This window comes from Ichthyophthirius multifiliis (assembly GCF_000220395.1).
Source record: "Ichthyophthirius multifiliis unplaced genomic scaffold scaff_1120509251400, whole genome shotgun sequence".
Taxonomy (NCBI): Eukaryota; Ciliophora; class Oligohymenophorea; order Hymenostomatida; genus Ichthyophthirius; species Ichthyophthirius multifiliis.
The window spans coordinates 52,803-192,797 of NW_004085910.1; the positions used below are offsets into that span (position 1 = coordinate 52,803).

General features: G+C 16.4%; 18 protein-coding genes across 18 annotated transcripts, besides 144 other annotated features; 11 read left to right on the forward strand and 7 right to left on the reverse strand. All coding sequences in view use genetic code 6, as the record gives it.

The window, feature by feature from the left end:
* The first annotated feature begins 3,048 nt into the window (after positions 1-3,048).
* Positions 3,049-3,090: a microsatellite.
* A 454-nt stretch (positions 3,091-3,544) lies between these two features.
* Positions 3,545-3,581: a microsatellite.
* Positions 3,578-3,611: a microsatellite.
* A 193-nt stretch (positions 3,612-3,804) lies between these two features.
* Positions 3,805-3,829: a microsatellite.
* A 287-nt stretch (positions 3,830-4,116) lies between these two features.
* Positions 4,117-4,166: a microsatellite.
* Positions 4,167-4,855: 689 nt separating this feature from the next.
* IMG5_196550 (hypothetical protein) lies at positions 4,856-15,903 on the forward strand (the record flags this gene model as incomplete). The annotated part of the gene is made up of 17 exons (XM_004024220.1): positions 4,856-4,907; positions 4,958-5,104; positions 5,149-5,298; positions 5,344-5,490; positions 5,567-5,716; positions 5,769-5,915; positions 7,498-7,647; positions 8,665-8,814; positions 9,065-9,211; positions 9,263-9,409; positions 9,481-9,630; positions 9,916-10,065; positions 10,115-10,187; positions 12,632-13,328; positions 13,375-15,221; positions 15,281-15,412; positions 15,466-15,903. Coding segments are annotated over 17 exons (4,872 nt in total), but the record flags the coding sequence as incomplete, so codon positions are not given.
* Positions 7,017-7,065: a microsatellite.
* Positions 7,019-7,060: a microsatellite.
* Positions 7,020-7,065: a microsatellite.
* Positions 8,632-8,670: a microsatellite.
* Positions 9,850-9,914: a microsatellite.
* Positions 12,151-12,585, forward strand: IMG5_196560 (hypothetical protein; the record flags this gene model as incomplete). Its single annotated transcript, XM_004024221.1, has 1 exon — positions 12,151-12,585. A coding segment is annotated over one exon (435 nt), but the record flags the coding sequence as incomplete, so codon positions are not given.
* Positions 15,904-16,122: 219 nt separating the features above from the next.
* IMG5_196570 (phosphatidylinositol 4-kinase, putative) lies at positions 16,123-19,064 on the reverse strand (the record flags this gene model as incomplete). The annotated part of the gene is made up of 9 exons (XM_004024222.1): positions 18,834-19,064; positions 18,685-18,769; positions 18,531-18,617; positions 18,457-18,486; positions 17,902-17,984; positions 17,589-17,779; positions 16,555-17,159; positions 16,285-16,497; positions 16,123-16,146 (listed from the first exon to the last, which is right to left on the reverse strand). Exons 1-9 carry the CDS (start codon positions 18,977-18,979, stop codon positions 16,123-16,125), a joined length of 1,464 nt encoding a protein of 487 aa, XP_004024271.1. The 5' UTR covers positions 18,980-19,064.
* Positions 19,065-21,271: 2,207 nt separating this feature from the next.
* Positions 21,272-21,306: a microsatellite.
* Positions 21,307-21,439: 133 nt separating this feature from the next.
* Positions 21,440-21,471: a microsatellite.
* A 1,687-nt stretch (positions 21,472-23,158) lies between these two features.
* On the forward strand, positions 23,159-24,733 carry IMG5_196580 (response regulator receiver domain protein; the record flags this gene model as incomplete). The annotated part of the gene is made up of 2 exons (XM_004024223.1): positions 23,159-24,040; positions 24,254-24,733. 2 exons carry the CDS (start codon positions 23,159-23,161, stop codon positions 24,731-24,733), a joined length of 1,362 nt encoding a protein of 453 aa, XP_004024272.1.
* Positions 24,734-25,205: 472 nt separating this feature from the next.
* Positions 25,206-25,273: a microsatellite.
* Positions 25,274-25,316: 43 nt separating this feature from the next.
* On the reverse strand, positions 25,317-26,325 carry IMG5_196590 (hypothetical protein; the record flags this gene model as incomplete). The annotated part of the gene is made up of 2 exons (XM_004024224.1): positions 25,811-26,325; positions 25,317-25,689 (listed from the first exon to the last, which is right to left on the reverse strand). The coding sequence occupies exons 1-2, from the start codon at positions 26,062-26,064 to the stop codon at positions 25,317-25,319; spliced, it is 627 nt and encodes a 208-aa protein (XP_004024273.1). The 5' UTR covers positions 26,065-26,325.
* Positions 25,704-25,786: a microsatellite.
* Positions 26,326-26,610: 285 nt separating the features above from the next.
* Positions 26,611-29,384, reverse strand: IMG5_196600 (hypothetical protein; the record flags this gene model as incomplete). Its single annotated transcript, XM_004024225.1, has 3 exons — positions 26,611-26,720; positions 26,788-26,916; positions 26,963-29,384. 3 exons carry the CDS (start codon positions 29,382-29,384, stop codon positions 26,611-26,613), a joined length of 2,661 nt encoding a protein of 886 aa, XP_004024274.1.
* Positions 27,012-27,117: a microsatellite.
* Positions 27,054-27,117: a microsatellite.
* Positions 29,385-29,965: 581 nt separating the features above from the next.
* Positions 29,966-30,080: a microsatellite.
* Positions 30,007-30,039: a microsatellite.
* Positions 30,007-30,044: a microsatellite.
* Positions 30,081-30,095: 15 nt separating the features above from the next.
* Positions 30,096-30,136: a microsatellite.
* Positions 30,137-30,287: 151 nt separating this feature from the next.
* Positions 30,288-32,262, forward strand: IMG5_196610 (hypothetical protein; the record flags this gene model as incomplete). Its single annotated transcript, XM_004024226.1, has 4 exons — positions 30,288-31,416; positions 31,477-31,750; positions 31,820-31,879; positions 32,161-32,262. Exons 1-4 carry the CDS (start codon positions 30,353-30,355, stop codon positions 32,260-32,262), a joined length of 1,500 nt encoding a protein of 499 aa, XP_004024275.1. The 5' UTR covers positions 30,288-30,352.
* Positions 32,263-36,986: 4,724 nt separating this feature from the next.
* Positions 36,987-37,192: a microsatellite.
* Positions 37,110-37,207: a microsatellite.
* Positions 37,208-37,264: 57 nt separating this feature from the next.
* Positions 37,265-37,323: a microsatellite.
* Positions 37,324-37,539: 216 nt separating this feature from the next.
* Positions 37,540-37,634: a microsatellite.
* Positions 37,561-37,619: a microsatellite.
* A 316-nt stretch (positions 37,635-37,950) lies between the features above and the next one.
* Positions 37,951-38,005: a microsatellite.
* Positions 38,006-38,080: 75 nt separating this feature from the next.
* Positions 38,081-38,120: a microsatellite.
* Positions 38,093-38,805, reverse strand: IMG5_196620 (hypothetical protein; the record flags this gene model as incomplete). The annotated part of the gene is made up of 2 exons (XM_004024227.1): positions 38,093-38,536; positions 38,625-38,805. Coding segments are annotated over 2 exons (513 nt in total), but the record flags the coding sequence as incomplete, so codon positions are not given.
* A 243-nt stretch (positions 38,806-39,048) lies between these two features.
* Positions 39,049-39,079: a microsatellite.
* Positions 39,080-39,327: 248 nt separating this feature from the next.
* On the forward strand, positions 39,328-41,112 carry IMG5_196630 (hypothetical protein; the record flags this gene model as incomplete). Its single annotated transcript, XM_004024228.1, has 3 exons — positions 39,328-39,682; positions 39,739-39,993; positions 40,034-41,112. 3 exons carry the CDS (start codon positions 39,328-39,330, stop codon positions 41,110-41,112), a joined length of 1,689 nt encoding a protein of 562 aa, XP_004024277.1.
* Positions 40,058-40,090: a microsatellite.
* A 617-nt stretch (positions 41,113-41,729) lies between the features above and the next one.
* Positions 41,730-41,778: a microsatellite.
* A 207-nt stretch (positions 41,779-41,985) lies between these two features.
* Positions 41,986-42,018: a microsatellite.
* A 148-nt stretch (positions 42,019-42,166) lies between these two features.
* Positions 42,167-42,200: a microsatellite.
* Positions 42,168-42,199: a microsatellite.
* Positions 42,201-47,236: 5,036 nt separating the features above from the next.
* Positions 47,237-47,302: a microsatellite.
* Positions 47,239-47,289: a microsatellite.
* A 48-nt stretch (positions 47,303-47,350) lies between the features above and the next one.
* Positions 47,351-47,418: a microsatellite.
* Positions 47,419-49,082: 1,664 nt separating this feature from the next.
* Positions 49,083-49,158: a microsatellite.
* Positions 49,159-51,199: 2,041 nt separating this feature from the next.
* Positions 51,200-51,247: a microsatellite.
* Positions 51,248-51,509: 262 nt separating this feature from the next.
* Positions 51,510-51,554: a microsatellite.
* Positions 51,520-51,569: a microsatellite.
* Positions 51,520-51,575: a microsatellite.
* Positions 51,526-51,573: a microsatellite.
* Positions 51,532-51,567: a microsatellite.
* Positions 51,576-52,144: 569 nt separating the features above from the next.
* Positions 52,145-52,190: a microsatellite.
* A 2,278-nt stretch (positions 52,191-54,468) lies between these two features.
* Positions 54,469-54,510: a microsatellite.
* Positions 54,511-56,254: 1,744 nt separating this feature from the next.
* Positions 56,255-56,305: a microsatellite.
* A 680-nt stretch (positions 56,306-56,985) lies between these two features.
* Positions 56,986-57,044: a microsatellite.
* Positions 57,045-57,081: 37 nt separating this feature from the next.
* IMG5_196640 (hypothetical protein) lies at positions 57,082-57,511 on the forward strand (the record flags this gene model as incomplete). Its single annotated transcript, XM_004024229.1, has 1 exon — positions 57,082-57,511. One exon carries the CDS (start codon positions 57,082-57,084, stop codon positions 57,361-57,363), a length of 282 nt encoding a protein of 93 aa, XP_004024278.1. The 3' UTR covers positions 57,364-57,511.
* A 473-nt stretch (positions 57,512-57,984) lies between these two features.
* Positions 57,985-58,028: a microsatellite.
* A 546-nt stretch (positions 58,029-58,574) lies between these two features.
* Positions 58,575-58,619: a microsatellite.
* An 838-nt stretch (positions 58,620-59,457) lies between these two features.
* Positions 59,458-60,922, forward strand: IMG5_196650 (hypothetical protein). The gene is made up of 6 exons (XM_004024230.1): positions 59,458-59,608; positions 59,656-59,767; positions 59,973-60,224; positions 60,268-60,492; positions 60,545-60,805; positions 60,862-60,922. Exons 1-6 carry the CDS (start codon positions 59,550-59,552, stop codon positions 60,919-60,921), a joined length of 969 nt encoding a protein of 322 aa, XP_004024279.1. The 5' UTR covers positions 59,458-59,549; the 3' UTR covers position 60,922.
* Positions 60,923-61,104: 182 nt separating this feature from the next.
* Positions 61,105-61,142: a microsatellite.
* An 82-nt stretch (positions 61,143-61,224) lies between these two features.
* Positions 61,225-61,293: a microsatellite.
* Positions 61,231-61,286: a microsatellite.
* Positions 61,294-61,542: 249 nt separating the features above from the next.
* Positions 61,543-61,606: a microsatellite.
* Positions 61,607-62,624: 1,018 nt separating this feature from the next.
* Positions 62,625-62,649: a microsatellite.
* A 5-nt stretch (positions 62,650-62,654) lies between these two features.
* Positions 62,655-62,707: a microsatellite.
* Positions 62,698-62,730: a microsatellite.
* A 1,316-nt stretch (positions 62,731-64,046) lies between these two features.
* Positions 64,047-64,091: a microsatellite.
* Positions 64,092-65,494: 1,403 nt separating this feature from the next.
* Positions 65,495-65,529: a microsatellite.
* An 808-nt stretch (positions 65,530-66,337) lies between these two features.
* IMG5_196660 (hypothetical protein) lies at positions 66,338-67,554 on the forward strand (the record flags this gene model as incomplete). The annotated part of the gene is made up of 4 exons (XM_004024231.1): positions 66,338-66,735; positions 66,782-66,846; positions 66,890-67,163; positions 67,217-67,554. The coding sequence occupies exons 1-4, from the start codon at positions 66,423-66,425 to the stop codon at positions 67,552-67,554; spliced, it is 990 nt and encodes a 329-aa protein (XP_004024280.1). The 5' UTR covers positions 66,338-66,422.
* A 207-nt stretch (positions 67,555-67,761) lies between these two features.
* Positions 67,762-67,800: a microsatellite.
* Positions 67,801-69,080: 1,280 nt separating this feature from the next.
* Positions 69,081-69,136: a microsatellite.
* Positions 69,137-71,799: 2,663 nt separating this feature from the next.
* Positions 71,800-71,835: a microsatellite.
* Positions 71,836-71,870: 35 nt separating this feature from the next.
* Positions 71,871-71,912: a microsatellite.
* A 311-nt stretch (positions 71,913-72,223) lies between these two features.
* Positions 72,224-72,261: a microsatellite.
* Positions 72,262-73,084: 823 nt separating this feature from the next.
* Positions 73,085-73,110: a microsatellite.
* A 1,480-nt stretch (positions 73,111-74,590) lies between these two features.
* Positions 74,591-74,654: a microsatellite.
* Positions 74,655-74,665: 11 nt separating this feature from the next.
* Positions 74,666-74,712: a microsatellite.
* Positions 74,669-74,717: a microsatellite.
* Positions 74,673-74,720: a microsatellite.
* Positions 74,721-74,865: 145 nt separating this feature from the next.
* Positions 74,866-74,915: a microsatellite.
* Positions 74,912-74,970: a microsatellite.
* A 417-nt stretch (positions 74,971-75,387) lies between these two features.
* Positions 75,388-75,444: a microsatellite.
* Positions 75,445-75,603: 159 nt separating this feature from the next.
* Positions 75,604-75,651: a microsatellite.
* Positions 75,612-75,648: a microsatellite.
* Positions 75,652-75,902: 251 nt separating the features above from the next.
* Positions 75,903-75,971: a microsatellite.
* Positions 75,904-75,949: a microsatellite.
* Positions 75,917-75,969: a microsatellite.
* A 117-nt stretch (positions 75,972-76,088) lies between the features above and the next one.
* Positions 76,089-76,166: a microsatellite.
* Positions 76,167-76,513: 347 nt separating this feature from the next.
* Positions 76,514-76,556: a microsatellite.
* A 52-nt stretch (positions 76,557-76,608) lies between these two features.
* Positions 76,609-76,655: a microsatellite.
* Positions 76,656-76,853: 198 nt separating this feature from the next.
* Positions 76,854-80,486, forward strand: IMG5_196670 (hypothetical protein; the record flags this gene model as incomplete). Its single annotated transcript, XM_004024232.1, has 8 exons — positions 76,854-77,132; positions 77,181-77,345; positions 77,385-77,681; positions 77,724-77,813; positions 77,856-77,981; positions 78,040-78,189; positions 78,384-79,667; positions 79,713-80,486. 8 exons carry the CDS (start codon positions 76,854-76,856, stop codon positions 80,484-80,486), a joined length of 3,165 nt encoding a protein of 1,054 aa, XP_004024281.1.
* Positions 76,870-76,910: a microsatellite.
* Positions 76,876-76,912: a microsatellite.
* Positions 76,925-77,027: a microsatellite.
* Positions 79,671-79,695: a microsatellite.
* Positions 80,487-80,782: 296 nt separating the features above from the next.
* Positions 80,783-80,833: a microsatellite.
* Positions 80,834-81,085: 252 nt separating this feature from the next.
* Positions 81,086-81,119: a microsatellite.
* Positions 81,120-81,177: 58 nt separating this feature from the next.
* Positions 81,178-81,240: a microsatellite.
* Positions 81,241-88,695: 7,455 nt separating this feature from the next.
* Positions 88,696-88,734: a microsatellite.
* Positions 88,735-89,005: 271 nt separating this feature from the next.
* Positions 89,006-89,069: a microsatellite.
* Positions 89,006-89,085: a microsatellite.
* Positions 89,020-89,063: a microsatellite.
* Positions 89,022-89,064: a microsatellite.
* Positions 89,022-89,151: a microsatellite.
* Positions 89,152-89,183: 32 nt separating this feature from the next.
* Positions 89,184-89,221: a microsatellite.
* A 323-nt stretch (positions 89,222-89,544) lies between these two features.
* Positions 89,545-89,614: a microsatellite.
* A 591-nt stretch (positions 89,615-90,205) lies between these two features.
* Positions 90,206-90,316: a microsatellite.
* Positions 90,279-90,315: a microsatellite.
* Positions 90,317-90,445: 129 nt separating the features above from the next.
* Positions 90,446-90,530: a microsatellite.
* Positions 90,531-92,194: 1,664 nt separating this feature from the next.
* Positions 92,195-92,226: a microsatellite.
* A 7,208-nt stretch (positions 92,227-99,434) lies between these two features.
* Positions 99,435-99,493: a microsatellite.
* A 1,448-nt stretch (positions 99,494-100,941) lies between these two features.
* Positions 100,942-101,127: a microsatellite.
* Positions 100,942-101,130: a microsatellite.
* Positions 100,944-101,131: a microsatellite.
* A 1,532-nt stretch (positions 101,132-102,663) lies between these two features.
* Positions 102,664-102,797: a microsatellite.
* Positions 102,757-102,792: a microsatellite.
* Positions 102,798-102,805: 8 nt separating the features above from the next.
* Positions 102,806-105,767, reverse strand: IMG5_196680 (hypothetical protein; the record flags this gene model as incomplete). The annotated part of the gene is made up of 8 exons (XM_004024233.1): positions 102,806-103,229; positions 103,275-103,842; positions 103,882-103,988; positions 104,036-104,092; positions 104,175-104,482; positions 104,526-104,741; positions 104,789-105,184; positions 105,227-105,767. Coding segments are annotated over 8 exons (2,520 nt in total), but the record flags the coding sequence as incomplete, so codon positions are not given.
* Positions 105,768-106,253: 486 nt separating this feature from the next.
* Positions 106,254-106,296: a microsatellite.
* An 895-nt stretch (positions 106,297-107,191) lies between these two features.
* Positions 107,192-107,232: a microsatellite.
* Positions 107,202-107,247: a microsatellite.
* A 343-nt stretch (positions 107,248-107,590) lies between these two features.
* Positions 107,591-107,636: a microsatellite.
* Positions 107,637-108,113: 477 nt separating this feature from the next.
* Positions 108,114-108,155: a microsatellite.
* Positions 108,156-109,822: 1,667 nt separating this feature from the next.
* Positions 109,823-109,860: a microsatellite.
* Positions 109,861-110,127: 267 nt separating this feature from the next.
* Positions 110,128-110,179: a microsatellite.
* Positions 110,180-110,195: 16 nt separating this feature from the next.
* Positions 110,196-110,237: a microsatellite.
* Positions 110,238-110,260: 23 nt separating this feature from the next.
* Positions 110,261-110,370: a microsatellite.
* Positions 110,371-110,443: 73 nt separating this feature from the next.
* Positions 110,444-110,482: a microsatellite.
* Positions 110,483-110,688: 206 nt separating this feature from the next.
* Positions 110,689-110,831: a microsatellite.
* A 134-nt stretch (positions 110,832-110,965) lies between these two features.
* Positions 110,966-111,004: a microsatellite.
* A 101-nt stretch (positions 111,005-111,105) lies between these two features.
* Positions 111,106-111,252: a microsatellite.
* Positions 111,106-111,344: a microsatellite.
* An 11-nt stretch (positions 111,345-111,355) lies between these two features.
* Positions 111,356-111,429: a microsatellite.
* Positions 111,430-113,817: 2,388 nt separating this feature from the next.
* Positions 113,818-113,869: a microsatellite.
* A 618-nt stretch (positions 113,870-114,487) lies between these two features.
* Positions 114,488-114,526: a microsatellite.
* Positions 114,494-114,524: a microsatellite.
* A 1,464-nt stretch (positions 114,527-115,990) lies between the features above and the next one.
* IMG5_196690 (hypothetical protein) lies at positions 115,991-117,097 on the forward strand (the record flags this gene model as incomplete). The annotated part of the gene is made up of 2 exons (XM_004024234.1): positions 115,991-116,594; positions 116,733-117,097. The coding sequence occupies 2 exons, from the start codon at positions 115,991-115,993 to the stop codon at positions 117,095-117,097; spliced, it is 969 nt and encodes a 322-aa protein (XP_004024283.1).
* Positions 116,644-116,685: a microsatellite.
* Positions 116,880-116,920: a microsatellite.
* Positions 116,883-116,907: a microsatellite.
* Positions 117,098-117,170: 73 nt separating the features above from the next.
* Positions 117,171-117,223: a microsatellite.
* A 913-nt stretch (positions 117,224-118,136) lies between these two features.
* Positions 118,137-118,170: a microsatellite.
* Positions 118,171-119,601: 1,431 nt separating this feature from the next.
* Positions 119,602-119,638: a microsatellite.
* Positions 119,639-120,461: 823 nt separating this feature from the next.
* Positions 120,462-124,657, reverse strand: IMG5_196700 (leucine rich repeat protein; the record flags this gene model as incomplete). The annotated part of the gene is made up of 5 exons (XM_004024235.1): positions 120,462-121,387; positions 121,581-123,185; positions 123,229-123,573; positions 123,642-123,974; positions 124,018-124,657. The coding sequence occupies 5 exons, from the start codon at positions 124,655-124,657 to the stop codon at positions 120,462-120,464; spliced, it is 3,849 nt and encodes a 1,282-aa protein (XP_004024284.1).
* Positions 120,506-120,579: a microsatellite.
* Positions 120,513-120,546: a microsatellite.
* Positions 121,871-121,907: a microsatellite.
* A 742-nt stretch (positions 124,658-125,399) lies between the features above and the next one.
* Positions 125,400-125,477: a microsatellite.
* A 77-nt stretch (positions 125,478-125,554) lies between these two features.
* Positions 125,555-125,598: a microsatellite.
* Positions 125,598-125,651: a microsatellite.
* A 1,183-nt stretch (positions 125,652-126,834) lies between these two features.
* Positions 126,835-126,887: a microsatellite.
* On the forward strand, positions 126,867-130,874 carry IMG5_196710 (phosphatidylinositol- -diphosphate 3-kinase, putative; the record flags this gene model as incomplete). Its single annotated transcript, XM_004024236.1, has 8 exons — positions 126,867-127,308; positions 127,372-127,622; positions 127,704-128,269; positions 128,331-128,716; positions 128,763-129,219; positions 129,273-129,833; positions 129,915-130,602; positions 130,705-130,874. The coding sequence occupies exons 1-8, from the start codon at positions 127,010-127,012 to the stop codon at positions 130,872-130,874; spliced, it is 3,378 nt and encodes a 1,125-aa protein (XP_004024285.1). The 5' UTR covers positions 126,867-127,009.
* Positions 128,722-128,758: a microsatellite.
* Positions 129,871-129,913: a microsatellite.
* Positions 130,875-132,172: 1,298 nt separating the features above from the next.
* Positions 132,173-132,217: a microsatellite.
* Positions 132,218-132,970: 753 nt separating this feature from the next.
* Positions 132,971-133,342, reverse strand: IMG5_196720 (LMBR1-like conserved region family protein, putative; the record flags this gene model as incomplete). Its single annotated transcript, XM_004024237.1, has 1 exon — positions 132,971-133,342. One exon carries the CDS (start codon positions 133,340-133,342, stop codon positions 132,971-132,973), a length of 372 nt encoding a protein of 123 aa, XP_004024286.1.
* Positions 133,343-135,237: 1,895 nt separating this feature from the next.
* Positions 135,238-135,265: a microsatellite.
* Positions 135,266-138,051: 2,786 nt separating this feature from the next.
* Positions 138,052-138,085: a microsatellite.
* A 722-nt stretch (positions 138,086-138,807) lies between these two features.
* Positions 138,808-138,882: a microsatellite.
* Positions 138,820-138,882: a microsatellite.
* An 897-nt stretch (positions 138,883-139,779) lies between these two features.
* Positions 139,780-139,845: a microsatellite.
* Positions 139,846-139,930: 85 nt separating this feature from the next.
* Positions 139,931-139,985: a microsatellite.
* Positions 139,986-139,995: the final 10 nt, after the last annotated feature.

Here is a 139,995-nt window from a genome sequence, read left to right on the forward strand (position 1 = left end):
TATTTTAATTAATAAAAAAAAAAGACTAAAAGATTATAATGATTAAAATGCTAAAAAAATAAAAGAATATGAATTAAATGGATAAAAAAGTAAATAATAATTTGAAAAAGAATCTTAATTGTTAAATGAAAAAATTAATGATTTAGATGATTAAATAAATTAATTATAAAAAGAGTAAGTATATATTCATATTTTTGTAAAATTAAAAAAATTAAAAAAGTTTAGATGAAAAAGATTAATTAAAAAATTAAAAAGATAAAGAAATGTTAGCAATTATAGAATTAAAAAAAAATATTGAAGATAAATGCTAAGAATTAAAATAACTTAATTCTGATAAAAATGATTAGTTAGAAAAAACGAAAAAAGCGTACAAAATTATTTTATATAAATACTTAAGCTTTATTAATAAAGATTGAAAAATTAAATTCTTGAAAGCGATAAATAATTGAAAGATTTGGAAAAATAGGCAGCAATAGAAATAAAATAAAAAGAAAAAGAAAATGAAAAACTAAATCTATTAATAAAAGAAAAAGAAGATTAATTAGAAAAAATAAAATAAAAGTAATATAAAATATATATTATTAGGTTAGTTTATTTTTATATAAAAAAGCTTAAATGATTCTGAATTCTAAAAATAAATAAAAGATAATGAAATAGAAAAGTCAAATGAATAAAAAAATCATTTAGAATAAAAATTATAAGAATTAAAGGATAATAATAAATAAAAAGATGAAAAAATAAATTTATTAAAATAAAAGTAAATAACAAAAAATTCAATAAATATAATTTTTAAAATAGTATTGCTGATATTCAATTATAAAATAATTAAAAAAATAACGAATAAGAGGTCTAGTTTGTTAAGAAATAAAAATAACTAGAAAATGAGAATAATAAACTGAGAGATTAAATTTAAGATTAAGAAAACTAAGTAACAAAGCTACTAAAAGAGTTAAATTTAAATTAATAATTTTTGTTTGTAAAAAAATATTAAATTAAAAAATAGCTTAAATGACTTAAAATTATAAAATGAACTTAAAAATACTGAGATAGATAATTCTTTAGAATTAAAGAAATAAATAGAACAATAATAAAAAGATTTGAAAGAAATTAATCATTAAAAAGATAGTTATATTTAACAACTTAAAGATGAGTAAAATAATATTGGAAAATTTTAAATAAATAAAATTTATAAAAAAAAGTTTTCAAAATAGAATATTAGAAAACGATAAAAAAATAAAGGAAATGTAATAAGCTTAATAATAACAATAAAAAGATTTAGAAAAACAAAACTAAAATATTACTTAAAAACTCGAAAATAAACAAGAAGAATTAAATTAATTAAAATAAGAGTAAAAAACATAAAAATTTCTTATAATTTTTTTTTTCTAATAGTTTAAATAATATAAATGCTGAAAAATAAAAATAAAAAAATGAATTTGAAAATGTTTTATAATATAATGCTTAAGCAGAATAAAAAAATAAAGAGTTATAAGATAAGAATAAACAAAAAGAATAGGAAATAGTCGAATTAAATAGATTGTAACAATATAAAAAAAGTATATAAAAATTAAATTAAAATAGGTTAAATTAAGCAAATCAAGAAAATAATAATAAACTAAAAGAAATTATTAATGATTATAAACAAAAAGAATCTGAAAATAATCAAAAAAATCAAGAACTAAACCAATTAATTCAAAAATAAGAAGAATAACTAATGAAAATTAATGATAAGTAAAAAACAAAATTAATATAAATTTTTTAATTGAATAAAAAAATAAAAGCTTAAATGATATAAATCATAAGAAGGAAGTTTTAGAAAATGAATTAAACGATGCAGTTTAAAGCAATAGAAATTTAGAAAATAAGTTATAATAATTAGAATAGAAGAAATAAGAAAAAGATAATGAAATAAACTAATTAAAAAAAATGTAAATAAATAATTTTTTACATAAATATTTTTAAATATAATTATAGATTGTAGGATAATGATATTGAAAATGATAAAAAAATTAAAGACTTAATTTAAAATTAATAGTAATAAAAGTAATTATTAGAAAACTAAATTTAGGATTAAGATAAATAATTAAAAGACTAAAACTAATTAATAAATGATTAACAACAAAAGTAAAATTATAAATATTTGAAATTTTGATTTATTTATATTTTATAGATTAAATGAAATCAATATTAAAAAATAATTAAAAGATAAGGATTTCGAAAATTTAAACCAATAAAATAAAGATGTTTAAAACCAAAATTTATAATTAAAATAAAAAAATGATTAACAAAACAATAAAATTAACTAATTAAAATAACTGTAATAAATTATTAAAAATATTAATATATTAAAAAAAATAAAAGCTTAAATGATAATGAACTTTAAAATTTTTAAAAACTAAATGAAATTTAACTAAATCATCAAAAATAGATTGATGATTTAAAAAATTAAAAAGAAAAAGTAAATTAAGAATTAGATGATAAAAACGATTAAATTTAAAAACTATAATTAATGTAAAAAAAACAAAAATATTTTAATAAAATAATTTTTATTATTTTTATAAAAATAAAGCTTGAATGATTAGAATCATTAAAAAATATTAAAAGAAAATTAATTTAAAAATGCTTTAGATTAAAATGAAAAATTAAAAAATCTTTATTAATAATAAAAAGATACAGCTCATAATAAAGATCAAGAAATTGAATAATTAAAAAAACAGTAAATAAAATAAATTAAAATATATTTAAATAAAATAGAATAAATGAATTAGAAAACTAGAAAAACTAAGCTATACAAGATTTAAATATTTAACAATAAAATAAAGATAAATAACAAGAATAAGAAATTATTAATTTAAATTAAGAGATAGAGAAAAAACATGACGATATCCAATAATTAAATCATAAGTTATTAAATTTATTTTTTTTGAAATAAATTATATTTAAATAATTTTTTAAAAAGATTAAATTAATTATCTCATGAAAATTAAATTTAAAACTAAGAATTAGAAAATTTTTTAAAAAAAGAATAATAATTAGTTAAGCAAATTGAAGATTAGTAGAAAAATAATAAAGATTAAGTTGATAAAATAAAATAATTACAATAAAAGTAATATAATTTTAATAATAAATACAATTTTTTTATTTATTTAATTAAAAATAGTCTTTTAGACTAAAATAAATAAAAATAAGATTAGATAAATGATATATTAATATAGTTAGATTAAAAGGAATAATAATTATAATAATTAACAGATGATTTATCTAAATAACTTAATAATAAAGATGATAATATAAAATAATTAAACATTCAGTAAAATATATTTTTATTTATTGTAATTTTTATTTTTATATAATTAGATTAGGTAATATCGAAAATCATAACAATTTACTTGAAAATGAACTTAATAATTTAGAAGAATTAAAAAAAGTCTTAGAAGATTAAATTAAAAATTCAAAAACTAAAAATGCAGAAAAGGAAAAATAACTTTTAAAATAAATAAATGAGTAATTTTATTTTAATTGATAACAAAATTAAAGTCATTTAAAATAAAAAAAGATAATAAATAAAAAATGCTAATAAAGATTAATAATTAAATGATTTATAATTAAATTTCCAAAAAGCACTATAAGAATATGAATAAAATAAAGAAAATCTTCAAAATTAAATTTAAAATAAAGAAGATGAGTTATAAAATTTGAAATAATAGTAATTAATATAAATAAAAGTATTTCAATAATAATTTTTTTAATTTTAAAGATTGGATTAAATATCTTAATAAAATCAATTAAATTAAAATGATTTAAGCAAAACTAAAATGCAAAACTAAAACTTAGAAGGATTAATAAATGAATATAAATCAAAAGAATAATAAAAAGAAGAATAAATGAATCAATTAAAAAAAGAGTTTGAAATAAAATTCAAAAAAGTATATTATATTTAATAATTATATATATAAATTATTTTAGATTTTATGATAATACATTAAAGAATAAATAAAAGAATAATGAAATTTAATTAACTGCTTAAAAAGAAAAATAATAATTATAAAATTAAAATGATAATTTAAACGAATGAATTAACGATCAAATAAAGAAATATAAAAATACATAGGAAGGTAAAAATTTATTTATATAAATTTAAATATTTACTTTTATATTAGTTTAAACGATCTTAATTTACAAAAATAATTATTAACTAATGATTTATAAGGAGCCTTAGATCAAAAAAAATAAATCTAAGCTTAAAATGAATTATTGAAATAAGGAAATAGTAATAAACAACAAATAATAGATTAATTAAATAAAAAGTAACATTTAATTATTAATATGTGTAATTAAAATTAAAAAAAAGTTTATTGGATTAAGCTTAATTAAATAAAAAATAAATTTAAGATTTATAAGAATAATTATTTGATTATTAATAACATTTAGGAAATCAAGTATAATAGCTAGATTAAGCCATAAAAGATAAAGACTAAGAAATTTTTGCTTTAAAATAAGAGTATTTTTTAATATATTATTTTTAATTTAAAATATTTAAATGCTTTTTATTTTTTTGTATATAGATTTTAAGATTAAAACTTTAATAAATAAGCTTAATAATAATAAATTTAAGATTTACTAAAAGATAAAGCTAATTAAGAAAGTTCTATTTAAGATTTATTAAACACTATCAATAGATTGAATGAAGAATAAGAAAAACTTAAGAAAACGTAAGATCTAAAGATATATTAATTTTTTAAAATTTAAATAAAAAGTATGAATGATCGTTAATAATAAGACCAAAAGCAAAATAATAATCTGAAAAACATTATATAAGAAGAAAAGATTTAATCAGAAAATACTATTAATTAATTAGAGAATTAATTGTAAGAGAAAGATTATTAGCTTGGCATATTAAATAAAAAGTAAAAAACATTATAAAAATATTAATTTAAATTTCTATTAACATAATTAGTTTAAATGATTCTTTGCTTCAAAACTAAAACTTAAATAACAATATAAATAACTTATAATAACAAAAATAAAACTTAGAAAAAGAATTAGAGAATTTATAAAAAGCAAACAAATAAAAAGATTAAGATAATAATTAATTAAAATAAAAGTAAAAAAAAAAAAAATTATAAATTTATATATATTATAAAAAAGGTTAAATGAAAACAATATTTAAAACGATTAAAAATTAAACGAATTATAGTGTGATTTAGAAAATATTAAAAAAAAGAATAGAAAAGATATACAAAAGTTTAACGATGAAATAAAATAAAAAGAAGACGATATCTAAAAATTATTAGAAAAGTAAATACAATTTTTTTTAAATATTATTTTTATAAATAAATAAAGTATAAATGGACTAGATTTTGAGAAATAGTAATCAAATAATTAAATTAAAAATCTTGAAGATTCAATTAATTAATTAAATAATTAAATTTAAGAATTAAAAAAAGATATTAATTCTAAGGATGATATGATAAATCAATTAAAATAAAAGTAAAAAAAAAAAAAAACTAATTATAAATTATAATTTGAAAATATTAAAAAAAAAAAAACTTAAATATTATTATAGCGCAAACGATAATAATCTAAATAATGATAAAAAAATTAATGATCTCGAAAATTAATATAAGAAAAAATAATACCAATAATAAAATGAATTTGATTAGCTCACATAATAACTATAAGATAAAGATGATGAAATTAACTAAATAAAAATATCGTAATTTTTTTTTTTTTAATTTAATAATGAATATATTATTTTTATAAAAAAGATTAAATCAATTAAAAGCAGAAAAAGAAAAATCTGAAAATAATTTAAATTAATTGAGTGCTTTAAAATAATCTTTAGAAAAATAATTTGAAGAACTATAATAAAAGAATAATGAAAAAGATGATTAATTTAATGGAATGAAGCAAAAGTATTTTTATATAATTTAAAAAAATAAAATAAAATAAAATAGTTTAAAAGACAATATTTTATAGAACAATTAAAAATTATAAGAATAATAAATACTATATTTGAATAATCAATAAAATTTAGAAAATTAAATAAATTTATTAAAATAATAATTATAAGATAAACAAGATGAAATAAATAAACTTAAAAAAATGTAATCAAAATATTATTTTAATAAAAAAATAAAAATAATAGGTTAAACGCATTAAATGCTTAAAAAGATTTAATTGCAAATGAATTATTTAATGAATAGTAAATTAACTAAAAATTAAATAGTTATTGTCAAGAACTAAAAAATACGAATAATTTGAAAAATGATGAAATATTATAATTAAAACAAAAGTATAAAAAACAAATTCTTTTTTTAAAAATAATATTTATAATAAAATTAAGTTTATAAGATGTAATAGATTAAAACTAAAAGAAATTAAATGCCTAATAACTACTATTGAAATAAAAAGAACAATAATTAGATATGGAAAATAAAATCCACAATTAAACAGTTGCTTAAAAAGATGAAGAAATAAATAAAATAAGAAAAATGTAAAAAAACTTTATATATTTTATAATTAATAATAAAATATAAAAGGCTAAATGATAGTGAATTATAAAAAAACTTATAAAAAGCAGAAAACGATAAGTTATAATAATTAATAAAATAAATTGAAAGATTATGTGAGGACTTAAAAAATAATAATATTTAGAAAGATGATTATATAAGTTAATTAAAACAAAGGTTTGCTTTAATATAAATGTTTTATTTTATATTTATTTATTATCTAGTTAAAATGAATTAAATGCATTAAATACTTAAAAAGCAGGGGAACTAGCTTTAATTTAATAATAAAAAGAAAGCCAATTATAAAACTAAATAGATTTACTGAATTAATAATTTTAAGATAAGAATTAATAAATGAATGAGTTAAAAAGTAATTTTAACGAGTTATAACTCTAAAATGATTTGAAAAACAAAGAACTATAAAATGCTTAAGAATTAAAAAATAAATTAGATTAATAAATAGCTGAACTTGAATAATAAAATATTTAATAAGATGATGTTATTTAAAAATAAAAATAAAAGTAAATTAAAATAAAAATAAAAATAAAAATAATATAATTTTTTTTTTTTAAAATAAAAAAGTTTAAAAGAATTAGAATAATTAAAAGATGAATAAATTAGAGATTTGGAAATATTATATTAAAAATAACAGAATTAACTTGAAAAACAGATTAAATAGTTAGAATAAGATAATCAAAATAAAGAAGAAGAAATAAATAAAATAAAATAATGGTAAAAATTTTAATTTTATTTTAATTATTTTAATAAAAAGTAATAATGAGGCTAATTATTCAAAAAGCCTTTTGTCTAATTAAATTTAGAATTTATAAGAATAAATTAAAAACTTAGATAAATTATCCTAAGAATTAAGATTAAATAACACTTTAAAGGATGATTAGATAAGATAATTATAATAAAAGTATTTTTTTTATATATATAAATAAAATAATCTCTTTATTTAATTATATTTTTATAAAATAAATAGTTTAAATGACTAAAGTATTTAATACGAATCTAGGATTAATGATGACGAATTAAAACATTAAAAATAACATAAAGAATAAGATAAATAAATTTTGAAATTGAACTAGATGCTACAAGAAAAAGATGAGATAAATGGATAAATGAAAAAAAAGTAAAATTAATAATTATATGTATTTTTTTATTAACAAAATAACATTTTTTTTAGTTAGAATGAATTTAATAAATAGAAAGAATAATTATTTTATGATTTATAAAATTAAAAATAATAATCTTAATAACAATAAGCATAAATTTAAGATTTAAAATAAAACATAATTGAAAAAGACGCATAAATTGAATAACTTTCTAAATAGTATTTTTTTTTTATTTAGTTTATTTTTTTCAATAAAAACAAAAGATTATAAGAAAATATTATTCAAAAAGATATATAAATTAAAGATTTGTAATTAGAAATTAATAATAATTTAAAATAATATGAAAATAATCTTCAATAAATGAATTAGTCTGTATTCTTAAAGGAAGCAGAGCTTTAGAAATTGAAATTAGCGTATAAAATATATTTTATATTTTTTAATAATATATAAAAAATAGAATGAATGAACTTAATCTTTAAAAAGATTTAATTGCAAATGAGCTTTAAAGCATTTAAGAAGAAAAAAATCAATTAGAAATACAAAATCAATAACTCAAACATTAAAATAATTAAAATGAAGATTAAATAAATCAATTGAAATAAAAGTAAACTATATTTTTATTAAAAAAATCATAAACAAATATAACCATATAAAATAAAAGTATTAAAGATTTAATTAAAGAGAAAAAAGCAAAAATTAAAGAATTAGAAATTGTTTAACAAAATAATTAATAAATGTATGAAGCGAATTTGTAAACACTTAATCAATAATTAATTGAAAACTAAAATGAAATTAATAAACTGAATAAATCGTAAATATAAATAAAAATTTAAATATAAAAAATATAAATTTATAGAAATCAAAAGAAAGAATAAAAACTTAAAGATTTATTATAATAATAGTCTGAAAAAAGTATTGAACATGAAAATATTATTAGTTTATTAAATCAATAATTGACTGAAAAAGAGGATAAAATAGAAAACTTTAAGAAAAAGTAAATTTTAAAATTAAATTTTACTTAAAATATAAATTAGACTTAATGACACTATTATGTTAAAAGAACAAAGAATTAAAGATTTATAAAATATATTTGATGAAAAAGATTAATAATTCTAAAATTAATCAAAATAATATCTATAAGAATTATAATAAAAAGACGATAGTATCAACTAATTCAGAAGAAAGTAATATTAACTTAAAATTAATTGCAAATTTATAAAAAAAAATAAAAAAATAAGTTTGAATGATGCTAACAAGATCAATGAATAAATAAATAAAGATTTATTAACCTAAAATGATAAAATAAATGAAATATAAAATTAAAATCAAAGATTAAATTAAATTTTAGACGAATAATAAGGAAAATATAACCAAGTCAAAAATTAGTAATAAATAAAAATTAATAATATATATAATATTATTTTAAAAAAATAGATTAAGTGAAGTTAATAGATAAAAAGAATAATTATCGAATTAACTAGAAATAGTGAATGATTAAATATAATAATAGGAAAATAACTTATAAGAACTAACTCAAAGTCTAGTTGAAAAATAATAATAATTAAATTATATAAAAGCTAAGTAAATTTTAATTATATTTTTTTAATATAACATTTTTTAACTTAAAAAAAGCTTAAACGATGCAAATCGTCTTAATGATTAATATGAAAATGATTTAAAAAGCTTATCTGAAGAAAACAATAGATTAAATAATCTATGTGATTAATTAGCTAAAGATATAACTGTGAAAGATAAAGAGTTAAATAAATCAAAAAGAATGTAAAAATAATAATAATAATAATAATATTTAAATATATTATAAAATATAAAATAAAATTTTATTTTTAAAGTTTGAATGATAGTATTCAAGAAAAAGAAAATTAATTAAAAGAATTATAATTTTAATAAGAAAATAATAATATATTATATGAAGGTGAAACATAGAAATTAAAATAGATTATAAGTCAAAAAGACAATGAATTAAACTAATTAAAAAGAATGTAAATATATATTTTTTTTTGAATATAAAATATTTAAACAAAAAAAATAAGATTAAATGATAATAATTTAACTAAAGATTAAAAAATAAATGAATTAGAAAATATGTCTTTAGAAAAAATAAAGCAGTATGAAATCTAATGTTAATAATTAAAATAATAAATTTAGTAAAAAGATAATGATATAAACTAATTAAGAAGAAAGTATATTAATAAAATAATAAAAAAAATATTTAAAAAAAAAAAAAAAAATATTTAAAAAAAAAAAAAAAAATATTTAAAAAAAAGCCTAAATGATGTTACCCATCAAAAAGATAATGAATTAAAAGAAATATAAAACTAATTATAAAAAGAAAAGAGAAATTTAGAAAATTTAATTTAAGAGCTAAAAAATGGAGACTAAGAAAAAGAAATATAATTAGACCAATTAAAAAATTCGTAAAAAAAAAAAAAAAAATTAATAATTTTTTTTTTAAAAAAAAAATAGTTTGAAAGATATTAATAGTTAAAATGAAACTAAAACAAAATAACTAAATGATAAATATGAATAATTATAAAAAGTAAACTTAAAATAAAAAGAAGCCTTAAACTTAAAAAATTCATAACTAGAAAAACAACTATTAATTTAATAATAATTAGAATACTAAGTTTCTAGTTTAAAGAAATTAGAATAAACTTTATAAAACAAAGAAAATCAACTACAAACGTTCTTATAAAACTTAGATGAATGGAAAAATACATGTGCTAAACAAGAAAAATTAATAGAAGACTTGGTTAAATATAAAGATTTATGTAGATAACAAGAAAATAAAATTGAGAATCTAATGCAATAAATTGGTAATTTAAATTAAGTTACAAACAATTAATTATTAGGAGCAAATGAATATAGAAGCTAAATTAGTCAATTGGAAAAAGAAGCTTTCTAAAAGCTTTAATTAGAAGCTTAAATGAAAGAATTAGATGGGGAAATAACTATAAAAAATTCAGAAATTTAAGGTTTAAAAGATATGTTATAATAAAAGTCTACTTAAATAAATGGTATTATTTAACAAATATTTATATTAAAAATATATATATATATATATACAAAGGTCTATAAGAAGAGATAAAATAACTCTAAAAACAAATTAATAATTTGAAAAACTATCAAATTAAATCTAATTAATAAGATTAACAAATTGAATAACTCAATTAAGCCTTTTAAGAAGAAGATGCCAAAATGTAATTGTTTAAATAATAATAATAACAATAGATAAAACTATTAGAATAAAAGACTAAGGAATATGAAAATAAAATACTTTAATTAGCAAAAGAAATTGAGAACTTGAATTAAATTCTTGTAAATAAAACTGAAGAAAATGATAAACTTACTGATAATATTGAAATTCTTGCAAACGAAATAAATAGATAACATAACCTTTTATAAGAATAAAATTAAGAAATCTAAGAATTATTAATCAGATGTAGTGTTTTAGAAAAATAATAATTAGTAGTTAATAGAACTAATGAAAAAAATACTCAAAACTATACTAATGAAATTGCAAAATTAAAGAAATTAATTACTCAACTGAAATAAAAAAATTAATAAATTAAATAATCGCTAGTTAATATTAATGAACTTAATATAAAAATTACTGATTTACATATGCTTTGTTTTACTCTTTTTATTGAAATCGAATCTTTAAGACATAATGCTCATGAAAAGGAAAGACAACTTGATGAAGTTAAAAGAAATTCGCTTATAGTAATTAATCGCTATTCCGCTGAAAAATAATGAAATAAAATAATATCTTACCCTTATTTATATATATTAATAAAAAAAATAATTCTAATTATAGAATTTATAAACATATAAATGTATTATTTCTATTAAATTTTATATTAGATGAAAAAATACTATTTATTTTTTATGATTTCAGATTTTTAATAACTTTTATGTGAAAATGCTTTATATTAAAAAAATAATTTTATATTTTTATAATTTAATTTAATAGAAATAAAAATATATTGATTTTTTAATTAAATATCATTTTAAATTTTTATTATATTACAATTTATATTAAAAAACATTACTATAAAAAAAATTTTAAAAATATATTTATATATTATTAAAAGCTATTATTTAATAAGTAAAAATATGTATCGGTAATTTTTATTACATAAAGATGAAAAAGACATAATTAATTTTATCTTACCAATAAATGTTTAAGAGGAAGGAATAATAAAATAAATTAAATCTTATAAAATATCTAAAATTAAATTAGTATTTAGTTACTTTCTATATATAATAACAGGAGGAATATTGTATTTATTCACTAGATGGTTTATATCTTTAAAGTTATTTCTTTAAATGACCTAATGTAAAGTGTAAGAAAGCAATTATTTAAAAATTATTTCAGGTGATAATATAGAAACATTAGAACAAACATCAATAAAAATGTTAAAAATAGAACAAAATGAGGAAAAAAATTATTTAGTAAAATAAAATATGTATATACATATTTTAATAATAATAACTAAAAGGTATTTACATATAGATTATATAATTATTATTTTGATATAAATCAAAATATATTTAAACCAATATAATTTGACTTGACATAATATACAAATAATGAAATTCATGCCAAATATGGTAAAGGTATACAAGATTAGCAATAATTTTCACAACTTAAAGCCCTTTTTGGGCAAAATAATACAGAAATTCCAACTAAATCATCAATTAAAATACTTATAGATGAGGTTTTATCTCCTTTCTATATGTTTTAGATTTTCAGTGTTATTTTATGGATTTTAGAGCCTTATTATTTTTATGCATCAGTTATTTTATTAACTTCTGTAATTTCTGCAGCTTTAGGATTAATAGAAACAAAAAAAAATTATATAAAATTACAAAAAATGAGTTTTTTTTAAACCAAAGTTACAATTTATAGAGAAATACATGATTTTATATCATAAGTAAAGAAAAAAAAAATTAATTTAAATAAAAATAAATAAAAAAAAGTAAGATGGATAATTATCAATATCAGAAAACATAAAATCCAAAAAACAAACCATAAGTTCTTTAGAATTAGTTCCTGGGGACATAATGGAAATACCCGACGGCTAAATAATGCCATGTGATTTAATAATGTTAAATGGTTCTGCTGTAATAAATGAATCGATGTTAACTGGAGAATCAATTCCTATAATAAAATAATCATTACCTTATAACAATAATAAATACAACCCAGATTCAGAAGGTAAGCAAAGTACTATTTTCGCTGGAACCAAATGTATAGAAACCCGATATTACTTAAAAGGAAAACTACCTGTTTTAGGCCTTGTTATGTAAACTAGTTTTAACACAATGAAAGGATAGTTAGTGAGATCTATTTTATATCCAAAATAAAACTCTTTCTAATTTTATGTAGATTCTTTAAAGTTTATTGCTGTATTAGCTATTTTGGCTGTTTTAGGATTCCTGGTGTCTTTATATTATCAAATTGAAGGATATAAGTAAGATTATATTGCTTTAAAAGATATTATTTTGAACAGTTTTGATCTCATTACTATTACTGTGCCTCCAGCTCTTCCTACTTGTTTATAGATTGGTATTAGTTGTGCATTACATAGATTGAAAAAGAAAAAAATATTTTGTATTTCCCCACCAAAAGTTAATATTAGTGGAAAAGTTACAATCATGTGTTTTGACAAAACAGGTTTTTTTAAATATAAAGATATTTTAATTAAAAAATAAAAATATAGGAACTTTAACTGAAGAAGGACTAGACATGTATGGAGTCCGTTCAGTTTAATGGAACTAAAAAACAAAAAAAGTTCATTTTACAGACCTAAAATCATCTTGCGATAAATTAGCTGAGATAAAAAAAAAAGATTAAAACGAAAAATACCCAATAGGAGATCCCGAAATGATACTAAAAGAATGCATGTCAAGTTGCCATGGTTTAACCCGAGTCTAAGGAAATATAATCGGGGACCCTTTAGAGGTAAAAATGTTCGAATTTACCGGTTGGGAGCTAATTGAAAGTCAAGAAGGAATGAAATTCGATGATTTGATATTGGCTTAAGTATAGAGTAAAAATAATAAATTGGATAGTAATAATGAATCAGTTGGAATTTTAAAAAGATTCGAGTTTTCGTCTAAATTATAAAGAATGAGCACAATAGTTAAAAGTCTCTAAAATCCTCTTTAGAATTAATATAGACTATACGTAAAAGGTTCTCCTGAAAAAATTTATGAACTTTGTAAAAAAGATACTATTCCTGACAGTTTTCATAATGTCCTTGATTTTTATGCTACTAAAGGTTTCAGAGTACTCGGTTTCGGAGTTAGAACTCTCAAATTAAATTACAGATAAATATAAAAAGTAGAAAGGGATGAAATAGAAAAAGACCTGACTTTTGTAGGATTAATTATTATGGAAAACAAACTAAAAGAAATCACTAGCTAAATCATCAATGAGCTTTAATAAGCCAATATTCGTACTATTATGGTCACTGGAGATAATCCTTTAACAGCTATAAGTGTAGGTAGATAATGTAATATAATACATGAAAAAGCAAGGGTTTATTTTGGAGATTTATAGGATGAAACAGACTAAATAATCTGGAAAGACTTCGATCATTCTGAGAAAATTTTAAATAAAGAGAATTTAGAGCCAGTTGGAGGCATAGAGCCCTACCAAGAAGAAGAAGGTGTGGAAGAAATAAAGTAAGAAAAAGAACTTTTAGAATGTATAAAATAAATTGATAATAACAAAAAACTATCCGAATATAACAAGAAAATATCCATAAATCAAGTGCGTGAAAGATACAAAGTAAATGACTAAGACCGCAGCAAAAGTTTTGATATAATGCGAAACATTAGCAAAAGAGAAAGCTTATATCATTAAATGGTCGAAAGTAAAGAAAATATTGAGATTTATAGCCAATCAGATGCCGAAGACATCAATATTCCTTGGGTTAATTTAGAAAATTTTACTCTGGCAATTACTGGGAGGGCTTTTTCCAAAATGTATAACTAGTCGATTTCGGATAATAAAAAATAATAATAATTATTTAGAGAAATGTTAAATCGAACTTAAATTTTCGCCAGAATGAAGCCCGAAGAAAAAGCTTAGCTACTCCAATCTTTATAAAACCTTCCACATAAGCCCACTTGTGGAATGTGTGGAGATGGTGCTAATGATTGCGGGGCTTTAAAAACTGCTGATATTGGAGTTTCCCTTTCAGATGCTGAGGCTTCTATTGCTGCACCATTTACTTCTAAAATACAAGATATTAGTTGTATAATATAGGTATTGATTGAAGGAAGAGCAGCGTTGGTTACAAGTTTTTCTTGCTTTAAGTTTATGGCTTTATATTCTATGATTTAATTTGTTTGTACTACTTTATTATTTACTGTAGGATCTTTGCCTGCAGATCTATAATTTTTGTATTGGGATGTATTCATTATACTTCCTTTGGCCTTTCTTATGGGACTTACAGAAGCTTATCCGGTTTTGTCAAAGTAAGTTCCAGGGTCTAGTTTAGTATCTTTTTAAGTTTTATTTTCTGTTATTGGATAGAGCGTTATTTTTGCAATATTCTAGGTATTTTTTCGTTTTTTTATGCATCTTTTTACTAATTCTTATTTTTTTTTATTTAAAAGACAATTATTTTATTTATTATTTAAGCTTAAAGTTGGTATCTTCCAATGATTGATATACATGGAGTTAACTATTAAAACGATATGAAAGATGATAATAAAGAAGATATAAGAAAAATATGTTATGAATCTAGTGTATCTATTATTATTTTAATTTAAATATTACTACTTTATTTATTTATTTTTAGATTCTTTTCTATACCAATAATTTCTAGTATATAATTTCTTGCTTAGCTTTTTCTATTGGAAAACCTTTTAAAAAACCTTTTTATACTAATAAATATTTCACAGGTTCTCTAATAGCAATATTAATAATTTCTTTATACATACAAGTAATTCCAGATTAATAAACTATAGATTACCTTGATGTTAAATAAATAAATTTTTTATTTATTTTATATTTTTTTTTATAAAAAAAAAAGATATTTACTGAAGTAAAATATTAAAATGGTTAAATAGCAAAAAAAATGCCTTAATATTGGACTATTATTTTTTTAGTATTCAGTTTAGCTAATTACGTTATTAGCGTTTTTTTCGAGAAACATTTAGTGCCTTTATTCACTTATAAATATAAAAATAGAAAAAACAATAGAAATAATTAAAATTAGAATTCTTAAATAAATTGATATTCTGAAAAGATATAAAATTAATTAAAAAATTAAATTAAATTTAAATATTTAATAAATATAATAAAATAATTTAATATCGTATAAAATTTTCTAATTTTTATTTATAAAATAAAATCACATAATATTTTTTTTATATAAAAACATTATTTTTTAAAACTATTAAAAACCACAATTTAATATATTTATTATATAATATTTTTGCTAAAAAAATATAGTTCAAATGAAAATTCCATTTGTCATCTATTAATATTTATCATATTAATAAGTACTCCATTTTTCACAACTTTGATCAATTAATCTATCCACATAATCGATAAACTTTTTTTTATTTATTTTTAAAAACGTATAAATAGTGTTTAAGTATGTATATGTATTTACCCCTTAATCAGTAGAGTTTTCTTTAAATCTATCTCTAAAAGTAGCTAAATCAAAATCAACAAAGCATTACATATTAGTTTACTCCATCATAATTTATAATAGACAAACAAAAGTATTTATATGTTTTTTAATCTCAATAAATCCTCTAACCATCAGACTTTTAAAATATCCAAATTAATCAGAATTTCTACCTCCCATTAAACTAACATATTCCTAATTTAAAATTAAAATAATAAAAAAATTTAAAATAAAAGATATGAAAATAAGTACATTCGTAAGTTTAAAATTTGCAGTTTCAAATTTAATACCTCCGGGAGCAATAGAAAAAATGAATCCGAAATCAATATGAATGATATGACCAACATTGTCAATTAAAATATTTCCATTATGTCTATCTTTAATTTGCAATAAATAGCATATAAGTGAATACCCAGCAAGACTTTCGACAAAATTCTTTTAAGCTTCTTCAAAATAATCACCAAAAGTTATTTAATAAAAATCATTTAAAGAATTATAATTAGGCACATGCTTCTTAATATAATCTAGGCTTAGTGTATTAGGCAAAAATTCAATAAAGCCTGAATTTGGAGAAGTTACAATAATTTCGTAAGGCCTTAGGTAAAGAGGAATATTTGCATTTTTGAATATTTCACTAAACTTTTATATTAATTACATAGCAATATATTCTTATCTTAAATCATCTCCTCCTTTAACAATAATAGGTCTTATTTTGTAACTTTTCATAAAGCTAAAAGGTGAACTTTCTCTAATTATTTATTATTAATCTTCCCAAAGTTCACCCCAGGGTTCAAAAGTTCTTGGAAATTCAATCTCTTTAATATTTTTATTTGAATCTTTCTAATAAACAGTTTTTTCTATAATATCATAATGTAAATGTTTATAAATTTTGTTTATTGTTTAAAATTTTTGCCCATAATCTTATTTAAGAAATCTGAAAAAATCAATTACATTCTTTATTTTTAAATCATTTATATTAATATGAGTTTTTTTTTTTGATTCCAAAGCAAAATATTTTTTATTAGTAAAGTAACTTATACTTTATCTTCTTTAAATATTTTTTTTTGGAAATTTTTTATTAAAAATGCTTATATTTATATCATATTTATCTAAGCGTTCCTATTCTTTTATTGAATTATGTATTATTATAGAAGCTCTTTTCTCTTTATTATATTCTATTATTTCTTATTCTTATAAAACTAACTTATCTAGTTTATCAAGTGAATAATGAACAAAGCTTTATTTTCTAGCTAAAATTCTTTCTATTATTCCTTTTTTTTACTTACGTTCGATTTCTTTTTTTTTTAGTTTAGCCCATTTTGCAAATCCTTTATATTTTTCCTTTTTTTCTTCATTTGAATCAAACTAATATTTTATTTCGTTTAATTAATCAATAAAATCTTGATTATTTTGGTCAAAAGTTTGTTTCTTATTCAACTTTTCAAAAAAGTCAATGTTCTCTTTTATTTCGTTTAAACTATTGTTTTTATTTAAATATATTTTGTCAAAAATTATAAAATTTATCAATTTTTTATAATTATAAAAATAAAAAATTTATATTTTATATATATATTTTTTTTTATTAGATTAGAATATTACTCTATTGTTTCAATTACTATTTTATAAGGAGCTCTTTTCTTTGTATTAAAACAAACAAAATAATCTTCGGCTATTCTTACAAGCTTTTTTATAATGTTTAAAATTAATATAAAATACATATAATACTGTATTTGAATGATAATTTTATGAGTCATCAATTTCAAATGGAATCAATATTCCTTAATAATAAATGACTCCCCTTATTAATTTATAAATGAAAAAAAAGTTATATAATAATTACTTATTATTTATTCTGTTTTATTATAAATGATTGTTCATTTTTATGATATATTCTCTTAAATGTTAAAGTCTTTCGTTTTCTTAATATGTTTTAAGATGAATTGATAATTTAGTTAAGCTGCTAATAAACTTATAAAGCTAGTTATTATAATTTGATCTATGCTCTTTATCTTTAAATTTTTCTATTAAAACTTTTTTTTAAAAGAAAAAATTAGAATATAATTAAAATGCTGTTTAAAATTATAAATAATAACTTTAAGTATTTTATTCTGTCATTTAATCATTTTAAGCTTATTTTAAAAATAAATCAGATACTGCGCTATTTACCATTTCTCCTTCAATTTACTTTTTTAATTTATTATATATAAATTATGATTATATTTTTTTACTCTTTAAAATTTCTTTATTTATATTTTCCAAGCTTCATTTGTATATAATTTACAACACTCACTATAAGCTTAAATTATCCAAGCTGTCTGATTATTTTAAAATTATTTAATATTAAACAAATACAATTACAAAGTATATGAAATAAAGATTTACTTTATAATAAAACAATATATTTTGCTTAGATAAATCACACAAAAACTTGTCTAATTTACTTGATTATTTTATAATTGTTAAATATCTTTTAATTTTTAATTATAACATTTAAAATTAAATATTTTTTTTTAAAAAATAAGTAAAATTACATTATTTATGTTAAATAAAAATCTAAATCTTTATGACTTAAAGTGTATAATTTATTCACTAAATATTCATGTATTTATTCTTAAAAAAATTTCTTAAATAAATACTCAATCAACATTTAAGTTGTAAACATTTCAGATTAAAACATTTTTAAAAGACTTTATTGCTTTTCAGGAAAATCTATAATTTTAGTTAACTAAACTCCTAATTATATTATTTTTTCTTAATCAAAAATATATTGTTTATTTTAATTTTCCTAATTTTTATTTTGCTTTGTATTTGATTATAAAATTTATAAATCCATTAAAATTAAAAAGTATTAAAATAATTATATATATTAATTTAATTAAAATTATTAAAAATATATTTAAAATTAAAACTCTTTATAAAATATATAATAATAATACTATTATATATATCTTACTACTTTAAAAATAAATTGTAACATATCTTCATATGCTAAAAATGATATAAACAGAATAATAAAAATCTTATTTTTGATTAAAACAAAAGTTAAATTATTGCATATATTTCGAAAAATGAATATCTTTATAAATGTTATTTTAATATAAAAAACTTATGTAAAGTTTATTTAAGAACCGTTTAAATATTAATTTTTAAAAAAGATTTAATTATTTTGTTTATTTTAAATATTTTATAAAATAACATAAAATTATTTAAATATACTAAATCTTATATTAATATAATTATTTTTTTAAAATTAAACATTATAGATAAATAACATTAAATTTATATTAATAAAAATATAACTATTTTTATTCACAAACAAAAAAAAGTTTAAAGCTAAAAAGTAAAAAAAAGATAATGTCCTAATAAGAAATTATAAATTTTCTTTCAAACTAAGATTAATATAAGCAAGAATCAAGAATATATAAAAAAGGTGTTATTAATAATAATTAGAATATAGTGTTTTTATTAGTTGATACAATCAAAAATATAATTGAATAAAAAAATAGTTTTTCAGCTATAATATAATTAAATGCAATTCGTTTATTGAAAGAATGTTTTGAACTTTAAAATAATAATAATTTTATAGAATTAGTTGGATAGAAAATATTGCCGATAATGAATAGAATAGCTATATTTAAAAAAGAAATACATAAAGATGATAGAGGTAAAGAATATTTTATTGAAAAAGAAACAGATGATTAAAATTTAGTTATAATAGGAAATTCCTTTTTAAGAATAGTTTTGGAATGTATATACGTTTGGGCTTAATGGATGTAATAAGGTTCTTGTTTTTATAAAGTTTATTCGAATTTAGTAAATGAATAAGTAAAATTTCCATCTGAATTTTATTATTTTAAAACAGAAGTTTTGAATTTAACATTATAATAATTTCGTGAAAATAAAATGAATGAATTATAAAAATAAAAAAAGTAAAATTCGGACTAAATATTAAACTAATAAATAATGGAAAGTAATTGTAATTAATAATTATTATTAGTAATAGAATAAAAAGAAGAAAAATAATTAAAACTTTTCTTATAAAACCAATAAGATTTAAAATAGCAATTAAAATAACATTTATAATAGTAAGAAAATTATAAAGAAAATGAAGACTAATTGATTTTTTTTTTAAACAATATGTAGAGCTCTTATGATTAATATAAAAATATGATTAATTCTTATACAAATAATCTTGAAGTTTAAAATCAAGAGCTTTATATAAATATATAATAAGAAATTTAATTTTATCATAAATTCTAATCTTATATGAACGAATTATAATAAAATCGAATTGGTTTTAATGATTTTAAGACTTCTTTGTTATCCAATTTTTAAATTTAAAATATTTCTAATAATTTTATAGAAAATAAATAAACTTAAACATAAAATATTTAGCCTAAAGAAGAAAGTTAATACAATAAATAATTGCAAAAATATTAAGAATTCAAAAGTTAAAAAAAATAAGGAATTTCTATTTATATTTAATAAAGTTAAATAAATAATAAAAAAATGAATCTAAGATCATCTAATTAATCGACAAAGATAAATAATTTGATTTAATTAGAATCTAATTTATCAAATTTTAATATAAAAAGTTCTTAGAAGGCTAAACCTTTAATAAATAAAAGATCTAGTTTTTTATAGTGTTCATAATAAACTGCTTTGTTTGAATAAAATATTAATTAAGATAATTTTCTAAATGATTAAATCTTATAAGCTTTATAAGAAAAAGATTATTATAAAAATCTTTATTTTTAAGCTTAAAAAGATTTAGATAATTTTAATAGATAGCATGATGATATGTTAAAAAAGATAGAAATATAAAAGCAATTATGAAGATTAGCTTTTTAAAATAAATAGCAAAAATACTTTTTAAAATATATTTTTTAATATAAAATAAATTATATTATTAATATATATATACATAATTTCAAAAATATTTGTCTGAATTTTTATATTAATTTTAATGTATAATAAAAAAAAAATATATAATATAAATAAAATTTAATTTTTAATTATATAAATTATATAAATATTATTTTTTTTATTTTTATTTTTTATATAGAAAATTAGAAAAAATTATTTTAATCTTAAATATTTCAAATAAAAAAAAATATAATTTATATATAAGCATAAATTATTAAATTCATTTTTTATTAAATTATTTTTAATTTTATAATAAATTTAAATTAAAAGAAATTAATTTTTTATTTATAATTTTGTAATAGTACTTAAGAAGATTTCAAATAATATAAGTAGTATTAAATTTAAACAACATAATAATGATTCTTAATAATAGATAGCATTTTATTATTTTTTAATTATTTTTATTTATTTTATAATAAATATTCAGTAAAGCAAAACTATAAATCTATTAATTTTATTTATATATTTTTACTTTTAAAGCCATAATATTTTACTAAACTCAATTTCGAAATAAATAACATATTGAAATTAAGTATTTAGTATTAAACTTTTTATTCTTTATAATAAATAAGATTGCATAATATTTTAAAAATATTTAATTAAAACACTTAAAAGCTTCTTATTTGAAAATAGAGTATATGATATTATTTTAATTATGGTTCATCTTTTATTCATTATCAATATTAAATTTTACGTATAAAATAGGCTATTTTAATCCAATAATTTTTCTTTTTGTTATGTATGTTTCTGAAGTAATATCATTTATTTTAATTCTGGATGGAATACTTATGATACTTTTAAACTTTATGTTTAGCTATTTTATTATATTTGCTACAATTATTTAACTGAATTTTGATTAAATATTTGATATATTATTTTTAATTATTAGTATAATATATTAATTTGTTTTATTATGGTTTATATAGACTTTTATAAATGAATTTCAAAAATAAGTTGATATTATAAATAACTTTAATTAATAATTAGAATTTCGAAAATAAATATATAATAGAGAATCTTTTTAAGAATAAGCACCAATAAATGCGCAACAAATAAAAAAGATAAGCGAATAAACTTTAAAAGACGAATGCTCAAAAATAAAAAATTAATATAAATATAATGAATCAATATAATAATTTAAGAAATAATAAAAGAAAGTCCTATAATAATCTAATTAGGATAAAATAGTAAAAAGCAATAATTAATTAATGCTATAAGATAAGGTAGAAAATAAATAATTTGACCATACAAATATTTTAAACAATTTAGAATAAGCAATATTTGTATTCATATTAGAAACATAACAAATAAGCTTTTTAAATAAAAAAGCTAATTAAATATTAAATTAGAATGAGTTTATGAACTTTAATGATATATTAAGTAATATTAATATCAAAAGCTTTAGTAAAAAGTGTTAAGAAAATTTGTTAAAAGTTAATTTTAATTCTATGCAAGTGAGTGATTCTTAATTTATGATAGGAGGAAATTAAACTAGAAATTCAGTAAATATTTAAAGCATAATAAAAATAAGTAAAGATAATTAATAATTAGAAGAATAAAATTAAGAAAAATAATTAAATTTATTACAATTTTTATAATAAAGTAAATAATTTTATTTGTATTTTATTTAATTATTTTTTTAAAGTATAAGAAAACCTAAGTTCATGTAATTAAAATTAAGATGGTTTAATGTTTGAAATTGAAAATTATAAATTTTAGAATATAAATCTATTATCCGATTTAAATTTTATTAAAATTATTATTTAAGAAAATAAATAAGTAATATTATCAATAGAAAGCATCTAATAAACATAAAAATATTAAAAATAATAAGTAGCAAAATAAATTTAATAAAGAATGCTTTAAACTATATCCCATGAACTTGGAACTTATTTAAATATACTTAATAGTTCTTTATAGGCATGTATGTATGAAGATACAATACCTTAGGAAATAAAAAGTAATTTACATTTTTAATTATTTTTTATAAAATAATAAAGGGGATTATTTAGACTAATGTATTTCTAGTGTTGATTTAATTAATTTCCTTGTTTAAGATTTTAGAGATTATTAAGATATTTTAAATAATAAATTAAAAATCAAAAATGTAGAAGTAAATATAATTTAACTTGTGCAAGAAACAATAAATTTATTTATAAAATAAGCAAATGATAAATAAATATAAATCTAAAATATAGTAAAAAATAAAATTCCTTAAATTATATATATTGATAAAACTAAATTTTAACAAATTCTTGTAAACTTAATTTCAAATTCTTTAAAGTTTTCTCCTTAAAATTCTTCGATATAAACATTTCTAGAATAAAAAAACGGTTAAATTATTTTTAGTATTCAAGATTAAGGAATAGGAATGACTAAAAAAGAAAAAGAAAGATTATAATATTTACTAAAAGAAGGATTTACAGAAGAAAGAATATCCAAAAATTCTTCAGGATACGGATTTGGTCTATCAGTGAGTAATATTTTAATTTAAAAATTAAACAAATCAGATAATGCAAATAATAAATAGTAAGGACTAAATTTTAATTCAGAAAAATAAAAAGGCTGTTTTTTTTATTTTTCAATTAGTTATATAGAATAAAATAATTTATAAAGTAATTCCATTAATAATCCAACAATAATAAATATTAATGATAATGAATATATTTAGATATAAAGTAATTCACCTAACAAATAAAAATCAAAAAGAAATACATAAATAAAGTAGCTTTTATTAAGTTAATTACAAATAAAAGCATCTGAAAAAGGAAGTATCAATTTGGATTAAGAAAACAAAGAAATAATAAATACTGTAAAAAAAAAATTACGAGAATTTGATAAATAGCTTTCATTTGTAAATGAAAATAATTAAATATAGTAAATATAAGCATTTAGATAATAATCCAAAACATAATTAAGCAATATTTAATAAATATCTCTTTTTGGTCCTTAAATATCTATAGATCTTGATAATTAAGAAATTTGTAATATTTAATCATCTGATGATGATATTTAGGAAATTCAGAAAGTAAGGAGCACAAAAAAAATAACTAAATCAATTTATGTACTTAACCAATATAATGATATTCCCTATATTTTAATTGTAGATGATACATAAACTAATCATAATAGTTTACAAATATTTTTAAATAAAGTATTTAATTTTCCTTTAGAAAATATAGTTCATGCATATAATGGTATGGAAGGAGTTTCTTAATTTTTAATTTATTAAGGTAAATTAAAATTAATTTTTATGGATATTAATATGCCTATTATGGATGGAATGGCTGCCACTTAAAAAATAAGAAATATACTCTAAATGTAAGTAAATAGTTAAAGTCAAACTAAAATAATTGCATATACTGCTTACAATGATCCTGAAACTGAAAAAGAATGTTTTAATCAAGGATTTGATTATTATTTAAGTAAACCTGTAAGTAAATAAAGCTTAGAATAAGTTTTATTTGAAAATAATATATTGTAAATATTGGAATCACATCATTGATATAAATTAATCAATTATTTAATTACAATTAATTATAATATTAAAAATCTGCTATTTAATTATTTTTTCACTTTAAAATTAGTGAATTGTATTGAAAAAAAATATCTATTTAAAAAAAAATTATGATATTCATTAACTTTAATAAATATAAAAAAATATAATAATATTTATTTTTTATAAATTTAATAATTTTTCAAATTATAAATAGAAAAAGACTTGATTTTCTAAAATTTACTCTAATCATTCTGATATTTTATAAAATTTTTTTATAAGTTTATTCTATGTTTCATATATTATATTATTTATATGACTTCATTTAAAAGCTTTTTCTAATATATGTAAAATTAATCATATTTTAAAATTAATTTGATAAATTAAAATATAAAATCTAGTTCATTATATCAATAAATTATTTTTTAAGATTTATAAAATTTATCTTATTATTAAATATCTAAAAAATATGATATAACTTAATAAAAAAAAAAAATATAAATAATAAAAATAATAGATTAAAATTAATTAATTAAAAATAAAAAATTATTTAAACAAAACTAATCTAAATATATAATAAATCAAATATTAATCAAAGATTATTATTTTATTAAAAGAAAACTTATTACAATTTTTTGATAGCTTTAAAAGCTGATATTTAATCTTTAACTTCTAATATATTTTAAATATATTTTTCATGAATTCTAAGATAGGGATTACAGCTTTTTTCTTCAATTAAACTGCTTGGTAAGATATGGTTTTATTAATTATTTAGAGCCTCTTAAACTAATTAAATTTTAGAATTAATTACATTATTATTAGGGTCTAAAGCTTTAGAAAAAATTAAATTTTTTAATTCTCCATCTCTTCCTGGGAAAACCAAACTTTCATTAGGAAAAGCCTTTAATTTAAATAATGATTAAACAAATTTTAATGCGTTAAATTCTTCAAAATCTCCTAAGGAACTGAAAAATAATAAATATATATATATATATATATATTATATATATATATTTAAAAAAATATATTTATATATATATATATGTATCTATATATATATATTAATCTTAGAAAATATATTTATACCTTACTAAAAGCATTTCACCTGTAAATAAAGCAGGTAATTTAGTAGAAAAATCATTTACTTAAGTGATTTCAATCGTATAAAAATCATTTTTATGTCCAGGTGTATGCAAAAAACATACACATAAATCACCTATAGATATTGGTTATAGCTCTTCTACATATTTATTGCTAAAGCCTTATTTTTCTTATTCTTTTCCTGCAATTATTTCTAATTTAGGGTTATGTTTTAAAAATTATTCACTTTATTAATTCATAGGGCCGTTTGTTTATGTACATAAAATATGAGTTAATTTGCTATTTAATGTATTCTCTAATTATTTTATATATTCTATTGCATTTTCATATTCTCCAGGATCTATACTTATTAATTAATTTTTTTATGTATCATGCACTAAATAACCTATATTTTTTATTTTTTAATTTTAATTTTTATTTTATTTTTTACCACAATAATTATTGTTTTACTTATAAACATAAATTTATTTTAATAGTGTATGGTTTATAGCAGTATATGGATTAGAAATTTATGAAAAATATAAATTGCCTTTTTTATACAATTAAGCAAGATTATATTTTTAATGAACTAAATATTTTTAAAATAGCATTTTTTATTTTATAAATAAAAATATAAAAAGGATATATTATATAAATTAAAATATAATTATTATTAATATTAATAATATTTATTTCAAAAAAAATAACAAAAACTTCTAAATATAAATAAAAAAAGATTATTATATTTAATCTCTCATAAAAATAAATATTTTATAATTTAGTATATGATAAACTTAATTTATTTTTCAATCGCTCATTACAGAAGGAGCCTCTTCTTCATCAATTTTAGTCAATAAATTTGCAATTTAATTATCTAATAAATCTTTAAGTCTTAATTTCATACTATCATCAAGTTCTAATAAAAATTTAAATTTAAAAAAAATAAAAAAGATTAAAGTAAATAAAAATAATATTATATATACAATTTTCTTAAGCAAATTTCTATGCAAGTAATTCAGAAGTATCATTTTCATAAACGATAATTCTTTCAGTTTTATCTTTACCCAAGTTAACATCAACAAAAAGTAATGGTACTCTTTCTTATGAGTTTTCTAATTTTTTTCTTTGAATAATAAAGATTAAAAATAAAAAAATTACTTTATTAATTTAATGATCTATTTTATTCATATTAATGATGTGAAAAAAAATTATCATTATCATTTTAATTATCATTATCATAATCGATATAATTATCATTTTATTATTATTATTATTATTATTATTATTATTATTATTATTATTATTATTATTATAACTACATAAATTAATATTATTCATATTCTTTTTGTAATTGTAATTGATGCTTTTCAAATTATTCTTGTATTTATTAATCGTTTTGGAATATTTCTTTATTCTTTAAATTCTTTTAGCTTTCCTAATTTTTAATATTACTTATGCTATTACTATTACCATAACCTCTTGTAAACATTTATTATTTTTCTTATCTTTATTTATTTCCTAATCTCATTCTTTCTATAGATTTGTCAATCTATTTAGGTGTAATATATATTTAATTGTTATTTTTTTTTGTATTTTTTGTAATTAATTCTGGTTAAAAAGTACATTCTTCGCAATTTTTTTCGAATTCTATTTCTTCTTTATCCCTATCTTTTTTTTAAAGTTTATTTTTATTTTTAGCAATTGAATATAACTCTAAACTTTTTTTCATTCCTCCAATTTATTAAGAGCAAATACTTTCTGATTATAATAGATTCTCATTACTTTTAATGTTTTATTTATTTATTAATTAAGGATGAAATGAACAACTTTACTAGATAGCAATATCTTAGCAAGCTTATTTTTATAATCTTGTATTAATTTGAGCTTATTTTTAGTACATTAGCAGATCAACATGTGTGATTTTTCCATTAGCAGGTACTTTAACATTAATTTAATTATTTTCTATTAAATTAGCCGTTTCCTCTAACAATTTATCTCTATAAGTATCTGCCATAACTTTAGATTTCGGCAAGATCGCTGGTTGATAATCAAACTCTTATTTAAAATTTGTTTTTTTCAAGGCTTCACTACTCAGCCTATTTCTATATAATAAATTAAACTCTTTTTGAACTAATTTAGCTTCTTATAAAGAAACAATCCAATTTCCAAATTAATCAATATAGCCTATTCTTGGTTTAGATAAAACTTCATTCAATTTGTTCGAAAAAAAATCTTATTAATTATTCATATTTTCATCTTCTTCCTATATATTTTATAATTAATTTTGTTAATTTTCCGATTAAAGCTAAAAACCGAAAATTCCTATCACAATAAGCAAGAATTAACATAGATTGCATTTAGAAATACTATTCTATTCATTTCCTCTTAAATTATACCATATATCATATATCAATTTTCTTTCTTAATGCAAATACACTGAATTTTTATCTGATAAATTATTATTATTATTATTAAGATATTTTTACAAAAAGTTCATTTTAGAAAGAATTTCACCCATTTAAATATAATCAATTTTTTCTTCTTTTTTATCAAAAACAACTTCATCGTATATTTCTTCGAAATCCCTAACGAATTTTTGAGCGACGATTTATTCGTTTTTTCCTTAATTAAAAAAGCTTTTATTACTCATTTAAGATTTTTGTTTAAGACTATTTTATTCATTTTGTTATTTTTATTATCTTCTTATTGCGTCTTAATATAAATTGTTTCCTACATCTCCTTTTCTTAATAAAAGTTTGCTTTTTTCATTTATTTACGGACAGCAATTTTTTTAAATGATTTCTTTCACATTTTCCTAAATTTGTAATTAATTTTATTTTTTTGCATGAGAAATATTAAATAGTCTATCATGAATTGGCTAAGAATAATAATCAGAACGTTTTGACTGAAGTATTTCTTCACTTTTTTAATTTATTTTAGGCACATAAGTATTTTCGCTTTCATTCATTTCGTTCTTTAAGTATTTTAACATATTTACTTTATCATTTTATTATTTCTTAAATTTCTCTTAATCACTAAGGAATTATTAAAGGCTTCTTATTTCTTAGTTCTTAAATGTTTTTGGGGCAAAAGTGCAATTTTCCATTACTTTTTTTTCTAAATTTTAAGCCATTTATTCCTTATTTTCTTTCTAAATTATTGCTTCTTTATTCAATCGGTTAAAAATATTGTCTTTTTGTTTAAATTCTTTATTATCTGCAGAATTCAATTTTTAAATGTCTTAATATTAGTTTTAATAATTATTTTATTATTGCTTCCCATATGATAAATTTTCATATAGATTTTTAGCTTTACTTTAAATGGATTTATGACAAACCTTTTGTAGTATGATTTTGAGGAATGTTTTCTTTTATTTGAATATAATTATATTTATTTAATGGCTTTTGTTTTGATTATATTAATAATATTCTTCCTATTCATCATCTTCAGATATATCAAAAGTATTAGGGTCTTCGTCTCCCTGTATTCTTTGAAAAGCTATCTCCCTCTAAATTAGTTTTTCATTATTTTCATTCCCAAAATACTAATCATGCGCTATTTTTGATGGTATAAATTACATATATTTTATATGAAAGTTTTTTTATATATAATTTATTTTTTAAGGAAGAGATTATTTTTAAATTTTTTTTTTTTTTTAAAAAATACAAGAATTTAATTTATCACTTTTTAAAAATAAATATATTTTTCGAGCGATTTATTATAATTAATAATAATTTTTTTAAACTATAGGTATGTTTTAATACATTTATTTATTTATTGTCAAATATTATAAAATTATCATTGATTTAAATTCTCAATTATAATAATAATAACATATTTTTTTCAGTTAATTCATTTTAGTATGAAAAATATATTTTTTATCTTTATTATTTACTATTTTATTTTATTTATACAAAATTTTACTTTAATTTAATTTTTTATTATTAAAATTAATTTGTATAAAATAAAGAAACAAAAATATATTTATTTTTCAAAAATTATATTTCTTTAATTTATTAGTTATTTTCTTTACCCCTATATATTATATTTCCATAAAGATTAAATATATTTATATATAATTTTTCTCAATACATATTAATTTAGTACTTAAATGATAATCTATTATTTTATTTTGCAAAAGACTTAATCAATATCTTTATTAAAAATATAAAGAAATAAAAAATTATTAAATGAAAGAAAACAAAATATAATATAATAAAAATATTATATATAAATAAAATAATTTAAAACAAAAAAAAATATTAAATAAAAAAAAGTTTTTTTTTCTAAAAAAAAAATAAAAAATAAACAAAATAAAAAAGAAAAAAATAATAAGAAAGGAAATAATCAACAAATAACCACTATTAAAACTTAAAAAAATAAAAAAAATAGAAATTAATAAAAAAAATGGCTTTCCAATAATTATCAAATAGTTTAAGAAAATTAAGTAATGCAGAAAACGGAAATTAAATGTTTATAAATGAAAGTTTTTCAAGTGTATCAAATATATCAACTTTAGTGAATTATCCTCAAAGTAAAACATCTTAGATGATAGATGACTTCAAAACAATGATATATAACACATCTTTATACAAAAACATAGAAGAATAGAGTTCGAGAATGTTCAATAGAAACCAAATAACTTAATATAAGGGATTAAGTAAGGATATATTGCAAAAAATATAAATAAACTCAACTGAGTTTGATGACTACAAATTCAAAATAGCTCCTGATTTACAGGTATATACTCGTAACAAATTTAATAAATAAAGTAGTTAAGAAAGTTTACAATTAATAAATTTGAACTAAGTTTTATTAGATTGCTATAAAGATGTCCCAAGCATATATTTTGATTCTAATTTCATTTTCGACTTTTAATGTTTATAACGAGATGTATTGAAAGTAATAGACTTCCAAGATAATCTCACAATGCATTTAGACGAAGTCGAAATAAATTTATTTTACCAAATTAACAATAAATTTAATGAATTTCTTGCAGTTATACTAAATCTGAATTCCATGCAAGAATTAATTGCTAATTGTCTATAAAAAATATAAAATATAAAAATTTTTAATTAAAATCTCAAAAATAAACTTACTCATAAAGGCATCAGAATAGCCCAATTAAAACGCAGAATAGTAAATGTATAAAATGTTTTAAATTTATTACAATTAACCTAAATTCTTGATAAATCAATGCCTACAATAAACTCTCTTATAAACACAAATAAATACTCTATTGCTGTTGATTTACTTTCTTAAAGTGAAGTCGAATATAATTCTAAATTCAAAAAAGTAACCGCTTTAAATAAATTTAAGGAGAATATCTTTCTTGCGAGATAAAGGCTTGAAAAAAATATAGCTTCTTCCTTTATTGATAAATCATTAGATTATGTAATTTCAGAACTTAATTTTTTAAAAAACCCTGTTTCTACTTTATCTCATAAAAATAATATTAGAAGTAATGACAATTCAGTTGATAATTCAATTGACGACAGTACTTATATAAATTAAACTATTACAAACGAAACTTTTGATTAATAGAATGTTTCTTAAATTGAAGAAAATAACAAGCTCTCGTAATTAAAATGGCAACATAATTAATTTTAAATGTAAAAAAAAAAATATAATAGATATATAATTAATTCTTTTTTTAAAAAATAAATAAATAGAGATTAATAACTAGAAGAATCAATATCAAGTATAGTGAATTAAAGTTATGATTTAGATAAATTTACTATAAGAACCTACAGGGTTAAACTCTTAGAAATGTTAAAAAGTTTTCACAAAGGCTTTTTAAATGATATGATAGACCTAATGGCTAATTAAAATGGTGCTATTTTGAAGCAAATTAATGAAGAAAATGAAGACTAAATAATGTTTAATTAGATGAACTTAGATTTATTTATAAAGTTAGTTCTATTTTATTCCGAATTATTAAAAAGAGTAGCTATAAAATAAATAACTCTTAACAATACAATAATAAAAAATTTAATTTAACATGTAATAACTTAGCTTTAGCAAAAAGAAGGTGATATAGATGACAGTATTAATGAATTTACAAAATTAAATGAAGTAATAGATGATATTAACGTCAATTCAGTTTAGTTATATTAATTTATAGATGATAAAATATCTTTTATGATAAATTAAAGAAAATACGAAGAAGAAGTATCCATTTAACATTTTCGAAAAGTAACAAAAGTATTTATTTTTTGGGAAGAATTTTATAACGAATTAACCCAATCTCCTGACAACCTAAAAAAATTCGAACAAATCTAATCTAAAAAATTAAAAAAAATACTTTTGAAATAACAAAACATGTAAAATAAGTTAAACCTAAATTATTTAAACAGTCTTCGTTAAGAAATGGAAAAAAAGTTCCTAGAATTATTCCACAAACAGGAAATTAATACCCTAAAATAATTATTAGAATAAGAAAAATGGATTCCTTCTGATATTTAATTCGATTATTACGATATAATAAACTACATAATAACCGAAAAACAACAAAAAAAAGATGAAGAGTAAGAATTATCTTCCCGAATTCAATATGATTTGTAAAAAATAGACATTAAAATTCTAAAAAATTAGCTAATTTTTAAAGACCAAAATTTTAAATTAACCTTCGCCTACTTAAATCTCATCAAAATGTCATACTCATATTTACACTTACTCCATTATTTAAAAACAGTACGCTTAAGTATTATAAATAAATTTTTCGAATTATACAAATTCTACAATTAATACTCATCTTAATTAATAATTGGAAAAGGAGCCTTTTAATTAGGAATGGAGTAAATAACAGCCAAAAATTTATCTATCTCATCTTTATGTCTTATTTTTACAATAAAACTTCTACCATTTATTTAGACAAAAATAATTTCTTTATTTGAACAAAGCCAAGTAAACGTATTAATAGAATAAATAAAAAAAATAAACTAAGATTATTAAAACCATAATTAGTAAATTATAGATACTATAAGCTTTATTTTATGTGAAGAAATTAAAAAAAATTCTATATAAATCAAAGATTTAAACTGGAATAATCCAAAAGAAAATATCGTTATCCCAACTAAGTAAACAACTTCTGTTTTGCGTTCATTTAGGTCTATGCATAATGTTTTGATTGAGTTTTATGATAAAGAAGTTCTTTTGTAGATTTATAGTTTACCTTAATAATAATTACTCAATTTTTATTTGGATGCATTTAAAAATGTTGAGATTAAAAATAAGCTAGGGGCTACGAGAATAAAAGATGAACTTAATTATATTGTAGAAGATATTTCTTAATAAGATTGTGCAAAATTAGATCTTAACTTTCTCAAAGTATTTGAAGAATAAGCTGAAGAGATTATAAATGAAAGATGTTAAGATTTTATTTAAAATGATGAAGATAATTGATTTTTTTAATTTATATTTTTATCTTTATAATATTAAATAAGAAAGGATTTTATTTTTTAATTTTATTATTAAATAGTTGTTATTATCTATATTCGTTTATTTTTTTGTTTTATTATTTTTTTGCAAAAAAAATCGATTTTTTTTAGTTTTATTATTTTTGACAAAAAAATCTTATTTTTTACTTATTTTAATCTTATAATAAATGAATAATTCTTTATATTAAAATTTAAATATTTTTTTTTTTAAAGATAAAATAAGAAGTTTTTATAGTTAAATATTGTAGAAATAAGATAGAAAAGAAAGACGATAAAAAGATTAAAATAAAAATTAGAAACATTGTGACAATATATTAAAATACGAAATCAATAATAAATTAAAGTTAAAATAATAAGATAATCATCCTAATTATTAATTAAAGATGAAAATAAATAGGAAGAGAAAAATAAATTAAAATACTAACTGTTCATTGAACAATAATAATAATATTGGTTTTAAAAAGTATTTATTATTTTAAATGTTAAAAAAATAAGTAATTTATATAAAAGTGCAAAAAAATAATATAATTTTGCATACAATTAATTTTAACAAATAATTTATGATATAAATAAAATAAAAAAATAATAACATTCATAATTTTAGATTAAATAGATGAAAATTAACTTACTTAATTATATTAGATAGTATAAAAGCTACAAAAAATTAACAAAAGAAAAAAAATTTCAAAAGCACATTTAGAATTATATAAAACTAATATATTTTTCCTTTTTTTAAACATAAAAAAATAATTATTCAACAATATAATTTTAGATTAAAAAAGCTTGAAAAATAAATAATAAAGTTATATATACTTTATTTAAAATTCCATTTGAAAAAATCAAACTAATAAAGAAAAAAAAATATTTTATATTAAAATAAGTAAAGATAAATATATAAAGATGAATTCTACTAAATAATAGCAAAATGAACAAAGAATAAAAAAATTCGGAAAATAAAAGTATGTAAAATTTTAATAACTTATTAAATTAATCGAATTAATTATAGAAATGATTAAAAGAAAAAAAAAATGAATTTAATGAAACTTTCATATTAAATTTTTTGACAAAATGAAGCTATTTGGTGAAATAAAAAAATAAGAATAACATAATAAAAGAATTAGAATAATACTAATAGGAAATAACAAAAAATTACTTAAAATAAATATGAATGTTAGATATTTTATTTTTAAATAATACTTTTTTGTAACGTAAATCATCATTAATATTATTATTACCTTATACATTTTAACACATTTTTTTCCCAGTTGACACTTTTATCGGATTTCAAAAAGCTTTTAGTTTAATATGATTTTTTTTCTTACAAATTTCTTTTAATTAGTAAAAATAAATTATTATTTGTTAAGAATTTTAATTATTTTGAGCAAATAATATAAAAATGTTCATATAATTTTATAATAAATAAAAATTTAATAAATTAATATATAATTATTAAACATATGAGCATATTGAACTTTTTATTTATTTAAAATATTTTAATATAAAATTCAAATTTCTTTAAAACAAAAATATTAAATTCACAATTATTATTATTTTAAATTTTTACAAATAATTAATATTATTTTAGATGATTTATTATAATTAAAAAATTAAAACATTAATTTATTCATAGGTATATAAATATCTTTAATTATTTATAAATATTTTATATTTCATGAACTATTTTTACTTTCTAATTATTCAGTAGATATATCCTACTAAGAAAAGCTTTATTTGGACTTTTGCTTATACTTCTTTCCATTTTCTTCCTAATTTTTTGTTTGATTTTTACTATTATCATTTTATTGCTATTATGGATCAATTTATGTTAAATAATTTTTAATCAAATCAATTAAAATTAGAACAATGCAAATAATTAATGGTCCAAATATAATTCCTTTTAATTAAAAAACACTCATACCTAAAGCAACTGAAAGCCCTATTGATATATTTTAAATAAAAAATAGAAGTAAAAAAAAAAGATATACCTATTAAATAAGGATGTGCAGTTAGGTTTTAAGAATAAATATGCTCAATAGCAATTCCACTAACATAAAAATATACTAAGAAAAATAAAATAGACGTAATTATTTATCCATTAAAATATAAATACAAACAAAAAGGAATAGTAATAGTATATACAGGCATAACAGGAATTATAGCTAAAATTGCAGCAATTATAGAAGCAATAAAAGTAAAAGGAAGTCCAGCAATGTCTAAGCATAACCAAGTTAATAAAATATGATAAGCAGATATTTTAAAAGTACAAATAAAAACTCCAGATATATTTTTTTACAATGTTTATTAGAATTAAATAGAATATTAATTATCACCAGGTATAATTTGTATACCATCGCCTAAGTTAAAATTTTCTGAAGATACTAAGTAATATAGTGCTGTAAAATAAACTAAAGTTTATAGTAAATAATCGATTAGTATAAATATTATTGATAAAATAGATGAGGTCGTTGAAACTATGAATTTTTATAGATTTAAATAAAGATTAGCAGAAACATTTTTAAAACTATCAAAGAATTTAACTTATAACTTTAAAATATAAATATTTTTTTTTTTATAAATATACAATATATATATACATCTTATATATTAAGTTCCATAGAAGTAGCACTCAGTTCTAGATAACAAATTAACATGGTTATATCTTAAAAATAGGTCTTAATGAATTAAGGAATATAATTATTATCAACATAATGCTAATAATTAAGTTAACATTCATGTATTTTTTTTTTCATTTTTTTAGTTTCTTAAGTTTCATGTATATTAATTTCACTATTGTCGAAATATTTATTAGCTAATCCTATTTGTATTTATTTAAATATTATTATTAATTATTTGAATAATTTATAAAAGTAATAATAAAAAAGCACTTGCCTTAAAATACTTAAATTATTGGTAAATAGTTAGATTAATTAATATAAGTGTCTAATTTATTAACTTATTACAATAATTCTTTTTTTATAAAATTTTCATCAAGTTTGTCTTTAACCCCTACCGATTCTAAATAACTATTTATATTTTCCATTTGTGTCAGCAAAGTTTGTTCAGTCTTATTTTTCATATCATACATGTCATAGATACATAACCCACTTAAAGTAGCAAGCACAAAAATTACAATAAAAACAAATCCTACCATACATAATGCAGAAACAATAGAATTTATTTAATCTTGATTTTATTTTATTTTTTATAATTTTGCATTTTTTTTTTATACAAATATAGCATCTATTAAATATCCATATATTTAAATTACAAAAACAATTAAAAACTAAATAAGACAAAAAAAAAAAAAAAATTAAACAGAAACGAATAATCCTAATTTGAAAATAAAAATATAGATGATAACTAATAAAAACAAACAATAAATATCTTTTGTAGATTAAATTAAAAAAATTTAATAGAATTAAAAATAATATATAGTTTCAAAGGATTATCTTTTATTAACAATATAAATCCATATATCCAATTGACAAAAATATAAAAAAAACTTCTTTTAAGCATATTCTATTACTAATTTTTAGGATAATTAAATTCTTAAATAAATAAAACTAATTAATCTTTTAATGGCTTAAGCGCAAGAGCTGATATAGAAGCCAAAAATAAAGAAGTCATATAATCTTTTAAAATAAAATAAGCAACATATAAAAAAGAACATAAAACAATTAGAAAAATGTTAGAAAAAAGATTTGTAAATATTTAGGTTTATATACTTGTAATTGATTTAATCATATTTATTTATTTATTTATTTATTTATTTATTTATTTATTTATTTATTTATTATTTTATTTTTTATTTTTTTTAATATTTTATTTATCATTTTATTTATTTTATATTTATATTACTATTTCAATTAATTTTTTTTTTTTTATTTATTATATTTTCTATATATTTATCTTAATTTTTTTTTTTTAATTTATTATTTATTATATTTATACTAATTTTTTTTTTCTTTTCTTTTTTTATTTAATTTAGTATTAATATTATTTTAGATATTTATTATATAATTTTATACTTTTTTTTAATTTATTTTTTTATTTATTGCTTTTTTTTAATATTTTTTTTATATCAAATAATCGTGTATTTTTATTTTTAAAGAATGAATTTATTATGTTAATAAATTTTATTCTTGTTTTTTTCTTTTTAATTAATTTATATATTTTTAAATAATTAAGCTAATTTTAATTATATAAATTTAAAATATTATTCATACATTTATATGTAAAAATTAATTTTTACAGGGAAATGTTAAATTCTGTAAATTAAATTCAAATTAAATCAGGATAAAATATTTATTAAAAATTTATTTAAATATAATATTAATAAAAGAATTAATATTTAATTTAATTATTATAAAATAATTTTAAAAATATTTATTTTTGTCTTTTAATATATATAGATTTTCCTATAAAGAAAATATTATTAAATATTTTGTAAAAATATAGTATTTTATTTAAATTATATTTTTCATTAAAAATTTTAATTATTATTTAAATAATAAATTTAAGTTAAATTAAAAATTTTTTATATAATGCAATTTTTATTGTTGAAAAAATAATTCAAATTTAGATTTCATTTTACTAAATATAATTTTTTTTTCAATATATATTTTATTTTATTTTTTTTAATAGATAATTCAAGTTTTATTTATTCTGTGAAAAAAAGATATTAATTCGAGCTTTATTAATTAAAAAAATATTATTTATTTAAAATATTTAATATATATCTTTTTAAAAATTTTACATATTAATAAAAAAAAATATAAAAATGAATAATATAAAACTTAATATATATATAAAAAAAAATTAAATAAAAATTATACTGGATTTAAATATTTACTATTGAGATTTAAATTTTAGATATTTTATTTAATTTGCTTAAAATTACTAATTAAAATAACTTCAGTTATATTGTAAAATAATAATAGATAAGAATATAATTTTTATTTCAATTTATTTATTAAGGGAAATTTTATTTTGTTATTTAATATAAATTTGGGTTTTATATTCTTAGAATATCAGACACACTTTGCTAAAGAAAATTTTTAATACTTGTATCTGCCTTATTTTAAAGTAAGTAAAACAAAGTATTTTATTAATTAAACTATGCAGCTTTCATTAGAGGTGTTTCATTGCCCTTTTTATTTATATATTAAAACTAAAATAAATATAAATAAAATACAGAAGTTTATGCATTAATATTAGCACCTTTTTTAATTAATGATTTTAAACACTCAATATTGCCACTCATAGCTGCATAATGTAAAGGCGTTCTTTAATTCTTTTTATTTATTTATTATATTTAATAATAAATCAATATTTATATAATCGTGAGTTATATATATATATAATTTAGATAATATATTTACTATATCTCTAATATCTATAATCGGATTTTATTCCAATAGCCCTTAAATTATATTAGACCTCCCATATTATGCATTTATATGTAATAATGTTAACTTTAAATATGGATTTACAAAAGTATTAATATCATAATTTGGAAATTTCGTATAAAGTTCATTAATAAGTTATGCTACACTTTGTTCATTCATACTATCTTTACTTATATACTCCCAAATTCTTTTGTTTATATTCTTTTTATGTATTTATTAATTAATTTATATAAAATGATAATATTATACTTTTAATTAATTATCGTCCATTTTTTTTTTATTTTTAATAAAATACTTATCAATAAATTAAAATAAAAAAATTACAAAGCATTTTAAATATTTGGAAGAAAAAAAATTGAGTGTTATTTAACAAAATAAAATTTGTAAATATTTAAAAATATATATATATATATATATATATAAATATAAATTTTTAAATACTAAAAGATAATAAATTGTTACTTATATTTCATTAATTTCTATTTAAAAAATAAAATAAAAACAAATATATAAATAAATAAAATATTAAATGTATATTTATTTCTATATACTTTTAATTTATTTTTAAATTTATTATAATTATAATTAACATTTAATATTTTTTTAGAAAATTATTATTATACCTATTAACAAATCTTACTAAAATTTTAAATAAATAAAAGATCTAATTTTAAAAATGAAAAAGCTATTATATTATGATTCAGATTTATAATCAGATAACCCTCCTAATTTTGATTCTGATAATGAACCGCCAAAAGATATAATAAGAGAAAGCAAATTATTAATAAAAACTGATTTAAATAGAGTTTATAAAGAAATATGGCAAGTATTATTTTTTTTTAAAAAAAAAGAAAATAATTTAAAGATTGGTCAAGGATTACCAAAACCAGCAAAATATGACGAAGTAAAAGTTAAATTTATAGAAATTGATAATCCTGATTGTGAAGAAAATAATAAATTTCCATAAGGATAACTATTCTAAAATTATTTTGATAAATTAAATAAATAAGATTTATTGTAATTTAATTTAGGTAATTTTCAATCTATTAAAAATATTTTTTAATAAACCAAAAATAAACAATTATAGGAAAAAATAAATATGAAGAATGGTTTGACAATATAGTTGAGAGTATGAAAAAAAATGAAATATGTTTTATATTTATGGAATATTTAAAATTTGATGATAATCACATGAAGATTCTTGATTATAAAAAATTTTATTTATTTTATTTAGAAGATTGGACAACTGTAATAGACTTAAGATAAGATATGAATTTTTTAAAAAAAGTAATCTAAAAAGGATAAGGAATTTAAAGATGTGAAAAAAGTGATGAAGTCATATGTAAATAAATACTTATAAAATAAAATAAAATTTAATAAAGTTAACTACAAACTTAGTAAAGAATAAGAAATAATAGATGAAAGAAATAGTGATGAAATAATAAGAGTTGATAAATTAATGGAAATAGGATTTTCAGATTGCATTTGGCGTGTAATGAGTTCAATGAAAGATTAAGAAATCGTAGAATGCTATATAACACAAAAAGGCTTTTTAGATTTAGAAAATGAAAATTTTAAAGAAAAATATAAAATTAATTAGAGTGATGAAATACATGTTTATAAATTAGAATTAAATCTAAAAAAACTAATCAGTATAGAAGATATTTTAGGGAATGGATAATTAATAAAAAAGTAATTATTTAAAGGTATATGTACTTCAAAACCCGAAAAAGATTGTAGAATATTTTTTTCCTTAAAAATTGAAGTAAATTAATAAATAATTTATGATTCAGGTACTATAAATAATTTAGAAGAACAAGTTAAAAATTCTAATATGAGCAAAATCGAATTTTTAGAAAATTAAAAAAATTGCTGGAAATATATTTTAGATGAATATAAAATATCAAAGTTACTCTAAAAGACTTTACGAAGAATGAAAAAATCAGAAGAATGTTAAATAGAATGCAAAGATAATATTTATATTCAATATGGCGATGATTTTAAAATTATAAAAGAAAAATGCGAAAACTAAATACCCTAATCTATTGTTTATTATATTAAATTATTTGATTTTACAGATTCTAAAAATACATATACAATGACTATTGATGAAAAATTTAATAAGGTTAAAGAAAAAATTAGTTGGATTAAAATTCATTAAAGTAAACAAAATAATTAATTTAACTTTTATTAATAATTTTATTTATATAATAAAATAAGGAAAATAATTATAAAAAAGCTCTTAGAGTATTTGAATCTATAAATAATTATTTTTTATTAGGATAATTTACTGAACAAGAACTATTTTTAATAAAATAAGTTATTTTTTTTATTAAAAGAAAAAAATTGGTTTAATAATAATTATATTTTTATAAAAATAGTATAAAATATCAAGTTTGTTAAATACTAGTTTATGTTTGATGAAATTATAAAAATGGAAAGAATTAGTAGAGTGTTGTGAAAAAATAATTAATGTTGATGCAAATAATACTAAATCAATATATAGAAAAGCTTTAGGACTTAAAGAATAATCTGATTATTTTTAAGCATTATAAATTTTAAATAATCATTTAAATATATAATAAAATCAAACTGAATAAAGCTAATTAAATGAAATAATAAAATTAAGAGACTCAATAGCAATTTTGTATGAAAAATATTAAAATAAATAAAAGAAAATGTGTGCTAAAATGTTTGAATGAAATAATAAATAATCAATAATACTTAATATATATTTATATGAAATAAAATAATATTTTAATATATTTAATATTATATTCTAAACTATAAAATCAAATCATTTTTAAAAACTTAAATATGAATAATTTTAAATTCTATTTATTTTCATTTATATATAAAATAATTAAAAATAAAAATTGTTCTAATTTTAATTTAACTTTTAAATAAATATTTGATATTTTTAATAAATGCCTTTTATTATAATAGTATTTTTTTTTTTCATTTTAAAATAATGTAGTAAATTTATAATATAAAGAGTACATTATTATTCTATATTGAAAAATTAACATTAATCATAATAAATTTATAACATACACATTTAATTTATTTAAAATAAGTTTTATTTAATTTTTTTTTATAAAATTTATTTAATTTTTAAATTTAAAATAAAATTTCATTTGATAAAATCAAAAATTAACTTTTAATAATAAATGAAAAGGAAAAGTAAAAAATATTTAATACATAAAATAAATAAAATATTATTTGTTATTAATATAAAATAAATATTATAGTATTATAATTTAATTATTAATAATTAATTTTGATTATTTTTATTTTTAAAAGATATTTTATTTTTTATTTATTAAAAAATAACTTTATTAAATATTAAAATTTAGTAAATATTAAATAAAAAAAGATATAAAATATAGAGAAGAAGTATTTATTTATTAGAAAAAAATTTTATTTAATATCTAAAATAAAATAAAAAAATTATTTTTAGATTAAAATAAAAAAATTAAAATATATTTTAATTAATAATTTTAAAATAAATTTATTATAATATAATATAATAATAATACAATATAATATTTTTTATTTTAAACATATGATAATTAAAGAAATAAAAATTAAATAAATATGATTATTTTTTAATAAAATCCAATAAATAAACATACATATATAAACTTTAAAAATAAAAACAATTTAAAAAAGGCTAATTAAACTCTATAATAGTTATTAATAAATAATAACTATTATTAGAATTTGTTTTTATTAAATATATTTTTTATTTGACACATAATTGCTTTTATTATCATTTTACTAAATTTAGTCTAACTGCCTGTGTTTTAATGATTTTATAAAAAGTCTCTTCTATTAATAATGTTTATAATGGGACTAAGTATATTATTTTCTTAGCAAATTCTATTTTTGTTTAATATTTTTTGGAACCTTTAATAATTTCAAGCAGATATAAAAATGTAATTATTATAATCAATGTTATACTAAGGATTATGTTATTTAATTATGTAACATTAGTTTTTTCAAGTAAAATATCTTTTATTTATTCATTCAAAAGTTCTATTTAATTTGATAAAAAAATACCCATAAATTTATCTAATTTGTTTAAAGTTTTTTAATTTATATTTTGAAATTACTATAACAAAATATCGTTATAAAATTAAAAATAATAACTTATAGCATTATCTAAACCTTTTGTAAGTATTCCATCCTAACACTGTTCACATTTTTTTTTATCTGTACCATCTTCTATATTACTACATATTGATAATGTTATTAAATCATATAAAGTGTTTTTTTGAGTATCAGTCAGGTATTCAATTTTATTTATAGACATTAAATAGTCAATAAAATTTTGTATATTTTATAAATTTTTAATATAATCTTATTGATATAGTTGATTATTAAACTCCTTTTTTAAAATAATTCTAAGAACTTCACTTTATCCAACTTAGAAATTTGCATCTGATACATATTTATAATATTATAAACCTGCATGAAGACAAGATACATGATTTGAAATAATTAAATAGAAAATAATTGTAAAAAAAACAAAAATAGAATAGGCAAATACTGAGTGCAATCCAAAAATTATAAAATTGAGTTTTTCTTTTTGAATTGCTATTTTTTAGTTTTTTTTCTTCGAATTAACTGTTTATTTTAATTAATCTTGTTTTAATTTTAAACTAAATTAGTAATTAGAAAAAATGTTCTCATTTTTGTTTAACTCAGTCAGTAAACTTTATAAATAATTTGATTCTTTTTCTACTTATTATATAGTTGAAATTTCTATTAATTTAAATAAACAAATCAAATTTTTCTAAAAATTTAAATAATTTATTCCACTTAATATAAATATTATTAAAGTTACAAAATTTAAAATAACTATCAGAATAAGTAAATTTTTTAATGATTCTTAATTAAAATCCTAACTTTTTTACATTATTTACTAAGTTTATATGTCAAAAAAATCATAAAATTATTTATAGTTAGAAAATAGAAACTCGTATTAAGGCTATTTTAAAAAGTCAATTAATTAAATATTCTGAACTTCTTTTATTTTAATTATTTTTAAATAATAATATATATTTATTACATTAAGCCTCTAGTAAATAATATAAAAGCTAAACAGTAGAAGATTTAAGAGAATAGCTTTATTATAAATTATTAAAAGGATTATATAATTTTACTTACATATTAATAAATAATTCATTTAAATTTGGATTTTACCAATCAACTTTTATTTTATTATTATATTTTTGAACTTAGAAGTTAATAGTTTTTTTATTTAACGTATCCTATATATTTAAATCTGAAACTAAAATCAGAAAATTTCCATAAGGGGTTAATATACTTGATTAAAGAAATATTGCATTTAAATTTTTATCCATATCAAATAAAGTTCTTTCTTATATAATAATACTTAAAACAGTTGCTAAAACTATAATTAAATATTCCAAAATCCTAAATATTGAAATCATTTTCATATGAAAAGGATATTATTTTTCTTTGATAAATTCATAGTAAAAATTTTATTTTTCATAAGAACTTTATTACTCGTTTAATTAAGACGAACTATTAGATTAAGGATGGCCTTATTAATCCATTAGATTATTTTTTAAACTAAGATCTCTCTTTTAAGAATTAAAAGTCATACTAATTTAATTCTTAATTTATGAACTTCTTTTTCCATATTATTTTTCTAATTTTTAACCTATTGATGGTTAATTGTTTAATTAATTTTATTCCTTTTGTTAACTTTACCCTTAAAAATGATTTTTTTATTCAGTACCTAAACTATTTTGTGTTTAAAATAACTAATCTTCAGCCATTAAATCTTTAATATTAACAGATTATAAAGGCAACTTTTTTTTAAAAAAAAATTAAAATTAAAAATAAATGAATTATTATTACTAATAATTATGAATTGTTTTATTAATAGTTTTCATCTATATGAATATCTTGAACTTTAGACGTATTAGACATACTATCATATTTTTCTTAACTTTAGATAAATTTTATTTCTATAATGTAATAAATATAACTTTTATCAATCATTTTTACTTTTCTTCTTTCGATTGTGATGTTTGCTCGAAAACAAATAAATTACTTATTATATTTTTTTATTATTATTATTATGTTAGGCTTTTTGAGCTTCCTCCCTATTATGATTTTGATTTTTAAGATTAAATAACTGATTTAAAAAATTTAATTGATTTTTAGGAATACTGACTAGACTTCATTAGATCTTTTGCCTTTATTTATATTAATTTAATATATTTAAAAAAAAATTATATTATTATTTTAAATACATCTATTTCTTTATAATTAAAAATTTGCTAATATAAAGGATGTTACTTATTAAAAAAATTAATGAAGTTTCATTAACATCATAAAGATTAATATCCTATTTATTCATAATTTCTATAAAAGATTCAAAATCGGGTAGGCATTAGCTTGCATTAATTGAAAAATAAGGAGCTAATTTTTAAATATGCCCATATCCAATTAAGTTAAGGAAATTCTAGTCTATACCTTCAATAAAACCTGTATTTGATACAAATAAAAATCCATTTTAAGTATTAATAGCAGTTACAAAGATACTAAAAGGCAATTCTTAGTTATAATATAGATTCATAGTAATAAAAACATTTACTCTAATTAACAAATTATTTTTAGTTTTAAGAAATATCTATCTTTAATTATTGACAAGTGTGTCGTTTCCTTATGTCATCATGCATCTAATAATTTCATCATGAACTCCTGCAATAGTTGATGGCATAATTTCTTTAATATGTGAGACATAATTAAACTCTTATTTTCCATAGCCTAATACTATAGGCACTTAATCAGAAAAAGAAATTATTTTTCCCCAAATTTTACCCATTGTGACTAATAAATACAATACATTAGGATGAAATATATTATTTACTATATTAATATTAGAATTTTAAATCTAATATAATAAAAAATATATATATATATTTTTTTTAAGTTAATTAGTATTTTTTTACTTATTGATTTTGTTATTAATAATATTTTTAGCTTGCTTTTTTTAAATCTCCTTTTATTTCAGAATAAAAAAATATGTAAAAACAATAATTTTATTTAATAGGGTATTTTTAAAAGTAATTTTCAAATTTTTGTTCTAAATTATCCAAAAAAATATTATATTAGGTATTTATTTATTCTACTTCTTCGAAATCCTTAAATGATTTTCTCATTTTTTCAAAAACTTATATTCTATTCTACATGCATTATATTACTTGACATTTTAAAATATTCCTTTCCATATCCATTTTTATATATAGATCAACATCTATTTTTAAAAAGTTAAATAAAATTCATATCTTTAAATAAAAACTCCACAAGTTATTATTTTATTTTTTATTCTATAATTTTTATATTATATTATATTTTCATTTTGTTAATATTTATTAGTTTAAAATCTAAACCTTTTATTTTTTCTTGATTTCTATTATTAATCAAAAAAAAAAAAAGATACTTAATAGATTTATTAAAAAAAATTGGAAATAATAAACTTGTGGGTATTTTAATATTTTATATTAAACTTATAATAATTTCTAAGTAAATTAAATTAAATATATATTTTTTTATTATTATCAATTTTAAAATATTATAATAATTTTGTTTTTTATTTATAAATATTACTTGTTAAATTTAGCTCTGTTTTTATGTTTTACTACATTATTTTTTTTAGAATATTTAATAGATTATTAATGCAAACTTTAATAAAATTTCCATGATTTTTTTAAATTCTATCAGATTCATTTATATATTCAATTACTTTACTGATTGCAAAAGAATGTTTATTTTATAGAGACAAAAAAATAGTATATTTTATAAATGGAATAAGCTTATAAGCATTCTCATTTAAATTAAGATAATTTATTTCCTCCCTAATTAAGAATCTAACATATCTATTAAAAATATCAATATTTAACAGTAAATTAGTTTCTTATATACCTTTAGTTATTTTAAATTAACAAAAACATTGTTATTTTCGGCAACTTTGCTTATGGATTTGCAAAATTCCTAACAGCTTAATTTAATTTTTTCTTATTATAAATTATTCATTATTAATAAAAATTGAAATTTTATGCTCTATTTAATTGCCTAAAAGTGTTTAAAACATTTTATTTTAACAAAACCTTAAAATAAACTTTATCAATAATGGTGATAATAGAAGAAATAAGTTTAATAACAATAAATTACTAAAGAATTTTATTTATTATTAAAAAGCCGTGAGCAAAAAATATAAAAAATTAACATTTAAGGCAATCAAATAGTTTTTGCTTTTTAAAAAAGAACTGAATGGTATTTTAAATATAAGTTCATATTCTGATAGAAAAAAATATAAGAATATTAGAAATTACATAACTAATTTTTCATCAATAGAGAATGTTAAAACAATAAAAAATTTTAAATTATCAATAAAAATAGATAAATTATTTTATTTGAATTTTTAATAACCTTTTTCTAATAATGTAAAAGAGCATTAAAAAAAAATTGATACGAAATTAGAATACAATTAATATTAAATCAATAAAAATATACTATAAATTTATAAATAAATCATATTACCCTATTTAATAAATAAATATATTTTAATAAAAATTTATTTTATAATTAAATTTATAGTTAAAAAAATTATAATTCTATTTGTTTTTTATATATTTTAAAAAGAAACAAAAAAATTCTTAAAAATTATTTTATTTATATAATTTAAATTAAAATTTATTTTATTTATAATTTGAATTAAGAATTTGTATATATAATTAACTCATTTTTATCTTAAAAAAAAAAAATTCTTATTTTTATTTTTTTATTTTTTTAAATAAGAATGTTTTTTTATAATATTATTTCATTACATTTTCTAGTATTATTTTAAATAAAATTTCAAGTAGAATCATATGCAGTAATTAGTTATAATAAATAGAAATATTAATGAATATTTGCATTATTTTAATTGTTTTTTACTCTTATTTATCTATTTAATATAATCCATATATAAATAATAAGCATATAATTCCCATAAAAATTTAAAATAGTATTATCAAACATAAATTAATTTAAAAAGTATCATTATAAAATAATAAAAAAGGTCTAGCTAATGTAAAAATAATTTTTTAACATTCTTACCAATTTAAATTTATGTATTAAAATTTTGAATCTTATAAATACGATTATACTTAAATAAAATTTATCCAAAAACAAAAATAAGTAAAAAATTTAAAATCTATTTTTTCACACTTTAATTAACTTTATATGATCAGGCTAAATGTTTATTCTTTTATTGATAACATTTAAAAAAAAATTAAAATTATTAATTTATTTTATATTTTTATAATTTTTGTATTTTATTTTTTTAAAATTATAATAATATTTAATTATAATTAACTTAAAAAATAAAAAAAATATTTAATATTATTTATTTTAAAAAAATTTATTGTAAATTTTATTATTATCAAATGATTCAAACTTTATCCTTTAAACGCTATTATTAAGATAAATCGAATGAATAATTAATAAAAAATAAAACCCAATTTTTAAATCAAATACTTGAAATAAAATAATAGAAAACTAGCAAATAAAATTAAAAAAAATACACAAAATCTATAATAGAAAAAAAAGATTAAACTAAATAAATATCTTTTAAAAATAATACGATTAAATATTAGATTGCTTAAAACCCAACTTTATTTAATTAAAATCAAAATATTAAATATATAATTATTGAAAAAAAAAAAAAATTAAAACATAAAAGAATAATAATCATTATAGTTAAATAATAGTTATTATTAATCTCTTCTTTAAAATGAAGAGTATAAAAATAAAAATCTTTAGACAAATTATAAATAATTAAATAAAAATAATGGATTTTAATAACATAACAGAAATAAATTTTCTTAAGATTTTATATTAAAATTAAACTAAAAAATAAAATAAAAAAATTAGCATTTATCAATAATAAACCCTATTTATACCGAAAAAGATCACTATAAATAAAAAATATAAAATAGTTTTTCGCGAAAATAATGGAATTCACAAAAAATAGATGAATTAATTTAAAAAAGATAGCAATCTAATTTTTAAAATAATAAATAATCTCCTTCTGCATTTTAAAAATATGAAAATATTTAAACAAGCTATTATATTTATTAAAATTAAAATGTTAAAAACATATAAAAGTCAATTACATAATAAAATTATTTTAACATTTAAAATAAGTTAAATGTAGATATATTAAAAGAAAATTAAAAGTTGTAAATTAGGACTTTCACTGCTAATCCTGTTGCCATACATATAAATAAATAAAAACCTCTTAAAATTAATAATTTTCATTGGATTCTTGGGAAGGTCTTGAAGAATAAAATTTTTACGAAGATTTATGAAATTAGTAAACAATATAAAAATTAAAAAAACTATGCATTTTAATTTTTAAATATATATTATATTTTATAATGTTTCTAATATCTAATATTTTTTAATTTTATAATAATTAATAATAAATAAAAAATAATTTATTTTTACTTAAATATAATATTTTTATTTATATTTTATGATTTAACTTTACTAATCTTCACAAGTTTAAAATATCGCGTTTATAGTGTCAGTGTCTATTTATTATTTATTTTTGATACAACTCATTAAGAAACTTCGAAAGAATTTGTTTTCTACTATTAATTCCCTTTGACATTATAAATAACTTATGATCTTATATCAATTTCAACACAAATGAATAAATACTTTTTTCATTTTTCATTATAATATTTTTATTTTTATTTTTTTCGATATTTTGTTAGCTCGTTTTTTAATTTTTTTTGAAAAAAACATTTCAATATTCAATAGTTATGGAATTCATCGACATATAGATATATTTTCAGTGCAATTCACTATTTTTTTAAAAAAATTATGATTTTCAAAGTGTTCGGAAACATTGTAACTTTCTCACAAAAAAAAATTCCTAAATTTAGCCCATACCTGTTTTGTACGTTTCATAATTATTTATTACTCGGCAATAATTGCAAAGAATTATATTAGAAATTAATTTTACTTAATCAAAAATTGAAATAATTAGCAATTTAAAAGATTATTACTATAATTATAAATCCTTAGAAATGTAAGACAAAAATCAAAACTAATATAAAATTGACATTTTATATCAAAAAATACATAATTAATACTGGATGAAGATATTGTAAAAAATAAGTAATAACTTAAATAATTTTAGAGAAATATGATAGAAGATAAATATTTTTCTCACCATCAAAAAATTATTTAATTGAATAAGAAAATAAGCAATTTCTAAATATCAAAAGAAGAATTATAAAAAGAAATTAATTAATTATTTAGAAGAATTAATCATGTAAAATATATAAACAAATAAATATAAAATTTATAAATATTTATAATGTTCATATTGGTGTCTTTAGTACTAAAATTGACAATCTATTTTTAAAATAATATTTCTGTATTTCCATGCTTTATAACTTTAAACTAACTAATAATATGAAAATAAGATTTAAATCAATTACTTTTACCTTGACAATAAAATTGGTAATTAAATATAATCTATTTAATCAATTTTATATAATTATTGAAATTTATAAATAATAAAGGAAAATGAGTATACCAGCATTTAGTATAAAAAAACTTAGTATTTCATATAAAAAACTTGAAAAGATAATATTAACATTTATTAAAAAAGTACTGTTAATTATATATTTATATAGATTTAAATATTCCTATTGATTAAATTTATTCTTGTATTTTAAACCAGGATAATTATGTTTTAATTTAATAACTAAAATAAGGAAGTTAATTGTTAAAAATATCAGCAGTATTGAAATGTTTTAAATATGAATTAACTTAATTTTACCTATAAAAATTTGAATTCTATTTATAAAAAAAAAAATCAAATACTTTACTAAATAAAAATTTTAGAGTAGAAAACCTCAAATATTTGTTTGGATTTTATACAAAATTTTTAATTTTTTATATTGACGAAATTAGTGTAACAAACGGTGTTTTTTTATAAAAAGCTATTATTAATATAAAAATAGAAAATTTTCAGTCCTAAAAAATACTAAAACGGAAAACTGTATAAACAAAAAACAAAATAATAAGATTTTAAATGCTTAAGGGATGTAAAAATAAAGATTTTGGATATTTTTTAACAAATTTAATAACTCGCAAATTAAATATCAAAAATATATTAATTAGTACGTATTTTATTTAAACAATGTATAAATTCATAAATCGAAATAAATACGAAATCTTTTATAATAATTGAAAAATTTTCATCCGGCTCCATACATACCAATGTGAAACCCATATTCAGTTAATTAAAAAAATTAAAGAAGTAAAAATATTTTAAAAGAAAAGTAATACGTTTTATACATAAATGAATCGATAAAATAAATGTCATCCTTAAATCTTAAAAATTATTAGAGAAAAATAATTAAAAATTTAAAAAATGGTAAATAATATGAATTTAAAAATATATATAAATAAATGAAAAAAAATATGATATTTATTAACAAAAAAAATAATATAATTTTAAATATAATAAATAAATAATTTCCAAATTAATATAAAAAAAATTACTTTTTAAAAGAATTTTAAATCATTTTAAAATTAAATTTTACTGTTTTTTTGAAACGCATAATAAATGCCATTCTGTTTTTTGTATGTATGGACATCTGCTTTTTAAAAAAATCTAATAGAATTTTAAATATAACTAATTTATATGCATTAAAAAGAAAAAAATATTTATTTTTTATTTTTTATATATAAGAATTTTTAGCTTATAAATTTTTTAATGTTTAATTATTATTATAAACAATTCAATTAAAGTTTTTTAATATTTTTTATTATATTTTTTTTAACTATTTTTTTTATTAATTATTTTTTTATAATTTTATACATTCTTTACTGTTTTATTAATTTTATTTTATATTAAGAAATGGAATAGTTAATAAATATTAATAATTTTAATCCAAATGATATAAATTAAAAAATAAACTCACCTAAATCATTAAAAGCTTGTCTAAGTTAAGGAATAACTCTGACAGAATTATATAATCCGGCAATATAATTATTAAAAAGTTAATATGAAGAAGAAAAAAAAATAGCTCCACATTTAAAATTTAACGAATATAAATATTTTTATGAATTACAAAGGCAAAAAAATGTTGAATTAATTAAAAAGGTTAATTTAAAAATGAAAATGTAATATTTTCCTAATTAAATTTTTAAATAGGCAAGAATTGATTATATAAGTAAATATTAAGAGGAAAATCAAACTCAATAAAATTATCATACTAATATAAAAAATATTAATTAAGAAGAAGTCTTATTAGAAAAATTAAAAAAAAGAAGTAAAATTATAAAAATTTTTATTTAAAATATGTATGTTTTTATTTTAATAAACAGTTGAATAGTATAAAATAAAGTTTATAATAAATATAAAAACTTGAAGAAATTAATGCAAAAAATGAATAAAAATAAAAAAAATTAAAAAAATAGAAAACATTAGAAATGCATATTTTTATATAAGAAAAAAAATTAAGTTTTCTCTAAAATTTAATATTTCATAATTATTATATAAAAAAAAGGTTGATAAAGTTAGGGAATAAATATAGAAAAAAATGAATTAAAAAGAATTGAAAGATTAACAAAATATAAGAAATTTAGAAATTAAAAATTAAAAAAATAATATTTATTATAAAATATGGTTCTTAATAAAGAAAATATGAGAAAATTAATGATAAAATCATAAGAAGATAAAAATGAATTTTAAAAATAGAAATTATAAAAAAACTTTATTGAATAAATATAAAAAAGATCATAATTAATTGAAGAATAAAATAAAACTAAAGAAGAAAAAATTTAGTAAAAGTAATTCTTACTAAGTAAAATAAAAAAAAATCAGGAAAAAGAAAAACTAAACAAACAGCTAATTTAATAAGAAAGAATAGAAAAAGTTTGGTAATATTAATTAATAAAACATCATATTAATAATTATCAAAATAAAATAAAAAAACTCTTTAATTTTATTAAAATTATAAATGATTATATAATGATATAATTATTATATATTTAATGAAAATTAAATTAATATATATTTTAAACATATATATTTATTTTTATATTTATGAATTAATTTTAAGGAATTTACATGAACAGAAGTTAGATTAAAGTCGTTAAAAAGTTATTTAATTTAAAAATTATTATTAAAATATTTTAAATTATAAATAGATAGAACTAAAATATTCTTTAAGTTAATTAAAAATAGATTAGTTAAAGAATATAAAATAAAAGTTAATTTTGGAAAAATAGTAATAATAAAGTTAAAAATTATAACAGATTTCTTAAAACTATGAAAAAAACAATTCAAAATATTTCTTTTAAGCAAAGGATTAATTTTGGAAGCTTGAAAAAGAAAACTAATCACTATATTAAAACCTTGAAGAAAAATGTAAAAAAGTTCATGAAAGTTTACCATCATATTTATAGCTGTATTTAAAATATATAAATTATTAATATATTTTAATTTTTTATTTTTTAGTCCTGGTTTAAAATATTTAAATGATAATAGCTTAAGTATATCTATATAAAGTTAAATGAGAGATGATTTTAATAGCTAACTAGATGATAGAACTTCATTTTGTATTAAAAGTAGGTATTTATATCAAAAACAAAGGGCTTTAAATGAAGAATTGAAAAGCTTAACTGTTAAAGATAATTTGAAAAAAATTGAAAGACAAAGAAAATATAAATTATAAATAAATTAACAAAAATAAGAAAATATAAACAAAAAATTATAGGAAAAGTAATAAATGTAAGATAAACTTATACTTAAGAGAAACGATTATATAAAAAACGTAAAAATAAAATAGGATAATTTTAATTAGAATTTTGAAAAAAATCAGAGAAAATTATTTTATAGTTGTAATAAAATTATTTAATTATTTTTTATTTTTAAAAAAGAATTTTTAAGACCAGAAACTAGATGAAAATGAATAATTTTTAAATGAATTATATATGTTTTTATTTTTCTTAAAATTATTTAACATTATTTTATTTTTGATTATATAATTTTAAATTTATATTTAAATAAAGATTAAATATTTTTTTAATTTTAATAATTTGAAATTAAATTATAATGTTTTCATATTTTTTGTTTAAAATAGTCTTTAAATAAATTAATTAACTAATAAAAATTATTATTTAAATATTTAGAAAAAAAATTCTATACTTAATTATTAAAAAAACATTATTTAAATAAATATTATATTACAAATATATTTGATTATAATATATTTTCTTTTTTTGAATTAATACAAAAATTAATTTTATATGATATAAAATAAAGGGAGATGTAAAAAGAAATTATCGAAATAAAATTATCATTAGCTAAAGTTACAAAGATTTATGTTAAACCAATATTTCTCAAAAGATTAATAGAAATTCAGTAGAGTCCTTGATGGAACACAGGTTTAAGTATTAGATGATGATTATTAAGAAATATAATTTAAATAAAAAATAAATAATTAAATAAATGAATATAAAAAAAATGGATAATTTTTAAAAAACTAGAAAATATATACAAAAATAAAGATAAAAATATTATAGGTTTACTTTTCTATGAAATTATAGAAAACGCTCAAAAAATTACTAAATAGTAATAAATTAAAAAAATGAAAAATACAAAAAAAAATTTAAGATATAAAAATATATATAATTTAAATTTAATTTAAAATATGGGAAAAAAAGAAAATAATATAAATTATATATTAAAATTGTAAAAAAATAAAAATATTATTGATTATTAAAAAATTATATAATTTTAAAATCTAGAAAAAAAAAAAGGAAAATATTATACCATAAATTATAATAGTATCTTTTTATTTATAATTAAAAAAATATAAATAAAATAAAATAAATATATTAATTAGATATAAATTTAAAAAATAATATATATATATATATATAATTAAAATATATATATATACATAAATATTATTTTATTAATTTCCTATATCTTTTAATTTACATTTATAATCATTTTTTTAAATTTTTTTTTTTTAATTTTATTATTATCTTTTTTTTATTGTTTTTATTACATTTACGTATTTTAATAATTTTAAAATTTATTTAATAATCATCAATTTTTTTAAAAAAATATGATTTATTTTTTTAAATTAATTTTTTTATATAAGAAATATTATTTATTTATTCATAAATAATAAAAATATTAAATTAATTTTTAACAAATTATTTAGATTAATCATATAATTTTAATATATATTATATCATAATTCTATTAATTTTTATATATATATAATATATTTTGTATTTTTTTTTTAATTTAATTATTTAAATATTTAAAAAATATAAATTTATGAAAAAAATTGCTATAATAGGTGGCGGAATTTCTGGATTATCTTAAGCTTATTTTCTTAATAAACTTTATAAAAATTGCAATATATATATATTAGAATATTCAAATTCAACTGGTGGGGCAATAAAAACAATTATTTAAAATAATTTTATTTTTGAAACTGGACCAAGGTCTTTAAGAAATAGTTCAAATTTATTAGAGACTTTTAAAATATGTGAAGATATTGGAATTCTTAATTAAGGTTAATAAAAATTAAAAAATTATTAATTTTTTTTTTTAAAAATAGTTATTCCTTGCACCAATTTTAATAAAAAATGTTTATATTACAATGGATAATTGCATAATATTTATACATAATAAAATATTGTTTCTTTAATAAAAAATATTTATGAAAACCCTGATTTAATTAAAAGTGTAATTAAAGATATAAAGTTTGGAAAACCAAATAGATAAAATATAGACTAAAAGTAAATCATTATTTTATATTTAATATTAATTTTTAATAACTTAATTATAAAAGTTAGGACGTTAGTATGGAATAATATATTGAAAATTTGTTTGATACTAAATATGGTATAAATTTTAAAGGATTATCTAAATTTATAAATAAATATGCATTGAATGCTATGGCAAAAGGTTTTTAATTTTAGAAATTTTATAAATAAATTTGAAAAAGGAATTTATCGTGCAGACTCTTCAAAATTATCAAAATAAATTTGCATTTAGAAAATTTACATGTAAAATTATATTATGAAACATATTAATTAATTTGATTATCAAAACTAATAAATATCAGAAAATTTGCAATATTTTTTAAACAATACAATTTAAAAATGTATAATATTAATATATATAATATTATAATATATTTATAAAATTTATATTTTGTTTAATTCAGCTGAATCAATCAACTTTCAATAAGGAATTTAAACATTGCCAAATAATTTAGCTGCTTATTTATAAAAGAATAATGTTAAGATCAAGCTTAATCAAAAAGTTAAACGAATATAATTTAGCAAATAAGATAAAATTTAAGTAAAATATTTTTAAAATAATTATTTATTTTAGAATTTAAAAGGTTTTAACATAAGATTCTCAAGAAGAATATGATTATGTAATTTCAACATTAAATTCTAATTAACTTTCTGAAATTTTGTAAAATTCATAAGATTAGAATTCACCTAAAGTAATTAATTATATATAATAAATTTAAATATAATATATATATATATATATATATATATATTAATTTTAAAAAATAAAAAGTTAATGTAATTAATTAATTAATTAAATTAAATTGATTTACTTTCAATGATTTCTGTAAATTTCGGATATAAAGAAAGCATTATTGATGACAAAGTTTTTTTTTTTCTATGAAAAGTCTAATTTTATTATATTTTATAAAATTAAAAATAGTTAAAATGTTATGGGTATTTAATTCCTTCTTGCGAAAATCAAAAATTAATTGGAGTAGTATATGATTCTTGTGCTTATCCTACATTAGGACCTTCTGTAAGTTCTAAGATATCATTAATGTTTGGTGATAATATTGATATTAATTCAAGCAATGAAGAGATTATTTAAACTTGTCTTTAAGAACTAAAAAGCCATACAGGTATAAGTTAAATTCCTTGTGAAATAAAAATATCTAAGTGGAAAAATGAATTTCCTGAATATAAAGTAGGACATTATCAAAATGCTTTAAATATCATAGAGCTCGCAAAAGATATTCACAAAAACTTTTGGGTAAAATAAATATATTTATAAACTTATAATATTTTAATAGATTCATGGTAAATTTTTATTTACACCAGCAGTTCCAGAACTTATTTTATTATCAAAATGTATTGCTTAATAAATTAAAATAAATTGAATTAATTATATATTAAAAAAATATATATAAATATTATTGCATTTTTATAATACTTAAATTCAAAAATATTTTATAATTAATTTTAAAATCAATAAATATTTATTTTAATTTTTTTCTAAAAAAAAATTGTATAATAATAAAATTTATTAATGTCTGAATTAAGAGAAATTTTAAAAGATGATTCAAAAGTAAAGTAAATTGCAATAGCAGCTTTTAATACTGTTGATACTGATAAAAGTGGGTATATTGATTTAGATGAATTAGAAGCCTTAATGAAAGATATGGCTGTAACATTAAATATAACAGCTCCTACAAAATTTGAAATATCAAATGCATTTAAAGAAATCGATGCAGACAAAGATAAAAGAATTAGTCTTGATGAGTTTACTATCATGGTAAGGGAAATAATTAGATTAATGGCAGGGTTATGAAATCGCATTATATATAAATCATAATGTTTTAAAAATTTGCGATTAAATATAATAGATAAAATTTTATATAATCAAAGAAATTAATTTTTATATATTTTTTGAATTTCTTAATTTTTATTGTGTAATAGAAAGATTTATATATTTATTTTAAACATAAAAAATAATTCTTATAATTTAAAATTTTTGCAAAAAGGATGTAAATTTGAATTTACAATATTTTTTATAAATTTAATGCAACTTTTATTTATTTAATTTTTTTTAACACTTTAAAAAATATTCCATAAATTTATGCAAATTTAGAGGAAAAAATAACAATATTATAAATTCTAAAGTAAATACAAAGATAACTAAATATTTTAAATTAACAAAACTTTGATATTAAATAATTGTTTTCTTATATTTCTTTTTATTATAATAATAAGATAATATTGCTATTTTTTACAAATTCAAATATATAAATTCGTTTATTCAGTTGTATTATATAGTAATTGTATTCTTAATAAAAAATAAAAAATTATTTTAATTTTTATTTGCTAATTTTTTCGAAAGAAAAAGTAAATATTCATATTTGATTAAATATTTATATTCTTATTCGCTTTATAATTTAATAAGTTCTGTTATAAAGAATTTCACTATTTTTTTAAAAAGCAATTTTATATTTTTTTTATTATTAAAAACTTATTATCATTAAAATTAAATATCAATAATATAATGTTCTTTAATTTTATAATAAAAGTCAATGATATATAAAAGGTTAATGTAAAATTAATTTAAAAATCATTAATTTTCTTAAAATCAAAATAAAATACTGACCTAACAATATCAAAAATATGAAAATGATATAAAAATACTAATATTAATATATATCTACAGTCAAAAGAATATTAATTCTTTATGAAAACCCTATTTAAATAAATATTATTTTAAATATAAATTTATAATTAAACAATTATTATTCGAATAAATGTAAAATATAAATATTATTTAAATACATATTTATTTTAACCTTTAAAAAAAATTATATTTATATTTGAATTTAAATTCTTACTAGATAAAAAAAAATAATTCAATATAAAAAAAATTGAAAATGTACAGCACTGATACTAATTATGAGTTTATTATTAATATATTAATTTAATTATAATTAAAATTAATTCCTTTTATATAGATTTATCACACATATATATATAAATTATCTAATTTTAATAAAAAAATAAATAAATTATATATTAAATAAAATTAATTTTATAATTAAAAAACATTTAAAATATATAGTATAAGTTTATAAAATTAAGTGAAAATAAAACTTTATTAAACAAGTTTTTTTAATTTTATTATGAATATTTAATATATAAAAATAATAAACATATTAATAATTGAGATTCACATCTATAAAATATCTGTATTTAAACGCTTTAAATGAAGATGTAATTACCAAGGTTTTTATAAAAAAAAGAAATTAAGTGAAAAGTTACTATTATTTTTAAAGTATTTTTTAAAAACAATAATAAATTAAAATTAACTTACAATATAAATATTTTTTTTTAAAAAAAATACACTATTATAAATAATATCAAATAAGGATGAAAATTTTTTTTTTTTAGTATAGGAGATGAAATTCAAAAAGTAAATAATAAGTTTACTATTATAATTTTTAATATTAGTTAGTTCATATAACTATTTTCATATTTTAAAATTATTAACAAATATTATATTTTATTCTAAATTTTTAATTATTCCAAATATAAAAATAGAGAAATTCTAAAATTGTTAAACATATAAATAAAGGCTTTAATATTAAAAAATAATAATAATTACTTAAATGTAATTTTACTTCAAATATTAATAATAAAAAATTTTATAATTAGAAAACATAAATATTAATATTATAAATTTTACTAATAAATTTATATATTTATTTAAAAATATATATTAAATAAAATATTTTCATTATGCTGTTTTCATAATTAATATTCATATTTATAACTATAATATATTTAAATTAATTTTATTTAAATTAAAAAATAAAAGATATAATTAGATTTTACGTCACTTTTAAGAAATTATTAATAATAAATAATAAAATGTTTAAAAATTTTATTTAAAAAAATATAAAAATAGGATTCTTTTCAACATAAAAATTCAAGTTCGCAAAAGACATTCCTTAAAATGTTGAAAAAAAGCATATGAATTTATATTAATCTGTAACAGATGCTTTAGATGTAGCTTTAAAAACAGATAAAAAGTACTTTAAATACAGCATTTTTTCAATTATATATTTATTCCATTAAGTGCCTTAATTTTTGGAGAAGATGTTAAATTTGGCGGAGTTTTTAGATGCACATAAGGTCTTAATGAAAAATATGGAATTGATAGAGTTTTTAATACACCTTTATGTGAATAAGTAATTAAATATAAAAATATTATAAATTTAAAATAAAACTTTATTAAATATATAATTTTTAACAATTCTTATTATAAATACATTTTTAAAAATAATATAATATTCGCATTTTAATATATATATAAGATTTTTTTTAATATTATAATTTAGTTTTATGTTTAATATTCTATCTATTAATTAAATGATATTTTTTTTATTATAATAGGGAATAGCAGCATTTGCAATAGGTCTAGCTACAGTAGGTAAAACAGCAATAGCAGAAATATAATTTGGAGATTATATATTTCCAGCATATGATTAAATAGTAAATGAAGCAGCTAAATACAGATACAGATCAGGTAATTAATTTGATTGTGGTTCTTTAACAATAAGAGCCACTTGGGGGGCAGTTGGACATGGAGCTTTGTATCATTCCTAATCTCCTGAAGCAAACTTTTCTCATACACCTGGTCTTAAGGTTAATAAATTATGGATAAAAATAAATATATATAAAAATAAAGGTGGTTATACCAAGAAATCCAGTATAATGTAAAGGATTATTACTTGCAAGTATAAGAGATAAAAATCCTGTTATATTCTTTGAACCAAAATCATTATATAGGAACGCCGAAGACGAAGTTCCATTAATGGATTATGAACTAGAATTACATGCTGCTGAAGTTGTTAAAGAAGGAAAAGACATTACTTTAATTGCTTGGGGAGCTTAAATGAGAGTTCTTAATGAAGTATTTTTATTATATTTTTATAAATTATTTATTTATTTTTAACGGGAAAAAGGCTGCTAAATAAGCTGAGTAAGATTTTGGAATTTCATGTGAAATTATTGATTTATAAACTATTTATCCATGTGATATGGATACTCTTGTTAAAAGTGTTAACAAAACTGGAAGATGTATAGTTAGTCATGAAGCACCTGTTACAGGAGGTATTGGTTCTGAAATTGCTGCTGGTATATAAGAAAAATGTTTTTTAAGATTAAATGCTCCAGTATAGAGGGTTTGTGGATTAGATACTCCTTTTCCTTTGATTCATGAATTTGTAATTTATTAATATATTTTAATATTTTTATTTATAAATATATTATTTATTTTAAGATTTATTTACCTGATAAATGGAAAGTATATGATGCAATCAAAAAATCAATTAATTATTGAATTTTTATTTTCTTTATTTTTTTATTTATATTTTAAATAATTAGTTAATTCTTTATTTGTATTCTTTTATAAACATTTACAATATTAAAAATAATTGAAAATTTTAAATATTTATAAGTACTATTTGAGATATTAACTGATTGTTCATTTTACTATTAATATTTTTTTTAATTTATTATATTAAAATAATTAAAATTTATAAATGATTAATAATTTTAAATTAATGTTGAATTTAAATAAAATAAATAGATTATCTAATATTTGCAAGGTTGCATATAATGCAAATATAAATATTAAAATCGGTATTAAAAAAAAATATTGTGTTAATACTTAAAACAAATATTATTTTAATATTAAAAAAATATACTTTTATTGGGTACAAGAAAATAATATAAATATGCGGAGAATTTTTCATAAACTTGTAATTCTAAAAAAAGTAATATTTAATTCTTTTATATTTTAATTCTACATTATAAATTTCTAAAATAAAAATAGAAAGTATTATTTTATCAAATAAATATTTAAAAATATATATAATTATTTTTTTTAACTTTTTCTGAATCTTCCTTTTTAAATTCTGACTCAAAAAAAAAGCGATTAAAAAAAATTTGGAAAATATCAATATATATATATATATATATATATATATAAATATATATATATATATATATATATATATATATATTGTAATATTTTAAAAAAATTTTATCTTTTTTATTTAAAATGTTTTTTATTATTATTATTATTTTTTAAATTATATATAAGTTTTAATGGTAATTGCTAATTTTAAGTATTAATTTTTATTAATTAGAAATTCCAAATTAAAAAATACATACTTATTTATGAATTTATTATTATTTAAATATCTATATCATGTCTTATGCATATATATTTTTTTTTAACATATATTTTATTATTTGATGTTGTATTTTATTTATAAACTTTAAATAATACTACTAATTATTTGATTATCTTATATCTGTATCTGTTACTATTTTTTATATTTTCTGTAATTTTTCTAAAAACTCAATCAATAAAAAAGGTAATTATTTATTTTTTAAAGTTTTTTTATTTGAGTTTAAAAAAAAATACAATAAAAAAATAAAAATTAGCGTAGCGTAATTTATTAAAGAAATTTATTTTTCTTTATATAAATTTACTTTAACTTTTAATCTTATTTATTTATGATAAATATTACTTTTTAATAAAATTTATATGCAAATAAATTTTAATTTAGTTAGTTATAATTTTGTTATCAAATATTTTGTTAAAAATTATTGTAATATATAGTTCTAATGGCATTAATTATATATTTGATATTTAAATATATAAATTTATTTATACCATATATATATAATTTAGACTATTATGTTTTTCTCTAAATTTAAAATACTTTTTAATTAATTGATTTTTATCAATCTACAAATATTTAAAATATAATTATAAATTAAAGAAAAATAATAATTTTTTTAAATATTTAACTAAAAATTTATATAAAATTAATGTTTTGATAACGGGAGCCTTTTTTTTTTGAATCTATTTCTAGCCCTTTAGGAATTTGAATCTCGGATTAATTAATAAGTTTTTTTTTATTATTTAATAATTATTCTAAAAATGTTAATGATTTAAAAATTTTAAATAAATTAATATAAGCATGATGTTTATATAAAACTAATAATATTTTTTTATTTTTAATGAAAAATTTTAATTTTTTTATTTAATTTTTTTTTTTTTATATAAATTAAATATTATTAAATTATAATTAATATATTTAAAATATATAATTTTTATATATATTTTTATAATATTGTATATTCAAATTTTTGTATAAATAATGTTGCGATACTTAATCATATTCATTTTATTAATTAAATATAATTATATTTTTCATTAATTTTATTATTAAATTTTGTTATTTTTTATGTTTATGTAATTAAATAATATTATAAAGTTTATATTTAATTAATATTTAAATTATGCTAACTTTTTTTTTATAATATTACTTTATTTATCAAAGATTTTAATAATATATTTTTATATATTTATTTAAAATATAATAATTTTTTTATTGAATAAACAAAATACATAATTTTATTTAATTAAGGAAATCTTGATAATCTAAGTCGTATAATTTTATGCTTATATAATAGTAATATAAATTTATTTTATTTCCAATAACTATGTTAGCATTTTAAGTTTCCTATTTCATTTTTTTATTTCTTATTTTTGTTAGTTTAATTGTAAAATAATAATAATTTAATAAATCATTAAATTTTTTTTTAAATGCTTAAAATTTCTGTTATTTTTTTTGATATATTTTAAGCAAAATCATTATTATTTTTTAATATTGCATTCGCATAAATATTAATTTTAGTTTATTTATCAATCATTAAAAAATTATTAAAAATATTTATTTTTTTATTATTCCAGCCGCCAGAAAATAAATATTAAAATGAATTAAAAAATAAATTTTCTAGAAAGTTTAACTAATCAAGAAGATTCATTTAAAATTGATATCTTCCTTTCTATGAAATATATTTTTTATTGATTTAAAATATATTATTTAGATAATAATAAAATTATATATACTATGAATATTTTTTTACTTATATAAAAAAATGGATAGAACCTGTTTATGGATTATAAAAAAATTCGAAACATTTGCTTTCAAAAAAAATGTCTATTATAATAAAAAATAAATTTAAAATAGCATATTATTTTAGAAAATAAATATTTAATTGCATTTTAAAATAATAAAAATAATAAGATGTTAATAGAGCAAAATATAAATATTTAATAAATTTAAAAGTACTAAATAAATAGAAAATAAAGTTAATGAAGTATAAACTATTTATAAGAAAAAACTTTGTTATATGTCACTTACTATTTTAAGAAAAAATTATAATTTAGTTTGATGGATACGGTAAGAAAAAAATTATTAATTTATAATAAAAAGACTAATTAAATAAAATCATTTATTATTATTAGTAACATTAACAAAAGACTAATTTATGTCTTATTAGATTTTAATGTTTTTGATATGACATAAGACTTTGTTTGTTTTATAATTTTACTAATATTAAATAATCCAGCTTTAATATATTGCTTGTAGAATATAATATTTAATGCTAAAAATGCATCAAACCATCATGCTAAAATGATAAAACCATTTATTAATAATTTTATTTTTATTCTATATCATACTTAAGTCTACTTAATCCAATTGAATACATGATTGCTTTATTAAAAAGATATAATAGATGTCCAGAATTTCAAAATAGTAAATAACTTATTTTAAATTTCTTCATTTTATAAACATTATGTGAAATTAGTAAAATTATCTTTATAAAAATAATTTTTAGTGATATCAAAATCAAATATAAAAAAAAAACTCATATAGATATTAAAATAATTTTAAGTATAAATATAATAATAAATATTAATTTTATTAAATATGTAAAAATATTAACTATTTAAATAAATTGTAACTTTTAATTTGAAAATCTAATTTAATGAAATTTTAAAATTTAGCATTAATTGTAAAAAATTAACAATAACAAGAAATAAACTACAGATTATTTAAATACTGAAGAATAAGTATATACAAAAAATAGATTTTTAAATAGATTAATCAATTTTTTAAAATTTAGATTTAATAATCGACATTATTATATTAAAATTAAAATAAGTAAAACACTGATATCTAATATCAAAAAATTATAGGAAATAGAGTTTTCACAATAATTTACGACTAATTGCAATAAAAAATTGATGATATGATTTATCCTCACTCTATATTTTACTAAAAAATATACGCAGATATACCTATTAGAAATTATTCTTAATATATTATTAATTAAATTTCATTTATTTTAATAAAAAAATTATATTAAATTGTGTATTTGCTTAAACTAAGATTAAAAAATTAGACATAATTTAATGTAATAGAATATTTTTTAGATAAACATATCTTTAATTATATAAGGTTTGAAATAATTTTAATAATGCATAAATAAAAATTTAAAATTATTATTAATATCATTAATATTTTTTTTTTATTCATAAATATTCATTATTTAATCTTTCTTTAAAAAAATAATAAAATGAAAATAAAAATAAATTTCCTTTCTAATTTTTAGATATATAAATAATTAATTATTCTATATAATTATTGATCTATAAATATATATTTTTTATAAATATAAAAAAAATTAAATAAATGCAAAATATATAAATTGTATAATTATATTATTAATATAATATTTTTAAATATAATAGGATAAAAATAGTAATCTTTTAATGTTTTAGTTTTTGTAATTAATTTAATTTGAATCATCAATTATAAAACAATAAATATATAAAAATATATATTAGATCTTAAAGTTAAATATTATTTTATTTTTTTATAAACTAATTTTTAAAAGTTTTTAAAGAATAAAACAAATCGAAAGTAAATAATAATACTTTAAAATAAAAACAGTAAAATTTGATGATTAAAAAAATTAAATTGCATATAAAAAAACTTTTAAAATTTATTTATTTTACTAAATAAAGAAATAATATAAAAATAAAATTAAAAAAATATTTTTAAAGAAATAATTTTTAAAATTCATATAAAATATAATAATTTTAAATTTATTTTTTGTTATTTATTATTTAGTTTTTTAATATTTTCATTTAAAGAAAACCTTTTGCTTAAATTTATTTAAAAATTTAGAAAATTTAAATGTAACAACATAATATTTTTCCAAAAAATATATAAAATTATTATTTATAATAAAAATGTATTATAACTTATATAGAAATAAGCTCAAAATATTTGTAACACCAAAATTAAATAAAAAAAAATTAATTATATAATATTATAAAAATTAGTATAGAACATCAAAAGGCTAAGAGGGTTAATATGGCAATTTTCAAAATTTATAACCATAATATTTTAAATAAATAAAATATAAGTTTTTCAAAAATTTTGATGTCGCCTATAATTAGTAAAATACGAAAATATCATTTACATATTAAAAATAAAAAATATTCGAATTGAATTTTATGATAAAATTATATATTTAATAAAGTAAAAAAAAATTGCAAAAATATTTATATTTGTCGAAAAAAAAAATTCATATTTTTACATATCTAATAAAATAAATAAATTTTAAAAGTAACTTGTAAATAAATAAAATATAAAAATATAATTGAATATTATTTTGTATCTTTATCTTTTTATACATAAAAATATATCAATATATTTTTAATAATAATAATTACTTATATCCTTTTTTATATCTTTAAAATAAATAAAAAGATGATTACCAAAAGTTTTAACAAATTTAAATTTTTGATATAAAATAACAAACCAATACAAACGTTTTCTTAATGGAAACATCCTACCAATCTAAGGCCGGAAAAGACAATATTTCCTTCACCAAAAGAAATGTTCCCAAAAGCAAATCCTGAAGCATATTCGATTCCAAACGATTTAACACCTTCATTATTTTAAAATGCATTAGGTATAAAATTAACTCCAGAGCCTCGTGCAGCATTTATGTAATTTGCTAAATAGAATGGATAAATGTATCATATATTTGATGCGTCTAAATTTGTAAAATTATAAATTAAAGTAGATTTCATATTTTATAAAACAGCCGCTAGGTAGAATTTGCTAAAAAGCAGCATTTTTTTTATAGGGAAAACATAGACCTACTTTCAGAAATTGTGATTAAGTTACCTTTGATAATATAATTATTGTAAATGCGGAAAATATAGTATTAACAGGAAAAAAAGCTTTAAAAAAAACAATATTTTATCATAGTGGTATATATTTTAAAAAATATTTTTTATATGTAAAATTATATAAAAGGATATGTTGGAGGAATAAAGGAAAGATCTTATAAACATTATTTAACTTAAAAACCTGAATAACTTGTATATATATTAAAAAAATTATTTTTATTTTAATTAAATAAAGATTTACTATTGTATAAGTAAAATGCTTCCTAAAAATAAAAAAAGAAGAGATTTATTATAAAAAATAAGAATTTTTAGAGGTTTGTAACATGATCATAAAGAATTTCCAAATGTAGAGTTTAATTAAAATATAAAATAAAATTATTATGATAATAATTAAAAAAATATATTTAAAAAGTTCTTGCCATAAACTAAACCACTTGTTGATGAAAAATTATATAATCCATTTTTACAAAACATTGAAAATTTAGTTATTAAATACTAATCTGCATAAGGTATGATTTATAAAATTTTCATCCTTAATTAATCTAATATTAAAAAAAAATAGATACGCCAAAAGAATTCGAAGGATTAAAAAAAGATATTGATCATAACTTTGAAATTCCATTTAATTAAAGAGATAAAGTTGTTAAATTATCTGCCCATAATATCAAAGTATTTAAGGCCTGGAAAAAGTATCATGCGAAATTGAGAAGGTATAAGATTCATAAAATTAGACCTCCACTTAATAGAGATCCAAATAATTCTAGAAAATCTATATTAATTACTTCTGAAAAATATATTAAAGAACATAACCTTGGAAAATACATTGAACCCGAAGAGGCTCCAGAAGAAGATGATACTATTGTAAAATCTTTTCCGAAACCAACGAAAATTATATATTGAACAATATATTCATAAAATATATAATAATCATAATAAATATTTAGTTTAAAAATTATAAAGATTATAAAAATAGATAAAATATTATATATATGTTTTAGATTTTATTTAAAAAAAATATTTGAATTAGAATTATATAAATATTATAATAAAATAAATTATAAGTTTAATATTTGTAGATATATTATGCAATGTTTTTTGCATTTGAAATTAATTAAAATATATTAATTTAAATAAAATTTATAATTTTTATCGTTTTATTATTTATATTAAAAGCTTTTTAAAATATTTTCACTTCTATTTCGTATTTTATGCTTTAACAATTCAGGCAATAATAAACTTCTTTAATTTATATTTATATTTTATTTAATATTATTATAATAATTAAATTATGATTTTTTAGATAAAAATAATTATTATAATCTTCCAAATAATTATTATTTACTATTTATATCAAAATATTATAATAAATTCAGTTTTATATTTTATTATTATCTAATTCTACAAAATATTAGATATGAATTAATTTAGTTTTTTATACATTATAATCATTAATATTTTAATATGCTAATAATTTTTTTTTTGATAAATATATGCATTATGTAAATATTTATTCTTATAATTTTTAATGGTTTTTCATTATTTTATTTATGGTTTAAATAATTTAGATATTTAAAAAATTAATCTAATAATACAATATCCGAATATTTATTATATTTTTTTTTTAAATTATATGATTTATTTAATTTTTTATAATTTGAAAATAATTATTATATATTAGCTTTTTTTGCCTTATTTTATATATTTATTAATATATTTAAATGTTTTACAGTATTATATTGAAATATTTATATTAAATTTAAAATAAATTTTTGCTTTGAATTTATGTTATTTTTCTTTACTACTATAATGAGAATTTATTTATTATTTTTATCATTTAAATTTTAAGAAAATTTTTAAAATAAAACATTAAATTCGTTAAACAAATTTGCTTCTTATCATAATTATAATTAAACTAAACAAAAAGGATTAAAGAGGTTTAGGAATTCTAATAGTAAATTTTCTCATTTAAATATTTTAAAATTTTTAATTTATTTATGCCATATCTATATTTTGAATTTAAATTTTTACAATTAAATGTTAATTAAAATCTTCTTTTACATAATTTAATTATTATTTTTTATTTAGTTTATAGTTATTTGATTTATTATTTATTAATAAATTATCAAAGATCCTTAAGTTCTAATAATCTTACTTTCTAAATTTTCGTGTATATTTAATTAAAATTTATATATTATATAATAAAAAAAAAAAATTATTTTAAAATATAAATTATATAATATTTATAAAAATTAAACTTTATAATATATTAATTTTTTTGTTAAAAAATTAATAATAATTCAAGGAAACTATATATTATGTACAAATAAAATATTAAAAAATAAAGCATGCATATTTTTAGAGCAAAGACAAAAATTTCTTGAGACATTTTTACAAAAAAGATATATTTTTCGAAAAATCTTTGAAATATTTATAAAATAATTTATATTTCTTAAATTTAAAAAAGTTTATATTTTAATTTTAATGTATTTAAATATATCATATCCTTTTATATAGTTAACAAATTTATATTACATTTAATATTAAAATATATATTGTAAATAATTTAATCATATTTTAATTATTAATATATACTTAAATTTCATATATTAACTCAATGTTTTTTTTATATTATTATAAATAAATATGATTTTTTTGTGAACTATATATCTATAACGAATATACTGAATGCTTTATTAATCAATTATATATTTTTATAATAAGAAAAAAATTTAATACTTCTTATTCAAAGCAATATTTTTTATTTTTAATTATTTTATTATATATTTATATATAGTGAAAATCCTTATTTTTTTTGGCATAAACAAATTATTAATTAATATAATTTTTACCTTTATTTTATTTTTATTTTTTTACAATTGTTTTAAATTTATTTCATAAATTTATTATATATTCACATTTAATTTTTATATATATTAATTCATTATCATATATCATATAAATTTAATTTTTTATTTTTTCTTTATTTATAATGTATATATTTTTATGTTTTTATCTCATAGTCTTTTATTAAATCCACTAAAATTTTCTAATAATAAAGCATTTTTATAATCTTTAATTCTTTTATATATTTTTTTTAATATTTCCCCCAATTAATACTAAAGGATTCATTTGTGGAGTATTTCTCGGCAATAGAATAATATGAATTTTTTACAATTTGCAATATTATTTTCTTAAATTTTTCAATTTAGTGGCATGATGCTCAATCATATCCTTAGTTGTTGCCCAAGTAAAGTGTTATGCTTTTTTTAGTAGCATTTTAGGTTTCAGCAATAAATTCATAGTCTTTTAGAATCTAACTATATTTTTTAAAAATATTTACTTAAATTGGTGTTTCATCAATAAATATAGGTACTTATTAATAAATAATATTTTAAATCATTCGTATTGCAAATTCTTTTTCTTATTATTTAGTTTTATCATTCTGCATATTTGGTTTACATTAATTCCTCCTCTTGTACCTTAAATTATATTTTTTGTAAAATTTGTTAATTTGGTATTATTTTTTTTTTAAATTTAATTGTTTCTCCATATTCTCCTTAATATTTTTTGAAGATTATAGCAATATAATTTTTGCAAATTTATTTTCTTCAATCCGAAATTCCATTTATTTAGTAGAATTTTTAGATAAATCACATTAGTAGAGTTATACTTCTTTTTCTTATTTAAAAAGGGTATGTATTTATTTAATTAATTTATATTATAAGTTAGTTATAGCTTTAATATAATAAATTAATATAATTATTTTAAATTAATTCTGAAGCTAGTAATCTTTTAGGCAGTTTTTTACTATACCTTTTTTATTTTTTAAAATTTTTATTGATTTTTAGTTTTATTCATTTGAGATCCCATAAAAATCAGATATTGATTCAAGATACCTGACATGATTTCTTCTTATCGTTTATTGAGATAGTATTTTATAATTATTTTTGTATTCATTTAATTTATTAAAATTAAAATTTTATGATTTTTAAAATTTAAAGATTGATTATCGCATTATTAACTTTAAATAATACCACCTTAGTTGATTTTTTAAAACTTTACCATTAATATTATTATAAAGTGTCATTAAATTCAATAGATTAATCTGTTTTAACTTTTTTTTTGCATTAAAATCTAAAAAAAAATATATAGTTAAAAGCTTTTGTAAAAAATTAAATAATTTTATTATACTTTTTTACATAACGGTATATAAAATTATTATTTAAAATTAATTTTTTTTAACGATTATTACAATTAATATAATTTTTATATACAAATAATATATAAAAGAATTATAAAATATTTTATATGATATAAATTTTATATCTAATTTAAAATAACACATATATATTTCTTTAAAAAGCTTTAATTCAATGTTTAATATTAAATAAAATATTTATTATTCTCTCCTATAATTAGGGTAATATTTTCCTTCTATAGATAGTCCAAGTACTACATCATAATATCTTATAGAAGTTTGCTATGAAAAATATTTACTGCCCAGAAAAAATATGTATGCCCAAGAGGGGCTATTTAAGTAAAAAAATATACTAAAATTTAACTTTACGAAATGCTTATAGAAGAACTATCCAAAAATAGATAACACAAAGATTGTAAACTTGGGTTTTCTCTAAAAACATTACCAAATAAATAATTTATTTTAGATTTAAGTTATTACTTAAATCCATAATCAGATCTATTTTCATTTGAATATTAAGAAAAGAAAATATATAAAGTAATGATGAAGAACAATTTGTTTTGCTTCCATTAGAATATTTTTAATTTTATTTTTAAATTTATAATTTTATTAAAGAAAATTTAAGGATTTTAATAAAAATGTTATCTTATCTAAGAGAAAAATTGTATTAAAAAGATTTAAAAAAAAAGAAAGTAAAAAAATAAAAAAAAAAAACGGAGATTATAAATTTTAAAACTAGAGTATCAAAAAATCTAAGAAGAAATTTTAAAAATTTGAATAATAAAGAATACAATAATATTTATTAACCATATTGAAAAAAATTTAATACATAGAATTTATATTAATTTATTTCTATTATACTTTGTTATTTATAAACATTTTATAAATATAGTTTTTATTATTTTTTAAGTTCATAATAATTTCATAATGAATGTTTTTATAAAAGTATTATTATTATACAATAATTATTTATTATAAATAATATGATACTAAATTTTTATTTATAGTTAGTGAGCATATATATACATAAACAATATATAAATATATCTTAAAAATATATTACTATATTTATTTCTAATATAATTTATATTATTATTTAATTTAATCTATGATTTTCTTTTGATATGTTTTAAAATAAATTATTATATATTTTAATTAGTTAGTTATTATTATAAAAATACAAAAAAAATATTAATTAATAATATAATATTTATGTTAATATTTATTTTAGGATAAAATAAAAAATACATATTTATAAAATTTTATAAAAAAAAAGGCTAATTATAAAAAAATCAATTATAAAAATGTTTTTTGGTAATTCTTTTTTAAGATAAAAAATTATTTATATACAAATTTTTAAATAGTTTGCATTATATATTTTATTTTATATATAATTTATATTAATATAACAAAAAAAAATTAAAAAAGATTTAAATAAAAATATATAATAATAATATATATATTATTAATTTTTTATATTAATTTTATTTATATATAATAATATATTCTAATAATATGAACATTAATCGATTTCATCTATATATAATTTACATTTAAAGATTAATATAAACTATGCAATAACTGATTTATCCAAATCTAAAGTATTATAAAAAGATTTTTATGCTAACTTTAAAATGCAAATTCTATCTAAAACTTATTCTTTTTTTTAAAAAAAAAATTATTGAATAAAAATTAATTATTTTATTTTTCACTACAATCTTCTTGAAAACGTGTGTATATTTTAATCAATATTATCTATTATTTTTGAAATTAACTTATACACTTTCATTTTATTTTTATTTCTATTATTTATTTATTTTAAAAAAGAAAAAAAAAATTATAAATAAATTTTTTGCCATTTATTTAATTTTACTCTATAGATATGATTTAAATTATTGCTAGCATAATATTTTTTTTGTATTAATTATTAAAAAAATATAATTTTCATTTTAATTCAAATAAATTATTTACTTCTAAGATTCCTGTCACGATAAGGTTAATATTATTTTTAAAGATTTTATAAAGTAATTATATTTTTAATAAAATTTAAGAAAATATGGAATATTTTACTTTACACATTAAAGTTTTTCATTTTTGAAAGCTCATTTTTTAAAAAATGTAATATTTATATGATAGGATTTAGTAAAGTATAATATAGAGAAAAAAAATATCAACTAAGCCTTTAATAAATATATTGTTTATGGGATTTTGTTTGTTTATTCATTCATTATCATTAATAATTAATAATTAATAATTAACTTAATATTTATTTCTTTCAACGCTATTCATTAATTTACGATAAAAATCCCATATATTGTTTAGAGAATAAACCTTATTTTACTATTTATATTCTTCGATCTAATACTAATTAATTAACCCTAATATTGTATATTTTAAACCTTTTCATAGCATTAAGTTAGTAATATTAAATCCCTTTAGCCAAATTTTTATTTTAAAATAACTATTCCAATCGCTTTTTCATCACAATAAAGAAAATAATATTCTTAGCAAATTTAAATATTTTATTTTTTATTTGTATTTATTCAATAGATTAATATTTTTAGTGCTCTATTTTAAGTTTTTTTCAAAGTATTTTTAATATTTTTTAATTTACTCAATATTTAGGAGTTTTTTATTCAAATTAGTTTCTTTTATATTTACAAGTTATTGAAATTTCCATTTTTTTATAAAAACTTATAAAATAATTGAATTTAAGTCAGTAAAAACAAGCTTTATAAAAATTTTCAAAAGAAATGTATGGAATTCGAAAATTTTTTTTTATGAGATATAATTAAATTTAAATAATTATGGATTTTTGTTTTAGGCTATGTTATAAGTTTAATTGAGATTTAAAAATTTTTATAAATAAAAATTGTCGTATATATGGTTTAATTAGATTTTATGATGTTAACAATTCTTATTTTTTTCATTGTATATACTTTTAATTCTTATTAATATTCTAATTTTTTTAATTTTAAAACAAGGAATATTTTTATTTTAGAAAAAAATTGTTAGAAGAAAAGAATTTTGCACATGAATTAGAAAGTTCAGTTTAATCATTATAGTGCATATATTATATGGATTTAAAAAAAACTATATCAATTTATTTTAAAAATAATTAATATTATGAGTTTAAAATAATTTCATACAGATTTATATTTTTTTTACAATTATAGAATGACATTTTTTCAAAATAATAATTATTCTATTAATAAAACTATTTGTATAATATAATAGATATATCTCTATATCTCAATTATTTTATATAATTAATTATCAAGGCTATCTAGCAATTAAATATTTTAAGCCTATATTTAAATATACTATTATATTTATTGCGGCTTACATGGTTTCCTAAATAAATGCAGATATAATAGTAATATTAGAATAATTGAATCTTAAATCTCATTATTATTAAAAATAATATTTTATTTAAGGGTAAAATATAGGTTTAATGCTAACTAATTATTAATATAAATGTTAATATAATTCTAATAATAAATATAATTGTAAATTATATTTGAGTGTTATTAATAAAAATAAGAAATATTATATTATTCTTTAAGAAAACAGAATATTAATAAAAATATTACTTTAATTTATACATCTATATATTTATAAAAAAAATAAAATATAAAATTAATATATTTTTTTTTTAAATGTTTTATTATAGAAATATAAGTAATTTTTTTTAAATAAATATAAATTATAATTAAAGTTTAAAATTAAAAAAAATATAAATTAAAATTATTATAATAATATAATTTAAAAAATAAAAAATATTTAAAAATATTATTATAAATTTAATTATTTTATAATAAAAAAATATATAATGAAATAAAATAATAATAATAAAAATAAAAAATATGTGTAGTATTTATTTAAAAATAAATATTTATAATAAGATAAAAGTTTGTAAAAAAATAATATATGAGTTAACAAAAAATAAATTTTAAATAATAAAAATATAAAGAGAAATAATAAAATTAAGGTAATAAATTATTATTTTTATTATAAAAAATAAAATAAATAAATAAATAAATAAATAAATAAATAAATAAATTATTATAAAAATTTATAAAAAAATTTATAAAAATAAATATATAATAATTATAAAATTTATTGTAAATATAATTTTATATTAATTTATTTTTGATTTATTTTTTATTATTTTAATAATATTTAATTAATTTTTTAAATAGTTTAATAATTTCCTATTCTTTTTCTTTGTTCAATAATATATTATTTATTTTTTTGTTTATATATTTATTTAATTAAATTGTAATTTTTTTTTAATAATTAATGAAATCAATAGAATATTTATTTCCTTATTTATAATTTAATAATATTAATATTAATAATTTTTATTAAAAATAATCCATATAAAAATGAATGTTTTTTTTATTAACATATATAAATTATTTTTATAAAAATTTATTGCAAATTATAAATATATAATTTTTTTATTCAAAATTATAATTTAAAATTTTACTTATATATTTTTTTATGATTAATTCATATTTTATTATTTATAATAATATTTAAATTATATTTAATATATTAATTTTTATTAAATTTAATTTTATATTTAAGAAAGTAAATATTTATTTTTTAGTTTCATCTAATTTAAAAAAATTTATTAATTTGATAAGATTAATGGATTAATAATTATTTTTTTGTAATAATTTTATGAAAAAATTAAAAAAAAAAATTATTCATAAAATTATTACTCAAAAGTTTTATTAATATAATTTAAATTTTTTTTTATTTTAAATTTTTTTATTTGATATTTTTTTTTAAATTAATTATTTAATAAATAATTTTTTATTTTATTTATTGTTAAATAAACATTTTTTTGCTTAGTTAAAAAAAAATTCATAATAAAAACAAAAAATATATAAACTTAATAATATTTAAAAAAATCGAAACAACTAAAATTGCGAAAAAAATAATATATATAAATATTTATTTTTTATCAAACTTCAGAAAAAAGGTAAAAGTACATTGAAATAATTCTAAATATATATTTAATAAGATGTTATTTTAAATTTAAAATATAATTATAAATAAATAATAAAATTAATAATTAAAAATAAATAAAAATAATATATAAAAAATATATATTTTTTTTAAAAATATAATATTAAGATTTAAAAAATAATAGAACTATGAAGCAGTAGAAATATAAATACATTTACTGTTAATACAGAATATATAAAAGATAAGAATCAATAAAATTAATTTAATTTGATTTATATTATTAATATTATATTTATTTATATATATATATATATATTTTGTTATATATTTAATAACTTTTATTATATCTATTATAATTTTTAATAAATTTTTTATTAAAATTTTTAAATAAATATTATTCTATAAAAAGTTAGAAGTTTTAATTATTTTTTATATAAAAAAAAAGCAAATAAATATAATTATTAAAATTATTATATATTTATTATAATCTAAAATCATATTATTGCAAATACAATAATGATACAAATGTTTAACATAGATAAATAAAAATAATTTTATTTTATAACATAAATATTAAAATATGAAAATAATTTATATATAAAAAAAACTTTTATTAATAACATTATTTTATATATATTATAAAAAAATAACAAAAAAATATAATTCATAAAATTTAGAAAAAAAAATTATTAAAAATAATTAAAAATATTAATTAATAAATAAATTATATAAAATTTTATTATATAAATAAATATAATAGAAAAAAATCATATTTTAATATGTTAAAAAATATATTAATAAAATATTTACAAAATTATTAATATATAAAAAAAAAAATAGAATATTTAAAAAAAAAAAAAATTATAATTATATAATTAATTGAAATAATTTATTTTAAAAATAAAATAAAATAAATTACATAATATATATATAAAATTTATTAAAATTTTCAATTAAATTAATAGTTAAAATTAAATTAATACAAAATAAAAAATATAAAAAAAAATTAAAAAAAAAAAAGATGGTGAAAAATATTTAATATAATAAAAAATAAAAAAAATATAATAAAGAAAAAAAATAAGAATTAAATGTTAATAAAAATAATAAAAAAGATTAAAATAATAATAATAATAATAATAATAATAATAATATTATTAATAATAATAAAAATAACAATAATAATATTATTAATAATTGCATTAATAATACTAATACTTACAAATCTAATTTTATTTATAATAAAAGTAATTAAAATCTATTAAATTTACTTGAAAAAGCACATAAACTTTATCAAGAAAATGTAAAAATTTAGAATTATATTTTAACTAATATAATTTTTTTATTATAGGCAAAAAATTAATTAGAAAAGTATAGACTTGGAAAATCTGATGAATAATGGATGAGAAAAATAATGACCGAAGGCACTTTAAAGGATAAAATATCCGCTTTACAAATATATATCCGTGATAATCCTAAAACAACTATTCCTGCTATATAAAATCTCATAAAATTTGTAAAAAAATAATAGTTAAAAAAATTATAAATATTAAAGGCGGAAACAAAATCTAAAAAAGATGCAATATTATGCTATAATGCATTAAAAATGCTTTTTTCAAGTAATTTAATGCCCGATTATGAACTAAAAACATTTTTTTAAAATGCAATAAACAAAAAAGATTTTACTGATAAAGAATTAATTGATTATTATTTCGAACATCAATTAAAGCAAATCTATTATTTATTTATAAATAAAATAATTGAACAATTAAATGATAATTTATCTTTTTTTAGAAAAGCATTGGTTTAAATTCTTATTGAAATTTTATTTGCCAGAAGTGAATATTAAGAAGTAAATATAAAAAAAATTTATTTATATAGTTAATATATAAAGATGGTTCTTGAATCATTGTTAAATAAATTTGGAGATAATGATAAATAAATAGTTACTTTATTAAACTAAAATTTAGGAAAAATAATATAAGTAATATATTTTATTTATGCTATTTATTTATATTGTATTTAGAAAAAGAGTTCTTTAATATTGCCTTTAATTAAGGAAATAGAGAGAATTATTTTTAGACCTAACATTAATATTTAAGCATAGTTTTATATAATTAATTTTATTAATACTATAGATTACAAAAATATTGTATATCTAAAAATTATTATGATATTATATTTAAATAATTATATTTTAATTTTTATAGTAAGAAGACATTCTCAAAGAAATAATAAAATTTTTCTTTTTATTATTTTAGAAAATGGTTGAAAAATTAACAGATAACCTTTTATCATCAAAAATATTAAACTAAATTTTAAGAGGAATAAATAAAATATTTCCTCGTACAAAGCAAAATGTAAAAAAAAAATATATATATAACTTATTCATATTATTTATGACTATAAATTCCTATAATATTTTTTTTAAAAATTAATCAAAAAAAACACTTATCCATTTTTTTGCTTTTTATATTTGTTTGAGTTTTTTTTAATAAAAAAAAACAATGTGAATAAATAACATATTAAAATAAATAAATTTTTTATTAAAAAGTTCTAATTATTCAAAGATTACTTTAATTAACAAATAAATTAACTTTTCAATTTAGTACATAAAACAACTAATATAAAGATTAAAATTTAAACTCTTTTATTTATATTTTAAGTGGAAAATTAAGAAAATAATTTATCAGATCGATATTACAGGGTACTTTATGAAATTTTATAAGATTAATAAATCACTCATTCATCATAAACTGAGTTATTTTTTGACTTGCTTTATTTTTCTATAAAAACTGATTCCAATGTTATAAGGATAAAAAGTTTCGTTAAAAGATTATTATAGGTAAAATAAAAAAATTAATTAATAATATAAAAATAAAAATAAAAATAGTTAGCAATACATTGTGAAAATCCATTCACAATAACATCATTAATATTTTTAGGTAAAATATTAAAGGTACATTCAACATTAAAAACAATGATTAACTAAGGTGAAAATTTTTTAGAAGATACAGAAGAAAAATTTAAAGGTATAGTATCGGAATAAGAAGATATAGAAAAAGTAGAGAATGAAAAAAATAAACAAAATAAATCCCTTTAATAAAATGAATAATATGAATATGACCCTTTCAAAAGAGAACCAAAATATTCAAAATGTGAAAATTCATGCTTATGGGAATTGTATGTTTTATTAAGACATAGCCATCCTACAATAAGAAGATTCACTGAAATTTTACTATAATAGAATTAATAAATAGAATACAAAGGAAACCCTTTATTGGACTTTACAACAGCAAATTTTTTGGATAGATTTTCATTTAAAAATGCCAAAAAGAAGGAATCTTCTGGATTAAAAAATTTGAAGGCAAAAGGAAAAATAAGAATGTCTAAATTAGAACAAGCTTTATAAGTTGAAGATTTCATGAAAAAAGACCAGAAAAAAGTGAGGGAAGAAGAAAAATATTTTATGAAATATTTTTAATAAAAATTACAAAAAAGAGAAGGTTTAGCAGAAAAAATAGCAAAAAAAAATAAAAAGATGAAAATTTTGAAGGAGATGTTGATGCTGAAATAGATAATTATGTTGATTAGTTAGCTTAAGATTAGTTAAACAGCGACTTTTATGATTAAGATTAAGATGAAGATATTGAATATTCAGTTTCAAAAGATAATAATAAAGGTTAAGAATCTTAGCTGGACGATGATTAATATATAAGTTAGGAAGAAAATTAAAGTTAGTTTGATAATGAAGACGATAACTTTTATGATGAATACTAATTAAATAAAGATTAATTAGATGAAGATGACTATGAAGATATTGACAGCGAAGAATTAGGTTTATTTTTATATTTTTATATTTTTATTTATTATTAATTTTTAGGGGATATAGGTAACTTAGAAAATTAATTAGAAGAAGAAGAATTAAAAATGGGAATAGATGGTGATTATGAAGAAGATGATGATATTGAAGATTTTGAAACTTTGTTACGAAAAGCAGGTAAAAAAGATGATGATTATTATGTTAATGAAAAAAATAATTTCCTTAATAATAAGAAAAAGACAATTAAAAAATAAAAAAATAAATTTAATAAAATTAATAATTAAAAAAAAAAAAAGAAATGAAAATGAAAATTATTTTAAATATTATATTTTATTTAAAAATAATTATGTTGATAACATTTTTTATGTTTGCAAATAATAATAAATCTTAAAATAAAAAAATATATATTTTGAAAAAATTTATGTAGTTAATATTGATATTATTAAAATAATAAGAGTTATTATCATCAAAAGTATAATTTAAATAAATATTTTTTATGTATTGTAAGTTTGTATTTAATTTAAATTATAAGATTCTTGTTAAAATTAAAATTAAATTATAATAAAAACTTCAATATTTTTAACAAACCAATATTTGATAAATATATAAATTTAGAAAAATTAAATTATTTATTAATAATATATAAAATTCTATATTATATTAAAATATAAAATTTATAAATAATTATAAAATAATAATAATAACAAAATAAGTAATTATATCAATTTTTATAATTAAGTTTATTAATAAAATTACAAAATTTCAATTATATTATTATAAATTATGATTTATATTTAATATAAAAGTAAATAAATAGAAAGTTTTAAAAATTGAATGTTAAACTTAAAAAATATTTTTTATAATATATATATATATTTTTAGTAAAAAATTAAAAAATCTTATAAACATCTATAAATTATTTATATAAAAAAATAGATTTATAACAATTTTTTATTATTAATTTGTTACAAAATAAAATATATATAAAAAAAAAAAAAATATTTAGATAATTTTTAAAATAGTTACAAAATATATTATAATAATTGATAAAATAAAATAATTATAAAAAAATAAATCATTAAATATTATTTATTAAATAAAATAAAAATAATATATATGATTTTAAAAAAAATATTTTATTTATTTATTTATTTATTTAATAATATTTTATATTAAAATATCAAATAAAAGAAAAATTATAATATTAAATTACGGTAATCAACATAAACAAAGATTCTACCCTTTTAATTAAATCAAACTAAAAATATAAAAAAAAATATTAATTTTTAGTAATAACTATCTTCTTAGTTTTTATTTTAATATAAAAAATATATTAAAACCAATATTTGTATTAAAATACATTCCGCTTTCGAAAGTTTATAAATATGATTATCTTATTTTTATTTTAATTTGAAATAAATATATTTCAGTTTATTTTTTAAAATAATTGTTTTAAATAATTTTTTTTTTATATAATTTATATTTATATATAAAGTATTATTTAAAAATTACTTTAAAATTTTAATTTTTATTTTAAATTGAATAAATTTTATAAACTCTTTTGATTTTAATATTAAAAATTTTTAAATTAATTTTATTAAAATAATAATTTTAGATTAATTAATTTATATTCATTTAAATAATGCAAATCATATGTTTAAAAAATATAAAAAGAAATCAAAATTAGACGTTAGAGAGAGTATGTTTTTTTTACATAACAAAATATAATCAATTTCGTCTTAAGATTAAATTAAATTAAATAAAATTAATCCGATAAAGCTATGATGAGTATGTATTGGATCTGGATGTTTACTACTAGGATATTTCATAAATCCTAATCCTTTATATTCACATAATTTAATAAACTATCCTAAATTATTTCCTTAAATTAATTAATCACAACCTAAAATATATAAACTAACTCCTACCCAACATGAATATCAGCTGTCAGGTTATTTATTTACTCTTCCATTAAAACCTGTTATATTTTCAGATTCACTGATTTAAATATATCTATTCATTAGCCAATTTATAATTTAAGTTTTTAAAGGCAAAGAATCTAACTTTTGTAAAATTTTTAAACTTGCTAACCCACAAAAAGTGGCTCCTCCATGACTTTCTAATCCTGGTTGAAGCCCAAAAGCACCATTTGCTTAATTTTAGCATTACAGTATATATTCTAAAGCCTTTTAAGTATTAATATATGAGAAATCATTTAATAAAACACATATTACTAGTGCTGAATATGTAAAACGGATATCACTTTCTTCTTCGAATTCGAAGCTTTTAAATTCACCTGTTTCAGTTTATAGTCTTCTTATATTTTCCAATATAAAATCTTTGTTTATCTTTTATAAGTCATCTCCAAGTATTTTTAATGATATAAGTGCACATTATGTATATACGATATTGTAATATTCGGGTATTTAGTTTATTTCTTAACGAGGAAAATTGAGACTACCTATAAAGCCTCCATATTTGATGCTATTTTTAGCATTTTATATTTATAATTAATATATCCAATTTTTTAATTCTTCTTTTTTTTAAAGAGTTAATACTTCATCTATACCATCTAATAAATCTATTGTGTTTAAAAGAAAAAATATAACATATATTTTTTATGAATCAAACTCTTAGAATTTTTGTTCAGTCAGTAATTAATGTTATAGTGATTTTAAATGAGAAGATTTATCAAATTTTAATATTTACATTTTTTTGACTTAAAAAGTTATATATAAAATATATTTTTTCAATCTTTTCCTTTTAAATATTTTATTTTTGTATAAAACTATATTATATATTTAAAATAAAATTATATTATATATGAGTATAATTTTTTTGTTATAAAAAAAAAATATATATAGATATAAATTAAAAAATGTTACCAAATAAAATTCCCGTTAATATTGAAAAGCTTTTTCCTTCTAGAAATTGCTTAATTTTAGAAAATAATTAAGTATATTCTGAACTAAAAGAACCAATAAAAAACTTGGACGAAATAATCAATTAATAAATCTAAATATGGATGATTGACATAAATTCTGATTTTTAATTTTCTTTACCAACAACTGTTTTTACAGGTAATGAACCGCCTATAGTATATTTTTAATCTTAAGAAGAAAGCATAAATACAAATTTACAACGACTTACATAGGAACAATTAAATAGCATAAAGTTAAAAGGTGAGTTTTTAGTGAAAATTAATCCTTCTGATTAACTTGGTACAACATGGAAAATGAGTAAATATATAATTAAAGGACAAGAATATATAAAAAAATCTACGGAGCGAGATTTAGGAAAATGCTTTCATTAAATTATACAGATACAATGCAGAATTAGAAATAAATTTGCTTGTAATTATTCTTAAAAATTAAGAATTTTAAATCCTAATATTTGTGATGGATTTAAGTTTATATATGGTGTTCTTTGTAGAATTTCGAATTTGTTATTTGGTAATAAATATATGACTATCGTAACTAAAGGAGAGGTACTCTAATTTCTTTTTTAAAAATAATAAAAAGAATACTTGAAAGAAAATAAAGATAAAATTGAAAGTGAATTCTTTTAGTATATCGATAAGATTTAAAGTAAAAAAACTTAAAATATACAGCTTTTTAAAAATTTTGTGAAGAATCAAAAAACTATATAAATTAAGTTGAAAAAAAATTAATAGAAAAATATCAGATTTTAGGTGAAGAAGAAGAAATTGCTTAATTAAAAATTATTGATGAAAAATAAGAAAAATTATTATAGTTTATATAAGAAAAATTATAAAAAATGCCTTAAGAAGCCTAAAAACATTTGATTGATTTACAAAAAAGCCTTCAAATAATAGTTAAGCATAAGGATACTTATTAAAAATTAGTTTAAAAATAATAAGAAGAATTTAGAAAATAAATTTAATAAAATCATTTTATCAAATCACGAGTTTAAATTTGGCTTTAGTAGAAAGTATAAGAATAAATAAGTATTTTTAAAGAAAAGCAAAAGAGCTTTTTATATAATTAAATTTTGGATGAATTAAAAGTAAAAAAACTATAATCATAATATGATTTGTTTAAGAATTTCGTAGAATTTCAAAAAGAGAAAAAATATTTATTTTTAAAAGAAAAAAAAAATGTAGAATAGAAATTACAAAAGCCTTTAAGAACTTTTATCACAAGATAATATTAATATAAAGGACATATTGAAGAATATTAATGCTAATATTCTAAAGAAAAATAGTTTAGATATGTTAATTATTTTGATATTGAAACTAAAACCAATTTTTTTGGATGGAGAATAGTACTTTAATTTATTCGATACAAGGTTTGGACTATTAACATTTTTATTAATTTTATTAGTTATATTTTTGATGGATAATATGGTTTTAAAGCTCTTTTCTATTTAAAAGAATTCGAGTATAATGAATATTTTGATCAAAATACAGTATAAATAAAATATTATAAGGCCTAACCTTATGTTTAGAAACTAAAAAATACTTATTTAGATATAATAGAAAGTCGATAAGTATTTGAAAGGAAGCCTGACAGAGGATTTTTTGGCAAAAACATTTTAAGGACATTTAATTATATAGAATGTTATTTTTACAGAGCTATTTTTTTAGGCATTATAATATAAGGAATAGTATTTCCAATATTTATAATTTTAAATATTTTTATTAGTACGCTTTTGGCTTTTACATCTTTTCTTTATGTACCTTTTTTATTACTTTTTAGATCTGTTTGGCATATTGTATTTTGGGATTTTGATTCTCCAACAAGATTCTCAAATTACATTTATTCTAATGAATTTAATTATTATATTTCTTATTAGCCTTTTTAGATTGTTGTATTCTGTTTACATTTTCTAATTGGTGTTTATGAAGTTGTTTGCTCTTGTATTTCTGTTTTAGTAATACATCCTCTGGGAGCTCTTATATATTTAATTTTTGCTTATTTAAGATTTTTATTTGCAAATGTTTCCGATTTTTTTATCTTCTTTTTCGTAAAAAAGCTAGGGAGATAGCCTGAAATTGATACATTTATTTGTTGGAAATAATAAGGAAAAGGTGTAACTAGATAATATACTTTTTCTATAGATATTTAAGATGTTTTGATTTTACTTCGAGGACTTTTGGAAAAAAAAGAACTCGATTATTTCTAAAAAAAAATAACTGATACTGTTAATGAACCTATTATAAAATATAGATAATTAATGAATACATTTATGCAATTTTATTCTTTTTGTGATTAGAGATTTTAAAATAATGTATATATTTCCGAAAAATGTGAAATACTTATTAAAATTCTAAATAAATAAATTGAATAAAGAATGAAAATATTGCCTTAAAGGCCAATTAATAATGTAAAATTTACATAAAAAGAATTAAATTTGATTATTTAAAAAGCTTATTAATTATTAAGAAGCTTTCTTGAAGAAAAAAAATTGATAAAAAATGGGCTTTCTAGGCTTTTGGAGAAGAAGAAGAAAGTACAAACTTATTTAGTGTATGTGAAAAAATGCTTATTTAAGCTTTTTAAGATGAACTTGTAGTTTATCCTATAGAAGATCTTGATAAAAGAATTGAAATCAAAAGAAAAAAAATAATACTTACTCATCTATTTATAAAGCTATTGAAGGATAATTTAATTTAATAGAACTTTAAAGTTAGTTTAAATTTTAAAAATTCAAATAAATTAATATTTTACCTTTTGTTAATGTTTAGGATGTTTTTGATTACCATAATAATTTTAAGAAGAAAAATCAAATTTTTACTTGCTTATATTTCAATTTAAAAGAATTTTAAGATATTAAAAAAAAAGTTGATTGAATTTTGTAAAAAAAAAAATATGATTTGAGGAGATTTATAAGTTATTTATATTTTTTCTTCTATATTTAATAGCGTTTTTATTTTTAAAAACATTATTTTTATTTAATTTCTTTGAATTATAAAAAAAAAATATGTTTGTATTTTTTTAATGTATAAAATTATAATAATCATTTAAAAAATACTAAATAAAATAATTACTTACTTAAACAATATTTCAATATAAATAAATTTATGAAAAATCATAATAAATAATATTTTTATTTTATTTTTATTTATTTTTTAAAAAAAGACTAAATATCTTAAAATAAAAGAACTAAAATTAAATTATATAAATAATCATAATTTTTATAAAGTCGAAAAAAAAATTAAACAGAAAAAGTAAAAAATAAATGGTATTTAAATTATAAAACGAATCAAATTTAATATATAAATTTAAAAAATAAGACTAGAGGAACTCCTTCATTTGGTAAAAGACATTAAAAAACCCACACCTTATGCAGAAGATGTGGAAGAGCAACATATCATAAATAAAAATTAAGATGTGCTTAATGCGGTTTTCCTGATGCAAAAACACGCAGATGTATATTTTATTTTTATTTATATTAATTAATATTTATTAAATAAACAAAGATGATGGATGGGCCTAAAAGGCTAAAGATAGAGTTGGATAAGGTACTGGTAGAATGAAATATATGAAAACTATCGCTAGAAGAGCTAAAAACGGTTTCAGATCTGGAACTACTGCTTAACCTAAAGCTAAAACTGTATCTAAATGAAAAACTAAAGTATTTTTGTTTATCATTCTTACTTTATTTGGATTATTAACTTTAAAATGTTATAATTATTAGTAAGTATTATTTTTATTATAAAAGAAATTAATATTTTCATTTTGTTTATTAATTAGAGTAATCATATTTAAATAGTTTTTTTAAAAAAATAAAATTAATTATTTATATTTAATTATTTTTATTAAAGAACTTGTAGAAATAAATATATTATTTGTAATATAATCTTATTTTTATTTTATTTAAAAAAATTAAAAATGTTTGAATTATTACTTTAAACAAATAAAAAATATAAGATATAATCTTAATGAATAATAATATATAAATAAAGTTATTATAATGTTAATGAATATTATATTTTTTTTAATAACATCATTTATTTTTTTCACAAATAATATATTTTTTTTATATTCAAAAATAACAAAATGTTTAATATAAAATATTATTTTTAATAATTTTTATTATTCACTTTATTAATATTATATTACAATTTTTTTTTATTATTTTGGTATAAATTAATAAATTATAAATGCAATGTTAATATAAGAATAATTTTTCAATTTAAAGGAAATATATCTTTTACAAAATCGCAATTTAAAATAATAAAATTTATAAAAATATTTATTAATTTCATTTGGTTTGTTTTTATTTTTTTTGTAATTTTTTTAAAAAACTAAATCTAAAAAAAGTAAAAAACGTGACAAAAATAGATTGTCAAATAATTATTTTCAAATATTAAAAATTAAAACCAAAAAAATATCTATTTAAGAAAAAAAAATTAATTATTTATACAACTTAAACTCATTGTAAATCAATTTTTTTAAAAAATTCTCAAAATTAATTTTTTAAATATAAAAGTTTTATATATTATTTTATTTCTTAAAAATAATAATAAATATAATAAAAAAATTCAATAATGAAAATTAAATGTTAAAAAAATTCTAATTATGATTATATGATTTTTTTTTTTATATAGATAAACTTAAACATTTTTTTAATTTTTTTCTATTATGATTATTAATATTCATATTATTTTATTGAAGCCAATAAACAATTTTTTATTATTCTTTTTCTTTTATATCAAAAATTTAAATTCAATTTTATGTTAACATAATAAAGAAAAAATTTTTAATATAAATGCACAAAAAAAAAATTGTTATATTTTTAATATCTTTATTTTAATAAATAGAATCTAAATTAATATAGTAATAATAAGACCCAAATCTAATAAAACTAATAGAAATATGTCGCCATGGTGCTCGATCTCCATTTTATGATTTATTTGATTATAAATATAATTGGAATATGCCTTTACAAGCATTAACTAATGTAGGAATGAGACAACATTTTTTATTAGGATAGGAAATTTTTAGAAGATACAAACAAACAATATTTAATAATGGAAAGTAATAAAGAAAATCAAATAATTATATAAATAATAAAAAGTTTTAATTCTTCATAAATAAATATTATGACAACTTCAGCAGAAAGAACATAATAAAGTGCATTAAGTCAATTATATGGAATTTTTTTCGAAAAAGGAAATAAAATGTAAGATGATTGGAAGTTTAATGCTAATACTGACTTACCTCCATTTAATGTTGTAAATGGATAAAATATCCTTGAATAGTTAAAATTGAATAATCTTCCTCATAGTTATATTCCTATACCTGTAAATATAGCCTAAAATTCTCAAATTTTGGAGGCTGGGGATGTTTGCCCAGGCTAAAGTATTTTTAAATAAAGGAACTTCCTTACAGAAGTTTATAAATAATTTGATGAGTCTTTAGCTTAATATAAAATTGATTTTGCAAAAGCATTTAATATTACAGGATAAAATATAACAATATAACTAATAAGTAATTATTATGACAGTGTAGTATGCGATATTTATTAGTAAATTAAGCTTCCTAAATTTATAAATGCATAATTTTATTAAATGATGTAGTTTGTATATGACTTTTAATAATTATATTTAGATTTTAATGGAGATGAACTTTTTAAAATATAATCTACTTAATTTTTTAGGGATTTAATAGATAAAATAAGAAGTAAAAATGATATGAAATTTTAATTATATTCTGCATCTGATAATAATTTAAATTTAATTTTATTAGCTTTTGGATACTCTTCATATACTAGCAATTTTTTGGAATGGAAATATCCTAAATTAAGTAAAAGTCATTATAATGCACCTTTCGCTTCTACTATTTTATTGGAAGTCTATGAAATTTAATAAAAGAAATTTGTCAAAATGATCTTCAATGATTAAGATATTATCATAAAAGGCTGTAAGAATGTATTGTGTGATTTCGAAAGTGAATTTGTTAAATTTGTTTAAGACAATATTATTTTCTAAAGTTAGAAATAATTTGATTATTTTTGCAATTTAAATAATTTATGATTTTGGAATATATTTTATATTAGTTAAGAGTTTTAGTCTATTATAAATATTTAATATAAAAAATAAATAATTAATAAAAAATTCTTAATTTAATTTTATAAATAAAAATTAAAAATAAAAAATAAATAAAAAAATAGAAAATAATTAATGTTTTAACTTTTTAAATATTAATAATGATATAAAAATATAATTTTTAATTAATTTTATATTTATTTTATATTTTATAATATTAAAAAAAAATTATAAAAATATAAATAATTAGATAATTAAAAAATTAAATTATATATAATAGTATAAATCTATATAAATTATTAAAATTTTTATTTTTAAATTAAATATTTTGTAAAATTATATAAAAAAGAAATGAAAAATAAAATAAAAAAATAAATAAATAAAAAATAAAAAATAAATTAAAAGATGATAAAAAAAAATTTATATTATAAATAAAAATAATAAAAAAATAAAATAAAGATATATATAAAGTGAAAATTAAAAAAAACATTATAATATAATTTTATAATAAAAATAAAATTTATATTTATATTTATATTTATATTTATATTTATATATAAATAAATAAATAAATAAATTAATAAAAAAAACAATTATATTATAATTTTTTTTTTTTTTATAAACACTGATTATTTTTTTTTTTTTATATATGTTAAAAATATTCTAACATTTAATTTAAAATAAAATATTTAAAATTTATAATTTTTTTTTTTTTAATAATTTTTATTTAGCAATTAATTTAATATATTTAATTTTATAATTATAAAAAATTAAATATTTTTAAAAATCATTTTTATAATTATATTATATTTTTTTTTTTTCATTATCATACGTATTTAATAATATTTTTACTATATATATTTCATTTAAATTAATTATATTAAAAATTAATAATTTTTTTTTTTTTAATAATTAAAATTTATACTTCTTTTAATTTTAATAATGTAAATATATATTTAGAAATATTATTTACACTAATAAATATATTTTAATGTGGCAATTGATTTATTTTTATTATTATTATCATAATTTCATTTTTATAAACATTTTTTTTTTATCCTTTAAAAAATTATGTTTTTTTTTAAAAAAGAAATATTAAATTTTATTTTTTAAGATAACTATTAAGATGTTTCTAATATTATTTTAATTTTAAATCCTTTTATTTTTAAAATAAATAATAATTTTTAAAATTTTTAGACATATAAATTTAAATTATATTAAAAATTATGAATATATACTAAATAAATTCAATAATTTTAAAATAAAATAGATGATATACCACTATAATTTTTATATCAATTTTAGATAGATGTTTTAATAAGTTATAAAAAATACCATTCATGTTTTATATATATTTTTTTAATTCTAAACAAAATTTATTTTATATTTATATTTTACTGTCTTATAATAATCAGTTTTATTTTCATAATACAATATTTATTTATTTAAAAATATATATTTTTTCTCCCGTTTTATTTTATCTTCAAATTCGGATGTTTTTATATATTATTTTTTTCTTTTTTTTTAATAATTATAATATTATTTTTTTAAATATTTTATTAAAATAGGTTTTTAATTAATTTTTTTATAATATTTTATTTATAATATATCCTAATTTTTTTTAAATTTTTTCTTTAATTTTTTTTAAATACTGAATTAAATAAAATAATCTTTTTTTTATTTTTTTAATTATATTTTATAAAAATACTGTAGAAATATAAGTTAAATATTATGAATATTTAGTTTATATGTTAAAAAAACATATCTCTCAATTTTTTAAAATAAAAAAAATATTTATATTATATATTTTTTTTGAATTTTCAATAAAAAAAATTTTTTAGTATTTTTTAATTTTTTTTAATTTTATATTATTCTTTCATTTTACTCAATATTTTTATGATATATCGCTATATATTTACATTCTTTATAAAAAAATTATTTTTAAAATCAAAACGAATTCTATAAATATAATATGAAAAATAGTGATATTTCGATTTTCGATATTGGTATCTGCATAAATTCACAGTTAAAATTAAATAATTTAATATATTAAAAGCTTACATTTTGAAGATATTTTGTTCGTTAAGATAGATAAAAAAACTGAAAATTTAATATAAATTTTAAAAATTAAGGCATTTTTTTTAGATATAAAAAGACGGTAGTTGAAGAATCAGAATTAAATAATCTTCCGTTATGCATGCAATAATTAAATTATAAATTTACATAATTAATTTATAAATACAATTTGTATTTATACTATTAAAAATATTTATAATTATATATTATTTAATCATTTTCACTTTTTCGATTTTTTTTTTAAAAAAACTTAATAAAAATAAAATAAATTGGTTTTTTTCTTGTTCATTATGTTTTCATTTATATTTATTTATTATAAAACACATCATTTTTTATTTAGAATTTTAATTATAATTAAAATACAAAATGACGAAATATTAATTTACATTTCAGTATAAATAATCCTTGAATAATTACACTTACTTAAGTTTTAAAAATTTTATAGAATTTTTACAAGATTTGATTTAGATTCTTTTGAAAAAAGTTATATAGAAAAATATAGAGATTTATTAATAACTTACAGCATTTTGATGAAAACCTTTTATGCAATAAATTATTCTAAAAATATATTTAAATTTTCTTTTTTCCCTCCCCCTTCTTTAAAATGTTATCTTATCCTTAAAGAAGTTGATTTGCCTTAGTAGTTTAACTCTTTTATACAGGAAAAAATAAACTAAAAATTTAATTTAATCTTGACAAATTTTAATAAAAATTATATATTAGAAATAAAAGGATTTGAATTCGTAAATTTTTAGAGGTTATAGTTTAAAAATGAATTCTATAAATACATGTGAAAGTATATAAAAAAATTATACGGAAATTTTATAAGATGTAGAATATTTTCTTTATTTATTCAAAATTAAAATAATTAAGTACTTAACAATTAAATAAAAGTATTGGCCAAAATTTAAAAATATAAATATATAAATCTTACTTGAATAAATAAAGCTTTATATTTTAAAATTAATATAATAAGATTATTGAAATATTTGATATTTATTACTTTTATTGTATAAATTAGAATCTATTTATTTAATTTCTTATTCGTATGATGAAGTAAAGAATTCTCAAAGTTGTGACTTTTAATTATGCAGGTAATAAACTTTATATAATAATAATAATTAAGATTTAATATTATGTTAATTATCTAATTAAGAAAAAACTTCAGGCAATTAAACATTTTACAAATTTAATTTATACCATTATAATTTTTAAACATATTATATCTTCATCATTACATGTTTTATTGCTTATTTTAAACACATTAAGTGTCATATATAATATTTAGGAAAATACTTATATTGTGATATAATCTCTGAAATATTTTAAATTGTTTAGAAACATATATATATTATTTTAGTGATAATTCAAACTGTAAAATATTTTATAAATTTTTGTTCTTCTTCTATTTTAAATTAAATAGTTTTTAATTTAAAAATTTAAAAATAGCAATAATAAAATATTTTTTAAATAAAATATTATTTTTTCAAAATCTATAAAAATATATATAAATTATAAATAGAAATGTTTGTGAAAATCAAAAACTATAAATTTTAAATAAATAGCTTTTATTTACCTTTTATTACAATAGCAATATTTATTTTAAACCCAATTTAAACTTAATGTCCTCCAGGTTAAATTTAAAATTTACAGATAGGGAATTGTATAGACGTAGTATGTAAAGAAAGGGAGTTTTTCGACGCTTCAGCAAATTAGTGCTCTAAATGCGATTCTAAATGTTCAAAATGTGAAATATTTTCAGACTTTTGTCAAGAATGTGCTAAAGGTTATTATTTATAAGATAACAAATGCATTACAATTTGTGATATATAGAATCGCTTTATAAAATGTAATTAAGATTACACAAATTGTAAGTGCTTGCAGTGTGATAAAGCATGTAATAGATGTTTTGGTGAATAGAACAATCAATGCTTAACATGTTCAATTGGATATTATTATAATAGAATAACTAGAACTTGCAGTAAAGAATGTAATTTAGGATTTTCATTAATAAATGGACAATGTAATCCTTGTAAAAATAATTGCCTGACATGCTCTTTACAAAATGGAGATGAGAGTTGTATTTCTTGTAAAAAAAACACATTTTTAAACTCTGATAATCAAAGCTGTGAAATCGAATGTCCTGTTGGATTTTTTAAGTAAGTATCTATCTGTACTTAATGTTCTTTGGGGTGTTCTTTGTGTTATAAATTAAGTACAGGGGAACTCAAATGTGCTTAATGTATGGAAAACACAAGCTACTATTTGCATGTAGAAAACTAAGTTTGCCAATCCAGATAATGTCCTTCTGGATTTGCACTGTCTATTATAAAAAATAGAGGAAAATGTATACCTTGTCATCCTTTGTGTAAAGAATGTTCAGCTAATAATAATGGAATTACAGGAAAAGGAGATTGTACACAATGTCAAAAAGGATATTTTTTAATTAATGGAATTGGGCCTAGCGAATGTGGAAATTCTTGTCCAGATGGAAGTTATAGAGAAAATTAAGATTGTTTATCTTGTAATTTGGCAGTGTGTAGATAGTGTTTTGGAAATGCAAATAATTAATGCATTTTGTGCAATACTTAAAGCTATTTTTAATATATGAATACCTGTTAAATTGTATGTCCAAGATTAACTTATTCTAATCCTGAAAGTAAATATATGTATATTAGATATTTTTTTTAATATAAATTTTAAAATATTATATATGTAAGCTAAGCAATGTGAATATTGTCCTGAAGAATGTAATAAATGTGCTTTTGATTAAAGTTAAAGTAATCTAGTTTAATGCACTTCTTGTATTCCAGGAAGATACTTGTTTAATAAATAATGCGTTCCTAGGTGTCCATCAGAATATTATGCAGATGACGACTAAGGAACTTGTGAAAAATGTATATTTCCTTGTAAAGAATGTCTTAATTAAAATGAATGCTTGAATTGCTAATAAGGATATATTTTCTAGAAAATAATATAATATTAAGGACAATTAAGTGTTCAATAAAGATGTGTAGTTAATTGTAATGATGGATTTTATAGAGAAAGCGATAATACTTGTTAGTTATGCGATTAAGATTGTTCTACATGTAGTGGAGGACATAGAAAAGGTATTTTTTTGTTTTTTAAATAATTTTATTAATAATAATGAAGATTGCATATTATGTGCAAAATTTAATGATTTTAATATGCTTTTTAAAAAAGACAATTTATGTGAATAATTTTGTTAAATAGGTTGTTTTTTTAAAAAAAATTATATCAAATGTAAAAAAATAAAGGTGATTACCCAAATAGACTAAATCAATAATGTTAAAGATGTGCATCTGAATGTACTGAATGTTTCGAAGGTACAAACAAAGAATGCTATAAATGTTAAAAGTAATATTTTCTAGAGTACTTTTCGTCTGAATGTAAAACCTACTGTTCTACTGAAGGATCGTATACAGATTTATAAACTTAAAAATGCTAATTATGCAAAAATGGTTGTAAGGCTTGCCTTTCAGAATCATTTAATTCTTGTCAATCATGTCTATAAGGCTTTTATTTACTTGAATAATATTAAATATGCGTTTCATGTCCTTAATAATGTGAAGAATGTAAAGATAAAAGTACATGTATTTCATGTAAAAAAGGTTATTTCTTATATGGAACTTCATGTGCAATATCATGTCCCACAATAGGTTTTTATACAGATTTTGCCTAAAATAAATGTCTAAAATGCCATTATTCGTGTTTGGAATGTTTCGGTTTTTCCGAAAAAGAATGCATATCCTGTACTGAAGGACTTTATTTAGATATAAAGGAATATAAGTGTTTAAAATGCAATTCAGCATGTTCAGAATGTTTTGGCTCTTCCGAATCCGAATGTTCTGAATGTGAAAAGAACTATTATATGGACAAAAATGGTAAATGTATATCATAATGTTAAAATGACTAGGGAATATTTCCTTTTAACGGAGAATGCATAACATGTTTTGCTTATTGCGAAAACTGTTCAGGATAAACATATGACTCATGCATTTCTTGCAAAGAAAACTATATACTTTTATTAGATAAGTGCTTATTGGCATAAGACGATGATTAATTTTGTGATGAAGGATTTTATTTTCATAAAACATTAAAAAAATGTTAAATTTGTCACAAAAATTGTTCCCTATGTTTTGGAGAATCAAAAAACGAATGTCTAAAGTGTAATTCTTCATATTTTTTTCATCCTAAAATTTTCTCTTGTTAAGAAAAATGCTAAGAAGGCTATTTTGAGCTACCCTATGATCCAAATCAAACTAATTCAAGTAGAATGTGCTAGATTTGTACAATTAGTTGTCTTTCTGGATGTGTTTCAGGCTTATTTTTTTATTAGGGATTGTGTTTAGAAGGTGGATGTCCTTTTGGGACTATAAGAGAAAATGATTAGTCTTTTATTTGCTAAAATGATCCTCTACCTTAAATAAAATTCGTGTAAATTTTAAACAATAAAGTTAATAATTAACGATAAAGTGTTAGATTTTAATTACATGTACATTCTTTAAATTAATTTAATATCATTTGGGAATTAAAGGATTCAAACGGGAATAATATTAGTAGTTTATTTGAAGATATTTTAAACGAAAGAAATTAATTTATTATTATTCCACAATAAAGACTAAATTCAGGTAAAGATTTTATTATTTAAGCAACATTAAAGGATATTTTGAATCAACAAGTTAGTATTTTTTAATAGTTTGGGATTTAAAATGAAATTAAAAAAGGAAATATTTAAATTAATTTTGAAAATTTGGATAATATTTTATATGTAAAGTTAAAAATGGAGGGATTTTCTTATGAAGGAAACACACTTAAATATGACTTTTATGTACTTTTAGAAGAAAATGAAGTTTTTTTTTATGAATAAGTAAAAGAATATGATGAATATGAAAATTTATATAGATTCTGCATTCTAAAGTATGCATTTTTAGGGACTAAAATACAATTTATAGTTAAAATATATAATAAGGAAGATATCGTATTATAAAAAATAGATATTGATAAAATTTAAGACCAAGAATAAAATAGCAGAAAATATTATTTGGAAGAAAAAGGCTTTTCAATTGAAAAATATGAAGAGAAAATTTATAATTAAATAACAGATATATATGATTTGTAAGCTATAGTATTTTTCTTTTCGGAATTTCTATCAAAAAAAATCGAGAAAACATAAAAAAATGAATAATTAAATACACAAAGAAAATATTTTTATGAAATGTATATGGCCATAAATGATAAATAATTAGAATGTTCAAGCAAAATACACTGTTTATCTTAAGGAAATTGTTCATTGAATTCTTCCGAAGATTCCACTTTGATAATTTGTGAATGCATTCAGGGTTTTGTGGGTGAAAATTGTCAATTTAATTCATTTGAAATGGATGTAGCTGGATAACATTTAAATACTATAGTTGAAAAAATGGAAGAATTTAAATTTTTGGATGATTAAGAAGGATTTTTAGGATTGGAAATTATAAAAGAAATATTGAAATTTTATATGATTATTGAAGAGTTTTAACTAAAAAAAATACTTGAAATATATGAATATATTGTGGGTAATTTTCAAGTTATTTTTAACAAGTAATAAATTTCTGATGATAACTTTTTGAATAAGATGACAAAAATAGTCTCTCAGTTTATTTTTTTGATTAAAAATAATAATAATATTTCCTCTTTTGAAAAACTCTACTTATAAAATAAATGTGTAAGATTATATAATTAGCTCTTTAATTCTTTTCTTTCTAATTTCGCTAATAGTTATACTGACCTATTTAATTAAATACCTTTAAAAACTTAATTTCAAAACCTTATTGCAAATTTTGATCTTTAATATTTATCAGAAAATGACGTTTTCAATATTTCGAAATACTTCTTATAGAATATTTCCTAAAGGTTTTCTTTTGAAACAAAAAATACTTAATTTTTAATTGACTTCTCACTTTTTAATAATTCTAGATCTTTAACATCTTTAATAACAACATGGAAATAAAATCCATTTGACGTTTATTAACTAAAAAATTAATCTATTTCTTATTTTGTAAGTTTATCAATATATTCAAATGACAGAAAACAGCAAATTTATTATACGAAAGAACCCATTATTATTATAATTCCAAAGAAAATACATTCTCCAATATTAAAAACATAATATAAAAACGATAAACCTTATACATGTATTTATTTTGATGAAAATGATTTAAAATTTAAACAAAATGGACTTTCTTTTTTATATGAAAACGTTACACATATCACTTGCTAAAGTGATTAATTATATAGTAATTATGGAGTGATTGTAAATAAAAATTTACTTGAGAAAAAACTTACTATTAGGGAAATATTTAGTTACACATCTTCTTATTTTATGAAAGAAGACAAAGAGTTTTTTGATTTTATTAACTTTTTGATTTAAAAGGAAGAAACGGTTATTTTAAATGAAAAAGAAATTGAAAAAATATCTTCTCCATAATTAATTGGGATTTTCTCAGTTTGCGTTTACATAGGTTTTATTTTTTTGATTATCTTCATTAGTAAATATATTGATAAAGTTAAAAAAAATGCGTCTTTTACTGAAATCGATACATATTGGTTTATCCATCCTATTTATTCAATTTTTTATGGACCAACTTCATTCATATTTCCCAGAACCTAAAGAATTGCCAATTATTGTTAATAAATAATCAGTATTTTAATGTTTAACGCTATTTTTGTGAAATCTTTACCAGTTTAAAAAGATGTATTCAATGTTTCTTTTGAAAACGGAGTTTACTCATGGCTTTGTACTTGTTTTTTTATGTATTTTACTGTAGGGATTGTGAACTTTATAAAGATTTCTTGGTTCTTTAAATAAACATGGTTATAAGATAATAGTTAAATATATGTAGATACAATCTAAATGTTAATAAAACTTACAAACATATTTGATTTGATTAATTTTGGGATTATAGGCTTATTTTAACTCGCCATGATTATTGTTAATGTTGTTATTTTGTTAAAAGAATAAAATATTTCATAGATATATGTCGCTTCTATTTTTGCAGCTTGGATTGTTGATTTAATTACTGATTTTGTTAGTGTAGCATTTTTTTGTGTTTTTAAAATTTTCGATAAATCCTAGCTTGGATTTGTAACTAAGATTTTTTGTTTAAGAGGATTTTATTACCCTTTTTTAACTTTTTAGGGCGTAGAAGATAAAGTTGACAAGTATTTAGCTTATGGAGACCTTGATGTTGATAAAGATGATGACAAAGACGAAAATAATGAAAAATATAAATAGTTTTAAACTAATATATAAGCATAGAATTCGCCTGATAGATTAGCAGCTATTTAATTTGAAAATATTGCTAATTAAATTAAAGGAGAGTGGAATTGAAAAATTATAAATAGATTTATAGGATTTTATGTTTTTACAAAATTAGAAATGTATAAATTTTTTAAATATTTTTTATTTTCTGTTACTAATTATATTTATTTTTATTCAAAATTTAATTTATCATAGATTTAATAATTAATTCTGTATTAAATAAAATACTAAGTAATTATAAATATATAAAGATAATATTTTTTTAAATAATTAAAATATATTTAATTTACTATTTATTAAACTGACTAATCGTAAGTCAATAATATATTTTTATAAACTATAAATAAATTTTATAAAATAGGCATTTTATTTTACGTAGTTATTATTAATATAATAGAATTTAAATTATTGATAATACTTTATTTTAATTTTTTTTTTTTTTCATAACAAAATTTTAAATTTTTTCATTAATAATGTTTTTAATATAAAATTTTAAATAAATTTATAAAAATACATTAAAAAAATATAATACTTGTAAACTTATATTATAAAAATATAATTATTGATTCTTAATATATTACTTGCTCATTAGTTTTTATTTTTTCTGTATTTTCTTAAAAACATAATCAAAAAATAAAAAAGGAGATTAAAGTTAAATAACGAACATTTTATTTAGAAAAAATTTGTACAAAAGTAATAAGCATTTATTAAAAAATTATGAAATGAAAAAAAAAACTTGAAAAATTTTTCAATATATTTTTAAATAAATATGTTTTAAAAACTAAACAAATATATACAAAACTTTAAATAAATAAAACTTTAAATGGACAAAATAAATAACTTAGAAAATAATTTTTATTGTTTGCGCGGCAGGCTTAGTTTTAAATTATAGTGTTTTTTACAATTTTTAAATATAATATTTATTTTTAATCTCTTATTAATAAAAATACATATTTTTAGTTTTAAAAAAATTAAAAATAATAATAAAAAAAGTAGTTATTGAAAATACTTTTTGTAAAGAATTTGATAAAAAAGCAAGATTTTTAGTAATATACTAAGATTTTAATTTGCATTGAAAATGAGTGTCAGATGAAACGAGACTTATATTTATATAAATTTAATATAATTTTTTTGATTACTTTTTTTTGTTCTATAATACCAAAATTAATTCCAATTATTTTAGAGACATTATATAAATCTTTTTTAGTATAAATTTATATAAACATATTTTAATTTTGAATTTTATTATTTTAGATTTCACTTTGTAAGATTTTAACATTAACAACTTTTACATATTTAAATTTAATTTATTTGTTTATTAACATTTTAAAAATGAGTTTTATATTTTTTATATTTTAGACTATATTATATTTTAAAAATTTTATTTTTTAAATAAATTTTAGATTTTTTATTTATTAAAATATTTTATTTATTTTTATATTAACCGAATTTTATAAATGAAATGATTATTTAATATGGATCAAAAATTTAAAAAAAAGTAATTCAGATTAGTTTATTTTGAAAAAACTCAGTCCTTTACTGAAAAAAGTTATTTAATAATTTTCTCTCGATATATTGTAATTTTTATAGGTAATTTTATAACATTTATAAGGATTTTTATTATAAATTTTATATAAAACGTAAATAAAGAAAACTTTCTTGAATATCAACTACATATCTTAATCTTCTTTGTTTTAGCTTTTTTATCTCGTTTTCATATATAGTCTTTATATTTTTTTTATTTTATATATAATTATTTATTGCAAGGTTTATTTGATAATGCTTATATCCTTCGATTATAAACTAAAAACTAAATGTATGCACGCAATTCATCTATGCTACAAACTAATTTAGTCTTTTATAAACTAAATCTCTTATTATTGTTCTTATTATTTTCGAATCTTTTATTGACAACCGGAATAAGTATAGTTTTCTAATTTATAGTATATTCTGTCGTAATAAATAAACTATTTTTTTATTTTTATTTATCGACCTTTTTAATAAATGTCCTTTACAAGCAAATTAGATAAAATGATCTTCATAATAGCCTTCATATATATTTTACTATATTATTTTAACTTTCTAGTTTTTGTCAATAATATAAAAATAATTTAAAAATTTTTGATAATTTCAGATTAAAAATTCTAAAAATGATTGCATTTGAAAAACCTCAAAATATATATTTAATTATTATTGTTTTTATGTATTATTTGTATTAATCAAAAAAAAAAAAATGATTGCAATTTTTTATTCGAATTTAAAAATAAGAATAAAATAATATAATATTATATAAAAGATTATTTATTAATATATATTTTTTGTAAATTTTATTTGTGAATAATTAATAAATAATTAAAAAATATAAACTTTAAATATATTTTAAATTAATTTCGTGATTTAATATATTAAGATATAATATTTTATTGCATTATTGATATTACTAATTAAAGATATAATTATTTAATTATTTACGAATTTAAAAATACAGTTTTTAGATATTTTTATTTAATTAAATTTATCATAATCATAAGATGAAATGTTTTTTGTATTAAAAATTAAAAAAAAATATATTTTGTTATATGTACTAATTAATTATGTTTAAAAAATTATATTTAATGCATTTTAATTAAATTTAACAATATACAATTGTTAAAAATAACTTAAAATAATTATTATTTATTTAAAGATAAAAAATAATTAAAAATAAGATTTATTAATATTAAAAATATATGTTTGTTTATATATATTAATAAAAAAATAAACATACAAATATATAAATAAAATAATTTCTAAATTTAAAAAAAAAAAAAATTAAATTATTGTATATAATTTATTACTTATTAAAAATTATTTATTAATAATTCATTAAAAATTAATATTTATTATTTATTTTATATTATTTAATATTTATTATTTTTTATTATTTATTTATAATTTTTTATTTATAATTTATTATTTATAAATTATAATTTTTTATTTAAAATTTATTATTTATTAATATTTTTTTATTATTTATTTTTTATTATTTATTTTTATTAATTTATTATTTTTTATTATTTATTATTAAGAATTTTTCAAATATTCCTTAATTAATATAAATATTTATAAAAATTTAAAGTAAAATGATGGATTATAATATTATATCGAAAAAATCACAATAAATATCGCAATATATATAAATATTATTACAATAAATTATAAAAAAAAAATATTTGATAATATTTTTTTTTTAAGATTTTAAATAATTAATAAAAATAAATTTAATATTAACTTTTAGAATGAATATAATTAATGAAGGATATGATATATTTTAGTTTATAAAATATAAATGACTACTTTTTTTAAAAAAAAGGAGTTTAATTTGTATAATTTGATTTAAATTTACCGTTTTCATTAATACTATAAAAATAAAAATGCTTTCGAAAATTTTTTAAAAAGGCAATTTTTCATTTTCTCTTGGTTTTTTTAAATTATTGAGTATTTAAAAAAATACATTAAATAATTATATTAAATATTATAGATTTTTTTAACTTATTGTTATTAATTTAATTTTACTAAATAGTTTTTTATTAAATTAATTACATTTATTTTTATAATTTATATAAAATATTAACATTTTTTTACTTATAGAATTTATAAGTTAAGCTATTTATACTTTTCTTGTAAAAAATTATAAAAAATATGGATAGCTTAAATAATTTATAAACTTCTTTAAGTTATTTATAATTTTAAATATTCTTACTATTATTTTAGTAATCCCTTTTTTTATTTAATATTATAAAAAACAGTTTTAAATTTCAAAATTTTACATTTTTAAAAAAATATAAAAAATAATTATTTTTTAACAAAAAACTATTTTTAGTAAATTTTAAAATAATTTTTAATAAATTACTAAATTTACACTAATAAAGACAAAATTAATAACATTATTAAAATAACTCAAAAAAAGGGCAATACAACAAATATTAAAATGCTTAAACCACATAATCCTCCTAAAACTTTTAATTTTAAATTTCTATACTTAAGTATTCTTGCTAAATCATTTGACTAACTCAATAATAATTCTGAAGTTTGATTTAAATTTTAGGCTTTACTTTCCAAATTTTCTAAATTAATATTATTTTCTATGGCAACTTAAATATTTTATTTAACACTTTCCTCTAAACTTTAAATAGTTGAAGTAGTTTTTTTTAAATTTTCTATTTTGGATAAATCATTATATTTTATTATTTATTCATTCATAGTTGCTTTTGCATGAAATTTTAAGGTAGTATCATCTTCATTTCCGTAATTTTTTATCTTTTCTAAATGGTTTTATAATACTTAAATCATACTATATGCATATCCTTCAGGATAACTATCATTTGAAAGTACTAAATAAATTATATTTTAATTATCTATTTTACAGTACCAAGATCCATATGTTGTGTTTATTTTTTAATGTTCTTCTTATTTTAATTATAAATTTTCTACTTCTTTTATTATTTTAAAACATTCATGTTAATATACTGATTCCATGTTCTTTTCATTAGTTATTGCATAAATTAATTTTTCCTAATGGATTTTACAAAATGCAAAATATTTTAAGTTTATCATTCTTTTTTTATTTATTTATTTTTTTATTTTATTATAATAATTATATATTTTATATTTATTTTTAAATAATATTTTTTATATTTATAAGATTAGATATTATATTTTTTTTATTTAATTATTTTTTTCTATTTTATAACTTTAATTATGGAAAATTTTAAAATAATAAACCTAACTAAAATTTAATAAAAAATATTATTTAATTAAATATTTAAAATTAAATTTATTTTATAAAAAATAAATCATAATAAATATTTTTTTGCTTTAGTAATTTTCATAAAGACTTCTTCAATAGTAGAATGCGATAATCCCCAATCTTTAATAATATTCTTAAGATTATAAATGGACTTATCAGTTGCTTCGTTTTCCATAATTTTAAAGAAATTACCCAATTCATTCAAATGAATAACAGGTACACAAGCAATAATATTTCCTCCTTTTTCATCTAAAATTTTGCAAGATGGAATAGCTTACTTAATGGCAATCCTAGCATAATCAACATTTTATTAATCTGTAACTAAATTAAGCCTATATCCATCACTATAATGATTTTTTAAATACAAAGGTGTCCCTAATATAATAATATGTTTAAATTATATGTAATATGCATAAATACCTATGCATTTTAGTTCTCCTCCTGCGACAACAACAATTCGATCTGCTAAAACTTCAGCTTCTTCCATTGCATGAGTAGTAAGAACTACTACTTTGTCTTTTTTTAAATTTCGTATCATTTCCCATATTTCTCTTCTTGTCTTTGGATCCATACCAGTAGTAGGTTCGTCCATGAATATTATTTTTGGATTCCCTATTGCTGATATTGCCAAAGAAACCCTTCTTTTCATTCCTCCAGAATATGTTCCTACTTATGCTCTCATTACATTTAATAAACTTACTTATTATAGACTATTCTTTATTTATGTTTATACTTGATTTTAAGGAACTCCTTTTAATAAACTAAATAAATATAAATGCTCTTCAGCTGTTAATTCATCCCATAATATATCAAATTATGGACATACCCCCATTATACTTTATATTTCTTTCATTTCCGTATTTATATCATATCCCATCATTTCTGCTGTTCCTGATGTAGGGGATAAAAGACCAGTTAATATATTTATTAATGTACTTTTTCCTGCTCCATTATGCCCTAATATTGCTAATAGTTCCCCTCCTTCTATCTATTTTTTTATTATATAAAATTTGTTTATTATTAATACTTCTAGATAAATTTTATTCAAAGCTACTTTATCCTTACTTGTTTTTATTCCAAAAGGATATTTATGGTAAGTTTTTCCCATCTTTATGATTCTTATACCTTTTGTTTCTTTATAAATTTATAACATTAATTTAGTTATTTTATATGGAAAAAACCTGCTTTTCCATTTAAATTAGCCTTAACTCTTCTTTTTTCTCTTTTTACTGTATTTGCTAAACCCATATCAGTATAATCATATTATTTTTGTTTTTTTTTACATCATTATCAAGTTTGATTTTTTATTTTAGTACTTACCTTTTTTTAAATCCTAGGACATTATACCAATATTCAGGTGAAATAAAAAATAAAGGTTATTCTGTAGTACCCCTATTCTAATTAAAAATAATACATAATTAAATAAAAAAATGCTAATTTATTTTACATTAGGAAATACATGATCAGAATAAACAGAAAGCCAAAAATATATGCAAATAGTTAAAAATAAATGAAAAAAACTTTGAAAAGTAGAAGGACATTCATAACTAGATTCTTTAGGAAGAGTAAATTTGCCTGCTATAGGTTCAAATAAATCTTAATAAGTATACTCTTTCCCATCTATCCATCTAAATTGATTTTTTTTTTTAATAAATAAATAAAAATTGGTACCTACTTTCTTAAACCGAATAATGCTTTCCACTTTTAAATGCAATGTCTCCGAATATTTTAGAATAATGATAAGCTGGATATGTAATAAATGCATTTTTAAGGAAAATAATAAAAAAATCTGCATCTTCCCTATACAAATAATATACAAAGAAATTATTTGTCAAAAAAAATTCTAAAACAATCGACATTAATAAAAATCCATAAGCTACTGAATATCTTTGTATTTTAATATAATATTTAAAAAGATAAACAAATTAAAAAACCCATTCGCAGTATCAGTGCATATATTTGTTATTAAAAAACTTATTTAAGTAATACTTAATGAGAATATCCATAAAAATGCAAACATTATAAGAAATGGTGTTTTTATAAATATATCAAATCTAAATAGTATACCTGAGCATACTTATATAAAACAAGTAATTCCATTTAATATTCCTCCTGTAATATTCCAACTTAGCCAATAACTAAAATGACTCATTCCCATAACCATAATTCCTTTTTTAAATAGTATATAAAAAAAAAAGAAATTACCATGTCTTAACTTTTTTTATTTTTCTCTCAAAATTTCATTAATAAGTATAATAAAATTAATCATAATTGGTATAAAAAAATAAAAAGCACCATTAGTAGTAACAACATCATATCCAGTTGTAAATCTTAAAAAAACAATAAAAAATAGTTAAATTAATAAAATATACCTATTATACGCAAAAGGAAAATCCTGGGCAACATTTTCAATTCTTTCTTTAAAATCTATATCTAATATACTCTAATTATTCTAATTTTCTAAATCCAAAATCTAAGAGGCAACTTGAATATCATATTTACTAAAAAAGTCAATAATTGCATTATCAATAGAAGTTTTTAATCTTAACAAAACCCAGTCTTTTTGAAGATTTTTACCAAATCCGCTCAAATAAGGCGACCTATAAAAAAGCGTCCAATTATAAAATATTGTATACATAACTACTTTTTTATTATAAGGGGGCATTTAATTACTTTAACAAGGGATAGAAATTTAATCATTGATGATAGACCATTTACTTGTACAAAATACTACGCCAATTTAAGTCATATTAGGGTTAGTGTGAATAAAATTTACAAACTAATTAGAATTAGTTTGGATATTTTTATCTGTTAATTATCTTATGTCTTTTTCAAGTTCTAAATCATTTACATATGCCACATAGTCTAATACATAATCTATCCATTTTTCTCTATTTCCTATTATACCATATCCTAATGTTATACATTAGTTTGTTGAATTATTAATTGGGTTTATACATTTTGGAATTTTTCCTATTTATGCTATTTCATTCTCTATTAACGTTACTTTGTTTAAATTATCTGCAAGATTTTACTAAAAAAATAATAAAATACATATTAGAAGGGGAGCTGATAATTAAAATATTGTTGTTTTAGGGTTTCTTTTCAATATCAAATAGTTCTTTTATAATAATAAAGAACTGTGAAGAAATATTTTGCTAAAACCTTTAATTTATTAGATATTTTGGGAGGATTTCAAAATAAATTTTTCGTCTTCAATTTAAATTACTTCAGCAATTGAAGGATTAATTGATTCAAATCTTCTCACTTTTTTTTGTTTTTTGTTTATTATTGTCTAAAATATATTTTACTAATTTTAGATTTATATAAAAAAAATTTTTTTTATAATTATTTCTATATATTAAAATAAATTTTTATTTAACTTTTAATATTCAATTCAATAATAATTTATTATTTAAAAAATAATACTTTTATTTTTAAATTTAAAAAAATAATAAAAATTAAACATTAGAATAAAATGAATAGTAAATTAGAAATATATTAAAATAAAGAATATGAATTATTATAATTAAATTAAGAACTAGATAAAAAAAGATAATTAATATAGCAAAATATAGTAATATTAAAAGTTTAACAAATATAACATATATTTTTGTTATAAACAATAAAAAGACAAGAAAACAAAATGAATAAAAATAGACAAACCAAATATAAAATGAGGAGATTTAAGAATCTGATGAACAATAAAATTCAGACGAAGACATATATGCGAATTAAAATAAAGATATTATTGATAAAATATAAGAAATAAAAATAAAAAATGAAAATGAATAAGTATAAAAAATAAATTTATTAAAGCAAGTTTAAACAGATTAAGGTAATATTTTAACCAAATTAAATATTATATATTTGAAAAAAAAAGATGAATTAATAGAATAAGAAAAACAGGATATTATAAAATTAGAAAGCCAATCTGATGTATTAAATGATGCTTTAGTAAATATAGAAAACTAAATTAAAGATTTTGAAAGTAAAGGAAAATATTTGACTGAAAACTAAAAACTTTAAGTAGAAGAAATATAAAAAGTAACAGAAAAATATGAATAAATAAAGTTAGTATCTAAGGACTTAAAATAAAAAAAAGAAATGTTAGAAAGAGAAAATATGATATTTTAAAAAGTCGATTAATTAATTAATTTAAGTTTTTTTTTATTTTAATTTTATTAAAAAAATAGGATATTTAAGAATAAATAGAAAATCATTAAAAAATTGAATAAAATTTTTTAAATAAAGATAAAAAGTATTTTTTTTAGTTTTCATTAAAATAAAAATTCAAAAAGAATCCAAAAACTTTAAGAAGAATTAGAAAGCATTAAAATAAATCAGAAAGAAAAATCAATAAATTAAAAAGAAAAATAAGAAGATTTAAAAAATAAAATGATTAATTAAATTTAGAGAATAAAAGACTTGATAGATAAAAATAAGAACTAATTTAAGCATTCAAAAAATAATAAAAATTAATTGAGCTTTTAAAAAAATAAAAAACTCATTTAGAAGTCGTTAGAACCTTAAATCTTACGGAAGAAGAATATATTAAAGCAGTTGATATTGGTGAAAAATTATGAAAGAGAATAATTTTCCTTATTAATATTATTATCATTACATAATTATTAGTTTTATTTATTATATTATATTTTATTAAATATAATAATCTTTTATTAAATTATTTTATTTATAAAAAAAAAAAAAATTTATAATTTAAATTACAGAAGAATATAAAAAATAAACTAATTATAATAAAAATATAAACGAAATCTAATATATTTCGAATAAAAAGTCAAATAAACTAGAATTCATGCTCTATAATAGATTTAAAAAAGCATTATGAGAAATAAATTAATCAACTTTAATAAATTTAATTATATTAGAATTTTTATATTTGTTAATAATTAATATAAGAAAATTTAAAATAAAAATAAATAATTTAATATTTAGAACTTCAACTTTCAGTTAACTTATAATTATCACATTCAAACAAATTATTATTTCAATAATAACTACTATTATTTTAAGAAAGTAAATCAAATTTTCATTATATTTTATTTAAAAAAAACAAATTATTAATAAAAAAAGCTTTAAAAATAAAATAAATTAATATATATAAAAAATTAATGTTTAAACATGTCCAAATAAACTAATTTCATATATAAGAGTCAATTTAATAAGCAAATCATCAAAATAAAATAACCTTAAAATCATTAAGAAATCAACTAAAACAAATAAAATTAATCTTTAGAAAAAAAAAATCAAAACAAAATCAAAAAAAATCTAAAATAAAATTTTTAAAACGGCGTTTAAAAAATTAATTATTCGTACGAAAGTAATAATAATTAGTTGATTTCTTTATTTATAATTTGATAACTTATCAGTAATAAACAGTAATGATTAAATCCAAATATAAATTATATTTCAATTCAGCAATTTAAACAAAATGATACAGGTTAAAATTTTACATCAAAACCTGATTTTGGTTTAATTACTTTTTTTTTTAATAAATATGAAATCAAGTAAATTTTATTATATTATATAAAAATATATACAATAAAAAAAAAAAAATTGAAAGTTTTATAATTATAATAAATATATATAATATTTTCTAGGAAATTAATTTAAAAAGCTGTTTCAAATTTATCTAATACTACTTTTAGTAATTTTTACGATTCTATCTAATTAATACTTTAATCATCTTATTTTTTTTTAATTAACTTATAAATTAAAAAATATTCTGACTGCAATAGTTAATATTGATCATAACCTAGAAATTACTGAAACTTTTTAAAATATAGTTAAAAAAATTTTTCAATTATTATAATACAATAGAGTTTCCATTTATGGACTAAAAATTGCAAAAGGAACTCCCGCTATAAGAATTTCTTTTAGGTAATGTATAGCAAGATTTTTCGCTAATTCTTTGAAGCCCTTAAATATTTTGATGCTTTGAAAAATATTAGAAGATTTAACTCTTAGATTCTTAGATTGATAAATAAAATAATTATAAAACTAAAAGGCTTTATGTGTTATTGCTATTTATTAATCTTATGGTCATCTGTTAAGTTTTTTATAGTAAAATATAGATATACCATAATTTTATTATTAAAAAAAACTGTAATTTAAGCTATAAACAAGAATAATGGATTTTTTACAAAATATAATCAAGGTTGTTTGATAATTGTGGCAGCTCATTCATTAAATATATTGATAAATAGTATTTCTAATAATGAAAAACATCTAAGTTAAATTGCGACTAAAAATAGTTAAATATTTATATTAAATTAAGTAAATATAATTAATTATAAGAGTTTTTGTTAAAATCAAAGAAAATAAATCCAATTTATTGGAATCAAAAATTTTAAACTTTATTTATTAAAAGAATCTACCTAAACTATTTTTACTTAAGATTATGAAAAAATTGAATTTGATCTTAATAGTAGAGTTGCTGGGGTTTAGGTATTATTACTAGAAATGATTAAATGATTTAAAATTTATATTAGCTTCAATTAAATTATTGATATAAAGAATAGTATGCCATTTTACATTCAAATTATTTGGGATAATTATAAAAACCAAGAAAAAATATTAGAAATTATTGAAGTTATTAACAATAATGGAATCAATATCGAAAGTATTAAAATAATTAATTTTAAACTTAAAAGTTCTTTGGAAAAAATTGGGGATATTATTAATAAAAAATTATTACTTTTATTAAAAAAATAATATGGTTTTTATAAAAAAATGAGAATTTCTAATAAAATACATTAAAATCTATATTTTTATAATATAAACATTATATATATTTATTAATTATTAATTTATTCTTAAAATAAAATATATTTATATTTATTATAAATTATTTTACAATATATTTATATGAATATATTTAATTTTAATTTTAAATTTGTAATATAATAAAAAATAAAAATTCATTTAAATATTAAATAATAATATAAAATAAATTATTAATAAAAATTTCAATAATAAATTTCAAAATTAAAAACTTTATATAATTATAAAACAATATTTTATAAAATTTGAATAACATAATATATTTTAAAGAATAAAGAAAATTCAAAACAAAAAAAATATGAAATATGTTATAAATAAAATAAAAATAAAATATAATTTTAGATTAAAGGAAACAATTATAAAAAATATTTTATAAGTATTTATTATAAAAAAAAAATATAAAATATTTAATAATAATATAAAAAGATATATCTAAATATTAATACTTTTAATTAAATAGATTTTTATAAAAAAAATATATATATTAAAATAAATAGATATTAATAAAAAAATATTATAATCATTATTAGATAGAATTTATATTAAATTATTTATATAAAATAATTATATAAAAAATTAATATTAAAGATGATTATAGTTAATATTATTGATATTAATATTATTATATAATTATATTTTTATTATTATTATTATTATTATTATTATTATTATTATTATTATTATTATTATTATATTTATTATTTTTTATTATGAATATTAATATTTATATTTATAATATCTATATTTTGTTTATTGACTATTAATTGTTGTTGTAATAATCATGTTTTTTTTACTATTATTTTTTTATATTTTTTTTTATTTATATCTTGTTCTAAATATAAGTAAACAAAATAAATACATTGAAGAAATAATAAATACAAAAAATAAAAAATTGTATTTTTTATTATATAATTATTATTTTTTTCCTTATTAGATTAAAAGAATAGATAATATATTTTAATTAGGGGAAAAAAAAATTATATTATTATATGTTTTAATTATTTGTTAATATATAATAATTAAATAAAAATATTATAATTATTATTATTAATATTATTATTATTATAAATATTTTTTTTTATATTATTAATATTATTATCATTATTATTATTATTTATATTATTTTTATTATTGTTATTATTATTATTTAATTTATTTTTATTATTATTATTAATGTTATTGAAAATATCAAAATATTTATTACAATTATTTTTATTATTATAAAATAATTTTAATCTTTACAAATATCTTTAAAATCAAAAAAAATATATAGTGTACTTATAAAATGCAAAAAAAATAAAAAATTGTATTATTATATATCTAATTATTATTATTTATCTTATTATATTTAAAGAATAGATAATAATTTTTAATTAAGGGAAAAAAAAAATATATATATTTTATATGTTAAATTAGATGTGAATATATAATAATTAAAAAAAAATAATATTATTATTATTAATTTTTTTATTATTTTTAATATTATATTATTATTATTATTATTATTATTAAGATTTTATTTTTATTATTATTAATATTATTTTATTTTTTATTCTTATAATTATTATTATTTTATATATTTTTTATTAATATTTAAATTTTTTTTTTTATATTTATATACTTTAATAATTTTATTTTATATTTATTATTAAGTTTATTTTTTTTTTATATTTTTTTATATTTTATGATATCATATCTTAATTTTTTTTTTTATATTATATTATTTATAATTAATTTTTTATATAAAATAATTTAATTTTTATTTTATTATTATTATTAATAAAATTATTAGATGTATTATTTCTTTTTTATTTTTACTGTTGAATATTTTATTAAAAAATAATTTTTAAGATTTTATTTTTTAAATTACGTACTTTTGCCACTTTTTTTATTTTCTTTTTTAAAATCAATTGCATATTAATAAAAAATATTTTAATATTAAATTTCTTATTATTTAATAATATAAGATAATTTTAATTAAATAAATATATAAAAAAATTACATGAAATTAAATTTTTATAAAAATAAAAATAATAATTAAAGACATCAATATAATATTTATTTACATAGATTTTATTACAATAAAAATAAATAATATACATATTATTTTCAATATTTTTTAATTTTTTTTTCTCAAAAAAGATAATATATTCAGATTTTTCTTTAGCATTTTTATTGTATAAAGAAAACTTTTTTTTATTATATAGAATAATGGACATTAACTTAAATATAACATTCAAATTTTAAAATAAGTATAAATATAATACAATATGCAAATTAGGAAATTTTATATTAATTTCTTTTTTAACAAAATTTATAAATAATTTATTGAAATTGAACAATTTTTAAATATATATTACTATTTATAAAGAAAAAATTCAATAAATAATTTTATACAAACATTTACCTTAAGTTTGATGTGTATTATATAATATAAAATTTATATTGTGAAAAAAATATGTGTGTTTTAACTGCAAATATAAATTGAAAATTAAAAATAATGAAATATTATCTTTATATTGAAAAAAATGGTTGACGTTTATATATGAGTTGCAAAAAATATTAATATGACTTTATTTAGGTATGTAAATAAAATTATAATGAATATGATCAAAATATATGTTTTTTTTTTATTACTAAAGTAATAATTATTTATATTTTTTATAATATTTTGGTTATTTTTAATTAAGATAATATCATATACAATGTATTCTTATTGATTAAGGCAAATTGAGAAAAATGTCTTTGATATAAATATAATTTGTTTGTAAAAAAATAACATCATAAATTTAAATTATAAAAATAATTTCTAAAAAAAAAGGCAAATGCCAAATTAATAAAAATAATTTAAAATAATTAAGAATAATAATAAATTTAAAAGTAGAAAAAACTCTAGAAATTAAATAAATTCTAATTTTATTTAAAAATTGTTTAAAATTATAATATATAATTAAGCTCTTATATTTCTTAATTTTTTATTGTTATTAAATTCATTAAAATATTAAAAAAAGTTAATTTTTTTTTAAAAACAAAGGCACTACGAGTATTTTTATTTTGTGTTAAATTTTTTATCAAAAAGATATAAATAAGGTTATTTCAAAAAATAGGGGATGAAATTGACTAAACTAATAATATTTATGGTATTCTTCTATTTTTCCTTTTTAATCGGTTTTTTAAAACTATTTATAATAATTTTTTTATAGTTATTTTTTAATTTATTATTTTACTCTTCAAAAAAATATTAAAATTTATATATCATCGGCAAAAAAGTTATGTAATGCTTACAAAAAAGATATAACAAATAAATCACTTTTTAGTGTTTATAAATGATATTTTTTTATCGTATTTTTGTATAACTTTTGTATTAGAATTATCTATTAATAATATTTTTAGGTTTTGTTTTATTCAATTTTCCTTTATCTCTTCAGGTTATTATATTTTAAAATTGCTTATATAATACCTGGCTTTAAAATATTATTAATTTTTATATTTATTTATTTGTTTAAAAATTATTAAAATATTAGAATTTTGTACATTTATATAGTAAAAATATATTTTCTTATATTAAAATTAAATATTTTATTGTTTTTAAGTTAAAATTTCTAATTTTATATTAATATTATTAATTTTTTAATAAAAACAAAAGTATTTCAATTCAAATTAATAAAGACAGTTAAATATTAAAAAATATAACTTTAAATAATAAAAATTATTATGTTGAAACATAAAATCATAATTTTAATAAGCAAGAAAAAATAATTGTAATTTAAATAAACAACTATTGTTTTAAAATTAATTATAGTAATAATAAAATATTTTATATTAAATATATTATTAATTAGTTGTCTTTTTTTAATTTCAAAAGAATTAATTAATTATAATACCACTAAAAATATTTATTTTTTTAATACTTTTTAACTGACTAATTGATTTGTAAATAATATTAATTTTTTTTTAATTATTATTATATAATTATATTGAATATTATTTTTAGTAAATCTATTAAAAATAATCATTTGATTTTTAAATAAATATATTTATTTTTTTATTAATTTACAATAAACATTCTTTTGAATTATTGGTAAAAAAATATATGAAATTTTCAACTATTTATATAAATCTTAAAAAATAAAATATAAAAATATTTACATTAAGTTTTTTAATTAAAATATAAATATTAAATAAATTAAAATTATTAAAAATAAAATAAAGATTTAAAATGAATAGCGAGAGCGATTTAAGCCAAAACTTATGTCTTAATTCAAATAATTTAAATAACTTATAATAAAAAAGTAAGGAAGATTAATTAAATAATAACTAAAAACAATAATTTGGAATCAAGATAGGATGTGCATTTAAAAGCATAAGTAATAGGAAAAAAAGTGAAGATTTTTAAATCAATGATAAAACTCAAAAAAATTTATTTTTAAATGAACTTGAAAATAACTAATTTTAATAACAAAACATTTTACAAAATTTTTAAGACGAAAAAAAAGAAAATACAGAATGTTATGAATTAAATCCAGGTATTTTTTTTTATATATTTAATAATAATTTGGTATAAATAAAAAAAACAGATAAATTTCCTTTATACAATAAAAAAGTTAATTATTATTAAGAGTTTTGGAAGATGTATTATAAGAATGAAGTTATGATTAAAAAGTTAAAAGAATATTAAGATGAACTTTTACAAATAAAAGAAAAAGCAGATAATTTAGAAGTAATTTTTTTGTTTATCTAAAATAATGATATTTAGTTAAAAAAGCAAATCAAATATTTCAGAATAATAAACTAAATGAATAAAATTATAAAAACTAAATTTCAATTTTAAAATTAAATAAAAAATATAAAATAAAAAGATATAAATACAAATTTTAATAAAACTTAAAAATTCATTTTATCTTTATTTATATTTTAAATTTAATTCTATATTTAATTTTACATTTTCTAATATAATTTATATATATAATATACTATTAAAAGGAAGCTTTAATCTAAAATGATGAAGACGAAATATCAGAAGATTAATATCAAGAATAATAAGAATAATAGTAATAATAATAATAACAATAAGAGCAATTTTAGTAATAAAGTTAATAATTTTAGTAAAACGATTCATAATTAAATAGTAATTCATAAAAGAATAAGAAAAAAGTACGAAGATGTGCTTCGGATATTTAAAAAGATTTTTAAGTTAAAATAAAAACTATTATATATATTTTAATTTATTATAATATAATCTGCTAAAAATTATATTTTCATATATAAATTAGTGTCCTTATGATAATTGTAATAAAAAATATGGAAGTGATATTTCCTTAAATTTACATATTAAGCTTAAACACAATGGAGGGAATAAAACTGATAGAGATAAGTTAGCTGTAATTATTAATATTTATATAAAAGTATTTTTAAAAACTTAAATTAGAAATAAATTTTTCTAGCAACTAATAAAGGAGAATAAATTCCTGAAGTAAATATAAATTTACCTCCTGGGTTTTTTAATGTAATATTGTTTAAATTTTATATCTAATTTATTAATACTAAATTGTAAAAAGCAAATTAAAAATCTTAGTTTTGTTAATAATATAATGAAAATTCCTCAAAATAGCAATAAAAAGTCTGTCGAAAAATTTTGATATTATCAATAAAGATTTTAAAAAAATAATTAAAAAAGGTTAGGTAAAATAAATTGCTTTATAAAAATAAATTTATAATTTAATAAAAATATTATTTAATTGTTTCATTTTAATAAAACACTTTTTATTTTAAAAATTTTAAAAAAGTATTAAAATCAAGAATGTTAATAAATAATACTATTATATTTCAAATTTATAAAATAAATATTATAATTAAGTTAATTTAAATTAATATATAAACCAAATATTTTATTCAATATTGTAATTATTAAAATAAGAGATTATTTATAAGTAAAATAATTATAAATATTTAGTTAAAATTCTTAATGAGCAAAAAGAATGTGTTTTATTTTTTGTTAAAGATTGCTTATTTTTATCATTATATATTTTTATTAAAATAACTAAATAACTAACAGTTATTAATATTATAAATTAATTCATTTAATATACACTATATTTTATTAATAAAGTAGATTTTAAAAGATTTAAAGAAACAATTTTATGTATTAATAAAAAAATAATGAGATTTATTTGATATAAAAAAGTATGTTTACACATTTTATACATTTAAATTGTTTATTTATATTTAAAATAAATAAAAAGATATGTATTTATTTCTATTTTTAAATTTTAAAACATTACCAATAATAAAAAAATAATTAATAATTTTTTTAAACAAAAAACAAAAAAAACATGAAAACAATATTAATATTATTAGTTTTATATATAGCAAAATCTTTATAATAAGAAACATCTAAAAATAGATGTTTCGAACATTTAAAATTATCATCTACAGAAATAAATATAATTAACTAAATAAAAGATTAAATTACTAAAAATTATAAATTTTCTACTGATTGTTTAGAAATATTAGTATAAAGAGGTTTTTACAAATCAGCATTAGTACTTTTTGAAGATTATTTTTTAACAAATAAAATTGATTTACATGAAAATATGCATAAGGTTATCACTTCCTAAAAAAAGAATTTGGACAAATTTGTTACCTTACTTTGGAGTTCACGTTCTTAAGTATAATAAATTGAACCAATAATGAAATGGGCTCAAAACGAAAACTTTATTTTTATACATTTAAAACTAAGTATGAGACCTGATTCTCCTTCATGTGTACATTGTAAAGTCGAAAAATCAGAATTTACTAATTCAACTTTGTATATGAGCTCTTTTGGTATATTTTCTCATTAACCATTGAGATTTATTTTGAATTTAGATCTTTATGGCGAAATTAATCCTCAATTATCTTCTATATAGGAAGATTCTGTAGGAACTTTAGTCATAAGTTTAGCCAAAGTTCACAATTTTTAAGAAAAAGATGACGAATATACTGAAAAAACAATCGAATAAGTTGAAAACAAAGAAGAAGTTAAAAATGAAGATGAAGAAGAAGATGAATAATAAAAAAAAGAAAAAGAAAAAGCAAGAATTTTTAAATAAAAATAAAAAAAAATTTGGTTACGATTAGAGAAAATAGAAAGAAAAAAAGATATTCCTATTTGGTGGTCTATGAGAGATTAGCATAAAATAGATATGGATGTGTGGGATAAAATGATTGAAAATGACAGGGAAGAAAAGAAAAAAAAAAAGAAAAAAAATGAAAAAGAAAAACTTGATAGCGAGCATTTAGATAATTAAGGTGATGGCGAAGCACAATAGCAATAAAATGATATTTAAGAATAAGATAATGTTTAGGAAGCTAATTAAGTTAATGATAATATTCGAAAAGAATAGAATAATAATGAATAGTAATTATTAGGTAATTAAGAAAATAAAGAAGAATTATGAAAAATAATTTTTTTGATTTATTATAACAATTTAAATGATATGCATAGTGCACAATTTTTTTTTATAAATTAATTAAATATTTTTATATTATAAATATAAATTTATTATTATATATTTTTTTATATTTTTAAAATAAAAAAATATTTAATAAAAATATAAATAAATATCAAATTAAATGATTTAATATTAAAAGAATACTGATAGCTTTTCAGATTAAAATCCCGAAGGATTAATATATAATAATATAGATAAAAGCTCAAATAATATAGGGATCTATAATGCATTAAATAAATCATTATTGTTTCGTTAAGAAAGGCTTTCATAATAAAAAAATAATTCGACTCCATTATATATACGATTAGATAAATTATAATATAGTAATTGGCATAAATAAATAGTAATTTGTTTATCTCTATTATAATTATTAAATGGATATGAATTTTTTTGTATACTTTTGAATTAACAATATATAAAAGAATACTATGAAACTGAATATATTAATTTGTTAATTTATGTATATATAATAGGTTTGATATTAGGTTCATTAATTTTTTCGGGTTTAAGTTGTTAAAATATAGGAAGAAAATAACTTCTTTTGTTTTCTTTAAAACTTTATATTTTATCTTTTGTGCTTTTTTTATTTTCATAAAATGGGTTAACATTTATTATAAGCAAATTATTTTGTTCTATTTCACTTAGTGCCTAATTTATTATTATAACAACATTTTTTAATGAAATTATCCCTTTGGATTAAAGAAGTATTGTTAGTATTATTGTGAAGTCTTTTCTTTATATCGGATTTTTTTTAGCTTTGATTGTTTTTTTTTTGTTTTCATAGTTTGTTTCAATAAATTAAGTTTGGAATTATTAAATATTTTTTGGTATTTTACTTATTTAACCTACTTGTTTTGTTTTCAAATATTTTCCAGAAAGTCCTAGATGGATTTTATCTTAAAATAAACTTAATGAAGCTAATTTAATGGTTGAATATATTACTTACTGTAGTTAAAATGATTGTTTTATTTCATTAGATGAATTGTTTTTTATTTTATTAATTTTTTATTTTTTTATTTATATTTTTAAAAAGTAAAATTATTAAAGAAAAACCTTATCAAGGTTTACAAATTTAAATTCCAATTAAGGTTATTTATTATTTAAATTTATTTATATATTTTTAATTAGCATTTTTAAAAAAGTCTGAATATTAGTAAATTATAAGTATAAACTTGATAAATATTTTAAAAATGCTGATTTAAAATTATAAATAAAATAGTCTTGTTTGTTTATATTTAATTTTCTCATCAAGCTTTGTTTCTTTAGGGTAAGAAAAAAAATTTTAAATATTAAAATGTAATTATGATTTTATTTTAAATAAAAAGAATAATATTTAATAAGGCGTTTGAATATTTATCTAAATAATAAGATTTGTGTAATGATAAAATATATTATATTATTAGCTTTTCAAATAAAAAAATTAGAAGAAAATACTAATTCTTTATGGATTTTATGTTTAGGATGTTTAATAGGAAATATATTTAATTTATATCTTTTAAAAAATAAAAAAATTAGATAAAAAATGATTTAGTTTTCATGTATTTTAAAATAAACTTTTTATATTATAAACATATTTTATTAATATTTTTATTTATAAAAATAAAGTTTTTTGCGCTTTTTTTATACTAATAATAAACTCTGGTTTTATATTTATTTAATCAGAAAATAGCTTTTTAAACTTAAGTCTTTAATTTGCTGTATTCTTTATTACTATTCCTACTTTTGTCCATTCTATACAATTTATTTCTGATATATATGCAACAGTTAATAAATAATATATTTTATTATTAAAAAGTTTAAAATATTTTAAAAGAACATAAGATTATAATCCATTGGAATTTTTTATTCATTTGCAATATTTATAGGAGGGTTAATTTCACCTTTAATCACTTTTCTCTTTAATTAATATAATTTGGTAAGTCTTTTATATATGATATATTCATTTTTAATGTTAGCAGCTTCATATATATAATTTAAATACGGAACTGATACAATAGATTAATCTTTAGATGAAATCTGAAAATAAATATTTATATAATTTTAAAATAATTAAAAAAAAAAACATTTAAGAAAATTAATTAAAAAAAATACAATATAATATATAAATAAATATTTATCATAATTTCTTTTAATTATTAATTTGTATTTCGTTGATAAATTTAGGGTTTTTTTCATATTAAAAAACTCCTTGTTGCTTACCTTGTTCATCTTCATCTATAAAATAATAATAAAAAAAATTACATACAAAATATATTTATAAATAAAACTGTTTATAGAGGACAATGATTAATAATTATCTTTTTTGTTAGATATCTCTTCATCACTAACAAAATTAGAATTAGGAAATTTTTTATTAAAGAATTTGCTTTTTTTTTGCTTTTCCACACTATTAAATTACTTTTCACTTAATTCTGTTATTTTTGATTATGCTAGAGTATTCAAATCAACTTTAAAAATAATAAAATAAAAATAATTATATAAAAATAAACTTAAATTTTTATTTTAAGATGAATTTTAGTAAAAGAATAAATTATCAATAGTTAAAGCCCTAGCTTTTAATTAAAAGTCATTTTTTTATTTTTCAGTATTAATAAGACATCTTAGATTTTAATGTAATAATTACTATTAAGAAATGGTATCAATATTTTCTTTAAAATTATTTTTGTTCATTTTTTAAAGAGCATTTTAATATTTTCTTGTAATTATAGCCTCATCAAAATGATTTTATCCTATCTGGGAAGGCTTAAAAAATAGTGCATTAAATAAATAGAATAGGCTTTAAAATATTGATTTTATTATTCCATATATAATTACTGATTTTTCAAATAATGAGGATTCATTAAAATTTGTAATTATTATATATATAATATATAAAATCATTAATGGAAACGATTCAAATATTAATTATAATTGTGAGTATATTATTTTGTAATTTACATATATTTTCTTTTCTAGTATTTTTAATACTAAAAAGTCTGTTGGGGAAAATTTATTTACAAAGTTCTCACAAATAAAAAGACCTTAAGTTATTAAAAATTTCCATATTAATTATAAAAATGTTGCTATTTCTTCCTTCTTATTTATATGATATAAATTATAGAATCCTTTTAAAAAGTTAAATATTTTCTTTGAAAATTTCATCAAACATATTAAAAATGTGAATATCCCTTGAACATATAAACACTTATTGAAATAAAATAGAGATAGGCAAGAATCGACAAAACCATCCAATCTTTCTATAAATGACATTATTGTCATAAATAATTCCCTTTTATTAACAGGGCTTTTCCAATAATTACTATATAAAATATCACCTTAAAATAATAAAACACTGTTTCTCCTTTCTAGGCCTTTTTTTATATTTTTTAAATTTTTTTTTTTAATTTTTTATTTTATTTAATTTTTCCTTTAACTTTTATATTTTTTTACAAACAAAAACTAATTCAAAAATGCATAATAAAAAGTTTATTACTAAAACAGAATAAAATACTACATCAAATTAAAGCTCAGATTAATGTTCTGAAATAAAAATATAATAAAAAGGTATATGGGTTTAAAAATTTTAAACAAAATGAATGATTAAAAAGTAAATATATACATAAGAAAATGTTCCTTTTTCTGCATTTTTATTAAAGGTACAATTCATTTAATATTTAGAAGAAATTATATTATTTTAGCTTAATATTTTTGTAAATATATTTTAAAATATGCTTTTAATTTGAAAATTATCACTTGATTTCCTTGAAAAATATTGTATAATTCCTTCATCTACAATATTAATTTATTCATATGAATTATTATCAGTATTTATTATTTATAGACTTTTTAATGTTTAATTATCACATCTAATATCAAATAAGTGCATAAAAAGGAAAATTTTGCCAATTGATGATATATATGGATTTTCAGAGAGATCAATTTCTTATAAAAATTTAAAATTATAAAGTTTTTTTGCAAAACTAATACAAAAATCATCATCCAAATAAGATTTTATAATTGAAATTTTCCTTAAATATCTTGGCACAAGATTTTGAAGGAATGAATATTTTTCAAATACATTTACATATGATTATATTATGTAATTAGCTAATATATTATCTACTTAATTCCATTCATTTATTATAAATATTTAGTGATTGTTTTCATAAACCTTTTTTAATTATTGATTCCCGATTTTTGATATATTATTCTTATTTAAAAATAAAAATTATAAATTGTTTAATATATCTTTCTGAGCTAAGCATTATTATAATTAAAAACATAATTCGTCTCCTCCTTAATTTTCACTTATATCTAAACAGGTTAATGATTTATTTTCTTTTAATCCTTGATTATTTTAAAATATATAGTTTTTTTTAAAAAAATAATAATAATTGTGTTATTAAAATAAATAAAAGATAATATGATAAAAAAATAATTAATAAAATACCTTAACATATTTCCTAATAAGCATCAATTTTAATTTCGCAATTTTTGATATTTAATTCTTTAATATATTTACTTTAAACCAATAATTGTTTAATATATATAGCACACTATTTATCTATTTTATTATTTGGTATATTAAAAGACTTTATTAAAGTTTATTTAGTTGTTAATTCATCGACAATAATTTTCAGATGGAAAGAAGTTAACCCACAATTAGATAAATCTAAATGTCTTAAAGAATGACTTTAAAAAATAATTTGAATAAATTATTAAAAAGCCTATAATTAAATATAAAATCTTGTTTTATTTTAAAATCTTATATTTATTTCTTATTGTTATTCTGTAATATCTTTATTAATTTCACTTCTTTTTTATAAAGTATTTGAAAAATCACTATCATTTACCATTTTTTGCATTTATAAAATTAGAAATTTTGTTTTTTAAGATTATTTAACCATTTAAGCCAAACAAAGAAGCTGTTCTTAGTCTAAAAAATTATTTGAAAAATCTAAAAGTTTAATTCTTTAATTTTATTAAAGACAGATAAACAAATTTTAAAAGCAATTCTAAGGGATTTTAATATTTTGCATTATATAATTATTTACACTTTAATTATTTCCTATTCCTTATATAATAAACTCGAATTGATTCTATTTAAACTAATTATTAGAAATGTCCAAAAGCTTTAAATTTTAAGAGCTTTATAAAAAAACCATTAAATTTTGACAAAACTTATCAGTAATAAGTAAATTTTTCAATTTGAGGATTTAAATAGTGCTTATTTTTCCAATAATAGCAAGCAATTCAGGCAGAAGTTCTTACAATGTTAACAAACTATCAATATCAAGTACTTTTAAATTGTTAGACTTTTATAAGTTTTCAAGTGCAGAGTAAAAGTTAAGAATTGATTATTAACTAAAAAGACAGTTTTTTATTATTAATTATTATAAATATTATTTATTATGTGAAATAGATGAATGAAAATTTTATTTTCTAAAAAATTAAAATGAATATTTTATACATTCAAATCCTTCGCTTTATTATTTGTAAAATTCCGAATTTACAATGTTGAAATGTTTATTATTTTACATATTAACTTCCTGTATTATTTCATTTTCATTTAAAGAATAACCTAGAACACGAAGATCGTCAGATTTTAAACATAAATTATCTAAATTTAAGAAACGAATTTTTAATTTCAATAATTCATTTGCATTATCATAGAATTGCTTTTTTAGTAGTTTTTTCTTATTTTTTGAAATGTCTTTTTCTTCGTTTTTCTTTTTTAAGTACAATTACCATTAATCCTCAAATTTTAAACATAATAAATTTTCTAAAGAAATAAAATTGTTAGATAAGCTTAAAGTCTTCAGGTTCTTACTACTTATTAACATCTATTGTAAATATTTTGAATGCTTTTAGGTTATACCATTTTAACTTAAATCCAGAGTTTCTAAATTTGAACATTCACCTAAATTAATGAGAATTTAAGCTAATTTTTCATCATCGATTGCAAGTTTATTTTTAGATAAATTTATATTTTATAATGAAAAGTTTTATTTTAAAACTGAAACAAAACTTTCAATAGATTTTAAACTTAATTTTCCTTTTTTTATATAATTTTTTGTAAATTATAAAAAAAAAAATACCAATTTTTAATTCCCTTAAATTCAATTGCCTTAAATAATCATTTCTTTTTACAAAATTTCCCAAATTAACTAAATCTTAATCATGAAAAGGAGAACATCCTTTTAAGTTCAATATTTCTAATTTATTAAATCTTGCTTATAAAGAATAAACAACTGCACAGGAAATAAGCTAATTTCCTGAAAAATCTAATTCTTATAAAAACTCACTATTAATTGTAAATTTAGATTCATGCTATCCTTCACCTTTTATATCATTTACTAAATTACAAAATTTGATTACTCTTAATTTGCAATTATTCATTAATTTTAAAAGAACAAAAACTATACTATAATGAATTGCATTTCCTATTATTAATAATATATTTATTGATTAAAATAAATTAATAAAAAAAGAATTGAAAATAACTTTATACCTGTAATATCTAAATATTATATTGATAATGCATCATGATTAACTATCATACATATAATACTTTCACCATCTAAATTATTATATGCTATTGATAGTTTTTATAATGTTTTATTATCTCTTAATGCATGAATAATTACATTGAAACCTTCTGATTTAATAAAGTTGACATCTAGATTTAATGATATCCATTTTGGATTTGTTTTTAAATATTAGGCTATTGTATTTGCCCCTTTAAAACCTATTTTATTATTACTTAAATCTAATTAAGTTAAGTTTTCGAACATATTTATTGTTGGAATCATTTTTATAAAATTTCCTTAAAGAATTAATGTTTCTTTATTTTTTATTTTTAAATATTGTATATAAAAAAAAATAACCTAAGCTTTTGTTTATTTGAGGATTATAAAAATCATCTATTCTATTAAGATTATTATATGATAAATTAACACTTTTACATTTATTAAATATCCTTAAAAGCTGCCCTATTAATTTTGTATTATTCATTTTGTTTCCTGCAAAGTTAATACTTTTTATATTAGAAACTCCCCAAAAGAAACTTCCAAAAGCTTAAATGAAAACTTTTAAACCGCTTTCTTTTATTTAATTATATGAAATGTTAATTTCTTGTAAGCTTTTATTATTTTTAAGTCCATTAGCTAAACACATTAAAGAAAAAGCTTCAAATTTCATAAAAGACATATTTAAATGGGTAAGATATTAAGCATTTTATAATGCTGCTAAAACAAAGGCCTATTACATTATTTAAATATTGCAATGAGCTAAATTGAGAATTTTAAGACAATTTTTTTATTACTTTGAATAATCCAAAAATTAAATTAAATCTTCAATTACTTCTTAATTTATATTATAATTATTTGAAATATTTAATTCTTAAATTGTTTTATTATTTATTAGTCTTTTAAGTATATAGCTTAATAAAAAGCTACTTAAATTACAACCTGATAAGTCTAATATTTTAATACTATTATTATATGTTAATGCTTATCCTATTTCCATTAATAAATATGGATGAATATCTGACCCAGCTAATGATAGCTTTTCTAAATGCTTTGAACGCTTTAACCCTTATGCAAATGCACAAAAGCATTCTAAGTTTTATTCATTTTCTAATACCTCTTCATAACGAGCATTTGTAATTTTTTTTTTAAAGTTTCACGAAAATTTTCTTTTTTATTTTTTATTTATTTATTCGTTATTGATTTTATATTACCTCGCCAATATTTTAAGCATTAAGATGCTTGAAATCTATTTAAAATATAACTATTATGATTTTATGATGATTAGTTTTTGAAATTATATTTCTTAAGCTTTTTTCTTAGATTTTCTTATTTAAATCAACTGAATTCTCTGCTAATGAGGAATCGTCACTATTGTCACTTTGTTAATCATTATTTGGTATTAATTATTTCATATATTTCATTTTTATAAATTCTTATTTTATTTTATCTAATATTATTTTTATAAACTCAATAAATATATTATTATTTATTTATCTTTAAATAGAAAAAAGTATATTTAATTTAATAACAATTATTGAAAAAAAGTTTAAATTTTATTAGCTTAAAAATTTAAAATTAAAAAAATAATTTTACTAATTAATCTATGTATTTAATTTTTATTATTTTACAAAATTTGATTTTTTTTTAAATAAAAATAACAATAAAATAAACATAATAAAAAAATTAAATTAAATTAATTTATTTTTTATTTTTATTATTATTATTTTTTATAATTTATTAAATAAAATTATTATTAAAAAAATAAATAAAAAAATTTAATTATATTAATTACAAAATGAGATTAAAAAATAAAATTAAGAAACATAACTTTTATTTGATTTTAAAATTTTTTATGTTGTAAACCAAGAAAATTAATATATAAAATAAAAATTAAAATTTAATTTAATTTAATTTAATTTAATTTAATTTAATTTAATTAAAATAATAAAATAAAATAATTAAAATAAAATACATCAAATAAAATAAAAAATTATATGTTTTAATCAAACTAAAGTAATTTCAATTCTAAAGTATAAAATAATACATCATATTTAGATAACTACTTATATTAATCGAAAATAAACATAATTTCTTAAGAGAATTAGTAATCATATGATTATCCAAGTAATATATACCAAAGCTAAAATTATACATAAGTTTAATCTACCTAAAATAAAAATATTTAAGAACACTATAGTTCTAAAACGAATATTTAATAAGATCCTTTAAGTATTACCAATAATACAATAAATCCTTTATTTGCTGTTTTTTAATATTAAGAATAAAAAATAAAAAATGATTTAAAATTATCTGACAAAAAAATTATATTTTAACTATTAAATATAATAATAGCATTTATATATGGATTAGCATGCTTACTTTTTTACCCAGATTTATATAATATAAGTCACAAAGCTTATTATTTAGTACTTTATTACATGGCGAACTATATAATAAATTTTTTTATAGCTTTTATATGTGTATTATTATTTTTTGCTTTTTCGAAAGTTTATTAATTAATGAAAGTTAAAATCGAAGATTATAAAAGTGGAAAAAATAATAATAATCAGGAAAAAATTAATGAAGAGAACAATTATTCTTTTTAAGAAAGTTAGTTTAGTATTCATTAATTTAAATATAATGATGAAAAAAATACTAGTTTTTATTAGAGTTCTTTAGGTTTTTTTCCTTTATTTTTTTACTCTCTTGTCTATCTTTCCTATTTTATTTATCTATTTTTAAGTCCTGGAATAATATTATTTAAATTTAACTAAATTCATGCTTTTGTTAGCCTTTATTTAATTTATTTGTATTTTTTTGCTTGTATTTATATTATTATAGGAATTTTTCATGTTTTTAAGAAAAATTCTGTTTCTAATCATATTTAAGAAATTGAAGAATAATAGTTTTTCTAACCTAATTTTTGGGAATTATAATAAATTAAATCGAAATTTATAGAGATCAAAAAACAGCCTATATAAAATTTAGACTGATATTTTAAAGATTTAAATATATTTTTAGAATTCAATGTATATGAAAATAAATAAGTTTTATATTCGACAATAAGTACGTTAAATTTTTATTTATATAAATATCTATGTATTTTCTGATAATAAAAAAATTATTAAATTATATTTAGATTTACTTAAATTAGAAAAATATATTTTTTATTTTTTAAAAAATAACAATAATTAAATAATAAATATAAAAAAAATTAACTTAAAAATGAATGAAGAATACTAGAAATATTTGATATGTGTAGATCCTTCAACAGAATAATTTTATACTGTAAATACAATAAACAACATAATAAGAATAGAGGAAGATGCGGATGATATAATGAAAAATAATGCCGAAGATGCTATTAAAGATTTACGCTATATAATCGATACAAGTAACTGTGCATGGTTATTTTAATCATAACAAGCAAAAAGATATTAAAAAAGGCCAATTCCAAGTTATTTATTAAATAAAGACTCTTGTAAATATCCTACATATTTATGTTAGTCGAACTTATCATTAGCATTTGCAAATGTTAATTGTATAAAATTAATAGTTATACTTGATCAATATTAGCATTTATTTAAAGATGTTACAGTTTAATAAGCTGATGGCACCAAATGGAATGGAAAATAAATAGAAATTGAAGCAGGATTAGTTACAGGGTTTATATATGTTTATATTATTTACTTACATATTTTAAAAACATAGGGCAGATGAAGTAATAAAAAACATTTTAAGAGAAATATATAAAAAATCATAAATAAAACTTAAACCATTAAATGAAGATAATTAGTTTATATTATAAATAAAAGGCTTTCGTGAATATTTAACCGGAAACCATCCTATGCTTAGTTATGATAGAGTTCGAATAAATTTAAGAGGACACGAACATTTAGATGTAAAATTAACAGAAATTCCAATAAATAGTTAATAATCAAATTAATTTCCACCAATAATTAGTAAAAATTAAATTAAATTAAAGTATATTTAAAAAAAAATAAAAAATTAAATTTTTATATAAAAAAATGCTTATTTTAAAGCAAGAAAAACCTCTGATATTGAAAAAAATATTTATACTCCAATTAACTGGACAGATTTATATAATGTGCCTATTCTTCTGTGGTATCCATAGGTGGATTTACCTCCAAAAGGTACTCCTAATCCTAATTAAGTATTAGAAGAATCAATAAAAAAATTAAAAAAAGAGAAAAAAAAAGAAAAAGCTAATGAATAATAGGAATACTCGAATTAATATGAATATATTAAAGATATCCCTTGTAAGGAAGATGTTCCAATGAAAGATTTTGCTTCAATAAGATAAAATTTTGGAAAAATAAGCAGTAAATATTTATCTTCAGGTGAATGCGATTGTTTATTTAGAATTAGAGTTTGTGGTATTTAAAATTTGTTTAAAATTTTGGAATAAATAAATCCTGATTTAAAAGAACATGAAAGAGCGACATACAATGGAATTATTTAACCCACATATATAACAAAGACTAATTAGGATGAAGTTTTAAAACACAAAAAAAAGAAATAAGAAGAATGGAAAGAATGGACAGGTGTTAATCAAAAACAATCTAATTTAAAATTTGCAAAAACAAAAGTAATTATATTCAAACAATTAAAATTTATATAATTATTGAATATATTTTAATTTTCTTTAGAGAGAAAAATAAGTTGATACTCATACTTTCGTTACAAATCATGGTATTGATGGTGTTTCTTTCATGGCTGGTTTAGAGAAAAAATTTGGATTAAATTTTACTCCTTATTTAATTTCTTTAAAAGTAATGTTATATCACGGATCCATTTGTTTAAAATCATAAGAAACAAAAAAAGTACCTTTTTCAAGATTTTGTAGCTTTAACGAATGGATAACTTTCGATAATTTAAAAATATCATAACTACCTTTAGAAGCTAGGATTCGAATTAATATAATACTACATCCTGATGATCAAACAGATCCTTAAATTATTGGTTCTAGTGTTTTATGGGTTTTTAATGAAGATGGAATTTTTGCTCAAGGATTAAATGCACTTAATGTTTGGCCGTAATTATATCAATATATCAATATATTAATATATCAATATATGCAGATTTTATCGGGTATAAGATAGGCTCTCGTGTATGAATTAATATTGGGGTGTTCCAAATATCCCAAAAGAAATGCGTCCAAAGGCATATCCTGATTAAAAAGAAGAAGAAATAGTGGAGCAATTTGTAGTAAATAATTTTGCAAGATTATTTATTTAATTAGAGAAATTTATAGACATACTCTATTACTCTTTAAGGGATGAAAAAAATATGGAATCAGTTGGTTTTCCGAAATTATCAAAAAAGATGAAAGGTGATCGATTTAAAAACTGGAATACAACTCCGAAAACAGATGATTTGGCACATTTATAAGTTCTTTTAAATTTCGATCCTTTAAAAAGATGTGAATATACAGAAGAAGATAAACATATACTTATGATTTGTAGAAATCATTATAAAACCTTAACACATGCATTATAGATCTTTTTATTAGCTATTAATTGGTTAGATCCTGAATAAGTAAATTTTATTATTTATTTATTAGTTAGTTATTTCAAATACATTTTAAAAAGGTTAGAGAAGCTCATAATATGTTAAAACATTGGACTCCTCTTTCCCCTGAAGATGCTCTACCTCTTCTAGATGCTAATTTTGCTAATGAATGTGTCAGATTGTATGCTGTGGAAAGAATTAGTACTTTTTCAGATGATGAATTAGCTCTTTATATGCTTGAGTTAACTTAAACATTGTTGTATGAAAGAAAACATTATTCACCTTTAACAGAAATGTTACTTGAGAGATCACTTTAGAATCCTTTTGTAGTAGGACATGAGTTTTTTTGGTAATTAAAAAGTTAATTGCATGTAAAAGTGTTTTTCGAAAGATATTCTTTATTAATGGAATAATTTTTAATGTTATGTGGTTCTTTTAGAAAAGAATTAATGATATAATGCTAAGTTAACGATAAATTAAAAAAAATTGGCCAAGAATGTTAAGCAATATCAGATAAAGATCAACAAAAAAAAACTGCTAGAGCACGTTTATTGGAAATAAGAAATGATTTGCCTTAAAAATTTACTTTTGCTTTAGATAGTAGAGTTTAAGTTAAAAATTTTAAAGTAGAAAAATGCAAAGTAATTTTTTATATTTTCTTTAATATAAAATTCTTATAAAAAATATTATTTCAACAATAAAAAAAATATTTTTAAAAATAGTGTATGGATTCTAAAAAAGTACCTTTATGGATAGAAACATAAAATATAGAAGAAGGTGATGAGGGAATGTCTATATTATTTAAATGTGGAGATGATATTAGATAAGATTAACTAACATTATAATTATTGAAAGTAATGGATAAAATATGGCTAGATGCAGGACACGATTTTAGAATGAAACCTTATAAAGTAATAACAACAGATGATTAAGTAGGAATGATAGAAATAGTTTTAAAATCAGAAACTACATCGAAAATACATAAAAAGTTTGGAGGGGTTCTTGGGGCATTTAAAGCTAATACTATTTGGTAATATTTAAAAGAAAAAAATACTGATCCTCATTCTTTTGAAACAGCAACTGATAATTTCCTTAGGTCTTGTGCTGGATATTGTGTAGCTACTTATATTTTAGGTATTGGAGATAGACATGCTGATAATATTATGTTAAGTTATACAGGACATCTTTTCCATATTGATTTTGGGCATTTTTTAGGAAACTTTAAGTTTAAGTATGGAATCAAAAGAGAAAGAGCTCCATTTGTTTTTACAAAAGAAATGGCCTTTGTTATGGGTGGAAAAGATGGTACTTTATTCAAGAAATTTGAAGAATATTGTACTTAAGCTTATAACTTGGTTAGAAAATAAGGAAATTTCATTATTAATATTTTCTTACTTATGTTAGAAGCAGGTTTTTAATTTTTACTGATTAATACTTTATATTTTTTTTATCATATAATTAATTATATTTAATATTTTTTTTTTTAAATAAATTTACAATTTTGAAAAATAGGAATGCCTGAACTTTAGTTTCCTCATTAAATCGAATATTTGAAAAATTAATTATCTATTAGTTTAAGTGAATAAGAAGCTACTAATAAATTTAAAAAAGAAATTCACGATTCATTAAATAGTATTTTTAGAAGATTTGATAATTTTATTCATTAGTTAAAAAGAAATTGATTATTTTATATTATTTTATTTTGTATTGATTATTAAATATATATCATATAATTTATAAATAAATTTTATTATATAAATTAAATGTTTTATTTTGTGAATTTTATTATATTTATTCCAAAAATAAAAATATTATAAATAATTAGAATATAGAATTTAAAATTATATATTTTTGCTATGTTATTGGATGCTTATTTAAAGTATTAAATTGTTTACACAAATTAGTTTCAGTTATATATTAAAGCTTTAGATTATAATTTAATTTATTATATTTGAAATTTATTAGGCAATACATATCTAGACATAATTTTTTATTTCTTGCTTAATTTATTATTTTAATACTAAAATTTATAAATATAAATATTATATTCTATAATAAAATTAAAATATTTTTATTAATTTTAATTTTAAATGAATATTTATTTAATTGTCTATATTATTCTTTAAAAAAGATGTTCAATATTTATACAGATTTTAAATTAATAATATACAATAATTTTATAAAATAATTTTTACAAAATCAAAAATCAAAGCCTTCCAATAAAAATACCTACTCTTCTTTTGAATTTAATGTTAAAATTAAAAAGAAAATATTTTGTAAACTATCAATCAAAAATCAATTTTCCTTTTGAATGCATTTTTTTCAAAAAATAAAAAAGTAATTACATACTCATTATAGTTAGTTTAAAGACTGTAATTGTTTTTTTAGCACTTTTATGCATTCAAATCTTTAAATCTTACTTTTTTTTCATTTTTTTTGCAGAATTTATTTGATCTAATACTCCAGAAAAACTACCGTCATTTATTTTTTATTTTTAAAAATTGATTTTGGTCTTTCTTAACTTACTTACGAACTGTTTTCAAAAGAATCGCTATTATTACTTCTATTTTATTTGGCAAAACTTAATAATGAATTATAATTGCTTGTTTTTTTTTATAAAATTTATTATTTTATAAATTGTAATTATTATTATTATTATTGTTATTTTTACTCTTCATTTCTGCGTTTTTAATATTTTTATTAATCTGTTGGTGTCGATTTTTCTTTTTATTAATTATAAGTATTTTTTTATATTTTATTAGTTATTTTTGTCTATTATTCCTATAATTATTAATATTATTATTATTATTCTTAGTTAATAATCGTATTAACTTTTATTTCCTTTTTAGCTTGATCTATTATTATTTATTGGTATTGTTCTTTTTATATGGAGTTTTCTTTTATTTATGGTTATTATTGATTGCTTTCTATTGATATACTTTTTTATTTTACTTAGTTTTATTCTTATTAAATCTACATATTTATATTTTTACTTTTTATTTTTTATATATTTACATTTTGATTTGGGTAATCTTCTTTTTTTATGTCATCAAAATTATTTTTTTGATTATATTATATCATCGAATTCATTTCAATATTTTATTTTTCATTAATATATTCTAAATCTTAATTTTACTAATTTATGATGTCATCGTTTTAATTTTCTATATTTATTTTTTTTGTATCTATATTCTCTGTTTTTATGTTTTATGTGTTTATTTATTTAGAATTATCATTTTTAAATTAATTACAGCATGTTTAACCCATTTTAGGCCTATTTTTTTTTGTGTATTTATTGTTTTAATTATATATTATTACTCATATAATAAATAATATTTCATATGAAAATTTATATTTTAAAAATTATTTTTATTAAATTATAAAAAAATTAATTTAAAATTCTAAAATCTCCATAAAAATTAAATTCTTTTATTTAATAAAAATTATTTAGATTTATAGATAAAAAAATAAGTAAAAAATAAATAAAAAATTATATTTAACAAATCATCAACAATGTTTATCAATTAATTAAGCATAAATACTATTTCTATCAATATTTATAATTTCCTATAATTCTTATTTTTTTTCTCTTTAACATTCTTTTTCTTATCTTGCCCTAAGTACTAATTTTGTTCCCGGTTCTATCATTTCATGATCATAATCATCATTAAATTAATATTTTTATAATCTTAGCATAATCAATATTTTTCCATAAAAATCAAAATAATAAAAAAAAAAGAACATAATAATAAGACAAGGGTATACGTTTTTGAATTTTTCACCTAAAACAGGTACCTAAGTTAATTTCTCCTAGTACTGTATTAAATGCACAATCTTTAACACTAATCATTTCTAAATAATTAAAACAAACTGGACAAGCGATTCTTGAAAAGTTTTAACATGTAAAAAGTAGACTTGGGGCATCCGTCTAATGGTTGCTATAAAGGCCATATATTCCGCTGATTTTGAGTCTAAAATAACCATAATAAGCATTAAATATCATATAAAGTAAAGGAATTAGAGTTATAATCTAAATCTTTAAAACATCATAATTATATTTATTTAAAAAATCCTTTACAATATTACCAAGTATGGAAATTTCCTTAAATGAATAAAGACTGGCTTCTGAAATTAGCAAAACAAAACTCATAATCGTTAATAAAATAGCCCAAATATATTTAAAAATAGGCCTTACTTAACAATTCCAATACCATTCAATTTTACTTATAAGTTAAGCATTTTTTCCTATTTTAGGATCTCTAAGGCTTGACTCAATAACTTTATTTGGATTTTTTTCATTTGCAATAACATCTTAAAGCCAAAATGAAGATTTTAAATGGCTTTTCCATTTATTTTTTGATCTTTTAACTTCTTTCAAGTTTCTTTTTATTTTTGTTCTAAGAATTGCTACACTATCAAGTGAATAGTTAATTTTGTATAAATTTTCGTTTGTTTTTTCTATTTCTTTTATATTTTATTATAATTCTACTAATATATCTTTTGGTAATAAATTTGTTATATTATCGCAATACTCTAGTATTTCTTAAGAATCTGAATCATCTTTTTAATTCTCTTTTTCAACTTTTTTTATTAGAAGAACCTGCTTTGAATGATTTAATAATTTTTCTACTGATTCATTTTATTCATTTTTTATCATTTCTGCTTTAAAATATAAATAAGCCATTTAAAGTTTTAGTTATGCAGTTCTCCAATGCGCTCTTGGTACTTATACTAAAGAATATCCAAAAAGTAGCATAATTTCAAATAATCCCCAGCAATTTGCCATACTTCTGAGAAATTAAACAAGTCCATATTATCTCATTAAACCACAATAACGTAAGATAGAAATTAAAATTACTGCAACTATGCCTATAACTATATAAAACTTTAAATTTTCTATTATTGAATATTTTAGCTTTCTCCACCATTTCAAATAACCGGATTCTTAGTAACATTATATTAATGGAATCAATAGCCAACATAAAAATGTAACAGCCCAATAATAATAAATATATATATGCTATAATTTTATAAATGCATAATCTTCATGTCTTTATATATTATTAATTTCCATTCTGATTTTTATATATATGTCTAATGGTAATAATAGTATCATGCCGAATATTATAAATAAATCAATAAATACTACTATCTTTACTATTAATGTAACTTCTTCATTACTATAATACCATATGAACCATATGATAAATACAGATAAAAATATAAATTCTAATAATGTTATTATATACATTTATATAAAAATATTATTTTATTTATCTTTTCTGTTTGTTTTTGTTTTTTATTTTACTTTTATTTTATGCCTTTATTTACTATATTTTATTTTATTTATTTAAATTGTAATTAAAAAAATATAAAATAAAGGTATATTATTATTTTTAAATATTTTTATATAATATTTATTTTTAATTTAATAATAAAATTTATGATAAATAATAATTATTATTGTTATTATTATTCTATTTTTATAATAGAATATAACAATATTAAAATTTGATATAAATTCTATTTCTAAGATTTATTATATTGTCTTCTCTTGGAAATTTTGATATAAATAATTTTTGTTATCTTAAATTTTAATATAATAAATATTATTAAAAAATATTAAAAAGCATATTTATATATTATATGTAACATATAAAAATTAATTAATAAAAATAATACAAACTTAATAATTTTATTTTTATCAGAATGAAAAATTAAATTTTTATTTTCAATATAAAAATTATTAAATACCTTTAATATTTGAAATCATTAATAAAGTTTCTTATTTTTTTAAAAAATAAAATAATTTTTAAATATATATAACTAAATATTTATTTTGAAAATTTGGTTAAGTTGAAACTTAATTAAATAAGACTTGTCATAATTTTTTAAAATAATAAAAATTATAGATATAAATAAATAGAAATTTTTAATATTATTTTCATATATAAAATTTATCTATATTAATATATTTTAGTAAAATATTAGTGTTATATTACTTTAAATAAAATTTTAATCTTATTTAAAAAAAAAAAAAAAAATTATAAATATAAATATAAATATAAATATATAAAAAAATTTAGCTAATGATTTTTTATTATTAAAATAATAAGAAAGATATCTAAAATATTAAAATAAGTTATAGCAATATATTTACATTTACAATGAATGTATAAATAAGTTTGAATAACTAAAGTTCAAGTAATGTTACTAATTATTATAAACAATTGAATAAAATCCTGAAGAAATATTTTTTTTAAATATTCAAAAAGAAAAGAAATTACTAATAAACTACTATATAATACTAATGAAAACATTATATAAATTAAACCATATTTCCGATTGTATAAAATATCAAATAAACTATTTAAACTATTTCCTGAAGTAGTAACAAAAGGTGAATATATATTGTATTAAAAATTGAGTAAATTAAGCTTTTGTAGAAATACAAAGCCTATACAATATATTGAAAAACTTAATTTTGAAAATCAGTACATTTAAAGTTTGATGGAATAATTAAATAATTTCTTAAAAGGTAATAGTATAAATGCAATAGGAAACCTTAACTAAATTCTTAATGTTATTCCATTACATTATAAACTAGAAGCTCAATATATTTTAGCATATTGCTTTTTTGATTTAGATAGTTATATTCTTTGTTAAAAGTATTTATAATAAAATGTTGAACTTTATGAAAATGATTATAAAATCAAACTATGTAAAATTTCAAATGAATTAAATAAATCTTACAATATAAACTATATGAAAATTACTTTATAGCTAATTGAAATATTAAAAGACTGCAAGGAATAAAAATATGATTAATTTATTGTTGAATATATTAATAATATTTTTAAGTTCAAAAAGGCTGATAATATTATTTAGCACATTGACTAAGATTTTTTTTTTTAATTAGTTTTAACTATTGTTCTTTACAAACCTTAATATATTGAAAAAGACTTAATTAAACTTAGCAAATTCATTTAAAGCAAAAACAATAAATATCATATTATTAATGAATTTTATCTATTTAATTTATAATTTATTATTTATAAAAAATTCCTTTAGTAAGATATTTAATATTAAAAAAAGATTTAGCATTGGGATTTATATTTATGAATATGAGTATAAATACGAAAAAAAAAAAATTAATTATTTATATATAAAATATAAGAAAGTTATTTAAGTCTTTAAACTTTAAATTTTAAAATTTACCTCTCTGTTAATTTATTTGTTTGTTTTATAATATTTTTAAATTTTATAAATTGTTTATGTTATATTTAGTTATATTTATTGGAAAATTTTAAACTATAATTAAATTTAGTCCAAATTTTAAATTATTATTCTTAACTTAAAATTAATTAAAACAAATTATATATTAAAACAATATAACTTAAAAATATTTTATTATTTAAAATAATAAGTTCAAAAAATAAACTTTTTATCTAAATTTATTGTTAATTAAAATTAAATTACATTTCATATTTTAGTTAAGAATTCAGATTTATACAATATTATTATTTTCATTTGAGTATTTTTTATAATAATAAGCGATAATTAAATAAGGATAAAGCATTAAAATCCATCCTAAAATAATATCCCAAAATGGATACTCACTTCCTCTTTTTATTTATAAATAAATGGCTAAAACAGCCAAAATACTCATAGAAAAAGTCACAACATATTTAAGCAAAAACAAAAATTCTTTCGGAGTTTTTTCTCCAACGTTTTTCAAAATTTTATATTCAACACTACCCCAATCATATATCCAAAAAAAAAAGCCAACTTAGATTCCAACTGCAGCAATAAGATTAACCCCAACTCCATAATTATCAAAAAAACTTAGATAGTAAAATCCACTTTATCTACAATAAATAAAGCCAAGTGAGACAACAAAAAAGCAAATAGCTCCCCTAATACCTCTTGGAGTTACTTTTTAAGTAATTTTATCTTTCTTTTAGTAAATTATTTCTTCCATAACGACATTTGAAATACAATCCAAAAACGTAAATAATGTATCAATACCTATAATTATTAAAATAAAGAAAAAAACTATTGCAAAAAAATTAGAAAAAGGCATATATGTTAATGCAGTAGGGAAAATTACAAAGGCTAATTCTGGTCCATTCAAAGGGATTTCACTAATAGAAATATTTGCAATTTTACTAATATAACCCATAAAACAAAACACAACTAATGAGGCGAGAAATCCACATAATATCGTTAATGAAGGGATTATTATGGAAACTTATTTTATTTTTTATGTTTAAGGACGAAAACTTCCTTAAAATATTAAAGCAGCACATCCAAATCCTAATTAAAAAATGACTTAATTAGCTGCATCTACCCATACTTGTATTTTAAATAATTTAGAATAATCAGGATTAAATAAATATTTTATGCCTAATTAAGATCCATCTAAAAATAGTCCTCTTATTAATAAAATCATTAATAATACAAAAGGAGATGAAGTTGTTATGATTGCGATTTTTCCAGAAAGTTATACACCTTTCTATATACATAAGAATACTAGAATTTAAGAAAATACATAACATAAAAATAAATACCAAACCATATTTCCGAATTCATTTATATTATTAGATGCATTTAATACTTCTTTATAAAAATAATCCTTTTTTGTTTATTTTTATATATTAATTTATTTTTTATTAAATACTTTATTCCATGGTTATTATGATATATTAATATTATCAATTTTCCAAGGTAATGGTAATTAAAAACTTTCCCATAAAAAATATATTAAATAAGCTAATATTAAATTGTAATATGTAGACATTGTTAATGCATTTATAACTGGTAAAAAGCCTAATCCTTTCCATTTTTTATGTATCTTGTTTTTTTTTTTCATTTTTTTTTTCGTTTTTTTTTTTTTTACTTATTAATATATTTAAGGAGGAGTTTTTAAATAAGTCTAACCCATGGCAGTTTCAAAATAAAATGAAGGAATTCCGATAGTTATAAATATTATTATGTAAGGAATGAAAAATACACCGCCCCCGTTTTTAAATATTAAGTATGGAAAACGCCAAATACTTCCTAATCCTGTTAGATATCTTAATACACTTAATATATATTCTTTTTTATTTAAATATTTTTCCCTTTCTTCGGTTTCTGTTAAAGATTATTTTTCTGAATTTCTCTCACTATCATCTTTAAAATTTCCATACCAATTAGAATAGCTTTAATATTCTGGTTTGAATATTAAACTTAAATCATTATTCATTTAATAATTTTTTGTATTTACTATTTTAATTTTTTTTAAAAAAAATATATTTATTTATATTTTATAAAAATTAAAAATAAAATTGATTTTTTTTATTATTAAATTTTTTTATTTTTTTTATATGAAATTTATAATAATATACACATTATAAAAATAGTATTATTTAATTTTTGTTATTTAAAAATAAATAATTTTAATGATTACAGTAAAATTTCATTTGATTAAATTACTGACACATCAAACATTTTTCTTTCTAAAGATTTTTTTTTTTTAATAAATAACTATAGTATTTAAATAATTATTTTAATTATAATTTTAATATTACTTTTTTTAATTTTTATTATCTAAAATTTTTTAAAAGTTTATATTTTATTATATTTTTAAATAAATATATAAATTTATTATATTTTTAATTAAATAAATATAAACTCAATTATATTTTTTCTTTTTTTATTTAAATAAAAAAATTGTTAATTTACAATTTATGGAAATATAATTTTTATTATTTTTCTTATAGATCAAGTTACACCCTTTTTTTTTTAGGTCAGAAATATTTATACTATATTCATATTTAAAATAGCAAAAAATAAATTAAATCAAAATGGTTTTATTTAATAAGAATTTAAAATATACTAATATAAAATAATAATATTTAATTATTTTCTATTACAAAAGAATAAATTATTTAATACTTATAATATATTATTAAGATAAATATCAATTTTAAATTTAATATTTTTTTAATAATATTATAAAATAATTTTTATAAAATTAAAATTTTTTAATTATTTTTTATTAATGAAAACATAGTTTCAATTATAAAAACTAAAGTTTAATTTAAAAATTTTCAAATTAAATTTTTTAATTTATTAAGAAATTTATAATAGTTATTATTATAGTGTATTTTTTTTCTTCTTTCTATTTAATATTTTTTTTTTGTTATTTTACTTCTTAAACATAATTTTCTTATAAATTAAGTAATAGTTATGATTGTTATTTTTGTTTATTAATTTATTAAAATTCGATTCTAAACTTAATTTAATTTAAATTAAAATTTAATTTACTAAGCAATTAATTACTCTTTTATATTTTAATATATTTAATTAAAATTTTTATAAAAAATTATAATTAATATAAATATTCATCAAAAATACTAAAAAATAGTATTAAACATTTGATTTTTAAATAAATATATATAAATTATATTATATAATGCTAAAAATTAAAAATAAAGAAGTTATCTATAAAAATATATCCTTAACATAGAATTATTAAAATAAATTGAAAATTGATTATATATATTAGAAAAGCATTTGATAAAAAAAAACGACAAAAAATTAATAAATATTTTTTTATAATTTAATATAAATATTTTGTATATAAATATATATATTAATTATTTATATCATTATTATTTTCTATTATAAATTAATTAGTAAAAAGATTAATATTAAAAAAATTAAGTGCTTGTATAATGCTTGTAAAAATATTTTTATATTTATATTTATATTTATATTTATATTTATATTTATATTTATATTTATATATAAATATTT